This window comes from Platalea leucorodia (assembly GCF_965183815.1).
Source record: "Platalea leucorodia genome assembly, chromosome: Z".
Classification (NCBI taxonomy): domain Eukaryota; kingdom Metazoa; phylum Chordata; class Aves; order Pelecaniformes; family Threskiornithidae; genus Platalea; species Platalea leucorodia.
In genome coordinates this window covers 15,122,071-15,266,249 of record NC_138858.1, presented here as the reverse complement: position 1 = coordinate 15,266,249, position 144,179 = coordinate 15,122,071, and the positions used below count along the sequence as shown (strand labels likewise).

Here is a 144,179-nt window from a genome sequence, read left to right as displayed (position 1 = left end):
TGCAGAAGTCTGCAAATGTAAAGCTTAAAAATCACTAACTTGGAGCGGAGTATAGCTTTTAGGCAGCCACTAGATCACCAGATTTTGTTTGATTTTGCTTTCTGTATACTTAGTCTTCACATCCTTTCATCTTATCACTGTTTCACCTATTCAAACTTTTATCAGCGTTATTAAGTGATAACAGTTTCCATTGTGCACTCTCCAAACATATGACTTCAGTCACTTAGAGCAACCAGTGGCAAGCACTATCTATGAGTTAGATTGTGCAGAATCCCTTTACAGGTGTGCTGAGGAAAGGGAGAGGCTTAACCTTCAGGTGAGGGCATTCTCGCAGACTTGCCAAAGGCAAGTCCAGAATAACTGGGAACAGCCATAGGGGTGGAGATGCTCTCCAAGAGAGAGAAACTTTTTTTCACGGGTGGCAAAGCTGCTGCTGCTACTTTAGCAGGGAATTCACGGGGCTTCAATTTTAAAGTGCTTGATGAGTTATGATCTATGGCTGTAAGGTCACATGTGTTTCAACATCCTGTATCTCGGGCTTTAGTAAAGATTCAAAAAAAATCTGAATTTATTAATATGCATAGGTAATGCTAGAACAGAGTCTGTAAATCTATTAGAAACAGCTCTCTTAGAGCATGAATATTGGATTGTTTAATCCAGTGGGTGGCTGACAGCAAGTTTTGAGCCTTATGAGAAGATGTATTTAAACTCGGTTATGTTAATAGGAATTCCACCTGAAAGATGAAACAGTACCTCAGAAGAAAGTGTCTGGCAGTCTTAAACAATCTATGTGTTTATAAATACCAACTCTATCTTGCAGAGTGCAATGCATCACAAGGCTGATGCAGATGGATTATGTTTTTCTGCAAATGACCCAATAGATGATGTGACCAGGTAAATGAGGTTCTTGTCTACTTACGCCGTGTGCTGGTGCTCAGAGGAATGCAGAGGATGCTAAATTCAGCAGTTCCTGTTGTGTTGATACATTTGCTGAATGAAAGCAAAAATAATCTGATACAGTTTTAAATGATAGTTTATATTACCTTGTAATAAGCTTATTTGAGCTGTTGAAAGGCAGCTTTTGGATAATGGAAGGGAAAACAGAAAAAAGAAATCAGGAAATTTCTTGGAGTTAGTTTTCTTCCATTTTCAATAATACTTATTGATCTTAGATTCAGACTGATGTTGAAATACAGTGGTGATTTAAGTGAAAGGATGTTAATTAGCAGTAGAAGAAAAGGTCTGATAACGGAGGTTTAAAGATACAGGCATAGGTGGAAGGACCAAGAACTCAAATGAGATACTGGTGGCTCTTTGAGATGCTGTTGCATTAGACATTGATTCGCATGCAGGGAGACATGGAGAACAGGTATGAATGTCAATTCTACTCCTGTTACCATAACTAGCTAGAATTCGTTGAAATGATTCATGTTTTGGTGTGTCTTTTCCCCTGAGATTTAGTTATGACTCCTTTTTGACTGTTAGGCATCAAATTTCTGTCTAAAAATAAGAAAAATAAATTACTTCTGGATAAGGCTTGAGAGGTGATTGTGCTCTGTGCCCCAAAGCTGGTTGAAGTATTTCATTCCATAAACAGTCTAATGTAAAAGATATAAATAATCCTTGGGAGCAGGACCTGGAGCCTGTGGTCCCTCGCTTCCAGTGAGTGACCTCTCACAAGGACACAGAGTCCTGCTCCAAGTCAGTGGTTACTTAAGCCGTGGAGAGGAATGCCGTCTACAGAAAGGCTGGAGAAGTCTCCATCCTTACTCGTTACTTCGAGTAGTCCCTGGGGTGGACAGAGGTGTTCCCCATACCCCAGCGCGTGCTGCAGTGGCTGGGCTGCCTTAGGAAAGAGAGCACCACCGCTGCTTTCTTTTTCTGACTATGTCTTTAAACAAAAGCAATGGCTTCTGCTTTTTCTGGGGAACCTGATTCTGTGGTTCTGCGCACATTTTATCAGCAGACACAGGCAGGGAATAATTGCTTTTGGAACATGTTCTTTTAGTTTTAAGCATCAAAAGTTCAGTTTTTATAGGTGCTTAAATGTCTCCAGGGATCATCTTCCAGAATCTTATGGATCTCTTCCAGAGTCAATAGCACGGCAATGATGGGGGCCATAGAAATTCCTAGATGGCTAGACCTGTTTTCTTACCTGCCTTTGGGGCGTGGAAAGGCAGCTAGTATACCGATCACCAGCAAATGCAACATGTTCTTTGCCTGCCTTACTGACTTATAAACTAGCAGATGGTAATTATAATGAAGGTTCTGATGTGACACTGAGAAGAATATCCAGGGACTGTTCTACATATGCGCCATCAGTTTTTTGCTGATCATTGCTGTCCTCCCTCCCTTGGAAAATTTGCAATCCCTAAATTTCAGGTTGTGGGAGCCCTCCTGCTGTGCCTCTATAAGGTTCTTGCACTTCCTGCAACCACCAGAAACACTCAGAAGGGACTTTTGCTACTTTGCTGCTGTCTGCCTTTCCCTGCTGCCGTCTCTTGGAATCACTCCTAGTAGCAGGTTTCACTGCAAGCAAAAAGTGCTTAAACTAAAAATAACTCCTAACCCATCGGTATGAATGTTGGTCAGGGTGTAAGGTTTTGAAGGGCATATGTCTCCCCTCCTTCCCATGCACGGTCTGGAGCTGGCATTGGAGTGAGGTCAAAGACTGTTGCTACAACAGAAGCAGCTTTCCCTTATCCCACAGGCAGAGAACTGCTGAGTTGTCAGCTGTTGAGTCCAAATTATGCCTTTTACCTCAGGGAGCACAAGTTATAAAAGCACGTGTCATGGAAACAAGGACAGCACTGTAGCAATTCCCTGGTCCTTCTGCCTCGCTTCCTACCCTGCCAAAAACCGGACCCATGGCACGGCCCACAGCAGAGGATGGGTAGCCCATGTTGCCAGCTTGGTGTTAGGGGAGCACTTGGGAGCAGGATGGCTTCCCCCTCTCTCGGCCCATGTGTTGTCAGGAAGCAGAGTCTCCTTTCTCACCTGTAAACCCAACAATTTAGGAGCAGCTTCGTGCAAAACCAAAAAGCACAGCCTTTCAGCCAGCCTTGGCCTCCTGAAATTTCCTGAAGTCTTAAGTAGATAAAGTAGTGCTTTCCTTGGGTTGCTTTTCTGCTGCAGCATTTTCCTCACCAGCAAAATAGTTTCACTGATACAGTAACACTGGTTAGAGAATTACTGTGGGGTTTTGATCTTCTGCGGAGGCGTGCTTCTATATTGATGAGCAATATTATACCAGTGTTCTCTGCCAGTATAGCTTACTGCATTTTGATCATCGGTCAAAAGCACTTTCTTTTGGAATATACATATATTCCTAAAATAGAGGTATATATTTGTGCTTGCTGTGTACCTGTAGCTGCACTGATAATAGCTTTGTAATATTGAGTGAACCTTGATAGCTTCATACCAAGGTAGCCTGGTAGTTTGTAGTGCAAAATCATGAAATTTAAATAAAGCAATACATTTGTACAATTTCTTTAGGTGATAAACACTGTCTGAAAAGTATGCTAGAATGCTTCTTATGCTTGCATAATTTTGTCATTATTGCACAAGTTGCTTAAAGGTACAAGAAAAGCACAAGTAACAGGGGTGGTTGAAGGTGGTTTACACTGTCAGTCTGGCTCAGAAATGGTCCATGTTTTACTTCTGGCACTCAGCCATCCGTCTAAACTAGTTTTGCTCCCTGGATAAATCAATTACTTACCTCCAAGAGGAAATGCAGGCTCAGTTGGCTAGATAGCATGGTTAAACGTTTATTCTGGATGGTGTGGATATGGCCTATGGCAAGCTTGGCTAGCATGGTGAGCAGAACAAGCCAAGTCCACCCCAGCTGGCTTTATGCCCTCAAATGCCCCCCACGTTGTGCCCTTCAGCATGCCACACATTTCAGCCTAAAGCTTTAAAAAATACTTTCTTTTCATTTCAAGCACTTTGAATGTAGAAGCACAGAAAAAGCTGGTTTGAAGCCAGATGGTGACCTGGGCCACTTGCTGCAAAGTGGTATAGTCCAGACTTGGACATGTTGGTACCAAACAGTGCGAAGGTGAGCCCGTCTGCATTTAGGCTGGGGGTGAAGGTACCTCCACATTGCAGTCCACCAGGGTGGTTTGAGCATCTCTGATATTCATGCTTTCTGTAACTTTACAAGCTGCATTTCAAATTACTTGCATGTTTGAGAGTTGCACAGCACATCCCACATACCTTGGAGAGCCTAGAGGAGAGGGAGATTTGGACAACTGGGAGACGAGGCATGTCTCTGCTCATCATGGGGCTGGCCTGGGCAGGCAGTTGCCTTTTGGGGCTGTCTGGTGGTATCTGCCTTAGCCTGGCAGCCCTTCTCCCTTCCAAACAGGACTTAACATGGTCACCCAGAAGGTCTTGCGCCAAGACAGCAATGCTGCTCATCGTGTGATGTAACCCTGTTTGTATGGCTGACCATGGATTTGCCCTTCTTGAACTGGGTGATCTAATGGCCTCTCTTAACTATAAAATCAGTGAGGACAGAGCTCAAAAATATCTTTCTCAAATAATTGGTCTTAATATTACTGCAGGGCAAAAATGCTGCTTAAATCAAATGAACTTCAGATGAAAATTATAGTGGTCAGTATTATAGGTGGGGCTTCTGCAGACTCTGAAGCCCAGAGGTGAATGTAAGTTATAAGTATTCCAGCTACAACTAATTTTCACAATATTTCATGTTCTGGATCAAGTTCAGCACTTGCGGCAAAAGAGATGTTTGACCTCTGAGGTTTTACAGCTACTCTGGAGCTAAAACCAAGGAGATAAGCTTTTAATGTTTAATCCTAGGCAAAGAGAGAGAGGAAGGAGAGAGAGAAAAACCAAAACAAAAATGTGATTTATTTATATTGTAGAATTCAGTGCGTTGTCTTGAGTTATGTGCAACAAGCACTGAAGTACTGTGTGTGTGAGGTGGACATAAACGTCAAACTCTCTTACTTCTGCTAGGGTTTCTGCTGGTTCTGAGGATAATAATATCTGTTCCCTGGAGTCTACCTGTTCCTCTTCCTTTTCCCCTCCTTCCCTCTGCTCCATACTCTTCCAAAGGTCATGGCTATGAGAAGTCTTTAGTGTACCGGTCTCCAGGCACGTAACTCATAATTCATCTGCTAGAACAGCATTGTCACGATTCCCAATATAGAACAGCTTTCTCCTCCAGATTAAATGCAATTGGCCTGTTTCTTTTTCAAAATGCTAGGAAATTTTTGAAGGAAGATATTTTTGACCAAATGTTGCCTCATGTTTCAAATGACAGGATCACTCTGGATGTAAATCCAGCAAGCTGTCATGTGACCCCTATTTAAAACCTTACCTCTAAGTCTGTAGTTTGTCCCCTGTATATAGTCTTCCTTCACCATTAAAATGCTTATTAATGTGACAACTATGCAAAATTTATGCTAATCTAGTCTGACATTGGTGTAAAGTGAACCGAAGACTTTAGTCTGGGAAGACTTGTATTGAGCCCATATTTAGAATTTTTTTAGGAATGCTTCCAGTCTTATTTTTTATTTCAGTCAGTTCACCCCATCCTTGAAGAGCTTTGTCAATACTTAACTAGCTTTACTTTTCACAGTGTGCACTTTTCAGTGCAGGCCTACTACATGGCATTGACTCTCGTCTCTCATATATTGTGAGCTATGTTTAAATCCTTTCTCTGTGTGGGTAATTGAGAACTCTGATCAAGTAACCTCGTTGAGCTAAATAGTTGCATTGCTTTAGGCTTTGCAACAATAGACGATCTCTCAGACCCTAACTGTTCTAAGTAATCATTTGATCCTGTGTATAAATCGACGTTGTACTGGATTAAACCATTTCCACTGGTAATGAACAGGTAGTTTTTCTCGTGCACTGTTGGATCGAGTGCTTTTGTAAGGTAGCCTCATCCATACAGAATAAGTTGTAAGCACTTTTATTTTCAATGACTTTTATGTATTTATTTGCTTGAGCTGTGATAACTGGTACTTTGAAATATGAATGTTTTCCGGTTGCTTCCCCATATTTCAACTAACGAGTGGTGCAGATGGTGTTAATATGCAAAGAATGTATCCTTGAAATCATTAGATTCTTGTCTGTTATCCTTTTGCCCTGCTGTATGCATGCTTGCTAATCGGTAGGTAACTCTGGGTTGGAGTTTGGGCAGTGATTACTGCAGACAGAAATGGGAGCAAGCACTCAGCATTACAATAGCTGCCCGTAGAATTAGGTCACTAACAGGCTTTCAGCAAAATAGTATTAGTTTTCCTCGCTACACACTTAAACACAGAAGGTATATTTATAATTTCACATCTTTTCTGAGTGATCCTCTAGTGTAGCATTCTTCCAGATGGATTATATATGAATCTTTTAACTTCAGGTACCTAATGTGACGGCCCAGTTCAGCATTCAGCTCTCCCGTACTGAAGACTAAGGACCGAGCCTGTCACAGGCTCCTGCAGCTGGGCTCCTGCCAAGAGTGCGAATGTAAGTTTATGCATACTTTTATTCATAAGACAGAATTAGTCATATACTTATGTGTTTGCAAATTCAGAGGCAATACGTGTATATATGTGGTTACTGAGGCTTATTATCTTGCACAAATCAGCATAGTTAGTCACGAGCAGCACTTCACAGCTTTGAAATACCTTCTCGTCAGAGGGCACAGGTGATCTGTGATAGCATTTAGCTGCTTGTTTCATGGGACTTGGGAACTAAGATGAATAAGATGCTGCAATCTAAGCGCAGATATTTGGTGAACTGATCACTTTAATAAGAAGTTAACAAGTATTGGTAATAATTCCCTCCAGTTCATCTCTTCTTTTGAAGTAATGTGCATTAATTTTTGCTATCTTTAATGATAGTCAATTTTTTTTTTTAATTATTGTATTTGGAAAAAAATGATACTTGTCACTTGCATTCCTAATACGTATATGTACCTCTGATCTTTTTAATCTCTTCTACCATAGCTCACAAAGACTTTCTGTATGTATTATTCTAAAGTCAAATATTTATGTCCCTCAGGCATATGCATTGTCATCTAAATGTTTTGCAAATATGATCCTTGTACATATCCAGTGTATAGCTCTTTAATATGGAAAATTGCAGAAATGGGAAAAGCAGAGTACTCTCCAAAGGTGGCTGAGATGGTGTTATTTTTAAATGCTTTGTGGGTTCTAATGACTTGCTTCGCAGTGAGACTGGCACAAGCTATCGTAGAAGAGGATTTTACAAAAGTAAGAAAAAGTGAGATGTTGGTGTTTCATACCATGAAATGTACATTAGAGGTTTTGCCAGTCTCTGGATTTAGACAGGTAAGCTTATAAGAATGTGCTTGGCCTTGTGAGTCATGCACTATATATCTGGATGGACCTGATAAGATGCATAAAGAGCAGAAATTTTACTAAGGAATAAAATACTGGAATAGAAGATGAAAATAAACTGGAGCAGAACATGTCATTCATATAACTACACCAAAAGGTTAGTGGTCCAATTAACTCTCTCTTCTCTGCTGTTAGGCTTCCCCTTGCCCCTGCCTTTCCCCCCCGCGCCTGGGCACCTCACTCTGCAGCCACCAGAGAGAGGATTGAGAATTGTCGCACGTCTCTCATTCCCACAGCCGGACTTGCTCAGCACTTTGGAAACAATAGCTGCTTCACTGCTGAGTAGTGAAACAAAAAAGTTAAACATATCAGCAGCAATGCATGAAAAATGTGACGAACAGCCTTTCACTGGAAGAGATTTTTCCATGCCAGTGTGTAGGTATAAAGGATTTATTGGTGACAGAAGCTAATAAGTAAGAAATCCTTCTTCTTTTGTACATCATCTGCCAGCTCAATACTGACAGAAGTAAAGCATGAGATTTACTAATAATAGCAGGAAGGAAGAACCCTGTTAAACAGAGATAGCAAAGTTGGAATGACTTGTGTGTGTAAAATCCAAGGTTGTTTTTCCCTCTTCACAGCCCTTTATAGTCACCCTTGAGAAGAGAAAGGAAAAAAAAGGGATCTTCAGGAGAAGAATCTTGCTTTCAAGGGAGGATTGAGGGAGAAAAGGCAGATCCAAGTTAAAAGACGATGGTAGTGATGGTCATGTGAAAATGATGTGAAGATGTGAGATGAAGTGCAATTGTGGCTTTGAAAATTTCTGGTTTGTGTTCTTATTCTAAGTGTGAATCAGGTCAGGAGAGACTTGTGGAACTGACTCACTCTGTGTCCTATTGGTAGCAGTCTCAATTTTCTATGAGCTCCTTTCAGTTTTAAATGAGGTGTGGCATCATTAGCCTTACAGACACTGCTATCTCAGCACTTTGTGGTGGGTTATATACAGGGACTCAGTTCACTGCTTTTGCTAAGTTCTAAAAGGAATGACAGAAAAGCATTGCTTTATTTTACAGCAATAAAAATGATACGTATGCGTCCTAGCCATCTTGCATATTATTTTAAAATGTTCAGCTCTTCATTGCTTTGTTCCTTTTTCTGAGCATTATTTTAATGGTGCAGAGTTTGCTCAAGTGTTTTATCCCCCTGCAGAGTACTTTATAACAGTATCTTCCATTCTGAGACCCTCTGTGAAACAGCTAAAGAGCTGCTAGTTTATTTATGTCAAGCAAAATCAAGAAACTTTCTAAGATAGCTAAATCCAACCAACAGACAAGATGTTAACTTCTCATTTGGAGTATTCTGAATAAACTTAGGAATTTTTTAGCATCTTTTTCACTCCTGTGGACTGAGAGATCTCCGTCTATGTTTGAATTGGGTTTGAAGTCATTTAGCAGAAATTGGAAACAAAATTTGAACTTTTTAATGTGATTTTTTTTAAAACAATGTTGTGCCTAAGCTGAATATTCAGCCTAAATTATTTGAAATTGAAAACCTGGTGTTAATTTAATTGTAAAACAACTACAGCTTGTGCCTTTGGCATTGCAGTAAGTGATTTATTTCAGTTAGAGGAATACAGTTAAGGAAGTGCTGCATGCTTGTAGAGCTGGGGATAACAAGGAGCAGTACACTAAAACTGAGCTGAGGCTGTCTGTATTTTGGAGGTGTCAGAGTCTATTAGAGGGGTAGAAAGGGTAACATGAATGAATCAGTTTCTGTTGAGGCACTGGGTCGCTAGCTGTGCTGCTATGAGAACTGATGCGTAAGTGGACTGTAAGTCCCTTGCAGGGGCCTGGAGACGTTTGTGAGAGGAGCAAAGTGGACAAGGAGGAGTAGTATTAGCTTCAGACAGCAGGGTTAGGCGTGCCTGTATGTCTTTTATGTCCATGGCTCCCATGAAGGCTGTGAACAGCAAGAGAATGAGAGGGTACCAGTACCATGAGCAGGCATGTGTGTGGGAGACAGAGTGAGTCTTAGTTTCCATTAGCTGTGTCTGTCTGTGTACATGCATGCACCAGTGCAAGCATTAATGTTTATTCTTTATAGCCTGGCAATGGTCTGTCTTGGGTCTATGAAACCTAATTAGGAAAGAGATGAGCTCTGATGCATATCAACTCTAGAAGTCAATATTTGTATTTCTGAGTACTTAATTCCTATGCTTTGCAACCTTAAAAGGAGGATATGCATGTATATGCATAAATGAAAAGCTGGAGGGGAATAAGGTACAACTAAACCAGTATGTGAAAGAAATAAATGCCAACTGCTATGTGATTATTCATGGACAGACTTGTCCTGATAATGTCATACTATATTGTAGACCTTCCTTCTTTGGAGAGGTTGGAAGGGGAATGGCAGCACTGGAGTGCCCACTTGGGAGTGGGGCAGAGAGGAAAGCATTTGCTCACCCCAGTGGAAAGGTAGCCTACACATGATAACATGCCGCAGTATGTCTTCATGTGACACATCTGGTACTTAATAAAAGTGGAAATATAGCAGAATATGAGAGCTTTTAAAGCCTCAAGAAAGATTAATACAATGGGAATTTATCAGAAAATATAGATCTAAAGTTTCAGGAATTGCCCATTCCCTCGATTACTAAAAAAATCAAATTATTTCTCGTAAGTGACTCTCATTCCTTACATTCACTCTAAAAGGATATTGTGTAACTGTTGCTTGTTATTCTCAATATATTATTTAATGTGAAAGCTGCATTTCAGCATTTGATCTATTTATATGTTGTTTGTACACATGAAGACAGACTTTCTTTGGATTTGGTTCATTGTACCTTAAAAATAATTCCAATACCACAGGTTTCATTGTAAACAATGAAGGATTCCAACCCTCAGGTCATTGCCGGTTGTTTAAAAAACAACCACACTTGGAATTGCTTCAGTAATTATCAGTGTTCTCTTATAAAACTAAATAGGCTTTTCCTGTGATGGAAAGAAGATTAAAGGTCATATAGTTCAAAATAAGTTTTTGGACATTGCCAGATTAAGGAAAATAAACTCTTTCATTAATAAGGTTAACTTCTTTAATGTTTATTAGTTCATAAGGACGTACGAGCTGAAGAGAAGTGGCAAGGACAGAATTATGTAGATAACAAGACTCTTCTGAGGAACAATGACTTTTTTCTGCAGCCCTTTTTGTAAAGTCTGAGAGACGTGGTCTGGCCCTTAAACCTCACATTGAGTAAAGCGCAGTTGACAATGTGGGCAAATGACATTTTCCTCTGAAGATACTCTGTCTTGAGAACTACACAGAGACTAACAGTACCCCCAAACAATGAAATGTGCTTTGGAATATTTAGTTTCTGTTTTATTTCCGTTATGTATCGGTAAAATCCAGCAAGCACTGGAGAAGTGGGAAACCTCTGTGTATTTTCATCCGATTCTAGGTTTATGCACTGCAAAAAATGTGGGTACATTTGTTTCTATGCTTTGTATCTGTATTAAATATTGAAAAGCCGTAGTGGGTAGTCATAGCATTCATAAGAGGTGTTTTTTATATATGCAAAGTAATCAGACTTGTGTGCCTTTGCTCAGTGTACTTGTTCCATGCTGCGTTGTGAAGCTCAAGAATTCAAGGAAGTGTGTTGACCATGAGGTCACCAAATTCAAGCATATCAGGAAATGTGTGTAGCTGTATCAGATTTACGCAAATACATAAGTTGAATCCTTCACCTTATCGCAGTATTAATTTGCCAGTTGTAGTAAGTATAAAAAATTTTTTTGAATGGGTTAAAATGCTAGTGTGTAAATGACTCCGAGCCATTTCCTTCTCCTGCGAAGCACAATAGCCTTGAAGATCAAAATTTCTCTTTTGGCCTTAACCTTCACCCCTTTGCTTTGTTCTTTGTTCAGATGATTAGGTGTTTTCCATCTGCACCTCTATGGGAGAAGAATCTGTGCTTGTTAATTTGAGCTGACTTCCTAAGGAAGTGGGGCTTATCTGATAATGCTTTGTCTGTCCTCTTACCCCAGCAATAACCTTTGAACGTGCTGCCCAGGTTCAGTTCACTCAGAACAAGGAGGTGAAGTCTCAGCATACTGTGTCCGTACAAGCTTGATGAAACTCTGCAGCTGAATGGAGAGACCCTACTGAGGAAATTGTTGCAGAGTGAAGTCAACCTTTACTCGACTGCAATCCAGGCCTCTCTAGCTGCCTTCTCTGGTGTCTAATAAGGCTTAGAGGGTAATCTATAATAATATTTGCCTAGTATGTAACAACAATAAATTGTGAAGAGGCTTGCAGATAGCCCAAAACATATTTAGTCTATTTTTGGTAGTGTTAGAATTTACTGTGTTTCTCAGAAGAGTTTGTGTTCTGTTGTTCCCGTCTGGAGAGCAGTGCTGTGTTCCTAGTAGTGATGGATGTGCTTATATTTAACCATGTGCCTGGTGGCTAATTGAGATGGGCAAGAACTTCCAAACTCAGGTGTTAGACACCCAATTTTCTTTTGAAAGTGTCTTTGTTCTTCTGAAAATCTCATGCTAGGAACATCAAATGCAATGTCTGGCTTGGGGACCACTCTGGCATGGTGTACTCTGGGCAAAGCACGGCAAATGACTCCAGTAGGACTAACATTTTCCAAATTAGCCTACGGTTTAATTGAAAATGGGCATAATTCAGCAAAATTTATATGTAGCTTGAAAAACCAAAAAAATGTCATCTAATAAGTTCAGTTTTAATTGTGGTAAAAATAAATCATCAATTCCTACAGTGTCTCTTTGCTTTGTTCTGCCCTTTCAGTCCATTGCTCTGTCTGGCTGCCCTGCCTCTTCAGTATCTCTGCACTTCTTTTTTCTTCCCAGCCCAGCTGTCCCAGCAGGGTATTCTTCCCAGTTCTCTCTATCAGCCACCTGGCTTGTTCTTGTTCGGTGGGGTTTTTTTGGTTGGCATGAGTAACCTGAAGGAGTCTTCCACCGTGCTTTCCAAATCCTTCTCAAAATTGTATCCATTGCTATGATTAAACTATTTGACATCTGCTGCTCCTGTGTATTTTCCTTTCTTTCTAAAGGCAAGTCGTAAGGGTCTCAGTTTTTGTGTGTGTACTTCTGTGTGTTGTGCTGTCCAGTGGGTACTAAATGCTTTCATAAAAGCACCCTTGAATTGTGGTGCTCTTTCATGGATTTCTTAAGCAAATGACTTCAAACCTTTCTGATCCCCGTCCTGTATATAGTCTTCATGCATCACCTTTCCCAAGTCAGGAAATCCCTTGCAAAGAGTTTTCTCTCATCTCCTTGCCAGGTGAGGGTGCTTCTCATGCTAATTGCTACATGGAAGCATTCACCAGCTCTCCCAGTCTGCAGCTTGCTTATTTGTATTTCCATAGTGCTTAACAGTCCTGGGATAGGAAGAAATGAAGAACTGGAATTACTGGAAAGCAGGTGCAGCTGCACATTGGCCTTAGACTCTGAGCCAGGTGAAATATTTACTGCAGCTGGGGTGCACCTTTACTCTTGTTGGTAAAATTTCTTGCTGAAATGCTTGGCTTTGTAGGTGGTGCTTGTGACCAGGAGTTTTGAAAATGAATTTGTGAAAGTGTCGGTCCTTGTGTTGGCATCTCATTTCACCTTGCAGAGCAGAAGCAGCCTGGCGTGGCTGCAAGGTAACTGCGGTGGCTTCTCAGCGTCTCAGAGGCGATGCTGCTGTTTGGCAGCTAGAGGAAGCAGTGAGGAGGGAGGTTTTCTCCTAGTGCTTGACAGGAAAAAAAAAAAACAAGAAAACAATGTTTGTCTCAAAGGACTGAAAATGTGGCCTTGTGCACTCCTACACATTTACTGTATAATATCTTAACACCCTGTCTTTGTTTCCTTTTCCTCCGCTGCAGATTAGGAGAGTGCATTTGGTGCAGATAGGCAACTTGAATTATTTTATCAGCTTTCAGAAAGAGAAATAGCAGATTCTTAAACTAATTCCTCAGAACTGGGGAAAGCCAGATTCCCAAAAGGGATCCAGCCTTCATTTATAAACGCGTTTTCGTGATTCATGTCCTGCGAATCTTTTATAACATGGAATGTTGCCATATTATAAAACAGAGAGGGAAAGCCTGCATTTAGATTACTAAAGAGAGATTTTTGTCTCAACTTTGGGAACTTTTTTAAGGAGGTGGAAGAATGTACTCTATTGGAAAACAGCCAAACGCCCTCAAATAAATCTTATTAATTCTACTTCCATTTTTTTTATTACTCAGCTAGCTTTAAAGTCAAAGATTGAAGTCTGGGATCAGCAAAGCTGTTCTAAAGAAAGCCAGTTCATCTTCTGTTTCTGTGTTCATTGTCTTTACTGTCAGCTGTATTGGCAATTTGCTTGGTTTCCCAGAAATGTGTACTTCTGGCATGGTCTTTCAGATAGGGGAATTTTTTTGGAAGCTTTCTGTTGGCAATAGTAGGATGTGTAATTTGATATATACATTTTTATCTGATATAGGCATGTTTTCTTTCACATTGAAGGTTAAATTAGTATCTTTGGGCAAAGACAAGTAAAATGAGTGCTCTCCACCTGCTAAGCAGAATAATTTTTCTTCTAGCAATAAGGTTTTTATCTAGGCACATACATAGCACCTACATTTCTGCCTAGCTGTACTTGGGATGATGGCTGTTCAGTATTGCCAAAAATGCAGCCTGCCATCAATCTCTACAATTTTTTGGTGGTGTGCTATATAATCATTTTCCTTGAGAGCTTTTAATGGTCCATTTAGTGGTAAATTATTATGATGATAACTTTAACTGTGGAGAAAAAACAAATAAATTGTAACTTGAGAAAATTTATTGACAAACAGATTTCTTCTGTTATGTTTCATACATGTTTTTACTGGTTTCATGGTTTCATTTAGTGTTCTCCACTTATGGTTTCCCTAAACCTCTTGTATAAGCTCACTTTTTAACCATTTATTTTTAGGTATCTGCTTGTGGAGCACAAAAATAGTCATAAAAAGTGTGTCCGCTGATCCTCAATTCATAAGTTTTTTAAAACCAAATCTGGAGGGTTGTGACTGGCAGATCAGACTGCAGGCAGAAAGAAGGCCAGAAAGATTTTTATTTTTTTTATCTGTTTTGTTTGTTTGTTGTCAAAGCGGTTTCCAAGCACTTGACAACGAAATACATTCGGAGACCAGAAAACTCAAAAGCAGAGCAGAGCTTTGGAGAACTTCTGTGCTTAGAGAACTGAGCTGTTACAACTGACCAACAAAATAATACTCTTTTTTTACCTTTAAAGAGAATTGAGCATTTGGTCAACTATTCTTTAAAAAAAGATACACAGAACCAGTTAAGCCAAGAAATACATAATATGAAACACAGTCAGTAGGAGAGATACTGGTTATCTTCGGTTTTTCCCTTTGATAGGTTAAGTCTAAAGAGGCTGGTAATGTCTTAGCATGTCAATGTCAAACAGCTGGTGCTGCCCTCATTTTCTCAGCTTGTCACAGAATCTTTAACCTTCTGTACAGCTGAAAGGTTTTGAAGGAAAGCTGTCCACAGGTATTTTCCCGGGTGCGCATTATTGACTTGGAGTACTTTCCCTCTCTTATCTGTGTGACTACCAGTAGGAGCACTGTATGCATCAAAACATCTCTAAAAGTCATTTAAAAGTCCACAGTTGGTATTGAGCTGTTTTAAATAAGGGCCAGCATCCGTTGGCTTCAGTGATGAAGAATCTGACTCCAATTGTTCTTTTGTTAACTTATCTGCATAAAAAGCAATTTAAAAGGGCTTCTTTCTGACCACAGGCACAAGGGTAGTTCCTCTGCACAACATAAAACCCTGAGCAGGATGTCAGGACATCTCCATGTAGTGTAGCTTCCAACAGTTGTTGTGGAATCCTGCTTTTAGCAGCTGTTCTTAAATACGGGCAATTATATACTGAAGTCTGCCATGCCTTTGCTGTTGGTATGGCATGAATTTGCATGTGAATACTTTATGGATACACACACAATATTGTTCCTTAGCATAGATTTATGGGAGGCTTTTTCCTTATTTTAAAATTTCAAAAGTGAAAGATTTTTTCAGGCAAGGCCTTTGAGATGAATTTGTTGTGCAAATATACTCATGCTAAGTCAGGAGATTTGCAGTCCATTTGAGGATGAAATTGGAGTCTGAAGTACTAGATAAACAGCTATGTGGCAGCTTTATACAGTAGTATCTGGGGCTGGATCACACGCTGAAATTGAGTCAACAAAGTCTGAATGTTGGGAGAAAAGCAAATACGGCATGGGCTATGTAAACACATACTACACATAGGTTTGCCTTAGAAAAGTTCCTTCATTGTGCTTGATAATGCTCAGGCATCGGGGGGCAGAAATATTTCAAAGCTGAGGATACAGCATATTTGGTCCACAGAGAAATATTTGTTCCAGGAATGATCAGAAATCTAGAAACTGAGACTGGGAAATGGTAAAAAAAATTGGAGTTTTTAAGGGAGGAGCTAGCAGAGACCTGGCATCAGTCACCTTCTATGTAAGAGGTTGCTGCAAGGCAAAGGATAAACTGTTCTTTGTCTGCTGGAGATAGGACAAAGTAATGTGCTTAAAATGGAGCAAGAGACAGTTGTGTAGCACATTGGGAGCACTAATGGTAGTGCCAGTGAAGTGACACGAATAGATTGCCCAAGGAAATGAGATTGTTATGGGATGTGCTATTGCTGATGTTTTTTAAGATGGATGTCTGTTAAAAACTGTTTAGTTGCAGTTGCTCTTTCTGGTGGAGGGAATGGGCTGACCCCCTTCATCTCATTTTTTAAAAATAAAGATTTACAATATAAAGACATTTACACTTAGTAGCAACTGCTCCTGTTGCACTCCAGCCAGCCCTGGTCAAGGTTTTGCCTTCCTCTGACAACGTTGAGCTCTCTTGTCCTAAATAAGTATCTCTGACTGGGTAAGGAAAAAACTTCATGCCTTGTTTGAATTAGTCTTGAACTGATGGAAGGCAGCTTTCATCCAAAGAAAGTGAACTTCCTATTTTTAAATTACTTCAATTATTTTGTAACTTTATAATTAAAACAAGCCTATAAGTGGGGGTCTTTTCTCCTGACTAATGGCATTTAATTATGTGACACGAGGCTTCGAAGTGCCAACTTTTCAGCAAGCTATAAAATGTGTGTGAGAAAACAAGAACCAGGGAGGCTACGCTTCTTACGAAAGACTGTGGTTTACAAGACACTCATCATGCTCTGCATGAAAGTACATGGTGCTGGACTCTGAAACAGAAATTAAAACTGCTTGAGTTAGGAGAATTTGGTATGACTCGAATTTCTTGTAATTCACTGCTATGATGTTAGTCTTAAAAATTCTGTAGTAGGAGGACTACTCAGTAAGCTATGTATTGAAAGAGTGCAGAAAACCAGAAGATTTCATTGAACCACACATGTGTAGTTGCTGAATCTGCCTCATAAACCTGGAGTGTCCAAACAGGTTTTGCACAATCCTGTACAGATGTGTTCAGAAATTGAGAGGCTTGGGATTTAATTAATGTCACAATGCAGTTTTTGCTCCTTCAAGCAGCATCAGTGCTTTCCCTTTTTTTTATTCTTTCCTTGGCTTCTGCTAGCTGATAGGGGACTGTCAACTAATTTTGACGTAAAACTTGAAATTTTGATTTTGGGCTTTTCTGCAAACTAGAAATGGCCTTTGAAGAAGTACTCACAAACAAATAGATATAATTTACATGTATATCGTAAATAGAAATCAGTCTTTTATTCATGTAACTCCCAGGTCTGTCTGAGTGGTCTTCACGTTTTTGATGAAGTTAGAGGTTTGTGATCAAAGTTTAAACCTGGAGGCAACATCCCATGTTTTCGTTAGTAACATGGACGAATACAATATGAAGACCCTGAGAGACACCAAAATGCAGTGGGGGACTTCTGGTGCAGAGATTATTATATTTTATGTGCTGGCAGGTTCTTGATTCATCTTTACCTGAACATGGATTTGTCAGACTTCACTCCTGATTTGGCCTTTAACAAGTTACACAGCATGGATATTACAGTTTAGGAATATATAAAAAGAAGAACTGAATGTGTGTGAGGTAGTATAACTTTTAAGCTTTCAAGTATGTTTTTAGCAAGGTCTTCTGGTGCCTTGAGAACATGGTGAAAATGAAATAATTGTTAAGTTTTAAGGGTGTTTCTTCCCTCCAGATGTAACACTGACCTTTACCATAGCACCCCTCAGCTCCTATGCTGCCTGGTTATTGTAGACCAACAGAAAGAAGTGGCCCCTTGTGAAAAGCTCTGGATTATTTGACGTGGTGCTGATATGTTTCTCCTTGCACAGTGCAGATTGGTGAGGGACAGAAGAGCATTTCAGGCATTCCCAGCTGTCTCTGAGGGAGAATTCCTTTAAAAAAAAAAATAAATACACGGTTGTATTGCAGGGATGAGGGAGCTCACTCCTGGTGGCACAGAGGACTTCAGTGAAGAGAGGTTTCTTTAAAAATTACAGAGGCTTCTAGGCAAAGTCTGTCATTCTGGCAACGTACATCTAGCTTTGGAAGAGACTTCTAGGACAAGGTCAGGAGCCTTTCCACTTGAGACTTCGAAAAGAAGTAGCATGGATAAAATGTGAGTTTTACAAAACTGTTCTGTAGGAGAGGCTGGCTCAGCTATGTTCTTACATGAAAATGTCCCTTCTGCTGTTGGTCACTGAGAGAGGGCCCCTTGCTACATGGGAGTTACGGTCTCTGGGAGGGTGCTCAAGTCTTCAGAGCTTTCAGGTGGCGGGGAAACAATGCACCAGGGATTGGCTGGGCTTTAGGGTAAGCTTTCCTGCAGTTTTCTTTTTGAGAACAAAAACTGATGGTGGCCGATGTGTGGGTGGAACTGAATGTGTTCACCAGATCCTGCTGAACAGTTGAACTTCTCTTTGGAAAATATGCAACCCATTAATCTTCAAAGAACACATGAAACATAATATTCTAGGTAATTTTTACTTTAAGATCAATGTTTATAGCAACAAGTATTTTTCAATAGAGAAATGGCGCGCTTCCCCCCCCCCCCCCCCCCCCCTTCCTTTTTTCCCTCCAGAACTTACTACTTAACACTGGATTGAACCAGTGATCTTGGGTGATCAGATCTGGTTCTGCAGTGTCTCGGGCATCCCATAGCATTGAGTAGCAGCAACGTGAAAAGTGAGCAGAGGGGAGAGGAAAATAGATGGGCTGCCCTGTCCCCTTAAACCCATATCCAAAGCAGGGGACATTTCCATTCACAGTATACAGGACCCTTTGTGAATGTGACATTTGATCTAAGTTGAAGAGACCTGTTCTGGGGGATACCTGCCATGTCTATTCTGTTCTGGCCTCAGGTGGTCCTGAAGGAGGCCTGTGGACAGTTGAGTTTTACATGTCTGTGATTCTTGAGATTATCTTTGAAATGCCTCGCTGAAAACATGTTCATCAAGGAGTGGCTGGGACACTGAAAAGGTTTGCTTGCCAGACAAAGAAGGGGAAGGAGTTGCTATGCCTGGGAGCAGCACTGAAGAAGAAAAGTAGATGGAACAAGAAGTGATGTTTGTGGAGAATCAGCTCTGGAATTTTGAAAGGTTTTTTTGTTTTGTTTTTAATATTAGAACTGACCAGCTTGCTGGAAGATGACATTTATTCCTGCTTGAAGCTGCTGTTCTGAAAACAAACAGTAGAAGCATGTGGAAGAATTCAAGCCTCCGCTGCCTTTTAGCACTAGCTATTTTATGTTTAAGAAGCTTAATATATAGCCAAGAGATAGGTGAGTTAATTGCAATGTAATTCACTAATAACTTTTTCTTTGTAGCTTCTGTACTGACACATTTAATTACGTTGCTTTCCTACCATATGTATGTTCAAAAACTGTCACCTTTGCGGTCCCACACCATCCTAGGGATGGAGGTGCTACCAGGCCTGGTCTTTGCTTTCCAGCAAGCAGTGGCATCTTGTAAACCAGTGCAAAGCTGGGTGTTAAATTGTCCATAATGCAACTGTGATAGTCTGCATATGCAGTTGGTGTAAATGTCCACATTGAGACCTTCGTACAGTATATGCTGGCTGTCTGCAACAATTTCACACGTTATCATTAATTGCCCTGCTGTCATTAATTGCCCTCCATGTGGGACAACAGAGGAGAGCAAAAAACTCATTAGCATCAAAGCTTGTGGTTTTGCCATTGGCCCAAAGCCTGCTTATTAGGCTAGGCTAGGAACGGGTATTGTGGAAAGAGGCAGCTGCCTGTGTCATTGCACACAAGTATAAACCCAGATTTTAGGTACTTCTGGAAATCTGGCAGTCTGTGGCTGTCTGTAATCAGGCACACAAATCATTCAACAGTTTTAAAATACTGGCCAGACATGGATGGAATAAAAATGTAAAAAGAATGGCTATAGATGTGAGCAATAGCAGTTGATTTACAGTTGGTCATTTTTAACCTGCAGTTTGTGACTGTATTTCTTATATGATTTCAGGTTCTCTGGGGCACCCCCAGAATTTGAAATGCATAACGCACAATTTACATAAAATGATCTGTACTTGGGATGTCTCTTCTAAAGGAAGACATGGACAAACTGACTTTTGCTACACTACCAAGTAAGCCCCCTGTATACCTGGTTGAAAACTACCAAATTGTGATGAAAGTATAGTTATTCCTCAGTCACTGCCCATGGAATTTGTGATGCTGTTGTTTCCCAGCATCTCCCCATCAGTTTTCCTTGGGTGGTGCTCCCTACAGGCACCGTTAACTTAGGCAGTGGCGGGGTTTCTGGCAAAGTCTTGTTTCATGCTAACAATTCTCCTGCCAAAATCTCCTGCTTGCTCTCTTCAAAGGACTGGAAGATGCTCTCATTTACTCAGACTTCTCTGTGTATCTGCCTAGCCCTTGCTCAGAGTTTTCATGAGGTACATCTCCATACCAGGTTCAGTCCAAAAGGAAATGATAGCTGGAAGAAGTGTATCCTGATGTTATGGGCCAAAGCGGTAGAATATATGACATAAGTGTTGAGATTCACATGTGGAAAACCATGAAAAATCTCTTAGTGGCTGTCTTATAACCTTTATAAATTTTAAGCTGTCTGGAAGGCATTGTATTAGAGGAAACGTGAAAATTATTCCACAATTACAATGGCTTTTCAAAAGTGAATGCGAGTTGAAAATTTTGAGAAACTTTAAAAAAATTTAAAATCTTCAATGTGTTTTTCACTAATGAGAACTACATGTGCAATTCCCCATGCTGTGGGTCTGCCAAATGCTTATCCTGTGCTAGGGATGAGTTCAAATCCTGTTTGCATCTTGATCCTGCCTCCAATCCAGATATTTGTACTGTCTTTTTTCCTGTAAATTCTGCAGGCAGCCCAAATCTGTCCTTGGAGTCCCAGGGTTTGGCTGCACTTCTTCCACCTACATGTTTGATTTTCTGTGTCTAGTTATTCATCCTGCATTGCCTGCTATCATTTCTATACAAAAACCCCACATATATGTGATATTGCAGCCAGAGTTCAGGAGTGTAGAGTTCATGAGGTATGGCCCTCTAAACAAGAACAGTCATGTAGCTGCTGCTGTTTCTTCTTAGCAGAGCAGAACAGGCTTGGGTCCCTGAAGCAGAAAGGCTGAGGGCTGAGCTTAGTACAGACCTCCCTGAGGGAAAGAGATTTTGTTTTTCAGTTGCCCAAACATCCTCTCATAATACCTCAGTGCAGAAGAGGAATAGCCTTTCTGAGCACTCAAGTCTCAGCTGGCCTTCACTAGCCCAGAGTCTTGCGTGAATCTTAAAAGTTCAACCCAAGCTCTTGACTTCAGCCCATGGGAGCTCCAGGCTCCTGTTCCAGTTCATAAGTGAGTAACAGTCCCTCAGCAGGAAGTCTGGCATTGTTCTCTTTGCTTTCCTTCCTCCCATCACTGCCCCAAGAGGAAGGTCTGGATTTTTCCAAACTTTTTGCCTTTCTAGTTGCGTATCAGTGATAATGAGCAAGGGGACTTGACCCATCCATTATTGTTTCCTGTACGTGTCTACGACCTCCAGACGAAGGCCAGATCACATTGTGCTGAGCACTGCATAAACATTATGCACAGACTGTATTTCCATCTTCACAGTTTCTCCCCCTGCCCTCTGCTCTTTCCCTATGGGCTGAACAGCAGAAGGGAGCTAAAAGATTTGTTCTGAGATGGGGACACAGATGAGTGAACCTGCTCTTTGCACCCATATGCCATCACTTTGAGAAGAAATGGAGGGAGACAGTCAGGAAACATAAAGGGAGAGGGAGGTACTGTTGGGTTTGGGGGGATTCTATTTTGCTTATTTTGAAATATTGACTCATGGTGACTGTAGGTTTCAGAAATGTGGCTTTTTCTTAAAAAGTCACTTTTTCACTTTGAGGTGAAAAACGACCAGGTAGCTGCATTATACAACTAGTGCACAGGGTATGCCTGTTAATCTGATACTAACCAAAAGCCATGCAAGTCTTACTCCTTCACAGACTTGATATGGAGTTCTCTGTTATATTACAGAGAATTTGAGTTTTATTAGTGTCCTAGGAATAGGACTTAACTTGCCTTAGCTTCCTATCAGCTGAAATACCTGCTTAATCCTCTCTGTCTTTTCAGTGACCTCCCCCCTCCAGTGTGTTTTAAAACTAAGGAGAAAAGGGTTGAGATTCCAGTCCCACAGAGCTCCACCACGGTGACAATAACCACAAACAACATTTCTGGAACTGCTTTTGCTACCAAACAATTTGAAATTCACAAGAAAGACATCTGTAAGTATCAGGTTTTATGTGTGTACATACTATGATTAACAATGCTCCAGAAATGTGTATACTTGCAGTTTTCTTTGGCAGTGTTGCTGTATGTAAAACGTTGATGTGCTGAGACCATATGAATCTACCATACATAATAGGTTGTTTTCTCTCTCCCTTCAAGGGAAAGAAAACCCCTCTTACCCGTAGATCATAGCAGAGGCATCAAGGGCAGACTGTGAGGAGGAAAACGAAGTACAATACTGTTGCTTCCCCCTAATCACGCTTTGCCTTTTTTTTTTTTCCTAACTGCAAATTAGGAAGGATTTGTAAACAAGTTCCTAATCTACATACTGAAGTACCTGCATGGGGCATAAAGTGCATTTGCTCAGACTTGATTTTGGAAAGGGAGAATAAACTTCCTAGTGCTTCTTAGTGTTCTTCCATTTTAAATGCTGAACCCCTACAGAATTAAGTAGTTTATTCCTGCAATTTCACAACATTTTAAGGGCATTTATATTATATATCACTCCTGACAGGATCATATTTTCTCAATATATGCCCAACTTACCCATTCTGTTCAAATGTATATGAAACCGAACAAATACATTTATGCTTGGGAGGTAGGCTGCATCATATTGCAGTCATAGATAAATCAGACTTTCTCCCACTTCCTTCTTTCCAAAAGAGGAAGTGGTAAGCTGAAGATGGCATTGACATCATCTGCCACACTTGCTCATAATTTCATCTTTGGTTTTGGTTTGCCTGCTTATTCCTTTAGTACAGTCAAAGTCTAAAGTCAGTAGCACTTCTTATCCATGGCTCAGCTTTCTCTTCAGTTGAGAGCTGCTCAAGAACTTTAATGAAACACAACTCAAGACTATGTGGGCAACACACTGGATTCTCCAGCATCTTGCTGGCTCCAGGCAGGTTGGGTCTCTCAGGTTCGTCACAGGTCATCCTGGGTAGCATGTGGACTGTACTGAACACTTTGCAGGCCCTCAGAGCCTTGGCCAGGACCGAAGTTGGATAAATTACACATTTTAAAAACAGGATTTATTCTGTACCAGCCCCAATGAACTGCCATAATGCTTGAACTGCCATAACCCTTGCCTGTTTCTCAGCCTCTTGCTTCACCACCACCCATTCATAGAAGAGCTGCTTCTGTTTAATCTCCCTGTCCTGTCCCTGTCACCATGTCATGCCTTTATTTCTTGTAGCTTAAAATCACATTCCCCATGAGCCTCTTCAGATCCTCATGTGAGCTTCTTCCACCCTGTGCTTCTGCTCTCCTTCCTCCCTACTCTAGCTTTTGTTGCAAATCCCCTCTTCCCTGCTGGTCTCCAAAACCCACTTCTTCATTTGGGGAATTTTCCATCATCCACCCTAGATGTGTTGTCATGTACACTTCAAAGACTGTCGCCATGTTTCCTTTATCTCTGTGGCATTGAATGAAAGTTGGGAAAGATATGATGTTTTCCTTACTATGCATTATGAAGAGTCGTATGCATGATCAGTTACTCACACATCTGCATGTTGAGATGTTAGAAGAAAATGCTACCTGGTGACTCATCAACACCTGTGCTTTCCTGGGAACTTTCATGGTCAAGTAATGACAGAGCCCATCCTGTTCTAATTACAGAGGTTGAGTTACATGTTTGTATGGCTACTAGCCAGTTGAGAGCAGAGAGATGTGGCTGTTAAACACTTGTAGGGCTGGTGTTGCTGACTAATGACTTGAATATGTTTTTTCCCCCCTCTGTCTTTTTCAAGCATTTGTTCCTCTCACTCCACACATTCTTAGTTTAACACCTGACTTTTCGACTTCCACATTAAATCTGAAGTGGAGTGATAATGGATCAGTTTTCCCATATGGACTGGATGCCTTTTGGCAGATTCAGATACTCCGTAAAGAAGCAATGGAAGAAGTCACACAAGTAAGTTCTTTACTTCTTTATGAAAAATATATATACAGTTTTTGCCATCGGTAATATTCTGCGAGTTCATTTGAAGAAAGTTGAGAATAATGAAGTTTGTAGAGCTTTGCAGAACCTGAGTGTAGTCATGCTTCTGGTAGGTAACTTCTTGTTAATTTTCAAAGTTATGAGGACACTGGCTATTATACTGCTAGTACTTAGTCACAGTCACAGCTTTTTTTTTTTTTTTTTTAAATCTAGTACTTTTTTTTTTTATTAAAACTTGCTTATGAATTTGACAGATATTTTACACCATTATCTCTGCTTTGCTTCTCCAACAGTGTCTCAAGTCTTGGTGGTCTTTCAATATTCAGTTTGGGTTTTTTTTTTTTGCCACCGCAGATATTCCAGGCCGATTTATAGCTCTGTTCTATAGTTTTGAGGAATGGAGAAAAGATAAAATGTGCAGCCTGGGCCTAATATTAGAGGGGTTTCATTTTGGAAAAGTTGGAACATTTCCCTGCCTGGGAGAGGCCCAGGATACTGGGATTCAATATATACCTTTTGAAATGCTTGGCAAGCTTCCTGCTCTCCCTCAAATGCCTGCCCTCTGGTATTTCTGGCTGGCAGTCTACCTGGCTGTTGGGCTGTTTAGCATCTTAGGCTTTTGTCCAAGTAAATTCACGACACAACTGAAAGTTAGGTGGGACACTCCAACCATCTATCAGGATTTTACGATTTACTTCACTTAATTTGGCATTCTGTTGACACCTGGGAGATTATTCCCCTGTATTCAGCACTGGTGAGGCTGCACCTCGAATGCTGTGTTCAGCTTTGGGCCCCTCACTTCAAGAAGGACATCGAGGTGCTGGAGCGTGTCCAGAGAAGGGCAACAAAACTGGTGAAGGGTCTGGAGCACAAGTCTTATGAGGAGCGGCTGAGGGAACTGGGATTGTTTAGTTTGGAGAAGAGGAGGCTGAGGGGAGTCCTTATCACTCTCTACAACCACCTGACAGGAGGCTGTGGTGAGGTGGGGGTCGGTCTCTTCTCCCAAGTGACAAATGATAGGACGAGAGGAAATGGTGTCAAGTTGTGCCAGGGGAAATTTAGGTTGGATATTAGGAAAAATTTCTTCACCAAAACTGTTGTCAAGTATTGGACCAGGCTGCCCAGGGCAGTGGTTGAGTCTCCATCCCTAGAGGTATTTAAAAGAGGTGTAGATGTGGTGCTTAGGGACATGGTTTAGTGGTGGACTTGGCAGCACTACGTTAACGGTTTGACTTGATGATCTTAAAGGCCTTTTCCAACCTAAATTATTCTATGATTCTGTGATTCTATATGTCATTGCTAACAGGTGTTCATAAACTCTCCCTTGGTTGTTTTTTTGGGGGAAAACTTTGTAGGTAACTTACTATTCAAAACTGACTCATGAAGACATCATTCTTTCTTGGAACTGGACATCGGATATGCCTTTGGAGTGTACATCGCATTATGTGAAGATTCGCTGTTACGTTAATGTAACACAGTTTGTTGGCCCCAAGGATTGGAGTGACTGGAGCCCAGTAGAAGAGGTCCCTGGTATGTTTGTTCTCCTGCTACCACATGGACTTTGATTACTTTATGCAAAGCAAGCCAAAATCAGAGGAAAAGTGTTAGGCCGTGATGGGCTACTGCTTTCGGGGATGTTTTGATGAGAGAAATAATGCAATCATTAGTTAATGAAACCTAGTGAACATTGATTTGTATGCATTGGAGTGCTCCTAAGTAACATTTTAGCTGATCAGCACCATGTTTATAGGAAATGGTTCATGTGAGGTTTTTTTTCTGTTTTTGTTTTCTGTTCTTCCTTCTCTGCTAGGAAAAGATACCGAGCCCAATGGGAGTGGGGTGTTTCCTCAGGACACCGTGGTGGCAGTAGGTTCAGATGTGACAATTTGTTGTGTCCATGAAGAAGGACAGCAGATACAACGGATAACTTACGGACCAGAAATATACCCAATGATACCTCTGAGTAGGCGGAGCAGTGCAATCAGAGTGCTAAATGCCAGTGCTTCAGATACCAGTGGGACAAATGTAGTGTGCATACTGTCCGAAGATGAGATGGATGGAACTGTCTTGTTTGTAGGATGTATGTATCATTATGATTACTAACCTTAGGAAAATAAAAATCATTCTGAGCTCTTAGGGTTCTCCTAGGAAACAAATACTATTGTGGCTTTTTTCCCCCGGCCTTTGGTTTCTGAGGATGAACTGGGATTGTACTTGTCTGATTTCACTATGGAAACTCCAGCCTCTGGAGAAGACACCAAGGCTGGGAGGATGAGGAAGTACACATGTAAGCCCTCTTCTCTTAGAACCCGGCCCAGTGCTTCTCTCCTTGATCTCTTTTTCTAAGGCGCTTCTTCATGATCTGGAATACTTAGTAGTTTATTGCCATATGAAGATTCATCCTCAGTCTCTATCACTTTAGGTTTACATTTGTTCTAGTTTGGTCCATGACAAGGCGAGAGTAAGAGCAAGAAGTGTAAGTGAAAACATTCATTTACCAGCCAGTCAAATGAAGACAATAAAAGAGTTAGACTTGCAACAACAACAGATGCTTATCCAGGGCAGTAGCTCCCTGGGAGCTAATTACAGCAAAGGAACCCAGCTGACAGTTCCTGTTTCCTGGAAAATCTTCTAAACATTCTTTTAGTATTTTCTTTAAAGATACTGAATGACTGTGTATCTTCTCTGTGTGATCATGCCAGCCTCAGAAATCTCTTCCAGATACAGATACTTCTTAAAACAAACTGCTGAAAGTACCTGGTTCTTCTTTCCCATAATTGGTCACTTCAGAGCTTTGTGTGTTTTCCCCACAGGGGTTTTGAGAGTTATCATCTTCCAATAGCTACCCATTAGAATCCTGTTCCCTGTTACAAATGCCTGCCTTTGAACTTAGGGTCCTTGGGGTTCAGGGAAAGGAGAGGAGAGACTGGACTCATTTTGAAAGTGTGTTCCTAACTCCAGCCTGTGCCTCCTGTTCATGACTTTGTGTATTAAGTGTGTGACAGCAAATGCAAAACAGAATCCAGCCTTTATGACTTCTCAGTGAGATGCCATTTTTACATTATTTGTGCAGTATTTGCTTTTGTGGGAGGATCATCCAAGTAAATATGTCAGTGGTTCATGAACAAAGGCTGGGATAATCCCATAGGTTTTTCCCATACAGTGGTTTTTGAAGAGCTGGGATGTGGTGAAGTGTGTTTCCAGACAATGTTTCTTCTTGTGGTACCTACTTAGTGGGAGGTGAGAGGACTTACCGTGATGCTCTTGCTGACCAGACACATTTGGGGAAGAAAAGATAGAGGAAGTAAATGTGTGTGCACACCACCTTGGTTAAGCCTAGGTCTGCCAAAATAAGTGTTCTTTTTGGCCCGCTGTTCATAATCTGAACTAAGCCTGCCACTGTTGCCTCTTGTGTTAGTGTCCCTTCTCTAGGGCAGCTACATGAATATTATTGTGCTACCTTTTGGAGAAAAGTGAATGAGACTTGAAATAGGGCACTCAACACTGCTCTCGTATGGAAGCAAAGAACAAGCTTTAAAAGAAAAAGATTGCAGAGCAACGGTGAAGAGGACAAGCCATTCGGGGCTTGCTTTAACTTTCAAATTCAGTGTAGAATTCATGCTAAAGAGGACATCTCCTTGACTTGACTTGCTTGGAGAATTCAAAGCAGTGGTGGGGGCGGCATGTAAGAAAATGTGACGCAGAGCCGACAGCATTCCTGCATTGCTCAGTGGCTGAACTGATGCTCAGGGTTTTGGAAAAGTCTTGGCAGAGTTTCAGTGAAACACTTCCAGGTCAGAGCCTGGAGCTTGTGAACATATTTGCATGTGATTTACCAGATTACCCACCCACTTAGAAGCCTAGAGTCAAGTGTTAGTCAGATGGGGCTGATAATAATTATCCATCTGTTTTATTGGATTTTTTTTAAGCATATTATTTATATGGTTGGAGCATAACTATTACCGTGTATTTGTAAGGCACGCAATCTAGACCCAGCAAAAATGAATGGTGAAGGTTTCAGGAAGCGTCCCAACTGTCACACTAGGATGGCAAAGCATCAGCTAACTGTTTTGGTTTCCTTTCATGCTACAGATGCCCCTGATATTCCCCAAGACCTCAGCTGTGAAACATCCAACTTCCTGATAATAAAATGCACTTGGAGACCAGGCAGACCCAGTGGACTATATGGGAAACGAAGAACAAAGTACAGTTTATTTGAAAGGTAAAACAGTTCAGCACTAAAAGGAGTAAAAGGGTAGAACTGGAATATATGCATTGCTGCCTGTGACTTACTGCACCATGCCTATTTAAATGAGGCAGTCTCCATTGTTTAGAGCCTAAAATACTTTTCAAGAGTTTGTGGAAGTTGAAACTAAACTAAACTTGGAGAACTCTTGTCTAGCTCTGCAAAATTCCAACGGGAATTAAGGATGGCTTTTCCCAAAGACTTGTGCCATTATGAACTCATGAGAAAATAAAGGGCTTAGTGTGTCAGGCTGCTACCAAGATGTAGATAAGACCAATATGAAAATACAGGGAGATATTAGGAGTCATTCACTAATTTTAAAATTTTTTTATTTGCAACCTGTGTCAGATCATCTGTCAGACATGTACTGAGTTCCTGTTGTGCAGGATGACAGAAACTCACTGAGACACAATTGTAAGACAGGCCATGGGGCATTTCCGAAATACTACTAGGGAAAATAGCAGTAAGTCTATACCTGTTCTCCTCCTAGCATTAAGAACTAGATAGTGTAGAGTGGGCAAAGAGCATGTTACCTGGAAAACATTGAAAGGGACAAATAACAATGGCATCATCCACAGAAAGAAGTGAAGACTGGTGTCCCACTATTTTGTCTTAAATCGTAGGCCATGCAAAGCCTTAAAAGTGAAAAATTGTTGCTTTGGAATAGCACTTGCAAATGGGATTCTTTGGTGGTTGTGATTAGAAGTTAGTGAGGAGTTAACAAAATTCCTGCGGCGAGGAGGCTCCCCCATAATGCCAAAGGAGCAGTTAGTGAAAGGAGCCAGAAGAGGCCTGAGTCACACAAACAGATGGGAAATGGAGTCTCATGGTGGCTTTGAAGCAAGTCAGAGGCAATGAGGATTGAGTTATGGTCACAGATGTTGTCCAGGATGCTAGTGCTAAAAAGTCATTGGGTAGGGTGCAAAGAGGTGGATAAAACAGAGCAGGTATTCAAAGGAAAGCAGCTCCAGTCACCAGCTGCCCATATTCAGCTCATAAACAAGGATGTAGTTCAGACTTGTTTTGCTCAGCCCAAAGCTCTGAGGAGATAGATGTGATGCGTTTCAGGGTAAATATTCTCATCCTTGTTCCCAGCCCACACTGAGCTATTGAAATAGAGAGCATGGTGTGGAGAGAGCTCAGAGCTCAGCTAGAACACAATAAAAATGCCTGAAGGAAGGAATTAAACTTGTGCTACTGAATGAGGGGTTTACAGAGATTGTAATTAAAGCAACTTCTATATATGTATATACATACAGATACACACTTTAGATTTTACCCCTAAAGATGTAACTCTGGTCTTGGCTGTTACGAGACTGCCTCTCCTGCTTTTGATTTAAAAATGGCTGGGTCTAGTGGATGTATCCCAGGTAACAAACCTTAGTTTAGATTTGGCAGGGCTGATAGAAAGACGTAATGTGCTTTGCATCTCCCTAGTTCAGAAAGCAATTAAGAACATTCTTTAAATGCAAATGTATGCTGATCTGAACAAAGATACTTTAAATCAGAATCTTAGTTGTGACTTGTGAGGTGGTTTTACAGGACCTACCTGTTTTCCAGGCTTTTGAGAAGTGAGAGGATGGAAATGTTATGCTAGTGGAAGAGGAGAGTTTCACGTGAGAACAGGGCAAGTCATGACTGATGCCACTTTAACCTGCGTTGTGGTGTTAGATATGCCTCTGCAATCAAATCATTCTGTAAGCCATGTGTCAGTGAACCCATCGTTCTTTGCTGTGTTTTCAGTCTAGACTTCTGACTGTTGCTAGAAATGATCTTACTCAAAAATTAAGTTGTTCCCCCCTGCTTTTTTACTTTGTAGAACTTCTGGTAAAAATGTTTCATGCGAAGTCAATGAAATGAACAGAGAGCGTATCTGTGGCTTTCCAGTACTGGCTGATCAAAAAACCTACGATTTCGTATTAGGCGTCTCCAATCCTATTGGGCAAACAGAGTCATCGCTTTTGGTTGATTTAACTCAAAGAGGTAAGACTTAAGAATTACAAAGGCAAAAAGATATGTTTACTGCATGCTAACCATTTGTTTGTTTTGGGTTTGAAGAACTCTGACATGGTGTACTTGTCGTTATTTTGCTTTATTGTCACCAGTGTTTTGCCATGTTCAATAATTTGAACTTGAAAAGAAAATAGCTTAGGACATCTCCTGAAGCAACGATTAGGTGTACAGGGAGATGCCAGTTCTCCACAGCAATGCTGCCAGATTGGATACACTGCTGTGTGGATAAATGCTACTTGTGATCTAATAATTAGCCAGCTGCTGTTTATGTATTACTTCATATTCTCTTACACATCGATAATTAAAATTTAGATGTAACTTTATGAACTGTGAGTGACCCTGTATTTCAGTGCCTGCTTATAGGGCAAAATATTATGCAGGTTTACAACGGCAGGATTTGGAGCATAAAAAAAGTAGCACTAAAAGGTAAAAGGTAACAGCAGGAGTATTACCTGTTATTGGTAATAACCATGATCATCTGCTGTCATGATTTATAGAAAGAAATTACTTCTTTCAGTAGACCGTTAGTTTAAGCAAGGAAAGGGAGATGACCACTTTTCTAGTGCTGTCTACCCTGTCCTTTTCCATCTGTCTCCCCAGCCACAGCTGAGGGTTCAGGGGTTCCTAATGGTTACAGAATTCTGCTGTTCTCTCTGAAAACCTGCACTTGACATTGAAGGTGGTGCATTTTCTTTGTCCATGTTTCAGTTCAACTAGCCCGAGATTAGAATTGGCAGAGTAAATTGGCAGGTCCTAAAAAACCATAATTTTCTGTTAATTATTATCTGGGCTGTTTTGCACCCAGTTGATACAACTCCTATTTCCTATTTGTTTCCTTTCCTTTCTTTCCCTCACTGTCCACTTAATTCCCAACATAGAGTACATATTTCCTTAATGGTAACGGGACCAATTCCAACAGTAGCGGGTTTTTTCTCTGATAGCTATGAACAGTAGTACTGAATATTATTGAAAAATTCTGTGAACGGAGTTTTCAGGAGGGAGAGGTCATTCAGGAGTCCTACCCTGTCCTAGTCTGCAGATTTTAAGTTCTAACTTATAAAGTTCCCAGAAGGTGAACACAGTTGAGTTAATTTCATCCGTCACTGTGGTCCTCTGAAATAGGTCATGTTTTGCTTTTTTGATAAAGTCAGTAGGAGGGGAAATGTTTTTCTGTGTCTCCAGCTCCTTATCACACATGCTAGTATGCTCGGCCTTAAGTAAATCTGTTCCGATGTTTCATAGCTGAGAGGAGCCTCAGGAATGAGACTGCTTGCTTCCCAGCACCAGCTGTCCTAGTTGCCGATCGGAGCACTTATTTATCCTTCTGATTCTCTTTGATCTTTTAAAATCAGATTTTTCTGAACTAAAGTGAATGATTTTTTCTTAGAACTGAGGGTTTTTTCTTTATTTTTTAAGTTCATCCAAAAATTCCAGAAAAGTTAACTGCTTCTGGGAACAGCTCTACAAATGTCGGTCTACGTTGGTTTATAAATGGCAGCTTTGCTGAGATCAGGCTTCTGTGTCAAATTGAAATTAGCAGTGGTCACTCTGAGCGAAAACTGGTAAGTGTTGCTTTTAATGGATTTTTTTTTTTTTCCCTCAGATATTGATCTTTTTCACTGAACTAATTACGTTTCAAATTCTTTTCTCTCTAAGAGCTTCATTCTGATCATCTTATTAAGTGATTAATGTGGTAATGACTAGAAGTTCATCTACTAAAATCAGAAAAAGTTCTGCTCATCTCCATTGTTGCCTGCTTTCTTTTTTTTTTTTTGGTTGGTTTTAAAGAATTTAGAGGAAAGTCAAATTACCCACCATGTTATTTGGTACTTGGAGAAGGTGCATAGTGCTTTATGCTGACCCTTTAGGTAACAGTCCTTGCGCTTTGCCCTTCCTCGTGCAAACTGTATTAACACACGCTTGTTCCAGGATGTGCTGCTGCCCTGCAGACTTCCACAGTGGTTGTTTCAGATTGCCTCTTGCAGTCTGGAACTGAATTCCTTCTTTTTTTTTTTTTTTATTTTCCCTCAGAGAACAGTTCATTTGCTTTCTGTCAGCAATTGACATGCATGTGGCTGTAGTAAGGAGCTTCTAAACCTGCTCATATGTCAGTGGTATAAAGACAGGATAGGGAAGGATTCTCCCACTGGGCGTATCAGTAGGTAATCCCCAGTGAAGACCTCTGCAGCTGGAGAGAAGGTGGTATTTCTGGGTGGGGTTCACATTTTCCAGCATTCAGGCTTCCAGCTGCTGCCTGGCTTTGGTGCTCTGCATCACCGACTGAAGCCACATATTTACTCTGCTGACTGTCAGAGGAGCTTAGGATACCAATTTAGACACCAGTATCAGATACTGAGTGTAGGTGGTGGGAATACATCCTCTTCTTCCGTATTGCCTAACTTAGCGTGGGGTGATCTGCATCAGTGGGGGAGCCTAATGGCAGAACGGCATGTTCAGTTGCCCTGAGGTTTACCCCCAGCTTCTGTGTTTGTGTGTTCAGATGGAGTATCTCTGACCAGCTTGGGTAGGCACATGCTGAATTACCAGGTCTTGGTGCACAGAGCCTGAATTTGTCATTTGAGCACATTAACTTCAGAGGCTGCCCTTTACAATGCTTGTTTGATTTTTAGCAGGAGTATTCTATTACCCACTGCATTAAGTTGCCTTTTGAGCACAGCTGTTGGGCACAGCCTTGAATAAAGTCGCTCAAGCCACATAAGTGGTGCAGCTAAGACTGAAGATAATCATTATATACGTTGCTTCTAAAATAATACGGTAGTAGTTAATGCGTGTTCTATAAGAGTATTTTTTTAATACTTTCAAAGCACTTAATGAATATGGAAGCCTTAAGCTTTTATATTTTCTCTGTAATGACATATGTTAAGTAGTATCTAGAGATTAGGTACTGCAAAGAAAATCATAGATATCTTTGGAATTAACAGCAGAAGGAACTGGCTTCTAGACGTACATAACAGCTCACAGTTGTCTGCATTTCTCTGCTCAGTTACTGCTTCTGGAGCAGTCAGCAGGGGAAACAAACACCCAAGTGTCACCCACCCCCAGCTCAGTTAGCTTAAACTGCTAAAAAAGTAGGTTTGCACAGTTCTGCCTACCCACAGTTACTCTGATCAAAGCCTGGAGCACACACTTGCTTGTGAACTCTGCTGTCAGGTCAGTAATCTGGGGCAGTGGGAGATGGTAAGGTCTTACGCTCCTGCAGCTGTTTGATTCGCTGTACCTGTATCGGAGCCCGCAGCTACAGGCATTTTGAAACACAGCAAACAGCTTGGTAGAAGCTTTTACAGCCTTGTTATGTCATCTCTGGTTGCTTAATAAAAAACCTCCAAGAGTTCCCTGTAATAAACAAAAGTAGCTGTGAAATTGTTATGGGGTTTTACATGGCGTTTTGAGGATGTTTTCAGAAGCTTTTCTATCCGTATGAGAGATTGTTGCTTTTTTTGTATTTTTCAAGTTGTCATTTAGCTTTAGAAACGCACAATTAGTTGCAGCTTAAAAGTCACTTGGAGTCCATTTTTTGGCAGCTGTGATGCACACGTGTTATAATTAGATTCAGTAAAAAATATTCCCAGGCTTAGGGTTTCTTTAAGTACTCATGAAACTGAAATATTCCCTAGACTCGCACCGTTTTAAGAATTAACAGGAGAGACTAGTCCTGTTATAAGAGCTGTGAACAGAGGTCACCTGGGTAAGACTTGGATACTATCAGTCGAAGGAAAAAGGACTGCCTAGGAAGAAGGCTGCATGATAAGCATCTTGCTCAGACAGACTGTCTTTAGCATGCTTCTGTGCCTGTGTCTTAGGAAAAAGGCCTTTGTCCACCCAGTTTGATGTGCATATGCACAGTAGAAGTGCAAGTACTGAATACCAGAGGTGAAATCCTGGCCTGCCTTGTGTGAGCAGAAGTTTTGCTGTGTATAGGAGCGGGGACCGGACGGGGTAGATGGGAAGCAGGAGCCTGCTACTGTGTGCAGAGCTCATCCCATTGAAGGCTCATCAGTGTTCTCTCTCCTTTTCATGCTTTACATCTCTAAGGTCCTACCTACTGTCACATTTCAACTTCTGTGCTATATGTGACTTTATTTTGGCAGATCTCTGAAAAAATTTCCTTTGTTTAGGGTGACTGCATAGGAAGTTCTTTTCTTTTTCATTAATTTCTTTGTAGGGCTTGACTGCAGCTTTTTTCCCACACTGTTGGTATTCTTGGGGAAAACTATCATTTAGATGTTAAATTCCAGCATAATCTAGGAGCAAAAAACATATATGTAACATGTCAATTTCTGTAAATTTTTAACAGCACAATGTCTCCATGCCTGGTGGAAAATTCTCAACTTACACAGCTCAGCTGAACGCATTGCACCCATATACCAGATACCAGTTTAGGGTGCGCTGTTCGGCTGCTGACCATTTCTGGAGATGGAGTGGCTGGAGCAGGATAGAGGAGCACACAACATTGGAAGCCCGTAAGTTTATTTAATTCTTTGATGATAAAATGTTGAACTTGCGAAGCCATATATTTTAAAATTAGCCATCTGAAAAGCTAGCTTTTTGATAGATGGTAAATTGCCTACTGTGCAACTTGGGAAAAAAAAACAACTCTTTTTTTTTTTTTTTCTTAGCTCCTGCAAGAGGACCAGATATCTGGAGAGAGAGGAGTCCTTCTGGAAAAAGTCTAAAAATCTTCTGGAAGGTAGATAGGACATGTAAAGTTTTAAAATATTATGTAATGTAACTCTATGAAAAACTATTTCCTTACACATTTATAAATGAGTGAAGTTTATAGTCAATAAATTGGACTGCTTTTCTTAACTTTCTATAGAACCATCCATTGAGACAAATATTTTTCTCCAAATGAGAATATTATTAAAGTTTTATAATTTAAATATTGCATTGAGAAGCATTTCACATGAAGAATTACATTTTTAATACATCCCAGCTGAAACTTGTGTTAATTCTCAAAGTCACACTTGAGTACCTTTCTGCCCCGTAGTCCTATACAGTCATCAGACTAGATCAGGACATTAAACTCATATTATCCTATGTCTTCTTTTGTTTATTCTATTTTGGTTTTAATATGCTCTTTGTTCATTCATAGCCTTTATCCCTTTCTGAAGCCAATGGAAAAATAGTGTCTCATGAAGTGTCCTGCTACCTGCTAGAGACACCACTGGAGTATAAAGAAGTCACCGAGCCCTCAAACAGTACTGAGATAAAACTTGGAAAAAAGGACTGTGTAATTAGCGTTGTAGCCAAAAACCATGCAGGCTCGTCTCCTCCTTCGAGGATAACGAGCGTGGAACTTCCAAGTGGTGAGTGCTCCCAGCAGAGAGCTAAACACCTTCAAAGCTTGGGGAATACCTGGGCAAGTTTGTTTATTGAAAAATAAGATGATATATGCTTTGTTTGTTTGTGTTTGGTTTCTGGTTTATTTCCCCACCCAAATCTACTGGGTGGGGAAAGAAAAAAATTGCTGCTTTGCTTTTAGGGTAGCATCTTGCCAATTAATTGTACTCTCTGCGGAAAAGGAGGGTGATAGTGTGCAGTCTCTGCGGCTACTTGCACTTCTCTGGAGACCTCCCAGGAATAACAAGGATGAGGCTTCAAAGCATTAGTGTTGATCTTTGATGTTTAGGGAGCTCAGTTTATTTCTGTGTATTCTTGTTGAGATGCTGAAAAGTGTTACATGCTAAAGAGAATCAGAATAAAGTTTTGGGGGTGTTATGTGGCTTTTTAAGGGAAGAATTGTCTGTTCAATGCCTGTGAGCTCTGCAGGAGAATATTAATTGGGCTGGTTGGTAAAGTCTTGGCACCCTTGTGCTAGGAGCTGGGGTTTGAAAAGGAGATAGGACTTTAGCTTCCCTATTAAAACACTGCCACTCTTGCTGTGGGCTTTTGTAAAGGGAAGCAGCTGAACCAGATAATGATTCTCTGCTCCTAACACTGAGCTTGGGGAGAAGATAATATTGCATGTGGCTATTGAGAGTCTATGCTTCCCTGCACACCAGGAAGAGTGTATCTCCCAAAGCCCAAACCTTTAGCTCCAGATCTGCCTGATGCTCTGCGGAGAGGACAGATTTACACAGCGTGGCCCCTCTCTGCTTCTTTGCTAGGAGAATGTATGGTGCTGCTTCTTCTTCCCCACCCAGAGAACAGGTATCACCGTTGCCCATCTTGCAACTGGGGTTCTGATAAGACAGTGCCATCTCTCACAGAAAGAAACGTGCTTTGACTGAGATTCACAGTGACAGAAATATGAATTTGTTTCTACGTGAAGGAAAACCATTGTTCTTAATGTTTCTTGTGCTTCTCCAAAACACCAATACCTAAAAGTATATTCTTAGTCTGCTCTTTGAAGGGAAAAGTAATTCTATGGGACAGCTGAATGAATGAAAATGCTTTTATAGCTCTCCTTCAGCAATGAAAGATGGAGACTCTGGGAGTCGGGGAGGTCTCTGTAATAGGTTTGTGGTGTGGGACAGCTGATGGCAGCTGGAGCTTTGCATTCATTTATAGCTTTCTCTAGGATGTCTGAGGTTCCCTTTGGTGTTACCCAACTTGTAGTCGTTGAAGATTTGCTCCCAAGTTGGTATAGGGATTATCTGAGTCACTGACGGGAGTCATGAAAGATGACTCATTTGCTGAACTGGATGACATTTCTGCCCAAACATCTTTTCTGGCTGCTTCCTGTGTACAGTCTGTAAGTGCTTTTAATGTCCATAAGAGAGCAGTGGCTCTGAAGCTTGAGATCTGCTGAGGTTTTGTGAAAACTGAAAACACAAACAAAGGGTACTCTGCCGTAATTAATTTGTCACTGTCTCTGAAAAGTGCTCTGTAGGGAGTCCAGGCACGTAATCTGGCTGTTACAGTCTCCCCTACCACAGTAGTGCTGTAGTGCTAGTAGTTATTTCTACTACTCTAGGTTGTAGCTATAAATACACCAAAATGAGCAGCCCTGGGTGAATTTCTAGTCATCTGGCTCAGGAAATAAAATTGTGTGTGGTGTATTTAAGCATTTTTTTAGAGAGTATGTGCTCACTGTCAGTAAAAAGTCTTTCCTGTAAATAGGAAAATTAAAGCAGTCTAATTAGAAATATTCTCTCTTCCAGCATCATAGAAGTGTGGTTTCACCAGATGCATAGTAGTTTTTTAGGGAAAAGTATTGAAAGACTTCTGGAGTTGACCTGTCTTTTTTTTAATCATGTGTGTCTTTCTTGCGATGAGCAAGCTAGAAAAGGATTGTACACTTAGCTGTATGTTAAGATTATTTAGAAATAGACAGTCCTTTGGCATTCACAGCATGTCTGTGAGAGTAAAGTTTTTACAGCACTGCTTCTTAAAAACTGCCCTTGCCCTACAGCCTTCCATAGTTTATGGCTCGAATAACATGAAATAATAGACTCAATAGGGAGCATAAATGAGAACACTGAAAAAGGAAAACTGAAACCCTGAGATTGTTTTTACAGATCTGTTGTGGGGCCACAGCTGTTCTGGTGGCCTTTGGAAAACATCCCTTAGCTCAGTGGGGTCCCATCTGATGGACAGCCGTGGAGGGAAGCTGCAGGAATCTGAAGTCGTGCCCAGATCTGATCACTTCAAGGGCAGCTAAACCTTTCATAATCAGAAACAAGAAAAATAGACTAAAGGCAAACCTTTTTTTATTTTTTTTAATTTACCTTTGGTAGACTGGAGCCTCCATAAAGTTCACCAGGGACTTGACTTTTGCTGTTGATTCTGTCGTCGGGCGAGTGACAGCAAGACACTTTGAAAGAAACACAAAGCAAACTGATGAAATGACAGGAGGAATTTATAGCTGGAGGCTCCCGCCAAATTGGTGTCAAGTCAGATTTGAACCTGACATCTGCTGTAAATCCTTACCTTAAAAAAAAGTGCTTTCTAAGCCAGTCTGGAGCTGCAGCACTTCTCGTCATCAAACTTACGGCTGGCTGAGGGATTTGCTGCAGGCTACGTCTGATTTCCAGCACTTCAGAAAGCATAGCTGAGTGCACCGCTTCGAATTTCACAGTACCAGGAGCACTCCTCTCGTTCTTAGAAATGACTGCAGTTTATAAAACCTTTGTGCTGTGGCTGGAAGGCTTTCTTCCAGCTTGGACTACAGATAAGTGTCTGCTCTCTGATGGATTTTTGTGTCGTCTTTGTTGCAGACAATGTCAAAACAGATCGAGCTGTGGCAATGGGGAATGGAATTTATATTTCTTGGAATTCTTACCCCAACATGACCTGTGGCTACATACTAAAATGGTGTCATTCATCTGGGTCTGAACCCTGTAGTGTGGACTGGCAGAAATTTCCTTCAAATACAACAGATGCAGTGATAAAGTCTGGTAAGTCAGAAATCGGGTTTTTGTGAGTCTTTCTGGTTGAAAGCCTGAGCACCAAGTGGAATGAGAGTAGCACCATTGCTATAGGTTGAAGATTTTTGCATTGCTTTGTGCTTGTGTATATAAATGAACCCCTTCTTGGTACTGTGTTTATTTTAATTTCTTACACAGCCTTGCCAAATCCAAATATCAGTCTTGACTTAACTGTTATCATCCTATGTTTGTTAACTGTTTTGAAATTACCTCTTCTAGCTACACTCAACAACTTCCTAACTCAGCCTAATGCATAATGGTTAATCTAGGGTTTGGGGTTTTATTTGGATTCTAAACATAAACAGCACTGCTCAGGATGGGGGAAGACTAATCCGTTGTTTTTACATGAGGCAGATTTTTTTAAGTGTGACCTCCATGTGTTGGCTTGGTGTCAGCAACTGAAATTTCCTGGAACAGGGCACATTCCAGGTCTCTAGATACTGGTGGGCAGATCAGGGAAATGAAACTCAGCTGTGGTGGGACTAGTAGAAGCAGAAGAGGAAAGAGAGGACCCAAGAAAGATACAGGATTTTTCTCTGCTGTCTAAAAGGCTGTATAGAAGAGTTTAGTATATAAAGTCTCCATCAGGGAAAAGAACTTGGAGCTGTGTACACAGGAAAGTTGGGGGAGTGGGACCTGGGGGGGGAGGGGGTGCAATATGTTTTCCTGCCTGTAATTACAACGCTGTGTCCAAGTTGTTTTTGTTTGTGCTGGCTAGAGCTTGCTTTTTCTAAGCGGACAATACTATGTCTGTCCAATGATGCCCTGCTCCACTCCTGAGCTCTTTCCTGGCATGCTTCTTGCAGCATGTTGTGGGAGTTACCAGGCTGCTAGGGCGGGGCTCAGGCTGGCAAACTCACCTCTGCGCTTAGTCCTACCAGGAGAATCTCTCAGGCTGGACCTGAACTCTTGCAAAACCCACTTGACTTCTGTAGAGGTTCACAGTGACATCTTGTTTAGAAAAAATCTTGAAAGTAGTGTACAACCCTGACTTGAGAAAATCCCAGGAGGCAGTATATTATTTACACATTGTAGTATCAAACACCTATGCCTCCATCAAAGACATATGAAATGGAAATTTGATGACTATTTGTGTTTTGTAGAGTCAGTTCAGGCTTGGAGTTCATTGCTAAAGTGCTTCACTATCACTTTTGAGAGTTCTCTGGATTTCTTTTGTACTGTTGCTGTAATAAGCCTGGGTATTTCAAATGCATTTGTATTTCTGAGGAGGAGGCAGGATCTGCATGGCTGCTGTGGAAGGAAAGGAAGGGGATTGTTTCTGGTAACTTCAGTTTGTGTTTCCCCATGGAAAGAACAATTTATGCAATTTGAGTAGCTTGGTTTGAATCCTATTTGTTTAGAACCAAAATTTCTCCAGGAGCTAGATTTGCTTACTGCTTCTAAACCGCATCTGATGGCATGGCTTTTGTAGGAATTACAAGGAAGGATAGTATTTATACCTAACACTGTGGTCTAAGACTTTGTAATTTTTTAATATGCATTTATATAAGTCTGCATCATGTGAAAGCTAAAAGCATCACTCTTTACAAGTGAAATATTCTTACAGAAATTTTCTCTTGCAGCTCTGTTTAGACCTGGTGTGAGATACAACTTTTCACTATATGGCTGCAAATCCAGTGGATATCAGCTATTGAAAAACATAACTGGTTATATGAAAGAGCTGCGTAAGTACACTTTATCATTCAGGATCTTTACAAAGTGAATTTAAACTGTGTCTATTTTTAGTTCAGTGAGACCAGAATCCCCACACAGTACTACTGACTTCTGATCATTCTCTGCATATAATGGTAATTAATACATTTCTCTAGCTACTTCCAGTTCCCAGCGTGCAATAACCCTGTGTTCTCCAGCTTGTGTGGTGGCACAAGGTTTCATAAAAGTTTACTTTGAAGACAGTGGTCTTCAGAGTTCAAGGCACAGGCATAATTTGAACCACAGGAATGGAGTCACTTCTGCAGGAAAGGAGACAACTTTTTTTTGATTTGTCAAGTGAAAGTAAAGTTCTGAGCACATTTGGTACAGCTCAGCAAATACAAAAAGTGTCCACAACATTTCTGTTTAAAAGCACTTCTTAGACCAGAACTAGATCCTAGCGTAGAAGCCACTTTAGAACGGCACTTTTATTCCCTCCCATACCAAGCCCATGTGGGTAACTGTGGTTTGATCCAGGGCTGAGCTTTGCTTGCCTGGAGATGGATTAGTGTCTGAATGCTTTCTGTTCCCAGGAATCTGAACATAGCTTTACCCTTTTACATCACAACTGTATTGTATTGTAAGTACAGCACCCATTTCACTTTGAAGTTTAATGTGTTTCCTGCTAAAATAGTTTGCTTGGAAAACTGAGCTGCTGACATAATCTGAGCCCTTGGAAATGCTGGTGCTTATTTCATTGCTAAGGTTGAAGGTGAGGTTAAGGCAATTTTACCAGAAACTCAACTTTCAGTCATTTGTATTTCTGCAAGAATCCTGAACAGTTTCCCAGAAGGTTTTTTCCATATGTGTTCTCAACAGATTGGAAGCTTTCAAGGTAAAAGGTTAAAGACTTTGGGGGGCTAAAAATGCATCGAACATGCAGAAGAAACTTCTTAGGAACTGAGAAATGTATTCACTTTGCACAAGAGCATAGATTAATTCCAAAACTTCAACTTTGCCTTTGGACAGATAACCATCAAGACAAAAATAGATGCATTCTTAAACATGAGTTCAGCACTGATAGATCAATGCCAAATGTTAGACTAAGTCCTGATGCGCATGACTTTATACAATCTCTGATGTAACACTTTAGTGTGGTACAGGTATTGGAATAAGGACTTGCGATGCCTGCTAAGAGTAGTTATTTTAAGCTGAGATAGGTTTCCATGGTAGGAATGTGGAGTTTGTTTAATTTGAAGACAAGTTATGAAGTCACAGAGTTAAAGCCTTTAAAAGCTAAGTAATTTGTATGCACTGAATGTTTATGCAGTCTTCTGGGATTTGTTGCAGGAAGAAGGGTATTTACATGTATGGGTCTGTAAGAAGGCTGCCCAAGGAGAGGTTTTTCTTTCAGCTTCTGTTAGTAGATAATACTGCAGTAATTAATAATAACGAGACCGACATACTTGTATTTTTGTAGTATCACCTGCTAAGTCTTTTCACATGTTCTTGAGAATGAGGCAAAAGTATTCAGGAAAAAGTTGAAAATGCTAGCCCTGAAATAAAATTGATGAAACACTTACATGGATTCAGCATTTAATGATAAGGTGGTTTCTTACTAGCTTTTTCCTTCGTAATTCTCCCTACAGCTCCAAAACGTGCACCAAATTTTACTGTAGAAGAAACTTCTTCAGATTCTATATTGGTAAAATGGGAAGACATTCCTATTGAAGATTGTCAGGGGTTTTTAGAGGGATATCGGCTTTCCTTTGCAAAAGGCGAAAAAGATGCTTTAAAGCCTAGGCTTTCAGAATCAGGTAAATGAAATCTATAGATTGCAATTTCCTCGCTCAAGCTTTTTTTCTCTCCCCTTTTTTTTTTTTTTTAATAATTTACTTTTGCTTTAAAAAAAGATGCTTTAATCATAATTCACTTGCATTACTCACTGGCATAATTGGCCCCTGATCTGTGACAAAAGCATTTGAAATAATCAGCTACTTGTGTGGTTAGCACAGTTGTTTTTTAATATAAGTCAAAAGTCGGAGAAAACCCTGGCTCACTGAGGCCATAAAGCTATGCAGTGACTAAGTGGCAATGTGACACACTGCCCTGTGTACAGATACCTCGGGTAGATGAGACACGGTGGAGGTTATGTGGCTCTATTTAATTGGGTATATTCTTCTAGTACCCATCTTGTAAGGACATCTCTGTACAGAAGTGAAGCCTGACTCACATTAATGTAAGAAGACAAGCAGGAGTGTAAGAAACTGAAGTCAATCTGCAGCAAGAAAATTTTCACTCCTGTGCTGTTTGGTGCTGTGTAAGCAGGCAGCATTACTAGGATTCTTTATTTCAGTTTTCCTTTATGCAGACTGTTCTTCAGGTTTCATATGCTGACTTCAAGAAAGTCTTGGTAAAGCTGAGGATGTCTTTGGGAATGCTTTCTTAGAAGGTTATGCTTTTCTTACCGCTTCCAACAGGGAATCCAGAACTTAAAGTTAAGAATATCACTGACTTAACAAAGAAGTCTTTGAAAATACTTGATCTTCAAGGCAAAACAAGTTACCAGCTGGACCTACAAGCCTACACTGCTGGTGGGTTGAGCCCTCCAAACAGCCTCTATGTGGTGACAAAGGAGGACTGTAAGTTGAATATCCCTGTTCATTCATAGTCTTCAGCATAGGGGCTGTACAATGTGTATAAAGCTGAGCTTATTTTGTTTTTTTTCTGGTCCCCTTAGGTAGTTTGGGCCTACAGTCTAATTTTTAATTTATTTATTTAGTTATTTTTAAATACAGAAATTGGTACAGTTCAGGGTGAGGAAAAGTTCCTTTCCTATTACAGCTACCTTGTAGTTCACGGTAACGTATGCAAGAAAAATAACTTCTAAACTACTACTAAATGTGGTGGGGTCTGAACTTAAGTCTTCTCAAGCAGCTAGTTGTTTTTGTCAAGTTTCCCATGATGAATATCTGCTAATGCATGGAAGAAGAAAGACATTGTGGAAATATTTACTAGTTTCAGAATTACAAACAGATGCCTCTCTGCTTTGAATTCAGTTTTATCGATCCCCTGACAGAAACAAACCCAGAAAGACAGTTAGAAAAAAAGAGATTGACTTTGGGGAATGAGGGGAAAAAAAGAAAAGAAAGTATTTCATATGAAAGACTAAACACTAGGGTGGAACTAAAATAGATGAAAAATCAAACTCGAGGCACTTAACATCAATGGAGGAAGGGCAGCGAGAATGTATCAGAGCTAAATGCTGGGGATTAGAAGCATCGTGAACCATATAAAAGGTAGTGCAGTTTGTGCAATGAGTTGTTGGCCTGTAAGAGCCATTACCAGAGATTTGGCCAGTTCGAGTAACCTGAAAGTGCAATTCCAGTGCTTAGTGAGAACAGAAATTACAGTGGCAATCAGTCTTGCGTTGCACGTGAAGCCTTTTGCAATTAAGCAGAGAGAAGTATCTGCTGATTCCTGTAGTTATCACTGAATCGGCTTTGTTTATGGATGGACTTTTGCCCTTCCAGCAAAGGGTAAGTGTGTGGTATACATACACTTCAGTGTCCCTGTTTGCAGACCACTGTGAGATGAGTTTGATGAAACGGTCTCTAATCCGCGGGGACGTTAGAAAAGGCATAAAACTTGCTGGTAACTGTGGATATTTATTTACTGTCTTTTCTTTTTTCGTCCCTCAGCTGTAGGATTAATCATTGCAATTCTCATTCCTGTGGCAGTGGTTTTGCTGCTTGGAGTGGTGGCGAGCATCTTCTGCTACCGAAAGAGGGAATGGTAAATGCATTCAGTTCTGATCTTTTCCTGGATGTGTGCTTCAGTGCTAGAGTTTTCCATGATTTTAGTTACTCTTTGTTTTCTCCAAGTACCCAAAGATGTCAGTGGGCTTTGTTTAAAGGTGGGTGGCAAAAACATATTGTAGAAGGTGAGGGAGAAATTGAGTTGGAGAGAGGTCAGAGTGAGGAATGCAAAAAGGTTTTTCAGGAGCCTGTCTCCCAGTGAGTATCGCTTATAAATAGTTCCCAAGTGGAAATAAGTTAGCGACATACTATAATTTGTTAGCCATCCACAAACACTCAGGTAGACATACTGTCTTCAGCTTTTTGTAAACATGGCATATCAAGTTCCCCAGTTTAAAAATTAAAAAAAAAAAAAAAGGTTTGCTGTTTTTTCCATTAAATACTCAGTGAAAGTGTAACGTACTAAATCTTTGTGCCAGATGTCTTCAGTATTCTGAATTAAATAGAAATGTCCTGACTCCTTTTGTGTGTTTGCAATCTGTTTCAGGGCTTGGTAACTTTTAAAATTTGTTCTTTCCTCTTTAAAGGATTAAAGAAACATTTTATCCAGAGATCCCGAATCCTGAGAACAGTAAGGCGCTGCAGTTTCAGAAGAACATCTGTGAGGTAACCTTCATTTTAAATCTAGTATTTTAAACTTTTAAAAGGCATTGCAAGTAAAGAATTCCTTCACAAACTGAGTCTTCTGCTCTAGTTGTAGAAAAAACTCTGTGGCATGGGGGAACAGGATGAGTTACTGAGTAGCTTTTGTCATGTGCTGTCTATAGCTTTCTTGTTGTTAATGTAGTTACTTGCAAAATTTGAACTAGGAAAGGACTGCTGCATTTCTCTCCTCCTGCACTAATGGGAAGTGTCAGTAAATGATAACAATGTGGGAGTAATGGACCCATCTTTGTCGTAGTGTTAGGAGAAGCAGAAAGCATGGAGAAGTGTACAGTGCCATATCCTCAACCTCCTGGTAGACATAGTAGCTGGAACTGGGTGTAACATTTAAATAACCTTCTGGAATGGGTTGTACAAAGCCGAGATTTGGGGAGAGTTCTAAAACATGTACTGCAAGATCTGGAGTCTCTTTAAGTTGGCTAAATACTTTTAACATTAACAGGAATATATGATGAACCCAAAAATGAGAAATAAACCACTTTTTTTTTTATATTGTACTAATGGCAGTGGGATGAGTGCAAACCACAAGCCAACATACTGGTTTAATTTGGGCAAGTAGTTGCTTTCAGGATTTCCGCGTCTTTGGCTTAGTGTCTCCCCTTTCTCCTTTTTCTCACTTCAGGGGAATAAGACACTTAAAACACTGGAAATGAACCCCTGCACCCCCAATAGTGTTGAAGTGGTGGAAACACGATCTGCAGCTCCCAAGATTGAAGACACAGAGATGATGTCCCCAGCAGCAGACACCACTGTGCCTGAAGATGGCTCTGACTCAGAAACAGAGAATCATGTGGTTGTGTCCTACTGCCCCCCTATCATTGAAGAGGAGATATCAAATCCCCCTATGGATGAACCTGTGGGGTCATCTCAGGTGGTTTACATTGACATCCAGTCAATGTATCAGCCTCAAATTAAACCAGAGGAGGAGCCAGAAATAGACTTAGTGACTACAGCAGGCTATAAGCCACAAATGCAGCTGCCTATCAGTGCTCTGAAAATAGAGAGTCGCTCACCTGCAGAGGAAGAATTGGATAAAACTGCAGGTTACAGACCTCAAGCAAACACAAATGCCTGGAACATGGACACTCCAGACTCTCCTGGATCAGTTGAAAGCAACAATGAAAATGCATCTTTTGGGAGCCCATGCTCCATTAATTCCCGACAGTTTCTGCTTCCCCCAAAAGATGATGAAGACTCTCCCAAACCCAGTAACATAGGGTGGTCCTTCACACACTTTTTTCAGAACAAACCAAATGATTAACAGTGAGTCCTCATTGCACCTGGACCTGCCTTCTAAATAAGCTCTTATTCCTCATGTTGTTGAGACAGGAGGAAGAAAAGTGCAAAAGGCATGAATTATTCTTGGAGACAGTCAGCAGAGGTTCTAGTGAGCTGAATGTTATGTTTAAGTTAGTGAAAGTGTTAATGTTCCATTTTAATAGAGGCCGAGAGGCCAAAGTTATAGTAATTTAGTTATTACTCTAGTAAAATATATTGGATATAAGGGGATTGAGTTTAGAGCTCCTGATAATCATAGTCAAAGAACTCTGCCTACCTTCACATAGTGCTCCAAGATTAATATGGTCTCCTGCAACTTCTAACTTGGAAAGAATGCTTTGCTTTGTTGTAGTTGTTCTCAACCATCCATACTCAAATGATGCAGCCCCAACAGTTTTCCTTACTGAAGGTTTCATTTATCACAAACCTTAGCCTAACACATGGAAACGATGTGGTTGGAAACTGTTGAGATCTTTTACCTAGTTATAAACTAAGAACAAATGAGAGTGCTATTTTTTTTCTTCTCCCATACAGAAGGGTATTGTCACTGTTTAACACTTCTGAAGCAATGGCCATTCAAATCTGTTGCTTTTTAACTAGACACTAGTTTCTGTACCTACTGTACAATGTTTATTCAATGTTTGACTCAGGGGTACAAACTTGGGGAAAAAAGTGTAACACTGATTTAAACCTCAACAAGAACTTCATAAAGTTTAAAACTTTTTTTTTTTTATAAAACTTAGAATGCTCTATATTTTTTCTATCCTTTGGTTAAGGAGTTAGTCTTTCCTAATGTATTGCACTAACGCATTTTGTATTTCATAGCTTCAGCTCCAGATCTCCTGCTTCAAAGTGGTACAGTACTCCATTCACCCTCACTGTTCAGCAGTCTTTGCACTATACAGTAATCTAAGCCATGGGGAAATCTTTGTCTGCTAACGTTAGCTGTCTAAGCAGTTTGGCACGTGAAATTAGAGATAGTAGTACTAGCTCCTTGAGAACAAATTGCTCTTTGGATGGTCTTTATTGTATTAGCTCTGCCACCTGCTGCCTGGCTGTTCTCCAGTGTCTCCAGGCCCAACAGGACCTTCTCTACAAATCCTACCTGGGAGGACAAGGTGGGATTTCTCTAGTGGCAGGGAGAAGCCCAAGGAGGTTTTAGTGCCGCTAATTCTACCTCTCCTTTACCAGACATGTGATGCAAAGAAAGCTTAAATGATGTACATTTCTGTGCTTAAAGGAGTGTTCAGAACAATCATCTTTGAAAATGCTTGTTTTCACATATGCATCTCTAGGCAGCTGTAATTGCAACATTTCACTGTGTAAACTTCAGACTGTGGCACCCATGAATTTCATTAGCTTACAGGGAAAAGTGCTTTCTAACTTACCTGTTCGTTGCTGTAAAACACAGTGATGAGAAGTCAAACGTTAAAGAGCTTGATCAAAATGGGTCTCCATCAAGTCCTAACCGAATCTTTTTTTTTTAGATTTCAATTTCACTAGCTACTTGGTGGTTTTTTGAATAAATAAGATGGGGGAGTGGTTTTCTAAACAAGATGCCAAAACAGATAAGGAGGCTGAATTGGCTAAGCTGCTAGTTGTAAAGGTGTGAGAGCAGACCAGGAGGATGGCTAGCTTGGCAGACATTTGGTCTTCAAACCACATGATCTGGCCATCAAAATAAAACCGAGTATTAGGTTCAACCTAATCGCAGCAACAGATGGTGCAGTTTCAGATACTGGTATGTTTCTGCCATCACCTTAGGATGAAAATACAGAGGGATTTCAAAACTGACAAAAAGGAAAAACACTAAATAGCATCCAAATCATTATCAGTAACAACTGCCTGTGTGTGCCTCCTGGAAGAGTGAAATGTGAAGATGCTAAAAATAGATCTGTCTGCAGAACCAACAGAGTGCAAGGTCTGCCTGAAAGAAGAGAAAGTGCAGATAGGATTCGGCTTTTGAGGTTCAGTCTTGGAATTAGCAGAGCTGGAAGTGAAAGGACAGACAGGCAGTGCAAAGAGCTGGTGTCCATCTGTCACCAGACATCACCACAAGAGAAAGTTTCATGCCTAATCTGTTACTGCCTATTATTCAGAACACTAAACTAATACATAAAAAGAAGCAGTTCTGCCCTTTGTGCTTGATAGCTGGGAGGTGGCTAAATCTTAATAGTAACAACCCTTTCTCACAGTATCTCTTTTAGAGCAGATTTCTTTTCACTAGTGCAGATTGGGCTTAATGTATTTATCTCCTAAGATGAATTTTAGATTGCGCTGCCATATACTTTTAATTGGAAGCAGAAGACATCAAGGACAGAGTGTATGGGTAGTGGTTTCAGTTTTTTATGGAGCAGTTTCTCAATGCAGAGGAGCAGTCAGTATTGTATGGTGATCCAAACAAAAAAGCCCTCTCTGTAGCAGAACAGCTGATCATGAAGAATAGCTGTGCTTTAATATGGCTGTGTATTGCAAGAAACAAAACCAAACTGAAGTTTGAGAGTACTAGCAATTTTTAATTTGGCAGACTGAAAGCTAGGGCAGCTGCAGAGAACACACAGAGCTCACAGGGAACAGCCTAACACCTTTCGCAGTGCTCCCACAGTGAATCACTTGAACACAACCATCACATACTCAGGTTTTCCTTTGTGCTGCTCTTCTTATTCAGTAAAGGCAACAGCATTTTAAATTGCTTCATTTCTTAGTGATTAGGTAGGGGAAAGGTCCACAAATACAGGGTCTGCCTTGATATTGTCAAAGCACTCTCATCTAATTATCCATCACTTTTTTTTTTTAAAAAACTTTAACTATATATTTTATTCGACCAGTGTTCTGACTTCCAGCGTGTAGGGCGGAAGAGTCCTGTTAATAGCAGTGGCTTACCATATGCATCATCTTGTGTCAGTAGCAGAAGAGTGGGGCGAATGGGGGAGAGACACAGGCTTGTGCAGCATATGTAGCATCATTTACTGTTGCTTAATGGTTATGAACCAGTAAGCAGTTTTCATTCCAGCACTTGAAAGCTCCGCTGCTTCACCTCTGTGGTTTCCTTTGAGCCTATTCAGTGCTGCCAGTGAGGACTCCTTTCAAATGCCTGTCTTAAATCTTCAGCAGTGAATCCAAATACCAGATGGGTAGTGAGAGGGTGTGTGCTAATTTAGTGGTCATGTGAAGACACATCTAGGTACCTGGAGCAGTAAGAATGAGTGACAAGGACTGTCAGGGAACAGACTTGCTTTTTGAGCCCAAGTGCCATGTTAAACCAGTGAAGAGTCTTTAGGAGTATCTTACCAAATTCACTTTCAAAGCATGGTGCTGTTTAGCCTCTAAATGCATTGGTAACAATTCTAAGACTAAAACTTTGGGCTTCAGAGGGGATCAGACTCTTTGTACTAGTGCCTTCGGGCTTCCTGGTGAGCCTCTTCAGTCAAATTGTTTCCGAAAAATGTCTTAGGAAATTTAAAGCACTGCATTTCCTCACCATCATTTTCTGAAAGATCTTATTCCTTTATTGGGCATCTATTTTGTTTTAGTTCTTTTGGCTTTTTGCTTTTTTTCCTAGAAGAATAGAAAGTTCAGCTTTTTTTAAAAAACAAAACAAAACAAAAAAACAACTTCTAGAAGGGATATGACCAGAAGAGATTGTGTCCAAAACACTGTTATTCTTAACTCAGTGCTTCAATCCTCCAGTTGCATCCATGTTCAGAGATGTAGGGTGTTACTGCCAAGCAATTTCTTTCTGAAGCAAATCATCGGTGCTGCTGCTTTTTATTTTTGAGCCATGCCTGTCATATGTGACAATTTGGGGTTTGTAATGGGTTTTTATACTGTTCACTGTATGTGTGGAACATCAGTCACGTTTGATGTAACATCGTGCACCCTCCCATTTGATGCATTCATTATTTTTTGTTGTTCTGACATGTGGGGGGATCTGGAATCTTGGGTTTGTGTGTTAAATTTTGGAATGGTAGATCTGCATGTGATATACCTCACAGAACTACTAGTTAATATATCAACAAAATAGTAAGCTAATATTACAGGCAGGCTAGTGAATTACCTCCCCTGCTATGCAGTGGCTGCATGGGCAGACTTAGGACCCAATGACTGGCATTTGCTGTGGTAGCTGTCTTTATTATCGTAGTCACTGCTTTCACGGGTAAACCATTTCCAAAGGGAACCAGTAGCTGTGTTGTCCGTCATGGCACAATTGGCAAATGCAACATGTTTCTTCATCTTTGGTTTATGTGGGGGACCAGAGCTTTCCTCTGCTGGCAATATGGCAGCAGCAAGCTCCTGCTGACCTCGAGTTTAGGGCTGCTCTGAAGAGGCACATTCAAGCTGCCTTTTTTTGTTTGTTTTTTTTTTGTTGTTGGGTTTTTTTGGGGGTTTTTTTGATACATTCAGCTGGGTAAAGCTTAGGGCTGCAGTGTTTCTTGTGATGCTGTCCTCCAGGACACTCAGTTGAACACGATTAGTAGCAAAAATGAAGGCAATTGGATGCATTGGAGGTAGAAGGTGTTTAGACACCACTCTGAATAGGCAATGAGAAATCGTGTGCTCTATTTTTAGACAAATATTGCTTTGTAAATAGAATATTTGTATACTTACAAGTAGATAGAAATATAGTAAAAGAATTTGAAATACATAGGAAAAATGTAACATTTAAAGAATGAGATTGCTAACAAGGCTCTGTGTACCATAAATCTATCAAGAGCTTCCCATGTAAATAGCATCTTCTGTTCCGCCACAGACTTTGATGAAGACTTCAGTGCAAATGGCATTAATATCTTTAAGAAAAGTCCTAACCCTTTATGCACATATGTGCCGATATCATTATGTACCTATGTGCATATTACAGAGGCAGTTGACTTGCAATTCCCAAAGCGATTTTTTCCAAGCCCTGTACTTGAATATATGCCTTCTGAGACAGTTTCGTCTAGAGGAAACAGCTGCTGTCTGTGCTCCTCCCCACACACTACACAGAGTTTGTGCTGCTATGCCTTAAGTGGTGCCCTGTGTGGCTGATGCTCAGAGATGCTGTCGGCAGTTCACGAGATTTTTGTTGGCTTTTTCTTTGCCTTTTCCTTAGCAAGCCTGGAAACAGTCCCAGACCCCAAATGCCAGATTCAGAAATGTTTGAGTGTTTAAAAACTAATTTCCTCATGCTTAGGCCTGTCTTAAATTTTTAAATATCTCTTCAGAAGCTGGAAAACAGTTTCTTCCGTAACAATTCTCTTTCCTGTCCTCCCCCATTTATATAACTCTGGATTTTCCCCAGTGTTTCTAAGATAGCCAATGTTTGTTTCCTTTTTGCATGTTATGCAAACAAACCTCAGATGATATTGGCAGGGGTTTCTGTAACTTTACAAGTTGTCCCAGGGTGCATGACAATACTTTTTCCCCACAAAAATGTCTATTAATTCCTTCTGCTTTTACAACAAAAAGTCTCCAGAGAAGTTCTGTATTTCAGAAGGCAGGGGCTCAGCATCCCAGTGCAGGTGAGCTGGTCTAATGGCAGTGTGCTGCATGAGAGGATGGGGTTAATCCCTCTCCAGTCTCATCCTCTCCTTGTGCCAGTGCTGCCCAGGTGACTTTGTGGTGCAACAGAGCAGATAGCATCCTTATTTTTTAATGTTATACCCAACAGAATTTCTAGGTAGGTTTTTGGACGGTTATTACATGAAAGCAAGCTCCAGTGGAAGTGTACGCACCGCACAACTTCCACGACAAGGTTCAGTACCTTTGCAACTCATTTGCTCTCATGTTGTGCAAAATCTAGTAAGTAAAACTTACCAAGGGACAAAGGAAAAAATACAATGTTCTCATTTTCATTATTTGGGCTGAGAAAAATTCAAAAAAGAAATAGCTCAAGCAGGGCAAAGTAAAATAGAAACTGGTAAGGTCTCACACTTTTTAGTAGCGCTACAATAAAGAAAGAATTCTTGAACATCACTTTGTCAATGTTTCCTTAATGTGATTCAAGAGTGGCTTAGGATTTTATGCTTCATAGCATGTCTGAAAAATTTGTAAATCAGGGGATAGTAAAAAAGAAGATCACTGAATAGACTCATGTCTGAAATCCTACCCGAAGGTAACAGCAATTTGAACTTTGAGCCTGCTGTGGCACACTAAACAGCAGTGCTGGTGGAGTCATACAAGTCACCTGAAAAAAAAAAAAAGTTGTACTATAATGCTGTAACTTCTAAAATATATACTGTGAACAGGTTCAATGTTTTTTTAGCTCTTTTTATACAATATTTTTTACAGCGTAAATAATTTGTTTAGAGATGTTTTTATGTTCTGTTTTTACAAATGTTTTAATGGACTTTTGTTTAATAGTAGTGAAAATATTGTTTGCCAATTTGAAATAATCATCTATAGAAATTAATTCTGAGAATAAATCAATAAATGAAGCTGACAAAATAGTCTTCCTAACACACTAAATCTAATCAGTCATTTAACATATTTTGGTTGCTGAATGATACTGAAGTTTTCCAGCTTCCAAATCTGCTATTGAAAAAATATTTCTTTCATAATTTGAGCAAAGTCATCACAAGGCACTTTAATGAAGTTGTGGCATACCAAGTAAAATACTAATTCAACAAAAAGTGTATCATCAACATGAAAATTTATTAGCTAAGCAGTTAAACAAATGCATGCTTGAAAAAGGAAGCATAGTATCATGTTGGGGAAATAATATTCCAGTGTGGCAGATGACATTTAAGACTAACCTAAGATACCAACTTTGCATACGTTTTAAACCTAGTTTGCTTGGCTGTTGTAACTCCTGTTGTATTGCTTGGGTGTCTAAAAATACGCATGTATTTAACAATTTTACCATAGTATTGCCATGGAATTTAATAAATATATTTTCTTACACTCTTACATGTTTTTATATTCCTTGCTTGCATGTTTATTTTTAAGTAAGAGTTAAATTCTGCTCATGCTCGAGTACAAACAGAGTTATTTTAATTTTATGCCAGAGTAAATAACCACAGGATCTGGCAAGCACAGCCTTGGCTTCTTGATCAGCAGAATGGGCAGTAACACAGGTATTATCTGAGCAGCTTCTCCCAAGCACAGCATGTTGTAGTGCGTACATACGTGGTTCACTGAAGGCCTCCTGATCCTGCCATGCAATGTGGTGGTGGGAAGGCGGCCAGCTGACTTACCTGTGTCCTTGGCTTATGGATCTAACACAGCTGGGGTTTTGAGATGCAATTTCCCTGCAGGCTTTGGCTGAGGGCTTGCAGAGATGAGCAGCCAGAGGGTCTCCATGGTGGACAGGTCTTTGTCGTTGACAGCCCTATTCCAGGATGAAGGATGTAGTGGCAGGAAGAAGGGGCCCAGACTACACACCGTGGGGTTGGTTTGGGTGACGCAGGACACTTTCTCAGTGTGTTTTAGTGGAATGGAGGTGATCAGTTTGTATGGTGGCTGTAACATAGGCCTTATGTTTGAGGCTATTTATGTCACAGCATGCACTTGTCCTAGGAACAGCCAAGCAATTTTGTGGCTTATCTAACCATGGTGTCTGAACCAGGGAGTAACACATGGGATTAGCAATGTGTGGGCGGACAGGTGCCACATCACCGCACGTCACGTGAAGCCATCATTGCATGGTGGCACTGTGCTCTCTCCATCTCTTTGGAGGCAGTCCTGAAAGTCACAGAGTCAATTCCTTGTCTTGCAATAGCAGATTGGTGCAGCTTATTGGTATGACAGCATCTAGGCATGATGTGTGAGCTCCACTGAGCACTGGGGAGGAGCGGGATCAAGGGTACTAAGTCCATCCTTTAAGTAGGACTGAAGAGTATTGCTCTGAAAAGACTGAAACGTGTAGAGCTGTGGAAATGAGGAAAGGCTTCAATTGTTCCAAAGGTGAAATCCCACAGCTGTGCTCTCAAGCCCTGCAACTGCTTTGGCCAGTGCAGGAACACCAGGGATGTGTTCAAGACAGGTCTCACTCCATCATCTGGGCCTCAGGTCTAGAAGAAGTAAAAGGATGATGGGTTTGCAGTATCTTCTGAAGATATTGCAAGTTGTTGTTCAGACATGGCTCATTCACACTTTGGCAAAAACAGACTAATCCTGTTGGGTTTGATATTTAACACAGCTGAGGGACAGCTGGGGCTCCCTGTCCATTGGCACAGAGGTACTCATGCAACGGCAGCACCAGAGGAACATGGAAGTAGCAGGTTTCTTTGCAGGGATGGAGCTGTATCACGTCCACAGTGGGTGCAGAACAGTTAGCCCAGGCTGTGCTCTGCCATTGCAGAGCGAATGTGCAAGAGCAGCTGTCCCTGGGAGAGGCGAGGTGGGTCTGACCCCTCCATGGACACCACCATCCCTGCCTTGGCGCAGGACACTCAGCTGTGGCAAACAGTCCCAAACAGGCAAAAAAGTTCCTGCAGGGTGTGCAGGTCTGCCCGGGGTAAACCAGGGCAGGGGAGGCGGTTCTAGTCACTAAGCCAGTGCAGAAATCCGTTACTGACGGTATCCTGCCGTGTTGCATTTACAAAGCACAGCCGCTGTAGGTGAAATACCCCAAGACAGTTGTGAGGTGGAGCTTTTAATTTTGGGTACATTTATGAGGCACCTGGGAACTACAAATACAGACACTTCTACAAAGTAATTAAAATCACAGGGTCTGAGTTTCATATAGCATCACAGCCATTCAAAGAAAATACATAAAAAATCACAGCAACTGAGTTCAAAGGCTGGGTAATGAGGGAGCACGTGGACTGCTCCATTTTTCACCATCACGACAAGTGTGGGGAGAGGGAATTGAACAGTCTGTGTTTCCTGGCCCTGTTCCAGCACGCATCCTTATCTTCTGCTTGACTCCTTGTGCTGTCAACGCTGGCTGCTCCTAACACGGCACTGGCTGTAGCATTAGCATCCAGCATTTCTCTGCATTTGCAACCACAAAAAGTTATTCTCAACACATAAATAAAGGTTACAGACTCCCTGTGTTTGAGGGATTTGTTAGTGCTTAAAAAAACCCTGGGTTTCAGTAAGAGCAATCAGAAGTTCAAATGAAAACTGCCTAAAATTGGCAATTTCATTTTTGAATTCTGCTTTGCTGACACCAACATTAAAAGCTGTAGCAAGGAAAAAAAAAATGGAAGCAAGAGAAATTGTAAAGAAAATATTAAATATTGCCTCTTTAGTGTCATCAAAAAACAGGAAAATTGAGGAAAATTCGACCGTGTCCACAAAAAGTGATGACGTACACTGCTGCTATTGCCACTAGAAACTATTTAAGCATCTGCAAAACAAACAAAAAAAGGTTGGAAAGCAGCTGGTTTGTGAGCCTGAATGTGGGGTGTCTGTGCTCAGCAGCCTCATTTCTTCCACACTGTCCCCATGCATCACGGTAACGTACGGTGCTGGAAAACACAACCTGTGGGGACAGGGTTGAAAGAACCAGCACCGTTGTTTTCCTAGAAAGGAGGACTGAGGGAAGCTTATAAAAGAAATGGGGGGAGAGGAACAACGTTGTCTTTGTCCTATGCACAATAAACAAAGAAAAAAGCTCTGACAGTGAACGGATATTCGAGAGAAATAAGGGCAGTCAGTCGCAGCGCTGCCAGGCAGTCTCTGTCACAGGGGTTTGGGAAGAGGGCACTCACAGATGGGTCGGGTTGTATCCCTGGGGGTGGAAAGCCAGGCCCTCAAAGAGCTGTGGCAACCGCAGGTGCTGGCGCCAGGCTGTTACTCATGTGTGAGAGGCCCAAGCACAGGGGCAGGGACACATCCCCACCCAACGTGGGGACTGGGGGTGCCCGCAGTGACTCAAACCCGTGGAAAAACAGAGTGGGAGGGAGGGGTGTGCTTGCCAGAGCAGGCGATGCCCTGGCTCGGACATCAGAGCAAGGTGTTGCTGCGCAGAAGGGAAAACCCAACTGTGTGCATACACAACCCCCCCAAGAAATACAATGCTGATAAAAAGACACATCTGGCTGATAGGATGTGGCCGCTGCTTTCCATGAGTAAATGACGGCTGCATTTTATCTAATCCTTTAAAATGAAGAGGTTTGCCCTTTAAGGGGTGGTGCTGCCACAGAGGGAGCTGCACATGCAGAGCTGGGTCAATGCATTTCCCACCCAGCTTATTTTGCTTTATCAACAGAATGAAAATGTTTCCTCAAAAGCAAAGCCTCGTTGATGAAATAATAACTTTAACGGGCACCTGTGGCAGGCTAATGTGCCAGGTGCAATGGGCAGCTCCCCATCCCCAGCAGCCCCCTCCTCTTTGCCTCTTTTCTCCCTGGGGCCAGGCTGGGACAACTGGGACAGAAAAGAGCCAGCCCCTCACCTTTGACCACCCAGGGCACACCAGTGCAGCAAGAATTTGCCTATCATAGGACCATTGATAAGTCTTGTCTGGCTTTAGTTCCCCTTGATGTATCTTTTTTTGCTTGCTTTTTTCTTTTTTTTTCTTTTCTTTTTTCTTCTTTTTCTTCCCCCCCCCCATTTTGCTTTAGGATGACCTGAGTAAATCCAACTGCTGATTCCCAAGCAGCTGGTCCCCAGGGAGGTGGAGGAGTGGTGGAGAGCAGCAAGACAGGCTATGCCCTGGGGAGGGTGCGGGGCAGGCAGGGAGCAGCTCTGCCTGACTGCCATCGCCCAGCACAAAGACTGACTTGGCCCATCCAAGGCTTGCACCAAGGGGGCTGTTCAGCCTACTAAGTGGAGGGGGATGTCTTTTGGGATAAATGTGGAAAATCTGGAAGAAAGGTAAGGACTGCAATTTTAGGAAGGGGATTAAATTGCAGAGAGGCACAAGCACCTGGGCTGCATTGCTGGTTTGCACAGATACCTGTGGCAAAAGGACACAGCTCTGTCAATGGGTGTGAGTTCATCCCGCAGCACGGGGGTCATGCCAAGCATATGATATGGCCTGAGTAATACGGCCAGAGTAATATGGCCCAAGTAGATGTTGTCTACCTGCACTTCTCCAAGGCTTTCGATATGGTTCCCCATGGCCTCCTGGAGAAACTGATGCGTTATGGTCTGGACAAGTGGTCTGTGCAGTGGGTGAGGAATTGGCTGGTGGGCTGCACCCAAAGGGTGGTGGTAAATAGCTCTTTTTCAAACTGGCAACCTGTCACAAGTGGGGTCCCCCAGGGATCGATATTGGGCCCAACACTATTCAGTATCTTCATAAATGATCTGGATAACAGGATCAAGTGTAGCCCGATGAAGTTTGCAGATGACACCAAACTGAGTGGGGAAGTAGTCACTCTGGAAGGGAGAGCCACCCTGCAGGAAAATCTGGATAGGCTGGAAGGGTGGGCTAACAAGAACCTCATGAAGTTTAACAAAGACAGACAAGTGTAAGGTCTTGCACCTGGGAAAACACCAGGGAGGTGCTAGTGCCCCTGTATTTGGCACTGGTGAGGCCGCACCTCAAGTACTGTGTTCAGTTTTGTCCTTCCTACAAGAAGGACATCGAGGTGCTGGAGCATGTCCAGAGAAGGGCAACAAAGCTGGTGAAGGGTCTGGAGCACATGTCTTGCGAGGAGCGGCTGAGGGAGCTGGGGTTGTTTAGTCTAGAGAAGAGGAGGCTGAAGGGAGACCTTATTGCTCTCTACAGCTACCTGAAAGGAGGTTGTAGCGAGGTGGGGAGTCGGTCTCTTCTGCCTAGTAAAAAGTGATAGGACGAGAGTAAACAGCCTAAAGCTGCGCCAGGGGAAGTTTAGGTTAGATATTAGGAAAAACTTCGTCACCAAAAAGGGCAGTCAGTCATTGGACCAGGCTGCCCAGGGCAGTGGTTGAGTCTCCATCCTTGGAGGTATTTAAAAGAGGTGTAGATATGGTGCTCGAGGACATGGTTTAGTGGTGGACTTGGCAGTGCTGGGTTAATGGTTGGACTCGATGATCTTAAGGGTCTTTTCCAACCTTAACGATTCTATGATTCTATAGCCCAGGAGTGCAGCTCAGACTGGGATCCACCTGGCTGGAGAGCAGCTCTGTGGAAAGGGACCTGGGGGTCCTGGTGGGCAGGAAGCTCAACATGAGTGAACAGTGTGCTGCTGCGGCCAAGGAGGCCAATAGGATGCTGGGTTGCATCAACAAGGGCATCACCAGCAGAGACAAAGAAGTCATTATCCCACTCTACTCGGCGCTTGTCAGGCCACACCTGGAATGCTGTGTACAGTTCTGGTCCCCGCTACACAAAAAAGATGTGGACAGGCTGGAGGGGGTCCAGAGAAGGGCCACCAAGATGATCAAGGGTCTGGGAAGCCTGCTGCATGAGGATAGGCTGAGAGAGCTGGGGTTGTTCAGCCTTGAGAAAAGGAGGCTTAGGGGTGATCTCATCACCATGTACCAGTACTTAAAGGGGAGCTACAAAGAAGATGGAGACTCCCTTTTTACAAGGAGTCACAGGGTGAGGACAAGGGGTAAGGGGTACAAGTCACTCCCAGGGAGATTCCGATTGGACACGAGAGGGAAATTGTTCACAATGAGCCCAGTCAATCATTGGAATAATCTCCCCAGCGAAGTGGTTGACTCTGCTACGCTGAACATGTTTAAGACTCAGCTGGACAGGGTGCTGGGCCATCTCGTCTGGATGGTGCTAGAAAGGTTGGACCAGATGATCCCTGAGGTCCCTTCCAACCTGGTATTCTATGATTCTATGATTCTATGATAATAAATACCATGATTAATAAACAGCCTCAGAGACAGTGAGCACATCCAGGCCGGTTCCTGGGAAAATGACTAAGCACTCCACCATGCACCATCCGTCTTTCCCCTCTCCTTCCCTCGGCCAGCATTGGGGGGTGGCCAAGCCCCACGTCTGGTCAGATGTTCCTGTGTTTCTGGCACCTGTTTCCTGCTCAGCCCCTGGAGTGGAAACCCCTGCCTCTAACCCAGCCCTGAGCTTCACCAGGGAGACTGGAGATGTAGATGCAGGATGCTTCCCTTTTCGGAAGTTTCTCAGACTATCTTTAAAAGAATGCAGAAAGGACTTTTTTTTTTTTCTTCAAAAGACTCAAACCCCAGAGCACCTTTGCTGTTCCCCCCAGCTGGCACCACGCAGCTGGGCCACCCGTGCTCAGTCTGCGCCGCAGCAGGGTGGTGCTGCCAGGTCTGAATTCCCGCGCGGTGATATGCACAGTTGGAAACACACATTTGGGGAGCTGCCTTTTGCAGCTCTTCCTTTTCCACAACAATGGAGGTATTTCCTACCTGCTCCCCCCCTACCCTGGATTTCAAAGAGCAGCTTTTGTTCTGGAGAAGTATAGCCTTGTACCAAAATGCCTGTTATTCTGCAGCAAATTATCTTAAAATAGAGACCTCTCCCGCCAGATGTTTTTCTTGGAAACACTCTCCAAACCCTGCGACAGAAAGGAAAGGATGGGAAAAGTGAGGCACATGTGACAGAGCAGAGGCTAATGCCGTTTCTGGACCAGCATTGTCCCCCATCGCCGGCGGCACGGCAAGTCCCCAGGACTCAGGGTACAGCCAGCCGGACCTCACAACCCTGCACCAGGTCAGGACAGGTCACTAACATTTGGGAACCCCCTCCAAGCACATAAAACGCGACTCTTTCCTCTCCAGCAGCTGGTGGCTGAGACGCAACCCGAGTGCCGGCTGTGTCTGGCCATCACCACAAGGCTGCTGCAGTGAGCAGCTAGCAAGACCTTCAGCCTCCAGAGGTTTTAGTTTTTACCCTTTTTCAAACTGCACATTTCCCCTTTACACTCCATGGCATCAAATTCCATTTACTTTCATTTCAAAGCTACATCTTGATCATATACTTTATCCTGCTTTTTCCCAACCATGCACAGGTTTCTCCCTCCTCACGGGGCTCCCCAAGAGAACCAAAACTGTGCCTCTCCTGGAATGAGAGCCATGTGTATATCCAGCTACTCTGCAAGCTGCCCATGTCTTCTACAGTTAGTTTTTCTGAAGTGCGATTTGTACAGGGGACAGAGCACAGGTGCACATGTTACATGCTGGCACCACCATGTATTTCTCTGTTCCTTTCCGTTTCTAACAAGTCTCAATATTTGTTTTTGACCACCGCCATGTCTACAAGGAGCACAGGATCTTTCACGTAAGTGATTAAGGTATCCCTTTCAACATACAGAAGAAGGGCTGGGGTCTCCTTGACAGTTATTTTGCATGTCCCATTATCTAGTACCAGATATTATTTTTTCCTCTCGAGCCTGCAGCTGCTCGCGGTCAGCTGTAGGTGGAATGAGCCTTGGGAACATGCTTTAGCTCCCACGGACCTGGAAGCACCCTGGGCACAGTAAAAATGCAGCAGAAACCTCCTGATCTCCATTGCTTTTGCCACATAAGCTCCTTTTAACTCATAAGCATTCAGAGTAGCCTGTACCGCTGAGGAGGTTTGTGCTTCTCCTGCTGCTGCCATGTGGCGAGCCACGGGGCGCCCCGCTGCACGGTGGGTCTCCCTGCTCCCCCCGATGGCTCACTAATCCGCCTCAAACAAAGAGTTAAGGAAGAAAAATCTCCAAACTATGAAATTCTGGACCATTTCCTTAGTGTCTCAACAGCACTCTGGTTGCCTGCTTAAATTACAGTTTGGCAATCAAGGTTGCATAAGTGTTGGTCCAGTGCCTAGAAAACATTTTATTTTAAGTGGACTGTGACCCACCAAGGTCTCTTGCACATCCCTTTTCTCATTTTTCAGGGAAAAAAAAAAAAGTGATTTATAATACCACAGTAGCAAGCATTTGCTCTTTTTTTTTCCTAATCTTTTAATCTGTTTAAGCCAGGAAAGCTTCATAATGTACAATTTTAAACTGTCAAAATTTACAAAACAAAAAGAGTCAGATTTAAAGCTGGTCATAACTCACAAATATCCCCATCAAAACTGTATAATACAGACATTAAGCTCCCTGTATAACAAATTTAAACCACAGGTCACTTTGCTATTTTTAGGAAAGTGTGCAAAGAGCTAATTGTATAGTACACCTAAATGTTAAAAGTTATACATGTAAGCAAGTCTGCTGCTGCTATAAAAAATATACAAGTATAAAATTACTTCTACAAAATTGGTTCATTGATTTTGTGGCTTGTAATAAAAAAAGTAGACTTTAAGAACTTTCCTCCTCAACAAACAACAACATTTTGAAACCAGTCACTGGAGCTGTTATTTACACAGGATGCAACATAACTTAGCTAAATCAGAATGTGGTAAGGAGAACTGCTTGTTCCAGGACATGCATTTGAATGCATAGATGCACTGCCTGATGGGTGTATTTTGTTGAACAGCACAGTCATTGTACAACTGCAGGGTGAGATGAATGCAGGTGTTTCAAGACTGCTTTCTCTGGTATTACAAAAGGTAACCTAAGGACCACAACACAGTCATTGAGCTACTCAATAACACCACACATTTCTTTGCCGTTTGCACTGATGCACAACCTTTAGCATTCACTAAACACTTAATGGGTAAAGGGGACGGTTCCTACATAAAATACTCAGTTTGGTTTGGTCAGCAGAGGAAAGGAGAGGGAAAAATGTTTTGGTTTTTTTTTTCGGGTTTCCCTTTGGCTCTGTCACCTTCCCAGATGGCGAACGTGGGCCAGCCATAGAGGGCTGTGGCAGCCAGCTCACGCTCAGCCACACACACAAGCACACGATGAGTCCTCATCACCGGGATTCCTCTCTTGTCACTTGGTCCCACACGTGTTAATGTTCTTCCCATCGGCGGCATCCTCCACCAGTGAGATGTGGTAATCGGTTGAAAGCGTGAGGTGCGAGATGCAGCCCACCAGGCCCCGCATGTACTGCCTGTTCGTGTGCAGGGCTATTTCCTTCATGCCACCTGGGGGAAAGGCAGCCATGAGAAATTCTTCACCGACATGGGCGTCTGCTCCTGCCTGGCAGACTGCTTGCCCAGCAATACCATTAGCCTTCCTAGCGCACCTCAGAGGTGAATTTTAATTTACAGGTTGCTCTGTGGTTTTTTAAATACAGCTTTTAAGCACTTGAAAGTACAGAGGGGATAAGCAGGAGATAATAAACTAGGATGCTAATTATTTATTGCAGAAATTGTAGCACCAATAAGAGCTGAATAAGGTTGTGCCCAGATTCTCACAAAGGTGCAGGGTTTGCAGCTGGCGCTTGCTGTTTCTCTATGCACCTGCTGGGGGTACCACAGTGCACACCACGGTGCTGGTCCCTTCTCATACCAGTCCCCCCATCCCACCCAGAGAGGCCTCCCCACAAAAACCAGGCTGTGGAGGACCACAGGCTGCCGTGTGAAGCCTTCACCTTGAGATGGACGGAGCTGGAATGCCCTGCCTTGCAGCTGACCCCGCAAATACAATAATGCATCTGGGTCCTGAATGTGAACAGTGAGCACTCACCTACATAGAGATCTCCATTGATGTTTAACTGCCTCATCTTCCCAGGGGATTTACCAGTCCTGGCACCGTAATCGTCCACGGTTACTTTGCCAGACTGTCCATCCCTGAAACGAAAAACAAACTGTTCTCATGCATCCAGCCTCCAACCAGGTGGGAGGAAGAGCAGCAGCATCTCGCCCTCGCCAGGAGACCGGGGTGACTCAGTGCTTGGCAGGGTTCACGGTGAAGGCTTGGGACTGATGTTGGGGAGCCCCCCAGGCTGCGGTGTGCTACGGCAACCCAGACCCTCCAGGGTGTTTTTTTTTCCAGGGACTAAGAATGTCAGAGACCTGCAAAGGGTGTGGGACACTTTTGCAGAGCAGAAAAAAGTGGGAAAGAAGTACATTGCACAGCTGGGGGAGAGGGGAGGAAGGACAGGTTCTGACGTGTTGTTAAAAATCAGATGTAATATAAAAAGTAAACAGCAGAAGCTTCAACAGAAGGGAAGAAATAGGCAAGCTAAGGTAAAACATAATTATAAGCAGTTGTGTTTCTTACTAGAGCCTTTAGGCCACTTCCGTTTTATATATAGTCAATAACTGCATTGGCAGAAAAGCCACTTGGTGGGCTCCTATTCTCACTGAATTTGGTAACAAGTTGTGCTAATGTCAGCCTGCAATTTCCAGGGAACCAACATCTCATGAAGAGAGGGATGTGTGCTTTCCCTGCTGGGCACACTTGCCTCCCATGAGGTAATGAGTTATAAATATGAGTTATATATACACTGCAAGATGTCTGCACCTCCTCCAAATAGAAAAAGTAGGCACACACTGTCCGTGCTCCAGTGCTTGTGCCAGCCCGCAAAATGCTCACTAGGGAATTTCAAAATGCAGACGTTAAAGAAAAATACTCTTAACCCAAATGGTATGGGTTTAACAGAATGACTGTCACAGCCCCAGAATAGCCTGCGTGACTTTGGCAGCCTGCCTTGAGCTGCGCTGAGTTGGCACTGTCACCTCTAATACAATAATCTTCGTGTACATCGTCCTGAAACAGCTAAGTTGCTAACAGTTCAACTCCTAAGCGATGTGAGAGCATGGAGCCACAGTGATTCACACCCGACCAGCATCCAGACACGCCAGCCAGCACCTTTAATGGCAGGGTGGCTCCAAAATGCCTCCCAGATGAAGCGTGGCCACTTACCGAACAGCCTTGACTCTGTGCCACCGGCCATCGCTGAAAGAGCCATTCACCATGATGGAAGCAATGCCACTGCCCAAATTGTAGCTACAATTAAAAAAAAAAAAAAAAAATGTTACTGCCTCCCTTGCAAAGACCAGCTGCTGGCCAAATTGCTCAGACGTCCTTACTCTGTGCCCCACCTGCTTAACCCCCAGAGCTCCCCTTATGGCTCAGATTCTGGGGGGACTGGTGGAGTCCTTTGGAAGCCCAGCAGCAATGCACTTATTTAGCAAAGTCAGGCTCATGGAGCAACAGGCAAAACTCCCTCCTGCCCAGGTCAGAGTGGGTACCATCAGCACCATCACATGGGAGCAAGCAAGGGGCCTCTGCATGGCAGCTCCTGCCCGAAACAGGAGGTTATGAAAGTCAGTGACCTTTGGCCTAATGAGGGAGAGCAGTGGGAGGTTGCAAACATGGTTAATAAATAAATTATGAGAAGTGCAAATAAGCACGTGACGTGTAGCAGATCTACAAATCATCTGAATTATAGGGAAGGTTGAGACCTGTTATGTTAGAAAGGATGAAGCCTAATAATAAACACAGAGATAATCATGAAGTTCCTAGACTGGTATCTGCATCCTGGATAAAAGGAGATGTTTGTTTGAGTCACTTAAACCTCTGGGGAGGAGTCAAATTTATGACAACCATTTTGCTCTGGGCAGCTCAAGACTTAACATGCTGTTCTCAAGTACCTACCCCTGGTCATGAGCTTAATTCCAGGTTCAGCCTTTTTTGAAGAAGTGATGATGTTGTCTTTAATCTCTCTAGCTTGGTACAGGCTGAAGGCCTTGTTTATGAGAGTTTTAATTTGGGATCTTAATTTTTCACCCTCCTAAATGCACGTGGAAGGTATTTCAATAAAATTGAAGCTGTTCTGGTCTAAAACCTTTGTGTATCTCCATGTCTGGGGGATAGCAACAACCCTAATAAAAATGCACTGTGCCTAGAAAACAGACAGAATAGACTGGCCACTTACTACCACACATCTTGGAAAGACAGGCTCTCCCAAAGATATTTTAAAAATGCACCATTTCTACAGAGTCAGTTCCTTGTTTATAAAACAATGAGCAAACTAAGAGTTTTTGCAAAGTTAACCACAAAATAATCACACGAAAAAAAGCTTAAAAGAAAATAATTTAAATAGAAATATGCAATTTGTCTATGCATCCATGGTAGCAAACAACAACCACGTAAGTCAAGTAAAAGATAGCTTCAAATTAGCTTAAATGATTAACAAAATCTTTGTCATTTAATCAACAGTGTCTCACAACAATCCATAATAATGATGGCATTTGTCGTTTGCTGTTTCAATATTTGTCTTACACAACTGAAAAGGGGATCATGAGGATAGACAGGGCTTTCAAAAGGCAGGACTCCTAAAAAAGCACCATGCAAAAAGTTGCACGGAGTCTGCCTAACTGTTTGCAAGGCAGAAAGCGAATCTGGAGAGAGCACATGAGTTCAGCCCAACATTTCCCAACACTCCCCAATTTCAGCTTTTTGACAGTAATATTATTTGTTTCTTAAATAAGTGGTTCTGTGGATGGGGGCAGTAACAAAGCCTGGTGACAGCTGGGTTTGCATTCAAGAAGGTGGGAGCCCTGCTCCCATGTGCAGTCTCCGGTGAAGAATGAAGCCTGCAGTGAGCACGGGCATCAGCAGGGTTTTTCCTTGACCGCTGTGCTCTCTGCAAACCCTACACCTGCTCTGCTTAACTGAGATGGCAAGTGCTTCAAGAGGCATAGGGGGAGTTACTGACAGTACTCATACCCTCGTAAGGTGACTTTTAGAAAGTCACATTAAAAAAATGGACATTTTAAAAATTGTAAGGGAGGGAGGGGGAATGATGCAAAGCTTGCAGCACATTACCTCTTCAACTCACATCTTTTCCCCAACAACAACAGGACCCATGACAGAACATAACCTTGAGGATGTAATTGTCTCACACTATACCAAAGGACAAGTGCACTGGATATGTTGTGGCAATTCCTTCAAGCCCTGAGTGTACTGTGTGCAACACAAATAAGGGAGAGAAAGTTTACCTGAATATTAATGCTCCTTCTTGAAGGCCTAGAGAAATGAAATCGCTGTTAGGTCGCATGGGACTGTCTCCCCTCCACATCAAAAGACCTTCCTTCATTGTGGTTTTAAACCTCATGAACACATTCGTTCTTGATCCTGATACCCTGTTTAATGTAGAAGAAGGAAATAATAGTAAAAAATTGAACTGGGACAGTCTTCTTTCAAAAAAACCATAAAAGATGATGCAGTATTTCTTCTCTGCTGGTCTTGTGGGTTACTGTCTTGCAACTCACCTACATGCTGATGTGTGAGGGACTCTGGTTCACATCCCCATTTCCAGCATTTTGGAGTGGGGGAATTGAACTTGTCCCTCCAGAATCCCAAACTCAATAGCTACAGGGTTACTCCACACAAATTAGTGAAAATCCTTTTTCTCCCCAAGCCTAGTGTGAAATCCAGTCCAACAAGCAGATTTTGAGAACGTCCAGTAGATTTGGCGCCCTCAGAAGCCAGGAAGAAGCATAAAAGGCACAAATCAGGAAGTCCTGGTAGGTACCGAGCTGCAGGTGAGAACATTTGTGAAGCCTCCTCTAGCCAGTGGCTGAAATACAGGCAGATGGAGGAATTTGTTGAAACAACCCACAATTTGGTGGAATTCGGGCATCTTCTAGGGTACAGAGCAGCCAAAAAAAGTTTGAGGACCTAAATTTTAGGCTAAAGCAGGAGTTAAAATCCTTAGTCTCTTTACAGATACAGGCTCTGTATGTCTGTTCTTTGTTCTCAGAAAGCGCATACCAGTCCTTCTCCGTGCCAGACATACGCTGTGCATGCCACTTCTCTACAGGTTGCAAGATGCTCAAATATTATAACAAACTGAGCCATAACCATATGCATAGAAAATGTATTTTCTTCCTGAAATTTAGAAATGTGGCAAATACAGATTGAAAGAATTAAATATACAACATCCTCCCACATGAGGCTCCTATCCTAGTTAATGGTTAACAAACAGAATATTTATGTTCACAGGAGACACATTACCTTTTCAGGATATCTGGATTATCATATATGAGGTAACTGCGACCAATAAATTGTGGAATTTCAATTGCTTCTGTAATGGCTGAAAAATAAATTAAAAAAAGAAGATGACTGTCAGTTAACTGACATGGAAATAGAAGGAAAAAGAAAGAGACAAGACTGTTTTATTGATTCACTCCGGCATTGGCAGGTACCTGCCTGTGGCACAGAACTGAGCTCAACTCACAACTGGTTTGCAGAAAGGCACTGCCAGTTCGTACCTAAATGTAGGGGCAGTAGTTGAGGTAGTTTAAACTGCTGACAGTCCCTCTACTTACACCCTTCCTGTCATGGGCCTAGTGTATTACTCCACCATAAACCTTGCTGCAGGAAAACATGAAGTATCGGGAAAACATTGCAAATTTTATTTTTATCCCTGTTTTATTCCCTGATTCTCCGTTTGGTTCAAGCCACCCTGCTGCCAAAGCTTATGCATTAACTACCCTTTGTTCTTAGTCTCAGAAACTCCTCCCCAGCTCTTAATGGAGCACCATATGCAGACCACGCACTGGGACGTCTCACCCCTGCAAAGCGAGGCTGGGAGGCAGCACAGGCAACCTGCAAGCTCCCCATTTTCTCTTTTTGTGTATGTGACTTTGCACAGAGCAGCTGCTGCCCACTCAGGGCTCGCCTCTGGGGTGCAGTGTCAGGGGAGGCTCTCTCTGGGGAGGACATACAGGGTGCGCGCAATCACTTTAGGTCTATTGAAAGCAACTGAGACTACACTAAAGGCTGTATGACTGAGGCTGCAAAGCCTCTTGGCATGTGCATTCAACATGCTGCAGTGCTGCCTTGGAGGGTGTTTTGCTCAGAGCTCATGGGTGTCCCACACACAGCATCTCCCATTTCTCTAGGGACAGCCCCTGGTACAGCTGTGGTGTACAGCTGCGGGGACGGCAGCATGCATTGCAACCAGACCTGCAGCTGGTGTACTGCTGCCCATGGAGAAGGCCTTGGCAAAATAACTCAGGTATGTGGTATAAATCACTGAACATCCTTGATACACAGCCTTCAGTAGGCTATGACCACTGGCCTGAACAGATTTTGACTGAACATCTTACACATTGCTGCTGATCTGTCATAACTGACTGCTGCATTAATATAAGCCAGTTTTATAAATTCCTCAAGATAGCTGCCTTCATCCTATTTTTTTCCTGAGAACTAATCCCTTCAACCCACAGCTAATCCCATCTATATAAATGTCAACCTTTTCAGGGCATGGATGCTTGCGTTCTTTACGCAATGCAGAGGCTGGCTGGGCTTTAAGAGCTCACTGTAACACAGATATGCAACAATTGTGTAGTCTGGCAGCCAGCAACAGCAAAATGAAATTTAGCTCTAAGTGCCAAGACTGAAAACTTTATATAGTGACAAACGCCTGTGTTCATCCATAGTGAAATCAGGAAAGCTGCCTAATGTGTCTAAAGAAACCACCACAGGCGGTCCACAGCCTGCAGCCTGCCAGTGTCATTGGAAGATTGCAAAAGATGTGTTACGCTCGGCCAGACATTCCTCGCTTTCTGCACTGGACAGTCCCTGACCATGGCGGATGGCAGCAGAGCGTGAAAGGAGCCCTTCTTCCCCCATCACGTCCCACACCAGCACTAGAACCCCGCTGCTCTTGCCTTCAGCAGGGGAGGGTGCCCATGCCATGCAGCAGCCCTTGCCCTTGCTCTAGCACTCTGATTCGCTCTATGGAGCTTGATGGGCATTTATCTCTGCTTGCTCTTCCGTATGCTCTTCACTTGCTGCACTGAATTTGACCCTAGGAAACCAAGTAAATTTTAGCAGTACCCTTGATGCATGCAGGATCTTTGCAACTGGAAGGGAATAGGGCCAGTAAGGAGATCTAGGACTAAACACCTTCACTCTCTGCTCATCACGATTTGGCAGAGAGGCACCAAAGCTCTCATGACAAGTGGGAGTGAACTCTGAACTGCAGGGCAGCCTGAAGCAGCACCTACCCCTACAAAGCACTCAGCTGGCTGCCTGGCCCTGCTGCTTTGCGAATACAGGGGCCAGCTCTACAGCCACCGCTCCGCACTTGGCAGGTGCTCTGGATGCAGTTTAAAATATCTACAGGATGAGGTTTAAGGAAGTACTATATAACCCCAGAAAATATTTTGGCTTATTGACAGAAGCTTGCCAGGCTTAATGGAAATCCAGCATCCAGCTTGCTAGAGCAGACACAGACGCACAATGACAGAGCAGCTTTCACATCATTTGCAATACTTACTGTTTAGGCAGTAACTTCCACACTCTGCAGTGAGTCAGCACAAAACAAAACAAGAACATTCACATTTTACTTTTCTATAGCATAAAAATCTCCCTTCATCCAGTTTCATGCCCATCTTTCTGCAAATGTGTGATCCTCGCTTCCCATTTGCATAAACAAATATAATTACCTAAGAAGGTAGCACTCTTTTATTATTGTTTTGCCCCAAGTATTTATATTTGCCTGCTCAAAACACACAAAGGTGCAGACAGGTAGGACCAGCACGAAACACCTCTGCTAGTCCCAGTTTTCAAATTCCAGTGACTCACCATGGTTTACCCAGGGATCAGCTCTAACCATGGGAAAGCAACAGTTAGCTGTTCCACTCCATCTTACAATTAAGCATAAAAATACCTTTAACACTTCCCACAGCTTGGACAGAAAATATAAACCCCAGCAATGCCAGCAGAAACTCTATTGAATCCTCAGCCAATGATCCATTGCAATATGAATCAATATCCTATATAACTCATACCAGCATTATTTAAGTTGAATTTTGTAAGTGTAATGTATAACTTCAGAGAATGAGGTGTAGCCCCTCACAAGCACTTTGCTTTTTCAGGGCGTGGGGTTACAGCAGCCCACCAGCAAGCAGGATGGAGACTGAACCTTCAGCCTCTCACACACCAGCTGAGTGCACTAAGCAAAACCCCGTTCTGAAATAGAACCGGAAACACACATGCATCCTGCCTTAGGCCATGTCTACACTCTACTGAAGAGACACAGGTAGGATTATTTTGAGAAATCTGCTCCAGGTTCATCTAGGCTGTCATGGACTGAGGTTCAGGAGGGACCTCCATGCTCTCTGCACATCCATCAGCAAAAACTTGGATTATCAGTGGCAGCTGAGGCTGCACAAGTGCAGGAGGGTTGAGAGGCACCTGAACTGCAGCTGCAGGCAGCAGGAAGAGAAGACAGGTGACTCATGCTTTTGGACACTCTTAAATTAAGGTTGGATTCACATAGGCAGCAACACCCAGGATCCAGCCTAAGCCAAAGGCACAAGGCACTTCAGACTGTCTCTGGAAGCCTGGGCACCCGTTCAGGTTACGACAGGGAGGAGAGCGGTGGCATGCCAGCTGAGCAGCGGCACTGCCGGTGCCACGAGGCAGGTGCAGCGGCGGGCAGCTCGGCGCACTGCTCTCGGGGCTTAGCACAGGTCAGCGGCAGAGGAGCGGTGAGCAGCTGTGGCCGGAGCAATGCACAGGAGCTCGCTGAACGGGCAGGCAAGCTGCAATGCATTCACTTGCCTTGACTCCCCCTGGAGACCTCAGTACTGCTGCAGATACCATCTTGAAGTCAGGAGTTTACACCCTGCACATAACTAGAAAGCCAAAATCGCAATTCTCCCTCCTCCCCACAGAGAAGCTGGGCTAAATGACGTTGCTCCAGCTATTAGTTAGACCACAATAACGTAAGCAAAGGGGTTTCTTGCATTGTATTTTAATAAAATGTTTTTGTTCTAAGATACCGTCTTGTTTGGAAGAAAAGGCCAATCTATTCATCACAATTTAACCAAAACCACTACTTTTAACTTTGAAGATTGTGCCTGTGAGAAATTAAGGAATGGGTGACGACAATAATGTCATTCAGCAATTCTGAACCTAGTTTGCTGTTACATTACAAAACCGCCCCTTAGGAATTTTTCAAGATCAAGCCTGACAGAAAGGAAACATCTCCATCTAGTGGAATAACGCAAAGCACATTTTTTTAACACTTTCCATGCACTCTGAACACTTTCCGCCATCTAAGGTTTGAACTATTACAGTGGCTCTGAGGAAAGAAGAGTAACGTTCATCTGGGCAGGTTCTTCTCCTTGGTGATCTCCATTGCCGTACCAAGGTGGGGTTTGTGCAGATGGTGAAATTACCATCAGAGTAGTCAGTGTCTAAAAAAGGACTGGACCTTTCTGTATATGAGAACAGTTTTTGTTGTGAGCCCTAAGGAGGATAAAATTACAACGGTTATTAATGCTCATGCTTCAGGATATAACACAATCACTGGCTGGAGGATGTCAGCAGGAATTCCCCCTTTGTATAGCACTGCATAATTAGGGAGGTGTATGAAGTGTTCAGTGTTGGCCACCACAAGCAAACAGATACCAGGCTGCTATCTATGGATCATAGCTTTGTACTGGGGTAACGGTTACCATGTTCCAAATAACAAAACAAATTCTTCCCTGGGTACATGGAATGTGCATGGATGCAAAGGGAGCTCTGGCCTCCAAGGTTTCTATTTCAAGCGACGTGTACAAAGGCAGTTGTAGTGCTAAATCTCTCTTATTTTTGTGACCAATTCTGGATCGCTGGATTGAAATGCAGCCATCGTTACCTTTTTGGCAATGTTGCCCATCGAAGCCCAGGGGACAGTCACATTCATAGCTGTCCTTCCTGGGAATGCAGGTGCCTCCATTTGCACATGGTGAGCTCACGCAGGGGTGGGCAGCATTCACTAGGTTGATTCCAAAAGTGAAATCCTGTTTCACGTCGATTGTCCGGTCATTCAAGATAATCTATGTGGTTAAAAAAAAAAACAAAACAAAAAAAGAAAAGAAAGAGAGGAAAACACATGCTAAAAACTTCCAAATTCCCAGTATTGTACTGCTAGTCAGAACACTTCTCTAGAAGACTGCGGAGAAATGTAACCCTCAAAACTTGGCCAAAAACCTATTTCTTGTAACGTGTGTTTTCCAGTTGCACAGGTCCAACTCATTTTGTTGCTCACCCTGACCCACGGGAGATTAATTTCTTTTGTCTTTTGTGACACAGCCTTAGGCAAGCCCCATATGGGGTAAAGCTGTGTGGGATATACCAGTCTTGTGTCTGAACACTGGTGCAATGCTTTGTAGCTGAGCCGTGAGCTAGGACGGTAAAATGAGATGAGCACTGCTGAGGAAAAGCGTTTCTGAGATCAGGAACCCCCCCAGGAGATGAGTGTTGACAACAGAAATACTAAGCAGAACAGCTTGCTTTTCACATTTTCTATTGCCTTCTAGTACCTCATCTTGCCTGAAAGAACCTAGAGATAAGATGGATGAAAAACATAATTAATGACTTCACAAAACTGTATATAAACTGAAGAGAATTGTTAAATGTTGGGATTTTTTCCAATATGCCAGCAACATATGTTTTCCAACATAAACCGACATTTGTATAATCTCAGCTGATATCTTGGCAGAGAGATTACATATGGGTACAGCTTCTGATCTCAGCTACATCAAAATAAGAAGCTCATTTTCACAAATAGACTCTAAGGCCAGAAGTGAGAATGGTAATAGTTACTCTGGCTCCTGCATAACTCACCTTAGCGGGGTCGTACTGGGAGAACAGGTTGCATCAAGCATATATACTCTGTTTGAAACAGCACTAAACTTCAACAGCAGAAAAACATCCAGTCCTGTCGTAAAGATGCACCGGTGAAGACTCCACTACCTTTTCAGCTTCTTTCTAACTTCTGACTACATTTTTCCACAGGTTAGCAAGCCCCCACTCTTAAAAATGTGTCTCCTGTTTCTGGGCTTAAGCTTATCTTCAGCTTCCAGCCATTGTTCCTCATTGTGCCTCTTTCTGCATCATTTCAGAGCCAGGTACTCAAAGAAATCTCACATCACGTAGGAACTAGCAGACCACAATAAAGTGACTTCTTAACCTTGTCTGAGTAAACTAAATAGATTGAGATCTTAGGTCTTGTACACACAGCATGTTTTCCAGTACTTGGTGACGTTTGTAGCTTTATTTCTATACAATTCTCCAAAATCCTACTACGTGTAAGCACAGCAGTCAACTAATAGTCTCGCACTGCTCAAAAGGGAGGTAACACTCTTCTTTGACATCCCATTCAGGCCTCTGAGAAGGCAAACCTACCTTCCTAACTACAACACAGAAGTAAGGGCTCAAACTCAGCATTTCCCAATCCTTATCAGTGTCTCTGTACTCTAGGGTACAAACCCTCATCTTGTACGTGTGACCTATGTTAATTGCTCCTAGGCTCCCTATCTTGCACTCCACAATGCACTGTATTTAGTCAAGCCCACCTTTCCAATAATGTTCGCGTGACTGACCTGTTCCCATCACTATTACACACTCCTCCATTTTTCTTGAACTTCACATTTTCTGCTAGACAGCTGACAAAGATAGTGAAAAATGCTGGACCAAGTGATGAAACCATTTACACTGAACTGCAATTATCTTTCTGCCCTTGATCAATTGTTATGAGATGCACTATTAGAGTTTTTTATTTGTTAAGTAAATCTAATGCAACAATTCACTCATTTAGAACTCTGAGGATTCAGGCCCAAACTTTCAGCTCTACCCAAATTATTTTAAGCATGCCTAGGGAGTGCAAATGTTAGTTCAGTTTGAACTCTCTTTTGATTACTTATTAGGACTTATTATGAATTTACAGATTTATTCTCCAGAAGAGAACTGCACCCACGCACAGCTGACCCCACTGGAATATCATCCCTAATGACTGCCAATAATGAAAAAGATCTCCTCCATTCATGTGCCCCATATAAAATCATAAGAGGGGAAGGCAGCGAGGCATGCAAATGCTGTGTGGTATAAGAATATGATAGCTGGACTGGGATCCACTTTAATTTGCACCTCCTTTTTCACTCATTACTTTGTTAATTACATCAGACATTTAGCTGGTTCAGTGTGCATACATTGAAGAATTTGAAGATTTTTTCCATTAATTTATTCATATATGATGCTACAGGTCATTCTAAGGACTCTTGGCATAGCTTTGTGCATCATTCTGAACTCAATCCCATATGGCTTCTGCTCACTTATTAGTACAGTATGGAAATTAATAAGGAGACGGGCACTGGTAATACTTACTGGCTATTAAGGTCAGAATGACTTTTCACTGTGAAATATGTGTTTAAGAAGCACTTTGTGATGGGCTCCTGAGGTGAAATCTTGGATTATTTTCAATATTGCCAGTGGTATAAGGGCAGGTTTCCACCTAAAGCGTGCACTGGATGACATGGAAATAAATGCCTCCAGTGTGTTTCTCTGGGCACATACCTTCTGGATGCTCCCACTGAAGGGTCTGAGGATCCCAGAATTCTTCTTCACAGCATCATAACTAGGGACTCCACCAATAAATATTTCAGAGCTGCACTTAATCTGTGTGAAAGCCCCCTGCAAGAAACATAAGAATAACATTTTATTAGAGTAGCTGGAACCATGCTTGTATCTTCAGATTAGCCTACATTATATGCTATAGCTTACTTTAATGCCTCTTCTGTTAATTGCATTTCATTGTACAATTCTCTCAAGGAAGCCACTGTAGGACACTCTCTACTGACTGTGCTTCATCCTAATGAAAACCAGCTGAAAAATCTCAAGCATTTCAAAATGGAAGGGAGGAAGGAATACTTAAGGAAGAAAGAAAAGAGACTGACTCATTGTGATTTTTGACTGCACATCTAGCTCTATTTGCAATGACTTGAGGTACATTGATGTAAATCTAGAACCCAAATGAGGTTCATAAAGTTAAAATCAGAGCAAAGTCCATGCAACAGAGACTCAGTTAACGTTTCAAACATCTAAAAAGATAATCCATAGCAAGTTACAGGGCTAAATGAAAGAAACATTGAGTTCACATTAGTTACCAGAAGCAGTTGCTCAGGATACCTGATGGGACTAGTCAGGGTCCTGGAGTGAACTGAAAGCTGTTTAACAGCTAAGGACAGGATAACTGTGTAATTCCAGTCCTGAAGAAGCTCCTGTGATTTCTTTGTTGGCAGCGCCCAGCCAACCTCCTTCTGCAGCTGCACTGCAGCACTTAGAGAAAAAAAAAATGGGAGTCTTCATCTTGACCCATCTCTCTAAAGAAGTCTCAACTGCTCCATTTGAATGTTTCCCACTCAATCTGTTTCTTGACAGACAACTGGAATTTCAATTTATTTACATTTTTCAAGAAATGTCTAAGCATTAAATAGTTTTCCAGTTTGCAGAAAAACCTGTAGATTCTTCTGCTAACAGGATCTGGAGTCTGGTTTTCTGGCCACACTTTCCAGTAGCAAAGAATAAAAGACATTTTCTAAGCAGTTCTAGCCTCAGGTTCTTGTGATAAAAAAGTATCTCTGTGTATGCATTTGAGTGCTTAGAGTGAATACTCTGCTCAGTACAGGCAAAATTTCACCTTATTACAAACTTGACTCACTATGCCCTCTTGGTGAGGGAAGAATAAAATGCAAGTCACCAACTGTCTGAGTATTCCAGCCTTTACTCTGTCCTGAAAATTACTTTTGCAAGGAGAAGACAAAGAAACAATTCTCTTTTGGCCTACCTTTCCAGCACAATATTCAGAGAGAGGTAAACAGGACTTTGTGCACATAGTTTTCAATATCATCCTCCAGATGACACATTTCATAGTGCACACGTTGTTCAACAGACTTAGCCACAACCAGTAAGTACCAAGAAAAGAACACCAAGAACATGTATGAACCAAACACAAAAATGTGAGTCCAGTTAGATGGCAAGACGAGGTAAGGTTGTGATTTCAGCTGCCTTTACAAAGATCCCTCTCCTCAGAGGGAAGACTTCACATGCAAATTTCTGATTTTGGGCTCAAGAAAGTGTTGGTCTAACGTGTATACTTTTTTGAGCTTACAAGAGCTCTGAGAGCAGCCTTTGTAGTTTACCATGCAATCATTTTATAGTCTAACGGCTGTATTCATGACAAGCCATGCCGTATGCTCACCTCTGCCATGCCTTCCACTGGCTTTTGGTTGTCCACTTGTAGGATACCATTCTTCGCTGTGCGAGACACTCGCAACTCATGCCATTGACCCAGACTGACAGGTTCTTCACTCCTGTTTTAAAGGGGAAGAAAACTTTCAAGTATTTTATGCTTTTGCCTTTCTGATATTTTCAAATATTGTTGTGGTTTTAAAAAAGTCACATCCTCTGGGATGATTTTCTAAATAAAAAATAAAAATAAATCACTGTGTTTCTTTCCTTATAAGGAAGTAACATAATTTCTGAGCCCCATCAGCAAAGGAAATTAGGACCATGTTCCTACAGCAAATAACAAGTACTCTACTTTTATTTATAAACAAAACATTTCTATAATCAGCATGCATTTCATCTACCTCTGAGTTAATTTTTCTGCTCAGTCATTTATAATGCATAAAGACAAAATTTTTTCTCAGCGTACATCCTCATTTCACAATGACATAAGCCTGGAGATAAAACCTCCCACTTAATGGTCAGTCTAGTCCCACATTCTTTGGGCCTCGTTTAAAACAGAACTACTTTGTGTTGGCTTATCAGCTCTATTTATGCAGCCTTTTACAGTGACATCTACACACACACACACGCACACACACACGCAGCCCAGCTGCTGTACATTAAGGGGAAGTAACTAAAATATGATCCTAAAGATGTGATGAGATCCTGGCTAGGAACAATAATTCCCAGTTGCGCAAAGTATTCACCAGTCTCAAAGGAAGCATTTTAAAACTGTTCTTACAATCTTTGTTACTTCAGCACTAATATGAATAGCAGCCTGTATAAGGGGGCAAAACCACATTCCCCTTTACAAGTTCTACAGAACTTTGTATCTTGTTTTCAAATGTCATTTTGCTACACTGGTTAAAGCATTTTATGTCTAAATGTTATCTTACAGCCTCTCCTCCACAAGCAATGAAAACTTGTGTTTGATTCACTGGTCAAGCTGGAAAAATCAGAAACCATGTTATCTAGGACACCTGAAGACCTTCTAGCTTTCAATGAAAAAATACAAAATTGGTTTGGGTGAAATAATGTTTTGTATTTTCAGGCTACTTACATTTAAAAATGAAAAAAAGATACATTTAAAAATGAAAGAACTGAAAAAATTGATATTTGAAATAGTGAGTGAATAGTGATTCAAATGCTGATTAAAAAAAGGTATATAATTTTGATAATGTGAAAATAACAATTTCATTTTCTTCTTTTTTTTTTCTGAACAATCTACATGAGCTCTGAGCTCTTTTTGTTGTATCTGTTTTGCTCCTCCATATTTTCTCAAAGCCCATTTTCATCTGTTTTGACTATGCTGGCAATATTACTTTGACACTTGGTTCAAAAAACAGCCATAAAAAGTATCATCAAGCAATGCCATTCACTTATCCTTTTTCTTATGTAGTAGCATTTAGGGTTTAACTACCTTGGGTAAATCAATAGGTAACAGAATTTAATCACCTTGAAGAAGTCAATATATACATATAAAGGAACCAGATTAGTTTGGCTACCTAGCAAGTAGCAATACATACATTTTATTTCCTCTGCTGATTACGTCATCATCATGCTAACGCTCCTGCTCTGCTAGATTTAATTACAATTAGGGATGATTAAGCCTTGCAGAGTCATCACTTCTGAGTTGCAAGCTATTTCTTGGATTCACAGGCTTTTTGAAGCCAGTATGAGTTTGGTAACGCTTTCTGCAGACATTAGAACAACTCTGGCTCTTCTGGCTGCGGGGTTAAGGATTACTTTTCCTTGTGTAAACCAAACCTTAAAAAAATACACCAAATGATTAAGATGTTGACCCTGAAAATGCCTGGCCAATCCCAGGGGACAACAAATTCTCCTTTGAGACATCTGGTAAACAGCTCAGCTTCTGCATCCATCCGCCTGCTCAGCATCCCTGCTCCCTCCCGAGCCCCCTGCGCACACCGTGCTGCTTCCATCCCAGGACATTTCAGGCAAAACCCAAGCTTCACCACCAGCTTTCCTACTGCTGCTGCTAACATACCTAAATGAGCTTGCGTCATCCTTAATTATAAAAACATTATAATTGTGTTCTGATTATATTATAATATTTAACAGCCTGATCCTATGGAAGAGATAGTCAGAATGACCAGAGTTATTCCCCTGTTTAAGAAAAAGGGTAGGCATGAAGTGGTATGATGAAGATCAAGGCAGACTTTTAGGTGGATATTGGCTAAGCAGGCGCAAAAAACAGGGAATCTATTTATCTTATTTAATCACTGACAGAGCTGATGACAGGGTGTGAGTTGCACACGTTATCTAGAAAAAGGAGCTGAACAGGAGATCCTGACAATTTTCAACAGAGCCTGCCGGTCTCGTGAGTCTCCCCCACTACCCAGCTATCTCACCACACTCTTTCTCCCCAATGCTCATGAGCCAGGTGCTAGCTGGTGTCCTGCTCACTCTTCTGCTTTCCAATAAAAAGGGGCAGTTTCCACTCCCAAACATGTGCTTGTGGCTTTGGCCACATTTTACAAGCCTACATCTTGGTTAAACTTTAGTCCAAGATGTTTTGAAGCACTACAATATTCTTGGGGGGGGAAAAAATGATGTCTACTTTAATGTCTTATGGTTGCCAGTAATAGGAATTAGATAGCTGTAATCAGAGAAAGATTGAAGGCTGTTGTAAGAAAGGCCATTTTGGGTTGGAGCAAAGGTCTCCGACATTAGCTATTTCTGCCGCGTTTCAGCAAGAGAAAAGAACAGGGCAAGTATCAAGTGATTCTTCTCTTGATATATCCTCCCAGCTTCTGGCAACTTGTCATTTAGCAATTTCCTGAGTCCGAGGCTGCATCCGTACCATTGCGTTTGATCTCCCTCAATGGAGCTTTCTCTCAATTTGTCTGATTTTTTTTTTTAACCTATTCATAGTTCTGGCATCTGTGACATTCTGTGACAATTAGTTTCCATAACTTATTTATGTGCTGTCTGGAAAAAAAAAGTCTTATTTTCTTTGTTTTCTATTTTTTGGTTTGCAGTTTCACTGGGCTCCTTCTAATTCTTCCATATTGAAAAAATACAGAATAATCATTCCTTACTTATCTCCATTTCATTCACAATTTAAAAACCTTTATCATACTTCCACCAAACTCTTTCTTTTCCAGGTTGAAGAGTCCTGCTATATTTGTGGAAGCTGTTTCTTTCCTTCCCCTGGATATCAACACTACTCTTCTTTTTTAATTTTGCTAATTACTTAGTGACCAGAATGGCAGCAAGTTTTCAAGACAGGGTGCATTGTGGATTTTTGCAGGGGCATTGTTCCTTATTCCATTCCTAATAATTCTCTGCATTGTACTTACATTTCTGTATTCCTCTCTAAGCAGTTAGCTGTTGCTTTCATTTTCACAGAACTAACCATGTTGTCTCCAGGATCTTTCTGTCTGACAACACTAACTGTATTGCCACAGCTGTGCATTGTTAGGGTTGTGCATTATTTTGCATTTGCTCCCTTGAAATTTCATCTCTCACTTTGTCATCTGAATGGGTTGGTTTGCTTGAGTCCTCACTCAGTGGAAAATCAGTACATTTCTCCTAATCACAGTATAGCCAAAATTCCTGTTGTCCATCCACAGGAAACATATGGTATGCAAGACCTGCAGGCAGTGTATGTGTTTTGCATAAGCTTTATATAGATTATTTCTAAATATTAGGTTAGCCTGGTCAAACTGGCAGCCTCTTGGACCACGTCCAAGGTACTGAGTGCCTCTGTTCGGCCCATTGCCTTTTCATAAGGACCCAGGGAACAGCTGCCCAGAGACGGGGCACTCAGTTATAGAGAGAGAGAGAGCGTGCGGCCCTTTTTGAGGCATTTTATTGCTCCTATCCTAAACATTAATTTTAGGATGCGATGAATCAATCTCAGAAGGTCTGTCTTTGTCTGGGAGCCTGGGTGACTCGTCTAAACCATATATTTATCTTTTAGTCTGCTTAAGTTATGTAAATTGGATATTAGCCTTAGATCCCCCAAAAACCAGCACTACAAGGAAAAAGGGGACCAGGAGGTGTATCTTCTTGTGACACCTGCAGCCCGGTACTTACTGCCTGGAACTGGAGACCGGGGAGGAGGATGCTCACAGAAGTGCCAATATTGTGCAATCCTGTGGCTAGAAAGTATATGCATAAAACATTTATAGATCCCCTAATTAGCTATAGTATAATGTCATGGAGGCAAGAATTTCTGCAATACCATACAAAAAAAAAAAAGTAACATCTGCAGTAAGATGGTGGCATGACATGGTAACATTGATAATAAAGCTTATGTAGGAAGAAAATCCTGTCCCCTTGAATACAGTTCTAGTGTTTCTGTGTTTCCTTAGAAGAAGTAGGCACTCAAGACTGACAGGCTCCCATACCTCATTGTAAGCTATTACTCTTTCCAGCCCACTCCTCTCCTTGATCAGCACCATGGCACTGTTGGAAAGGAAACACAAGCAATGCTGTTTACCTGATAACAGCCGTTCCTGAGCCACAGTCGAACCTGAACTCCACGTAACCAGCCACCATGTTAATGGAGAGGAAGTCCTTGCTGTCTGTGTCATAGCTGTACAAAAGGACACCAGTCTCTAAATCTGGACGAAATGTCATCTCGAACTCCATGAACGAAAGATAATTCTGTGGTTCCAAGGGCCAAGGTGTGCTAGCAAATGACCTTAAGGACTCGTTGAACTGAGGTATAGCCAAGGTGAGTGCTGGAAATCCAGAATACACAAGCAGGTCACTTGAGGCTCAAAGGTAAGGGAGTGATTTCTACCAACCACTGTCAGTTCCCTTTGTTAGGTACTTAAAGCTAATGTTAAGAAAAACAATCTAAAAATTTTGTCTTCCAAATTAAAAATATTTTTTTATCCTAGCCAACACTACTTCCCTCCTTAATTCCTTCCTTTTCCAGGGATGTATTTGTATTCTAAAGCTTTGTGCTCCTTTTCTTTAGTGATGCACCACAGTGTTTTTCAAAGTAGCAAGCGTGCACACAATGAGTAGTGGCATTAAAAGTTCTGCAGCACAGAAAATAATGCTGTATGTATCTGATTATTTGTTTGTATCTCTGTGATTTCAGCAGGAAATTGATACTGGGTCCTTTACATTTCAGAACATACAACTGACGCTGGTTTTAGGAGAAAAATGGGGATTATTTTAGAGTTAATGTGCAGCTGTGGAGTAGTACATTATTTTAACTTCTGAAAAGTAAGTTTGAGATCCTTAAGATCCTTAAGATCCTTTGAGACACTTAATTGTAGTTAGTTTTAATAAGCAAAGAGGTTTGGGAATCACTGATTATGTAGGAGCTGGATGTAGCCCCAAAGTGCATAGTGAGGGGGGGTTCACTATGTGATTTTAGAAAGATGAAGTAAGAAGTACTCTCTTCTGTCAGTGTAATAGCATAAGACCTCCTTGGAAGTCACCATGTGGAAAACACATTGAACACTAAATAACACATACAAAGAAATATAAGCAGCCCAGCATACTCTCACCTTCTTCGCAGTGATGACCTTTAAATCCAAGAGGGCAAAGGCAAATGTATGAATCTGCTTTGTTCGCAGCACAGGTACCACTGTTGATGCAGGACGCCTCATCACAGATGCCACTGCTACACTCACCTAAACACAGAGCCAGAACATTAATTTATCAGAGAAGTTTGTCAGAGAAGATTTATTTGGCTGTTGATCATTGCTACTAACCAATACAATTTGCTCTCCTGCTTAGATTCTTTCCCAGTTTGTCAAATGGTGTGCCATTTAGACAAGGTAACTTGATTTTTAGCATGTTTTTTAGTGCCAGACCAGCAAGAGACCTTAAAAAGAGCAAAAATTAGCCCTTACTAACAAACCAGGACAGTTGTAGCTTTCCATCATTCCCTGGATTACTCTTCCTCTGCTCTTGTTCGTATCTTTGTTTTCTCATAAAATAGAAATCTCTCTAGATTGTTTACAAGCACTGTGACTTGTTTAATTTCAATCACCTTAAGTGCTCCTTTGTTCGCTGTAAATTCATGCCACAGTAAGCACAGGAGGTGTTAATCACCATCAACTAATCTTATTAACTAAAATGAGGTTGTCAGCCCTCTTGTCTGTACTAAAAGGGATCTATATCATCAGCATATGGGCTTTTTAAGAAGCGTTTCTACTATGCTGGCACATCAACTAAAATAATAAGGAGATAATTTCTTCTTGCTGGAATTAAGCTGAAATTGTTGTAGAACAAATAATTTACTCATTTACTTCTCAAAACTGCTATCTATAAAGTTAGATTATGCAATGGTTAAATGTACATCTGATGAAGTTTTTGTTGATTTTGTTTACTTTCTCCTTTATTTTAGTTTCTGATAAATAATTCTCCCCTTCTTGATAGTAACAGACTGATTTTATACATTAAGAAAGCCCAAATAAGACATTTGTGGTGTACAAGTGTAGGCATGTCATTTGGAGGGGCAAATTGTTTATGACAAAGAACTGCACATTTATTTTGAGGCACATTGAAATATCACCTCTGATATGACGCAAGTGTGGTGAGGCAGCTCTGACAATAAACACTGGAGAACAGTTTTATTATCTGAAATGACCGAGAGAAGTCTTGAAAAACTATTTCAAGAAGGGGATATGCCCTTTTTGTTTTGTTTAAATACAGCATTCTGATTGTAAAGACAGTTTCCAGACCAGGACTCTACAGATCTTCAATAAGGTACTGCTGTTAGTACGGCACCAGCTTTACAGCTTGACTTCCCATCCCATAGCCAGAAAGAACAGCACAGAGAAGTATGCAGATGTAAATGGCTAGCGTGCTGGTTCATCCCGATCACTCTGCTGTCCACAGTGGAAAATAACCTTCTCTCACCAACTCAGGACAGAGGCAGTAATAACTCTTGGGTCATTTGGTACAACTCCCTGCCAGGCCAGACCTGTCTCTTATTGCACGTCTACAAATCTCCTGCCAGGCCCATTTTTCATTGTAGAGAGGGAAGGTCTGAGTACAGCAGTCATAATGCAGGGCTCCAGGGCTAACCCAAGGAGCATGAGCAAAATATACAAGTCCCCCAGAAGGGAACAAATTCTCCTTCTGTGTGGAAGGGGACAATTACCCCTTCAAAAGGCTGCCCCACACCCAGCTGTGGGAGCAGGGGTGCTCACAGTGCTCTTTCAACCCTCTTTTCCCCTTCTGGACCGCATTCTAATGGCCACAGTGAACCACAATAGGACAGGTATCTGATCTCTGAGATCCCTCACATACTCATCAATTATTGCGACAGTGACAGGAATGAGTAGACTAGCTCTGTTTTATAGATGAGGAAACAGGCAAGACGTGGGTAAACAAGGATCTAGATGTAGCAAGTCTGAGACACAAACGGAAAACTAAGACAACACTCATCTTTACTGCATCTGCTGCACTGTTAGTCAATGCTGGCAGTATGTTCAAACAGATCAAAATTAAACAAAGTCTTTGAGAAACAGAAAAGGACAAGTTTGATAACAATAATGAGACAAGTTTCAAGCTCACTGGTTTGAGGGACAGCTTGAACTGGAGCAGTCTTGGTATTTAAGGACAGGCTGCTCTCACAATACCTCAGTGAGTTATCACAGCCTTCAAGCCAGCACAGGTGACTATACTGAAAAGGCAAACCACAGTTCTGATGGTTGCGTCTGCTTGGGTGCAGTGGCAGATGAGGAAGGAGGGAAGCTGCAGCAGGAGGACAAGGTCCTGCCGCGCCTTCTCCGAACCATAAGTGCTGCCACCTCCATCAGCCCCTTATCTCACGGTCCAGCGGGACTTCTACTGCAGCTGGCAGAGATGGAGCAGGGGCAGGACGGACCCCTCTCCTCCCCACCCTCAATTCTGCGGTCCATGTACCACAGCACCCCTGATGTATACACTCTGCCAATCGGAAACAAACAAAAGACTGGCTAGCAAAGACCATCCCTAAACCCTAGTAGAGTTCACTTGCAATTTATTTATTTTAAGCTAAACTTATATGGGATATTGTTTGCAAGTCTCTGCTGGTACAGTTTCACATAAGCGTGTGCAGCCACATAAGGACAGTAAGTCTCTGTCACTGTTTCGAGTCACATACGGCAGAACCCAGCATTTATTTTCATTGATGTTGATTGTTAATGCAGTAGTTTGTGGAGCATTCATGGATGGGAATGAAGCTAGATGCAACCCAAAAGACAACAGAGATTAGGGATCAGAGAACTTCAGCAGGGCTTTCATCTATCTATCTAAATTCCACAGATTCTCATGTTGTCGTGAAATTACTCTCTGCTTCCAAAGTCTTATTCTTTTCAGCATCTGTTTCTTGGGCTACTCTGTTCCCCCTTGTATTGCACAGAAGTTTGGTCATGTTATCTAGAGAATACAGAGTGATTGTTAGGAAGTTTCTCATTAATCACTTCCTTCTTGGGATGTCAAATGCACAGCTATAGGAGAGAAGAAAGATGACTTTGTGGCTGAAGCATGGCACGGAGAGTTCAGTGATATGGGATCTATTTCCTGCCTTTACCACTTGCTTTCTGACTTGGGTTTACGCTTACTCTTAAACTGTTTAGACTGGGAGATAATTAAAGCAAGGATTTGGTTGCTCCTATCTTTTTTCCAAGTGCGCATTACATGGATGAAATAGAGATTAATAAATAAGACAGGACTAGTTAATTAACTTCCCTACTTCTCGATCTTTTAACCTGTGAAGAGGAGATAATGTTATAATGCCACTTCATAAAGCTGTTGAAAGAATTTACTCCATGGTATTTTTAAAACATACTGGAAATGAAAACAATGGCTGGTCAACAGGAAAGCCTGTTTGCCTCAGCAGTAATGGGGTTTCATGGGGAAAAGCCCTTTGTAATGGCCACTTTGCACTGCACTGCTGTGGGTCTGAAAGATCCCTGCATTGCTTTGGACAAGTGCAATGATGCCTTTAGGCAAAACCCGTATTTTTTTGTGTCCATAGTGTTTTAAATACAAACACAGCGTGCATACTATTGATTTCTGATGATATGACTGTCAGTCAGGAGCACAAAGAGGCATCCTGAAAGATGTTGGCAGAAATACTGGTGCAGACGTACTTACATCGGCAACACTGAGTTTCCTGTTTGCTTCTGAGAACTGCTTTTATTATTGTGCCGCACAACTGCTTCCACAAGGGGTTTTGGTATACTACACTGATGTTTACTTGTACAATGTGATAAAAGTCTCCTACTACAGACACAGCAAAAGCAATGTACAAAGGCACAGAGAAATATCATGCCAAAAATAGACACCACACCTTCCATCTCTCAAACCTGGACCATTGCTCAATTTTTTTCAACAGGCAAAAAAAGTAACCTGTGGTTTATCACTGATTAAGGACCCCATACCATTACACTTACCGACATCAGCACCACTGAGAGCTTTTCCTAATGGCCAGGGTCTCATATCAATTATCTTTCCATTGATGCTGAGCGACTGAACGCAGCCCTGAAACCCACGGTTGGTGCCTGCGGCTCTGATCAGCCAGTACATGCTGGGGGCACCGCCAACGTAGAAGGGAGTCCGGAACGTAATTTTACTGTATTGGCCCTGAAGGAAAAACAGAGGATGACGTGATGTAGAACAGATATAACACAGGATAACTAATTAAGCCACACTGTGTATAATCAATTTTTTTTCTCCACAAAGAATTATGTCAGGGGATATGCAGGTTGCTCACTCATAATTCCTTTCCATTAGTCATTCCTCTGCTCAGTCTATCACTTTAAATGTTAGTTTTGCACCCACATCCATCATGATAACGTGGACTTTAATGCAAAATAAAAAGCTTACAAGTCACTATGTTCGGAGGACGGATTGTGATCTGTCTTTTGCTGCAATTTCTTCCTTTACTTTTGACAAAATTGTTTGTCTGCTAAATTCTAAGCCCTGTGGGACACGGACCAATGGGATATTGCCTTTTGGACAGAACCCAGCAAGTGCTTAGTGTTGAATAATAACAAAATGACAAAAAACAACAGTAAAAACCAAGACAAGGCATAAACTGACACAACTACGACTTCAGTGGGGTTCTACTCACTTTGACAGCACTAAATTTACTCCCCATCTTTTTTTTGATGTTAACCTGCCTATAGAAACATACACATAGAAGTTTACTAACACTGCTATAGTGCACAGGAAGGAACAAAAAAAAAAAACTAAACAGAACTTTTTGGACCATTGAATCAAACTCCATGCTATTGTGGGCAATGGAGTCATAATTCCTTCCATAAATTGATCAAAATATATGCCTTTCACCTCCTACTCAAAGGCTGTTTCAAAACCTCACTGCCCTTTAGAAGAAAACATTCAAAATTTCCACATTTATTCACGGCCAGTTTTTACCAATGTGTCCTTCTGCGAGCAATGACCTTTAGCCTGAAAGCTCTCTGGGTTTTTCACCCCTGCCCTGCCTCCCTGGAATTTCTAACAATAAATTATATCCCCATAGCCTATATTTTGCCAGGCTAAATAAGCCAAGGTTATTGAGTCTATGGGTGTTCGCTGCACAGTGCACTGCAGAAATGCATCAAATGGATCTCAGGTTCAGCAGGAAAATAATAATTCAGGTGGAGCCTGTGGCTAAAGAGAGTTCAGATGTCCACAGGGTTTCATGGTGGGCATACCGCAGGGATGTGGGCATACAGCTCTCCAGCCTGTCTTCAACCACTTGCCATCTTTCATCGCCTTTGATGCTCCTGCCCTCCTTGGTCTGTCAAGCTCCACTTCTCTTGTGGGCACCCTGTAAGACTGCTCAAGTCAAAATTAACCAGGTCAGAAAAGACTACCACTCTGCTGACACTAATCCAGGTCATTCTAACTAGGAAAGGCTGAGGAAGATTCACTGGAGCAACAATACTACAGGAGCAAGAAGTTCTGGTGGAGAACAGCACCTGGAGCAATTAACCTTTTTTTCTGATACAGCTGCAGCTAGAAAAATGTGTGTCCACTGTCAAACTCTTCTTGTAATAGACTCTGTGGACCATAACCCTCCTACTAGCCCTTTCTTGTTCCTTCTTCAACTTCATCTTTCGTGGCTATGGGTGATCATAGCCATGTGTAGCCAGATGCAGTCTTACCAAAGTGCTGCACAATGGCATTAGTCTTTACTGGACATATCTCTCCTGATTCACATTTGCCCTTTGCATGGCTTCACAGCATTGGTAACACATAGCAACATGTGACAGACACTGAAATCCTTTCCTCTGTCATTTCCAGCTGATGAAAATGTGCAGCATTTTTTTCGCTTCAGTGCCTGCACATAAGAGTGTAAAGTAATCATAGAACCATATAATCATAGAAAGGTTTGGGTTGGAAGGGACCTTAAAGATCATCTAGTTCCAACCCCCCTGCCATGAACAGAGACACCTTCCACTAGACCAGGTTGCTCAAAGTACCATCCAGCCTGGCCCTGAACACTTCCAGGGATGGGGCATCTGCAGTTTCTCTGGGCAACCTGTTCCAGTGCCTCACCACCCTCATAGGGAATAATTTCTTCCTTATATCTGACCTAAATCTATCCTCTTTCAATTTAAAGCCATTACCCCTTGTCCTATCACTGTGTGCCCTTTAAAAAGTTCCTCTCCAGCTTTCTTGTAGGCCCCCTTCAGGTACTGGAAGGCTGCTATAAGGTCTCCCCAGAGTCTTCTCTTCTCCAGGCTGAGCAACCCCAACTCTCTTAGCTTGTCCTCATAGGAGAGGTGTATCATCCCTCTGATCATTTTTGTGGCCTCCTCTGGCCCCAGTCCAACAGGTCCATGTACTTCCTGTGCTGAGGACTCCAGAGCTGGATGCAGTACTCCAGGTGGGGTCTCACCAGAGCAGAGCAGAGGGGCAGAATCACCTCTCTCAACCTGCTGGCCATGCTTCTTTTGATGCAGCCCAGGATACAGTTGGCTTTCTGGGCTGTGAGCGCACATTGCTGGGTCATGTTGAGCTTCTCATCAATCAGCCAAGTCCTTCCCCTCAGGGTGGCTCTCAATCCACTCTCCGCCCAGCCTGTATTTGTGTTTGGGATTGCCCTGACCCATGTGCAGTACCTTGCACTTGGCCTTGTTGAACTTCACGAGGTTTGCACAGGCCCACCTCTCAAGCCTGTCAAGGTCCCTCTGGATGGCATCCCTCCCCTCCAGCATGTCAACTGCACCACACAGCTTGGTGTTATCTGCAAACTTGCTGAGGGTGCACTGAATCCTGCTGTCCATGTCACCGACAAAAATGTTAAACAGCACCAGTCCCTATACCGACCCCTGAGGAGTGCCACTCACCACTGGTCTCCACTTGGACACCAAGCTGTTGACTGCAACTCTTTGAGTGCAACCATCCTGCCAATTCCTTATCCACCAAGTAGTCCATCTATCGAATCCATGTCTCTCCAATTTAGAGACAAGAATGTCGTGCGGGACAGCACCAAATGCTTTGCACAAATCCAGGTAGATGATGTCAGTTGCTCTTCGCTTATCCACCAACATTGTAACCCCATCATAGAAGGCCACCAAATTTGTCAGGCATGAATTGCCCTTAGTGAAGCCATGTTGGCTGTCACCAATCACCTCCTTATTTTGTTCTGTAGTTCCCTGGGTCTTCCTTTTTACCCTTTTTAAAAATGGGGGTTATATTTCCCCTTTTCCAGTCAGTGGGAACTTCACCAGACTGCCACAACTTCTCAAATATGATGGATAGTGGCTTAGCAACTTCATCCACCAGTTCCCTCAGGACCAATGGATGCATCTCATCAGGTCCCATGGCCTTGTGCACCTTCAGGTTCCTTAGATGGTCGTGAACCTGATCTTCAACCCTACAATGGGCAGTTCTTCATTCTCCCAGTCCCTGCTTTTGCCTTCTGCGACTTGGGCAGTGTGGCTTGAGCACTTGCTGGTGAAGACTGAGGCAAAAAAGTCATTGAGTACCTCAGCCTTCTCCATATCCCAGGTCTCCTGTTTCCTTCTGGAGCGGGCCCACACTTTCCCTAGTCTTCCTTTTATCACCAGTGTACCTATAGGAGCTTTTCTTGTTTCTTTTTCAGATGTCTGAAGCCACTTTTTTCAGGGCTAGGGATGGCATGTTAATAGTGGCTATCAAAGGGAAAAGGAAAGACATCTGAAACAATTTGCAACTGTCTTTTTTTTTTTCAGTGCCTTAATTTCACTTCTGTTTTCTGGCCTGGCAACAGATGAGCAAGTCAAGACATCTTCCTCTATTATATTCTATCCTGGCGGCCTCATGAAATTGTTGGTGTTAATGTAAGCCAGGGCAGAATGTCTATCTCCATTACTGTACTTAAATCTATGTCCATGTTCTGGAAACACCTTGTTTCTGTATACAAACTTCTTGTATACAGAAGTTTGTATACTTCTGTATACAAACCTTGTGTGGCTATATGCATATTATACATAAATATATACACATATGCATGTAATTTTTCTGGCTCAGGAAGCAGAGCAGCTCTCTGAGGCTTGATAAAGAAAGCAATCAGGGACAGCAGCTGTAAAACCTGGCAAACTTTTAACAGCAGCCTGTATCTGAGATTAGCGAAGTGTAGCAGAAGGGCAGCAGAGCAAGCATGGAGGACAACAGGGAAACTGTGATGGGATTCAGCACTGGGATATTTATCCATGTGATTTCTAGACTACGTATGTGGAAGAGTAATCTGTACACTGCTCCTGGTTCACTAAATGCCCCAACACTGATAAATAAAAATGTACCTTTTAAATCTGCTCAGAAGTCTGCTGGCAAGAAAAATGTCATCAAAATCTTGAGAGAGCCCAAGGTCAAGCTGCAGGTGTGGGACTACCTACCTGAGATTTTCCTGTCATTGGAGCATCATTGTCCATCCTGAGCCAGCCATTCATCCCATCTCTGAACAACGTGATGCTGTGCCAGTTCCCCAGCTTGATTTTGTTTTCACTTGTTATGACTGCAACCCCAGTGCCACAGTTGAACCTGGGAGCATGAGACAGAGAGGGCAAGGTGACAATCTTACATTAACCAAATAACTGAAGGTCATTTTTAGACTCCAAATATTCCCTCTGCTCCTGGGAACCTCTGTGTTTCACATTGCATATTAGCAGACCACAGGAAAATTAGACAGCAGGTCTACATATGATCTGTTCCAAGTTTCAAACTTCATTATCTGTCCTTCTCCCATGGAGAAGATTTTGCATCCTCTGGCTGCACCAAGTGCATTGCAAAGCTTGTCAACAGCTGAAACTGTTTCAAGATGGAGGGTATTACCATCTGAGTTCCTACTATCACAGTAATTTCTTTGGGGAGTTTTTCTAGCTCCCTGGTGAAAGGCATTAATAACTCTGCAATTCTGTATGAAACTCAGTACTGATTGACAAGGAGACCTCCAGGAGAGTCTGTGGAGCTGAACGTGCACAAAATGTGCCATTTTCTCTGACTGCTGTTCAGTGCAGGTGAACAGAAACACAACTAAGGCACATCACCCGCTTTGTTATTCCCCACTTTCAAAGGCGTCACCCTCTCAAGTATGGAGATCCTTGAGATACTCTTTCACACACTTCATATCTATGGGACTGCAAGAAACCCTCTCCATCTTCATTTAAAAAACCTGCAAATCCCATCTAAATAAGGGATATAAGATGAAGTTCCAGGCCCCTTGATAGCATTAAATCCTTTATTTTGGTACATTATCTGCAGGTCCTTTTGCTGTGAAGCACAAACATTGACTATGCATAGCTCGATATAGCATAAGCTTAGCAAATGCAGTGGCTCACTAGCATTTCTAGTAACATAGCAATGAGCCCTGGACTAGTGCCTTGAAGAAAACTGATTATTTTGCCTTTACACCAAGGTCTGAGTAAAAAGAGTTCAACAGGGCACATGTTCACGCACTAAAGAAGGATGAGAGAAAAAAATATTGAAGAACTGTTAAATGAAGTAATACTGTCCATTTTGTGCACTGCATGGGGCAAAAGTCAAAGACAGGACAGATATTCATCATGTATAGCGAGTCCCAGGAGGCAGCAATGGCCCCTTCTCTTTACATCAGATTTAGGGTGGAGGCTTTACCTGAACTGGATGCTACGCCGGATGATTGCTAGTGACATAAAATCACCACGACCGTGTTCATTTTCTCCACAGTATAGCAGCAAACCATCTTCTGATTCAGCCTGCAATCAGAGCGTCAACATGAAAAATCAAAGTCTAAGCCTCACAGTGACAGATAAATGTAAGCAGCACTGGGGACTTTTCTCCAGAAAAGGGACAGCATTTTTCAGATGAAGCGTTTAATTTGCAGAATCGGAAATTGGTTGATCAATTTTGAATCCTGCATTTGAAGAACCTAGAAAAACACTGCCTTAATGCTTAAATGGTCTCAGAACATCTCTTCTACTTACAGTATGATGCTATCAGACCTAAAAACAAGCCTGAAAGCATTAGAGACTGTCAGACATGTCCCATATGAGACCTCTGAGCACAAAGTCTAGCAAGGATGTCCTAGCAAGCCTGTTAAGTGTAGACACATCAGACTTACTGCACATGAATACACACACCCTGCTTCACATGTTCAGTGAGCCTGACACTTTTCAAGCCGAACAACCTGTGCAGGCAGGATTTCTCCATATGTGCATAGCAGCTGACACAGTTCACAGCCATCCTGCATTTTAAGCTGGCAAATTGCCAGAGGAGTGTCAGATCACCAAGTGAGGCAACAGACTGCTGCTGCTCTAGTGACAGTCTCGTACCCAGGCTGTGAAGCTGGCAAGTCTGCCTTACATGGGAGCAGGGGTGCTTCCAAGAGCTCAGCCACCCTCCCTACAGGCAGCCCTACCAGCCCTGTCCGTAACACACAGACAGCATTAACACAAGTCACTGCGGGATGTACACTTCAGAACTGTAGTTTAAGTAGCCCAGTATCTTGCACGTATTAGTAGCAGGCGTCCCAAACTTCAGACGTGGAAAATAATGCCTACTTAAATCCTGCAGGATAGGAAAGGAGCTCTGGATATGGGGCAGTATTTTGCTCAGTACAACAAGATCACAGCTTCTTATATGCAAAGATACCGTGTGCACTTCCAAACTGTAGTTCACAAAAATTCCAGGTGTACTTCAGTCTGTAGCCCATTCACATGGCTATAACTTTGCCAATGTACATTGTCGCCAGTCTGCAATGCCAGTATTACTAGCCCCAGGGATTCTCTCATGCACTGCCTACCAATAACGGATGCAAACATTTTAGCTCAGTTTACCAACTTCATTTGCATTCATTGAAGGTGAAGCCAGACCTTTAGAGATGAAGATTATGTATAGGTTCACCACAATTACATTATAAGCTATACTGAAGCTAAGTTATTGTTCCATTGTCCGCATCATCAGAATAAGCAAATAAAATTTAAAGCTCCTACATGAGCTTGGAATTGCTTAAACTTACCCTGAATTCAAGGGTAATTTGAAATGTCTGATAGGAGTTTTTCAGTGGTTCAAAGGTGATGTATGAGTAGCCAGAGAACTGAGGATACTGGATAATAATATCTGAAAAGCAAAGACAGAAGCATGTTACTTAGCAGTTTTCTCCCATATAAAAATCGATATACACATTTAGCACTAGATAACATCACGTGAAAATGCAAGGCAGAGTTCCTCCAGAGACAACCATTAGTCAGCAGCAGTCAACAGTTAACCTATTGCCTTGTCCTCCCACCACCTTTCACAACTAATTCTTTTATTCCCAAGGACCTGGTGAACTTGGAAAGAAACAGGATACTGAGGGCCAAATACTCCTCAACAGTTTAATTGCTGGCTTCAGTGGAACTTTTTCCAGATTTTCATCCTTGTTACAGAAGACAGAACCCATTTACTTTATATTTATCTCCTTTTAAGAATTCATTTAACACAGAGACAACAAAGTAATTTTCTGGTTTGCAGGATTATAAAAACATGCGGGAAATGTGGCCAGACTCCACACTGCATTAGTCACTGCTGCTCCATAGCTGCTGCGTCCAGCATCCGCAGAATCCTTGGCTGGCTCTTAAGAGCCCATCAGCTCCCAGCGCTTCCCTCAAGACAGCTCAGGGCAGAAGGTAAAGGGAGTGATGGGGAGAAGTGAGTCCCTGTATGCATCTCTCCATCCCTGGCTGCAATAGTGGCCCTTCATATTGCTCTTGTCAGCTAGTGTTATCAGTCCTCACCCTTTGCTGTCTCACGTTAAGAGGACCATCCTGGCTTCAGCACAGAAAAAGAAAATCAGAGAGATGTCTTATGGCTACCTTTGCAGCTCATTTTCCTAAGAAGCACTGAGGACAGACACAGTTTCAGGCTTGAATTCTTATTTTTGCAGTGGATCTAAGTCTAATGAAGAAGGAAGGGTAAGGATTCCTATTCCTCTTTGCTATTTGAATAGTGAATGGGTTTTTCTTGCATATTTGGATCTGGATACAGCTCTCTCAACTTTTTTCTTTTCAAGGCATACATTTTAGGCTGAGGTGAAGAGAACCAGTGCTATAAACCTGAATGCTACCACAGCAGACAGCAATTAACTCATGCCCTGATCACAAGCAGAACTGACTGGACCACAGCGCCATGCAGCTGTTGATTGCAAAGAAAAAAAAAATCTGTTTTCATTCGGATTAATATACTATTTAACAATATTGGCTGTTGTGGAGAAATTCAGTCCAAGAAAATATTGGTACATGATGCTACTGCTTACCAAGGAATAACACACTCCCTTGTGAAAGATGTTGGTTTTGGACTGACGTTAACAAACCCACTCTACAAGTTGTATACAGTTATGTCAGTTCAAATAAATCCTTGACTCTTCATACTTGGTCAAGGCCAAAAATCACATCTGCAGCTGTTCCATGTGGCTGAGTCATAAAAGATTGTTTTCAGAATGAGCTCTCTTTACTCTAGCACCAGGAGAAGATCAAACACCCTCAGTGTCTGTATCCCTGATGCACAACACTGTGCATCATAAATGTCTAATGCGAGCCTGCAGAAGAGATGTGTGTCCCTGATGCACTGCTGCGTGGCAGGGCCTTGGCAGATCAGATCAGCATGCAGACAGACAGATCAGCTCTTTCTTAGCTCGCAGGACAGCACCACTACAAGAAATGAGACACTTGCTTTGCACAAGCTCTGGCATTCATCTGACCCCTTGGTCACCAAACCAGAAGAAAAGTAACTCCAGGGGGGGAAAAAAAGTGATCTGCTTATGGCCTGGTAAGCAAGCTGGACTGGCTCACCAGGTGATCAGCTCAATGTCAGACCCAGCAAAGGGCAAGGTTAGGTCAGCAGAGGGAGAAGACAGGGAGGTGGCAAGAGAAGGAGAAGCAGGATGGCCTCCTTCAGCTCAGCAAGCTCTTGCCCTGGCTCAGGTGCCCTGCAGAGAGGCAAGAGGACATGTGGCAAGTCCTGACTGGGACAGCCACACTTCCTCACGCTGACCTGGGCTTCAGGTCATGCTTTCTGAACCAGGGAGGGGCTTTTGTTCCACCCTTGCCCCAGCCTGCCTGACATGAGTGCTGGGGCTACCACTCCAGCACTTCTGCCCTGCAGACCATGGAGAAAGTCTCCTCTGGAGATGGTTTACAATGGGGGCTCTGTCTCACATCCCTGCTGCAGCATCAGCAACATCTGATGGACCATGCTGGAAACACGGGTGGTTCAGGGCTTCAGCTACAGGCAAAAGGCAAGGGTCAAAGAGGGGGCTGAATGTCCCTGCTGGAAGCTGTGGATGCCATGGCTGCACCATGTCAGGCCTGTGTGCCTACCAACATACCTGGCTCCATCACTCTTCTACTCCTAGGTGGGGAAGGAGGATTAACCTCCCCTGTACACCTCCACAGGGGGTCTGCATTCACCTTTATTAAAGAATAACTTCTTCACACTTAGCTGAGGAAAGAGAAGCAAAGGGGCCGATGTCTGAACTGGGACATGGAAGCTGCTGCTGTCCTTAGGGATCCATTAAGCCCAGCCAGCTATTCCCAAAGCGCACTTTGGTTGGTTCATCATGAAGCTGCTGCTTCCACCAGAAAACAAGAAGCCAGCAGCAGCGGGCAGGCAGAAACCTACCTTCCGCACACGTCTCTCCTCCTTTTCCTAAGTTGCAGTGGCAGCGCGAGCCGCCCCGGTCGTAGTCGTTGACACAAAAGCTGTCTGCAGAACAGATGGCCTCATCACAGGAGAGATCAAAGAGGCGCACTGCAGAAGACATGCCGCCTCTCCTTGCTGCCCGAGCCGTAGTCGCCCTCGCTGTGGTTGAAGGCCGTGTGGTGGTGGGAGTGGAAGTAGTGGGTTCAGAAGTGGTTGTAAGGACCCGTGACAGGAGCCTGGAACTAGACCCTGGTGCGACCTTAGTTTCGACCAGAAATTTTCTGTTGCCTCCTTTGATAGCAGGAAGCGGTCTGAGCTGAAAAGAAATAAACAAACACAAATTCGGTAAAACCTAAAATGCTACAACGAAATGAAATTAATACCTTCCAAGACACAGATCTGAGGTAAAAAATTCATCCTCACTGAAGAAAAAGAAACAACCACATTACTATATCTGAGCATATAATATGAGATATTAAACTTCCTGACAAGATCAGACACTTGAAAGTATTGAGACTATAAAGAAAACAGAAATGCCAGAGCGGAATCTTGAAATTTACCTCTTCTATGTAAATGTCGTAGTCTGAGTCATCAATATCAAATCCATCATCATCACCAGTCACTGTCTCTGTGATATAACGATGCCCATAGCTTCCACTTCCTAACTCCTCAGAGCCTAAAAAGACACAACTGGCATATTCAGTTCATATATTTTTTTTCTCTTTACACAGAGCAACTCAGATCTTACCACCCCCTGATTCACCACACTGAAATCCGAAGTGGCGTTAATGTTCATGCTGTACAGACAACGCAAGTGTCAGCCTGAAGATGGGAGACACTGTCCAAGTGATAAACATGCAACTTAAAACAAAGTGAAGACCTTCATTTAGTCACTTACTGTGATTCCCAAACAAAGCAGGCAAAGCTCAGTTCTTCCACTGCAAACAGACTTTTATCCGTCATTCTTCCAGGAGAAAGGCTCTGAACTTTTTTGGCGTGGACAACATTTTAATAACTGTATTGTTTTTAGATCAAACTTTTCCTTTTATAAATACACAGTCCTGTATCTGCCCTACTGGCAACCAAATAACTGGAACAGCAAAAGAGATGCATCTAGGTAGGGCTTTTCTGACACACTCTGCTTCGGACTTTATCTGCATCCACTGGCTCCAATGCTCCTGAAATTAGCATCCTAAGTGTATTAGGCTATTTTTTAAAACATAATTTAGTACCTTGAAAAAAGAAACGTGCACAAACATCATATGTTTTTCATGTACTTAATCTGTTTCTGCCTCTCCCTGGAGCGCTGAACAGCACTGTGAAGGACTCCAGGCTGGGAATGGACAGTTTAAACAATAAGAGGATCCTCATAAAAAGTTTCTGTGCTTTTCTGCACTTTACATAACAAATTCTGCTTAAACAATGGTTTATGCTTTTTAGCTATTAAAATTTACAGGAAGCCATGATAATACAGGTAACTGTATCACTATCATTACTTGTCATTTCAGCAAGGTTAAGAATAGGCAAACATTTGATAACCATTAAAACAACAGACTTCGTACATTTGCCTTTTCCATAAAATATTTTGCGGTCACTTAAAAACAGCATCGGTAGTCCTTGCTTTACAAAGCCTCTGTACAGGCTGACCATGTGTGCTTGTTTATTTTAGCAGCCACAAGCTGCCCATATTTTCCCATAAGTTAGCAGGTCCTTTACATTGCAACATGCAGAGACGCAAAGTCTGTCTGGGCAGTGGCTGTCTGTGGAAAGGAGACCTGACAAGCCAGAAAATGCTACTTGATGGTAGTGAGAGCTTCACTACCACCACTCAACAACCCGATGGAGCCAGCGAAAGCTAATGAGGCTTAGCAGACTTTCAGAGGGAGCAGTGTAGGCACAGTGCTATCGGGCCATTTGAGCCAGTCTAACTGGGGTCAGTCATCTCCCCCCTTGGTGGAGAATAAAGGAAAAATATCTCACTGACCCGATTCAGGCAGGAGAGCACTTGTCTAAATCTTACTGTATTCTCTCTTCCCTTGCCATGACTGCAACCCAGAAATCCTGGCAGACAGTTATGAAATCAAGCATATGTGCACCAGATACGAATGTGTGCCCTGGCTGGCTAACTGGCCGCCCACCATACACTCTGTCGGAGTTACTTATCAATGAGCTCTCTATGTTACATCAGCATACAGAAAAATCAGAGGAAAATCAGTAGAGGTAATGAGGCATACACATTTGCAACCAAAACAACATACCAGGCCGCGAGAGAATGTATGTAAATCTTTCCACTCTAACATGTATACCTAATCATCTGTAAATAATACAATTTAACTGTATATTAAACATTATTCAGCACAGAGTTCTACCAACTGAACTAGGCAGAGAACTCATAGCTTTATGACTAGTAAGGAGATGAGGCCAACTGGACGAACTACATTCAGATTATTTCTGCTGGTGACTGAATGCATAGGCAAAGGATTACTACTGGAGAAACAGACTGCATGTTTATCAACTGGTCCCAATTCTGCATTCATTATGGCAAACAATAGGTATTATCAAAATGTGGGCAAAACCTCTTACTCCCAGTATTCATTTGTATAGTCACTCAGGTTATTCACTTTGGCAACAGTGATTTTGAGAGACATGCATTTCTACAAAAAAATTTCAGTGTGCAAAACCTCAAACATAAACATCATAAATGTGACTTGCAGTTTAACAGAAATTATATGAATGAAGCAGAGCCCAGCACTAACTCAGCTCCCAGCAGATGCAGCAATTTTCAGCTCATGGGAATACATTTGCTTTTAAGTCAGGTCTGTAATATTACTTATTGCCTTTATACCGTGTGTCTGAAACTATTTCAGAACAAATTCAGTTCTTCTAATGGATGCAACTGCAATTTACCTAAGAGTAACAGAAGCAATAAAGCTAAGTTGGGAAAAAGAAAGGAAAAAAATCACACATTACTGATCAATCATATGTCAGGGAAAACAAGCTAATCTGTATTCAAACAAGCTGTGATACACAAGCTCAATTTTCTTATTTAGAGGTCACAAGCTACAAAATAAAAATCTGTTATAGTTCAAATTCTGCCACATTTTTTCTCTTCTCAAGCAAACTTTCTAGTGGCTTAATGGGATTTAGGTTCAGTAAGAATGGCACGAATGAAGCAATACACAATGCAATGAAGACATGGAGATGTACTCTCTTCTAACTATGCCTGACTTTATACAGGTGAGTACACACACAAACGATGAGACCATCTAACAGCCCACTGGCTTCTCAGTTGCCTTGCTCTGCCTTACATTTGGTGTTTGCTTACTGGATGTGACACAATACCCACATGTGACGTGATGCAACAAAACTGCAAAATAACAGAAAGCAGAGAAGCTAACACGACTTTCCGTAGAGAAACCCCCACGTGAACCCATCTCTTAAAAGCACCATGTAGCTTTGGTGGAGAGCTCATCTCATAATGGATGGCAAATCAGGGACAATTAAGCAAAGTGGTACTCTGCAAATACCAAAACAATGACCACAGAGATTATAAGCATGCTATATTTCATTAAATCAGTGTTTCAGTGTACAAGGAGATGAAGCCTGTTTAAGACCCTTTACCAGGTCCTATAATCCTGTTTTATAATTAATTGGAAAACCTTTGGGGGGGTCATGAACTTTAGACAGCTTCTTTCTAACTAATCAGGGATTAAGTTATACCAAAGAAATCTTTCTCAAAACAAACAGAAAGCCACACAAACTTTTGCTTTGCTGATTAGGTGGCCACCAGCATACTGATCAGGAGACGCAGGAGAGCATAGGAGAGCGTAGGAGGTAGACCATCAGGCACTGCAATGCAGGCAGATTGAATGGAAGTGTTCACCCACTGATCACCTTCATGCAGATCTAAATCCAAGATACATCAGGGGCATTTTAACCTGAGTTTTATTCTTGACAGTGACTCACAGCGAGGCACTGCTTATCTCTTGGCCTGTCTCTTGCTTTTTGTCCCTGTCTGTATAAATATGAACACTGCCCTTGTAAAGCCTTTGGAGATCTGTGGGAAACAGTTCTGTGGAAAACAGTTCTGTGGAAAACCTCCATTTGCTATCTCCAAGACACATCAACATATTTACATCAAGGTTTGGGCCCAAAGGACTGCCCTTTTCCCTGCCTGAGCCTCAGCAGACACATTCAAGCACCGTGCAGAATATTTAAGCACCTGTGCCAATGCCTTGCTCAGTATGAGCTTGGTGGTGATGGCCAGGACCAGAGGAAGGGATGTACCCAGATTAAGCAGCCACTTCTGTCACATTTGCTGTGGAGACGAGCAGGAGGGTATTTTTAACAGAAGACGCTTCCTCTGTTGGTCTGGCAAAGCCCAAGGCTGGTGACCTTCCAGGCACAGTGCAAACCCCATCTGTTTCCCCAGGAGATGAAGGGTATTTAAGCGATGCAGGTGATGACACTTTGTTTGTTTGATTCTTTAGGACAGTTTATTTTGTTGTTACTAAACTTGGTATGTGAAATCTTTTTTTCAACTAAATTGTCCATGACCCATTGAAAGATTTGATATAGCAAGAAGACAACCATATAAATGAAATACCTGTAACCTGCATCTATAATTAAGAAAGGCAACAAAAATTGATTTATTACATAATTTCCCTCTAGAAAAAAAAATTAAACTAAATCACAAATAAATGAGAACCCTTGGGGAAACTTGCCCTCTCTTTCCTCCCTGAAAATGGAGCAATGTAACATAAACCAAGCATGCATTTTTTACTAGGTAAGGGGCTAAGTGCTTATAATCAAGGCCACATGTTCTACCTGCACAGACCTTGGGAGGTCTGTCGCATTAGGTGACACCGTCAGCAACCCTTCAGAGGAATATTTTAGCAAAGCCAATGGTTTCCTATGCTGACTTGAAACAATGCAATCAAGAGTACTGCAAAGCCAGTCACCTTTTAAAAACAAAATGAGTGAATTACATGCGAGAATGAGATAAACCCCAGCAGAAAACATCCCCAAGTAGTACGGACTCAGTGTCCACAGGACTCATCTCTGTCTCAGCCTGGCTAGAAGAGCTGCAATAGGCTCTACGCAATGCAACATGAACCCTGAAGGTCCACTGCATTTGAGATAATGTTGGCAATTTCTTCTTCAGTTAAAATAAGCATCAGAAAAGCACTAATTATTTCAAAACAAGCATAAAAATACAGGATATACAAGCATAAAGCTACAAATTTTTAAAATCCAAACACACTAAGGACCTTAGTGCCAGCACTATGTGGACTAAGTGTAATACAAAGAAGCCAGACGCTATATGGACTTCTGCCAGCTTCCTAAGATATTTCAGGTATTTCTGAGGAATATACAGGCACTCAGAAAATAGCATCAAATATTTGTGCCATGTTTCACTGTTTACATGGAGGAGGTACCATTTCAGTAATGAAGGTAATAACTCCTACGATGCGCACACTGAAGAGCAAAGGTGCATTATTTTCAGACATGCCAACTGTCTGACACCCTTCCAGCAACCATAGGTTACTAAGAGGTATCTGCTGGCACTTTGAGAGATTCAGGCATCTGGTGCCATCTGAGATGCATTACAGTACCTGACACATCCCCAGAGGACTGTCAGGTGTCTGGGAGACACATGGGAGGCACGTGTCCTCCTGCAGGGACAGCTGAAAGCCATAGGACCTAGGGGACCTCAAATCCACCAAATGTCTATACCTGAGCAACTGAAGTGAATGAGTAACTGGGCCAAAGAAGGCAACCATTGGTTTTCTGGCTACTAGAAGGGGGAAGGTACCTGCAGGTACGTAATGTGAACCAGGAGTAAGTTTTACTTGTTTGCCCTTAAGCTTAGCATGCTTTTTGTTGTTACATTAAACTTGTCAATGGTTTAAATCACTCTTCAGGTTTTTTTAGGGTTTGGGGAAAAAATAAATGTTCAGGTTATGCATGGCTTTAATCAAGAAATTTTTTCATAACAGAAGTTTAGCTTTTCTACTAATGCACAATGTACTTGTGTATCTGGTTAACATCAAACTACTTTCTTACACAGACATCACCACTAAAGCCAAGTGAGAGCTGCTATACTCAGTAATACGCCTGCTTCCAGAAAGCCACAGAATTTACTTCTAAAGGCAGGCATCCTTTGCTGCCTTTAAACACCACTTCTTGCTCTGCAAAAAGCTGGTTGTTATGAAGACACGTATCCACAAGATAACACAAGCTTTCATGGATAGTGGCTATATGCAGTTTTTAAGCCTATTTGCAAAATCCACCCCAGAAACTAAAAGCAGACTGGAAAAGGAAACACATTTGCATTTGCCAAAGGGCCCAGAGTTTGCTAAAGTAGCCCTAAGTAGAAGTGACCTGGTGCGGGGCTGGAGCACATCACAGACATGACATGGCCCCATGCTGCGGGAGTTCTGCCTGCTCATGAGGGTCTCCCCCAATCACTGCCAGCCCCTTGCTGCAGGGAGACCAGCCTCTCAGCCACAGCAGCACCCACATGCCTACTATGGACCTGCACAGAGTTTTTGAGTCTATTCAGAGAGCAGTGCAACGTGCATAATACATTCACTTTTCAGATCTGATCCAGGCACAGAGTCAAGCTCATGGCCCTAGGAACCTCTCCAGAGATCAGTGTTTATATACTCTGGGTGTGAATTTGATTCCAAGCTCTACTAACAAAAATCCATGTTTTAGAGCCATCTTGACAGGTGTCTGCAGGACAAGCAGTTTCCAAAGGCAAAGTGCCTTTCCTAGAGTACCACAGTAATAAGCGCAACATGAAGACTACTCCACCCTTATTAGCAGAACTAAATACTTCATCTTTTCTGACCAAAGAATGCAGCCACTCACATCCAAAGATAAACAGGATACCAAGGAGCACACAAGCATGCCTGAGGCAGGGGGGGCTGATCCTTGGGGATCCAGGGGCCAAGGTACTCCAGAGCAAGCTGCACCTTCCTGGTTTTCACAAACATTTGCTTCAGAAGTTAAACTTACGAGTTCAGCAGCCATAACAAACTTCAGACAAACTAGTCGATTGAATTTGTCACAGAGGGGAAAAAAGAATGGAAACTGCCATATAAGAATCAATGAAAACAAGGGATTCCAAGATAGGGAGGCTATTTAAAAATAAATCCTTAGCGGATTAAACTGGTGGATCACTAAGGATGTGGTCCACATTTCTGCAGCATGCAAATTTTTCTTGCAGAGCTCACAGTCCTACCTGAATATCAGCTGCTCATTTTCTAGCTCCGTTAGTCCCCATACCCCGCCAGCCTTGGCTCTGCTTCCTGAATCGACTCTTTTTGTGACATTGGGTTTTTCGCTGTGCAAGAGACATGATTTGTATGATTCCCAGCGTGCTCTGTATCAGCTCGATTGGGATTCTCACATACCACGATGACTTTGGGGGTGATGAGGAGCAACAGCACCTCAAAGTTAGCCTACAGAGACACTAGCACTGACAGAGAATTACATTCCAAGGAAGGCCATCAGGAGATGTGTGCAGGACCTACCCATTACAGCTATGTGCATGGCCTACATTGCTACACAAATGTGAATGTAATTGTTAACAAGTTGTGATTATTCAAGTGTGTTTGAATGCTTTTTTACCTAATATTTTTTGCTATGCAGCTTCTGATCAAAAAGGGATGCTTACTTCTTTATATCATTATTTTTGTCATTGTGCTTAATAGTTTAAGAGCCTTACTCCTCAGAAAACAGTATAGATTTGCTTTGGTCTTTTCCAGTTGTTTAAATTATAAGTGTAATATATACAGTTCAGTTTCAAAGAACAGAAAAAAAAAAATATGAACAATAGACTTGTCTCTTTCATTTCTCCCCATGATATTCACTTATCAGTTCTGCATGAAGCCAGCACAAAAGTCAGTAAGTAGGAATCCAAAAATATCTGGCAATGACCTCCAGAGCAGAGAAACAGCATGAGAGCACTTCTGCCTGGAGCTTTTCAAATCTTTGCTTGTGGCTTGACTTTCACAGGATGCCACAAGCTTCACAGACAGGACTGAGAGGTGTCAGACTGGGGGTGCCTGTGCTTGGAGAGCGATTCTTTCCACCAGCAGCCCTCCACAGGCTACACCAGATACACTTTATTTACAGATAAACTTTATTTTTATATAGCTTTAATTACAAAAAGGTGGTTCCACTCACTGAATGTTCGGATGATGTCGCTCGGTGCACTGGCGGGGCTGGATCCATAGACGTTTGCTGCTCGGACGGCAAACTGATACTTGGTATTTGGGAGAAGTCCCTTGAGAACCATGGATTCCATCTGGATCTGCTCTCTTATTACCGTCCAATTGCTGTCAAGGTCTGGCCTTCAGGATCAAAAAAAGCCAAGATCATAAATAATTAAAGCTGGCTGTATAAATTAATTGCTTTTAAACTTTCCTGGGAAATACACAAAATAAATGAGATGCTAAATCATCACTGAAATCCTTCACTCTTAAGGGGCCAGACTGTGGAACCATTACTAAGCTGTGAAGCCTGTGATATCAAAACTATACTGTGATAAAAAAACAATATTCAGATTTTGTTTATAAAGCCAAGGAGGCTGCTTAGAGAACAGTTTGACAAATCAAGTTCTCTTTATCTGTTTTCATGGATTTGGGGTTCACAGTTTTCAAGTGGACATATATTATTAGCAGTTCCCAGTCTCCTATTTGGCTGTATAAAGCAATACTTTGCAGTAGAGGTAAAGATCCTGATTTATTTCTAAGAGCTTGTGCTCTAATGCCACTAGGTCCCTTCAAACATATACAAGCATTAGGAGGATGAGAACCTAACATTTGATCTCCCAGGCAATCAGGTTAATCCACCCACACTGGAAACTCTGGATCCAAAGTCTTCAGGGAAAAAACAAACAAACAAACAAAAAAACCCAAAAACCAAAACAAAACAAAAAAACCCACAGAACAATAATGCAGAGAACCTGGCCTATGTATGTGGATTTTGCAATAAAATTCCCATGTCTGCCTTTGGAAAATGCCTGGTTAACTCCTGAATAAAACTGGAAGCCAATTGCCAATAAATGCTTGCGCTAAGTGCTGTTATAATCCATCTGCAATCAGTACAACCATTCACATGGCAGTTTGGTCTCAAATGTTAAAGCTCATATGCAGAGCGACATCAGAAAGGGAGGGCTACTTCAAATACTTTGAGAGAGTATTCTGATGCTTTCACACGATTTCTGCTCTCTCTAAAAGTGGTCTCTTCTTATCAAAGAGAGAACGGAATGAGAAGGTAAACAAATACAAACAAAATAAAAATGTAAATGTTAAGTCTAGGTCACCCAAAATATTCAAAGTGAAGCCTATGAAACTAAAATAGGGACAGAAATGACTTTCAGAGAAAATTATTCCAGTGTCCTTTTCTAAGATATCTTGGTGATATTTATTACAGGAAATAACCTCCAAGTGCTCCCTGAATCTACCAATGTTTACACAGGACTACTTGCAAATGTCTCCAACAGTCTTCCAATGAAAATTACAGCACAAGGCAGGCATTTTGTATTTGTTTATTTGCAGCTGGAGGGAAATGCCAAAGTTAATGTATGTTTTCTTTTACCAATCAATACAAGATTTATCGATCACCGAGGTTTCACTGCTTTGTGCCAACAGGGCGAATGCAGTGACAAAGCAGCAGCTGCCTGGCTCCTGTGCACAATGGCACATAGGGTGCGAATATTTCATCGTCTTACTAAAAATATAAAATCAGACAAATGCACAAGATGCAATGACAGACCAGACCATCTTAAGTCACCCTCCACCACCACTTCCTGGTAGACAGGAGCGCATTTATTTCAGCTACTCTTTCATTTTTTCCCTTCTCTGAGCTTGGGCCAAAATGAAAATGCATAGTGTTTTCCAAATGAAAGCTGTTAACATCACTTCCTTCCACATGATTGCTTAGTAGTGTTTTCAATTTTCCTGTACACATCTTTTTTTGGCTCTAATTCCAGTCCAAGGAATTCCTGCTAGCTCAAGAGCTGCCTCACAGTCTCTTTGCAACAGACCTTGCCGATGCCTGTGCCCGAATGGGAACACAGGCCTCTGAGGAAGAGACCCAAAGGAGGTATTGCACCCTACAAAGATTTGGGAGATAACACAAACCGTAGGCCAGCCTTCAACTTCACTGACTGTCCCTTGCAAGACTTCCTTCTGCAGAAATGAATAATTAAGGAAATGCCTGCAAACGTGTAAGCATCTGCAGCTGAAGGAGAGGGAGATTAATCACTCGACCTTTGCTATTTCTCCAGAACATTCCCTGTGTGAACAAATCGGTACAAGATGAAAAAATGGCAAACAGATGGGGAGAGGAAGACAATAAACTCAGCTGGTGATGGCGTCCAGGGCCAGCCAGCTCCCATGTTTTCTAAGCTGGGAACATTTTGTTGAAAACTGTCTCCATGGTCCTTTTTGCATCAAAATTCAGCTTGTGTCAACTTTTACACTGGAAGGGCTCATTTTGATGCCATTTTTCCTGTCTTTGTGCAGAGCTACATTCCCTGGACCAGCACAGATCTCTCCGTCTCCAGCTGGGACCTTGCAGGGCTGCTCCAGACAACATATCTGTGCATGGAGAAATCAGACAACTTCCACAGGCATTTTCTGCTCTTGAAGTTACAGCTGTGCATCTCCAACGCAGAAAGGCCATGCAGTAAAAATCTGGCCACTGGTGTCAGAGTGTTTTTAAGATAATGAACATATGGGTAAAGTCAATAGGGCTGGACAGATATAAACCAAGGGCAGAATTCTGCCCCAAATGTACCCAAAACTTTTGGATCATTGCTTTACGTTGTAATCTGGGGACTGACTCAATTTAAGAAAGGAAATCTTTCTGATGCAGAGAACAGCAATTTTATACTCACTTGAACTTCCTCTTAAAATCACCTGGAAATGATTTAACAGAGTGAAGCACCTGCTAGCAATCCAATTTTTATACAGTTTTTGATTGTTCTTTTGTGCTGTGTTTGTACTCAAGTGGCAAATTCAGCTATACCAATTTTTTTTTAAATATTCCTACAAATAATAAATATGGTGACAAGTACAATACAATTCACTATGGAAAATACTCAATGCAGAAAATAATGTACTGTAGGGTATTATTTTTAGTAATCATTATTATTTAGCTTTATTGGGACACTTTCTAGAAAATATATCAACCAATATGCCTCAGTTCAAGTCTGAGGAAAGGAAAAGTAGACAATTTTCTAACCTCATTCTTTTGTTAAATATTACTCTGATGCTTTCTAACATTGTGAAGAATTTCCTCCCTAATTTCTACATCTTCCACTTATCTTTCTTCATTAGTTACCTTTTCAAGTATTTAACCCTCACAAATAGTGAGGTAAATGTTGAAGGAGATATATCTGTTTCACGCATTAATCAGGAAAGCAGTATTAAAGGTATTTAATGGGCATTAGGAGGCATCTCCCTGGTCAGATCTGTTGTTTCGGGTTCTTTGCAAAGCAAAGCAAATATGACTGCCCAGTTTAGTGCAGCACCAGAGACAGCTTGTTCAACATGGAATGGATTCAGGGATGCATCTTTTTTTTAAGGGGAAGGCTTCAAACTAATCAAGAAACGCACCCACAACATTATGCTGAATGTGCTCCATCCTAACATCTGTATACTGATAAATCTCCTGAGTTTTATTGGCAGAATCCATCTAGTTCATTGCAGCAGAAGTTTCATGTCACTACCAAGATACTGAAAAATTTCCCCCGTATGTCAAGATTAATATTGAAAGCTACTGAGTCCATCTACATACCAAGGAGATGAAAAGAAAATGACCTACTCCTTTCAAGGGATACACTGCTGAAACACATGTGGTTCTGTAGAAGCTAGCTGACTATAAAAATTTGGGTAAGTTAGTCTCCAGGTTTAGAAGATTGGGTAGGCATTCGACAGATTAAAATCTTGAGTATTTGGAGTATTAGAGTGAAAATATACAAGACATTTTTGAGAATTAATTTTTTATAGTACCTTTAGGAAAAACACCCAAACTAGTACGTTTAAGTCCAGGGTCTCACTTCAGGGGCTTTCATAAGAATGCCATTTGTTATAAAATATTTCTCAGCATAAAGCAACAGACTATTAACACTGAGCCTGAAACCTTCCACAGATTCCATTAGCTATTTTAGGTTTAACACATTCTTTTACACATTCCCTATGAACTGTGCAGTGAGCAATAACACCTACATTCACCCTCCTGATTTTCAGCATTTAGCCAAGTTGGGATTGTGGTCTCTTTAGCATCCTCTTATAGTCTACAGCAGAGCAGAGCCTGAGTTAGCCCAGCCCGTCCTACATCTGAAACCGCCTGCAGCACTCCACCGCCTGCAGCAAACCAAAAGGTCTCACGGCAAACCCATGCAAGTGCCTAAATAAAGGCCCAAATTCAGACCCCGAGCAGAAACAGACTGCAGGTTAGCTCTGGTTCTGATTAGATTCTGGTATGTGCAAGCAATTAATGTATTGAATTTTCATAAGGTTTTAATCCCCAGTATCACAGTGGAGCAAATGAAAAGAGTGATTTTCCCTCATCTCAGTCTCCCAGCATGGTTTTTCTAGGGTTAAAGTCATAAAGTTAGTTCTAAGGGGACTGAAATGATTTAAATAATGTCATAGTTTTTAGAGATTTGTGCTGCACTCAAGAGAAATTACAGATTTGCATAAGAAAGTCATTAATTTTGCAAAAGAACAGGATAATATTGTATTTCTTTGACATAAGAGGACTTAATTCTAAATTTACTTGCACTGTTTGGTTTTTTTGTTTGTTTGTTTTACATTGGTTTAATTTAACAGCTTTAACTGATGTTAATACATTTTATAGTAATTAAAACTATATGCAGCAAAAGACAATGAAGCTTAAAGGTAAATCTTTACCTCTAACTACCATTAGGGCTTATGGCTCATTGAACATTCTCCAAATATATAATCAAGCTTCCAAGTCTAAGAGAACATAATCCCAAAATTAACAAATACACTTCAAGCTTAGCTTTAAACCTCAAACTAAACAGTGTAGTCAAAACATTGTGCTGTTAGCAAATTCTTTCCCAAAGTCTAAAAACAACGAAACACTGAAATTTCAATTACTCGCATCTTTCGACTTAAACAGTGAAGGCAGCTTTCCACTCTCCGGCTGAACAGAAACATTCAAGAGTGCTCTTTCAATGTGTCAGATGGAGATGATGGTGCCTACTTCTGCTTCCATTAGCAGGCCCCTAGTGCTATGAAGAGGTGTACATAAACCTGCAGGGTCCACTTTCCAGCAAAAGCACGGAAGCAACAGAAGTGCAGTCAATCAGAACCCAACAAAATCCTTTCCCCATCCGCCAAGCAAATGAGAGAGAAGAGATGGGGAGAAGAAAGAAGGGGTCAGATAATGACTGTGTTCGAAAAACAGGTACTGGAGAAATTTAATGGTAATGCTACAGCAGAGTTCACCTGATGGCCGTAGTGTATCTTCAGCCCTTTTGTCCTGCCTCCCAGTGCAATGAACACTGGATGGCGTCCCACTAAATATGGGGCATTCTGATTGAAACAAAAAGTGCAACGTAAGTTCACAAGCAGGCTTTCAGCCTGGTAATTCTTTTCATTATATCAATATCTTCTAGAGTGTAACCATACTTTGAGCACTGAAAACCAATAGTTCTTTCTGTCTGTTTTAACAACAACTTTTTTTACAAAAATGAATATGTTTTTCTGCAGAACAATTTTTTGACCTTTACAGCTCAGAGTAATTAAAGAAGCAATTCTCTATTCTTATCCAGGAACCTCAACTAAAACCTGTCATGAAGTGTTCACCCAAAGGATTAAACTTCCAAAGACTGAAGTTTGCATTCACTGTAAGGATAAACGTAGGGGCAAGCACATGAAAATAAACAGTTTTGTATGCAGATATTAGCTTACACAACCATATGAACAGTGAGGTATGAATACTTGTTTGTGCTTGCAGATACAGCCACCTGACCCTTCACATGTGTCTTACAAAACCAACTTGATCAGCAGCTTTTCACAGTTCAGTTCTATTAGTGCAAATTCTAGAGAGTTCGACATAAAAGAAGAAAAAAACCACCACCAACACCCTACCTCCCCCCAAAAAATCTAAACAGAAAGGCCAACATTTCTTGTAAACTTGATTAGCATTAGGATGGCAAAGCAAGTCTGAGTCCTGCAAGCTCAAGACCCAAAAGACTTTTGTCACGTAAAACTGCCCAACATACTGAGTTTGCAATCCCTGGATTATTTCCTATAGCAGCCCAGGGTACTCCTGCTCAGGGGAACTGCTCTGCCACACACTCTTTTCTCAGCATAGTTTGACAGTGTTTGATGACAGGAGAAACTTAAAACTTCATCCAGGTCTTTATTAGAGGGAACAGATCAAATGAGACCATATTTTCTTCAATCAGAAGGTACAACTTATTGTACTTTATAACAAATTAGATTATTTCTGGTTTTGTCTTTAAATTTTCATGGTAATTCAACACACATTGAGAAGAAAACATATTGTACTATATGCAGTAAGTAAATAAATCATGAGAAGAATCTATATGCAGTTTAATAGTGCAGTTTAGGTAAAAAAAACCTGCAGTGCACAAACACTGAAATTCAGACTCCACTGGCAAACTTGCCTGATAAACTCCACCGTGTAGTACTGGATGGGAGAACTTCCTTCGCTCACTCCGGGCTTCCAGGATAACGCAACTTCTGAATCAGAGACTACTACAATCTGGGGCTGATAAGGCGGCACAGGGGGCATGCACTTATCTAAGCCAGAAGAAATGCAAAGGAACAGCATCAGAGAAGCGGACAGGATAACACGCACTTAAACCCAACACCCACAGACTTGGAAATCAAATTTAGAAGCTTCTCCCTTTACCTGTTGCTCCTCTTAAAACCGGATACTTGTGGAAAAGTAATAGTAAAATATTACGATACTGCATATGACAGAGATTTAGGTGTCAGTGACTGGCCATGTTACAGACGTGTGCCCTGCCAGTTTTGCAACAGAAAGCGATGTACGCAGCGTTACCTTGGGATAAGGTTGTCACATCTCTGGGCATGCTGGGTCGTCCTTTCCCTGCCCAGCCATATGCTCCAACGCTAACACGGTGTGGAGTGCCTGGCTTTAGATCACCGATAACAACCTCCTACCAGAGTCAAGAGAAGACAAGAACATTGTGAAAGCTCTTCCATGTAACTGAGAACGGCACTGTGAGCTGGGAATTGGGGATCTTAGACCGCATTTTCCATGTAACCTCCTAGGATGATTGTCCCCAAATCAGCTCAGAAGCAACAAACATAAACAGCACCATGTGTTTCCCCTCAAGCTGCAGCTTTGCCCTGGGGGAATCCACAGGGATGACCTGGACCCATTTCTCAGCATAACTCACAAGGCTGCAGATCGGTTGCATTCACTGTCCAGCTTTTTTGCCAGTGAAGTCAAAGTCACGTACTATTCCCTCCCTTGAGCCAGTTCCTGGCATTCGGTATCAGTCTGGTGCATTTTCTTTTTTTTTGTTTGTTTTTGGTTTTCTTTTAAATCCAGAGACCATAGAAGCTCCTGAGAATGAAGCAAGTTGGCCGCAGTGTGAACTGATGAACTATAATTTCTCACAGAGCAGAGTCCCATTGCCTCTCACAATTTTCCCAGCCTAGCTATCAGCCTTGACCTGAAGTGAGCATTTCTCTTATTTGTCTTTCTGCCATAAACACGGAAAGACTAACCCACAGACAACTACTGTAAGGGAGGCAATGCTAACCTCCACGTGAAGAGCTTGTGCTGCTGAATACTGTTCAGAGGAGCCTGCTCAAATCTCCCAGAAACTAGCAAGTCACCAAAAAATTACATTTTATCACTGGCTGGTGCACATAGCATGGATCAGCTTCAGACATTTAGATCTGGTCTTTAATGAAGCATGTGTACATGTGTATAGAAATTCAGTATTCTTTACCTGCAGCCTATCTATAGAGAGATGTACATGCCAGACTTACAAATTTTGACAGCATGTACAAGTAAACAGAAGTACCAGGTTCTACACCACACGCTGTTTTGTTGTGAAAAAAAGCACTTATAGAAAACTCTTTTACAGAGATATTTTCTTTTTCTCATTCTCTGATATTAAAAGCATTATTCACAGTGCATATGAAAATGCAGAGATCTCCCTTCTCTTCACACTGAAACAGACTTTAAACCTGCACTTCCAGTTGCAGTAAAATAGTAAACAATCCCAAAATTTTATAAACTGTTAAATTTCCTTATGACAGTCTTTTGGACAAACTCTCCCTCTCTATTCTTTGGGGAACTTATGTTATTACTACAACATTGTTCGGCAACACCCTGCCATCTGTCATTTCTCTAGCCGCAGTTTTGGAGCTCCATCACTGATTTCCTATTAACATGGACCACCTGACCATTATCCTGTTTTTCCATCATTCACCCCTGATCTGCTTGAATGATTTGGATTCATCTGAGAGAGATCATAACGATGCTGGAAAAGTAACTGCTCAGAAAGAGGCAGCAAGAACACTTCACACCGAAAGATTTATCTGGGTCTTTCAGTCTCGTAGCTGAAGTGACTGAGATCTTTCAAAACATGATCTGAAAAGCCAGTTGCTGAAAATCCAGCACCTCCTCCTGATGACCATACTGATGATCTTGCTCCTGTCATTCCATCCTCCATGCCATACATACTGCCTGTCTGTATGTAAACTGTGTCCATTTGTTCCTGCCGGCATCCCTCTTTATTACATTCATTCTTATGAGAAAAAATCCTTCATTATGTGTCTTATTGCTTTCACACTATTCAGGAATTTGGTCTCTGCAGAGAGTGGGATATCGATGTACTTGCCTCATATTATTACCTCCAGACTGAAGTCTACAATAAACCAAACAGAATGAATCTCATTGACTGCAAAGCCAATCAAGATAAATACCTAAGGAGATATTAGGATGTTGAAGTTCAACATGTATACCCTCAAAATCTCAGCAAGGTGCTCTCTTGCCTTACACACATGGCTATCTGCCTCTTTCTTCTGGCAATGTCCTCTCCATGAACACAGCTGTTGGACATACAGTAGGTATCTTTGAGATCAAGTATCTTCTAATCTTCTAGGATCAAGACATTAGTGAATAGGTAAAGATTCAGGACATCATCAAGCTACCCTGACCTATGGCAATCTCAGGGAATACCCAACTCACATGAGAACATTTTCAAATGGGATTCTGGAGAAGAAACACATTTCCTTGTACCCCACTGTCCAGGAGCCTGGGAGTACATATTTCATCTCTTTTTTTGCTTGCATTTAGGAGAAGGATCTTAAACCCAAGGTTTTTCCATCCCAGAAGAGACACAGTGGCCTCGCAGATAAGGATTTTAAGTGGTATGTGGAAGAGTTATCTCCCCATCAGTTTTGTAGTCTTTCTCTCCACTCAGATTGCCTCTATATTTTGAAGCATGATACCCCAAACTGGATGATTGGGGTCATTGCCAATGAGGCTTAACTAGGCACCAACTGCACTTTCTTGTCTTACACAACACTCTTACTAAAACTGTGCAAAATTACATTTGGTATTTTCATTACAATCTCACATTCTTGAATGTGGTGAAGCAACACAATGCCTTTTATGTAGTAGAGGAGTCAGGTGTACGTGGAAATCGTATATCCCTCCCTGCCTTGCCACACAGCTTTCTCTCCCTCCAGGTGTGTTGAAACTGTTTGTGAGGCCATGCAGTAAGCTGCCTCACAGAAACCTGGATTACAAATTATTCTCCAAAGAAAACTTGGTTTCTGTTTTGTTTCATTTTAATCCAAAAAAACATCAAACCCTGGATTACAGCACAGCTGCAGAAACTGAGCTGGGTTTAATGACGCTTGACCCCCTAGAACTTCTTTCCTGCACTACTGGTCTCAGCTGGTCACTCCCCATTTTGGGCGGGTGTGTTTCATGAGTTGATAAGGAGCACTATTGCTCTCCAGGGCTCTGTGCCTGACCTAAAACCTCCCACCTTTAAAGCCTGCTAATTTTTCTTGCTTTTTTCTTTTTTTTTAAAATATTTGTGCTTAACTTCATTAATATTATGCCCAGTAGAACAACTCCCTTATTAAATTGTACTACATCTGCACTTCTCCTGGCTGCTCTCACTTACGTGTTCTCTATTACAAGATGACATAATACAGCTATAATACATTATCCACTTTGCTAATGCACAGGCACATGCACACACACACACACACACAGAAACAGGCGATCCAGTTCAGCTCTTGCTGTGACAGTTTCACATGGTCCAGAGAAGCCTCTGAGAAAGAGTGGGGTCATACCCAGCACCAGGGGAGGAGGCTTAGTGACAGAAACACAAACTATGCAGACTTAACCACAAAACTGTTGCAGATTTCTGTTGAGTTTGGTATGAATATAACAGAAAGCACTTCAACGAGAACACCACTTCCTGAGGATTAATGACAGCTGGGAGCTGATTAATCCCAGTCAGTCATACTTCTCCACAAGTACCCCTCAGAAGTGTTATTTTTATCAAGCAGAAACAAGGGCCCAGCGTGGAACCTCAACTCTGAAATGCCATAATCCAGACTCAGTTCAACTGAGATTGAACCAGATAGTCCTGGTTCAAGTGCATCCGGAGGTCTCATCCAGACATCAGCTTCCTACAGCCCAACAAAACTTCCCTTAATTCAGATCATGAAAGCTGCATGAGATCCATCAACTTTGTGGGATTTCTCCATTCCTAGAACACATCTCAGAGGAAAAAAAGTTGCAAGAGGTTGTTGATGTTAGGGATTTCAGTTAAACACCGAAATTGCTGCCCTCACCCTACCCAAACCTAAGCACCTCCTGCTTGATTCCCGCCTTACAATAAGCCCAATCTGTTTACTGCTCATATGAAGCAGACTGGACCAAGTGCACGACTGGAAATAATTAATCTGAATAATTCACCAGCTGCAAAGCCATTGAGAGGGCTGGTATTGCTTTCAAACCTGTTTTATACTAGTTGTTAGTCTCCCACTCCTTCCTCCTGGGCGTTCCATGGCTGGCCTCTTCCCACGCTCCTCTTCCTCGGCTCTCACTGGACTGGCTCTGTTTTTTTCCTCTCCGTCTCCTCTCCCACTGCTGGACTGCTGTGTTCTTCCTCATCACTCCGTGTCTGGCTCCCCAGCTGTCCCTGCCCCCTCTAAGTCCTCACTGCCTGGATATAGCTCACTTTTTACACAAATTTCCTCCAGCAAAACAAGACATCAATAAATACTTTTGATGACCTACAGGAAAGTTTATCCATTGCTAAAAAGGGAGCCGCTATACCTACATGTCCATCTTCTTCACCTCTGGATTTTGAGCTTTAGCTACTATTTGCCACATTTTAACTACAAAAGACCCTGTATAAGTGCTAAGTAGAATCAACATTTGAGGTCAACTTTTGTGTGTGAACCTGTGGAAAGACCAGGTCAGGAACGTTCAATTTCATTTTAAATCAGAGCTGCAACCAGGTTTCACGTGAAGCAATACTTACAAAAATTGCTTGTCCTTCAGGTTGACCCTGGGAAAAAGCGAAATAGGACTTGTTAATGAAGTAACATACTAAAAAGTGATGGCAAAACCACATAAATAACGGGTCAGGGAATTAAAACAAGGCCAATGCTGCAGCATATAGTAGTCTACGTGGCTGTTATTCATCTGCGTGAGTACTGGGATACAGACTGTTCTCCCAGTGAGTAAGAATTACTGCTGTCAGGATTAAGACAAAAAAAACAACGTGCTGTTTGATCTTTGTTGGCACTACTAGGAAGAACGTTTTTTTGGGACAAAAAGCAAGTGAGGAATACAGAGATAAAGATCAGAAGGGAGAAAATAATGGATAAGTAAAGAAATAATATATCACAGCAACGGGATTCTTTCATTTGCTGTGATCCCAGAAACCTGCAGGAGTCAGAACAGACAACCAGACTGATGGAAAACTGCAGGAAATCTGAGCATCCCTCTCACTCACGCTTCTCATGGGGAAGGTTTCTCAGCACTGCCCAGCAGGGATCAGGAAATATCAGTGAATGCATACGATTGAACATCAGGTGGGGAGGCTGAAGGAAGACGGGTGAGGAAATAAAGGAGAATAAAGACGAGTAGAAGAAAAAGGAGGAAAAAATTGAATTGTGAAGAAGGATCACCAAATAAAGATTGGAAAGCCTGCAATGCTCCTCTGTGTGCAAACGTAAGCCTTTCATTCCCATGCTGGTAACGCTGCTGCTTGTGGACAGACTGCCCTTTGCAGAGCGTGGTATGAAAGTGCTCCCCTCACAGCACCCAACCTGCAACACTCTCACTCTCTGCCCAAGCAGAGGCTGGAAATTCTCTGTTCCTGCCTTGCTGAATTCAAAAAGCAGCTTCTCTGCAGTGAGGAAGCACCAACATGTTTTGAGAATATCCTTTAAAAACAGACAGTATTAAAACTATCCAGAAGTACGGAGGACTTGCTCATCACTAATTGCTCAGCCGTGCAGCAGAAAAGGATGGGCGGTGTTCATTTGCAAATGGAAAAGGAAGGGGAAATTGGACAGAAGAAGGGAAGGAGGAAACAGAAGGGCAGAGTGAAATAAAGCAAAGTAAGAAAGCAAAGGAGAGATAAAAGGAAAAACAGAACAAAAGGAAAAACAGAACTAAAGGAAAAACAGAACTAAAGGAAAGGGGGAAAATGGCAAGCAAGGAGGAAAAGCAGTGCTTTCAAGAACAAAAAAAAACAGAAGTTGGGGGAATATTCTAGGAGATGGACTTGCACAACTGCAACTAAAGCAGCACTATTAAACTTTAAACTCCACATTTCAGGAGGCCACAGTCTCACACAGAGACTAAAATACACTGAAAACTGCATCTCCTTTAGTTCACACACTTACCTGTGTCAGACACATACACTGATATTGCAATTCTGACTGTGCACAGAGTCATGCAATTCCCTTTCCATGTGTGGAAGTGCACAGAAAATGCATATTAAAAATTAAAAGTTCTATTTTAGTAGATGCCAAAGGTCAATACTAGGAAGACGCAAGCAAGTCCCAATAGTTTTACGTGATATAAACTATTCAGATAACAAGGAGCAAAAGTGCATCACACTGACTGGATTACAGAAAAACATTGTGATTTCCTTTTGCTCAATACCCAGAGCAGATCTGGGGCTTGGATCCTCAGCATAATTCACAAACCAGCAGCAAGCAGACATTTGCAAGTCTCCACTTGCAAGTTCCGCTCCAGTGCTCTGACTGTTGATGAAAAGAAATACTCACCATGCTAAGCATATCCAAACTCAGGGGAACATCGTGTGAGAGCTGTTTCACTGCTTTGTCATCTTCAACCTCTGAGTAAAAGACCTTGGGAAGAAAATACAGTTAAGCCAGTTAAAGCAATAACGCAATGCTTCAGAATGACTTAAAAACAAATGCATTGTTATTACACTGTGGACAGCATTTGAGCCTATGATCCCCTACCTTTTCAAAAGCATGAAAAGCTAACACCATTTAACGTTCCCGTCATATTTGCTAGAAGTTGTCAGTATGACCAAAGGACACCATCTTACAGTATACACACTGAACTGAGGTGAAACACAGCCTAGCTTTCAGGGCAGACCTGAACTGACAATTTTAATTGTGCATCATTTGGCCATGGTCAGCTTGGACAGCTGAAATTTGTGGGACTAGTCTGCACAAGTTAGGCATTTTACTTCATATAAGGAAGATACTGACATTACGTGATTATGTCATTATAAAAATTGCTGTATCGTAAATGTCTCTCCATGCCTGTTGCTGTGTACTGGAGATCAATGAGCCAGAGAGTGTGTGATTTCCTGTGCACAGAGACCCTGAGATGCCAGAGGGTCAAAACCTAACATGAAGTGAAGATAATTTGGGTACAGCACTATCAATGCTGTTTGTCATTGGTTCTACCATCATGCCACACATGAGCTCAACGCTTAAAAACAAACTGGGGCTTGGATGCTTGATGTACTGCATGAACAGTGAGAACTATTTATGATTTATGACTATAAAGTATTGCAACTGTTCAAAAAATATCATGACCTATAGAAAAGCCACTTACTCACTACACCTCTGTTTTCACACAGAAGAATGGACCCAACTACACACAGAGCCTGGCTCAGGCGGGTTCTGGCCACAGCAAGTGCTTCTTGGTGTCTTAGATGACAAGCACTTTCATAACAATAAAAACAGCCCTCCAGCTGGGCTGCATTAGCGTCATTTACAAGACCATGGGATCAAGGGGCACACGTACTGGAAATACCTGCTTCAGGGAATTTTCTCACTCTTTTAGCATACATTAATAATAAAGGTAGTCAGAAGTTTTCTGCTTCCCACCTTTTTACATAAAAATGAATTTTGGATTATTTTTTTCCTGAAATTTCAAATCTTTCCACAGAAAATTCTAACAAAAACAACTGCTATCTGTTTTTTGTTAAAGGGGAAACCAACGAATTCTAGTTGATATCCAACATCTTTGGTGCTAATTCCCCACTAACTTCCATTTTGAGTCTGAGTTTCATTGCCATGGAATACCTGTTAAAGTGATACCTAACAAATATGAATAAATGGCAGATTAGTGCTCACTGTTTTTCTGCTTGCACACTGAAACCCAGTTTAGGCTAGCCACTCTGCTTTGCCCAACAGGCAGAAAGTAACGTGGCAGAGGCTTGGAGGGGGTCAGAGCCTCCCCTACAAAACTGGTAGGTAAAACAAAATCACCCAACTTCTTTAAGGAAAATTCACCATGGAGGTAGGAGGGAATAAAAAAAAAAGGCTCTTTTGATATTCAAGGCTGTGGCTGGGCTCCCACGGATGCTATGCAGTACAGTATCTATTAGGGGAAGAGACACCATGAAACTCTCCTTTCCCTGCACCTGCTGCCACTCTGGGAAGGTTTAGGGGTGTAGTTTGGAAAAGCTATTCCTGCTAAATCAATCATCAGGCTGGAAGTATGAGTCAAAGGATCTGAACAGCCCTGAAATCACCTGATCTCCCTTTACTTGCACAGTATAATATAGACCTGCTCTGCTCTACTTTACTGTTTTATCAGCTGCAGAGAGCGCTGAGATCCTTGCATGAAAACCACAACAGAAATGTAATATATATCTTCTACAAGCCCTTGGCATCCAACACAAATTCCCATCATAGCCTGCTTCTGAAACACGATCCACGTGTTTCTTAAAAGTTACAGCTCAATCCATTGAAGCCCACTGTCTCCTGACCATGTTTTGGGCAATGGCACGATTTGGTACGAAAGTAGGCTCGCCTGCTTGGTTCGCCATGTCGCATGCGTAGTCTGAGGCCATGTAGGGTATTGCAATCCTGTACCAGCAGCATAGACGATCACTTACTGTATATCCTGTGATGGTGCTCGCATGCTGCTTTGGCATCCTCCATTGCACGCTGAATGCTGTGCAGTTCAGTGAATCCAGCAGTATATCCAGAGGAGGCCCCAGCCTATCTGCTCAAAGCAAAGTGACACTGTGTAAGAAGCCATAGGACATAAAATCTCTCCTTTAGCCACCTGGCAGGTATGGCTTTGAAGAAGAAGTGTGCTGCCCTCATTCCAAACTGTCAAACATAGCCCACTACTCAGATTTGACTTGGGTGCACCTTTTCCCTCTCCACCTCTGCCCCCGAGGCAGTGGTGGGATACCAGGAGAGAGTGGGTGAGGGGGGACATCCCCTCTCTCAGCGGCAAGGAGCTGTTGATCAGTTCAGGACACCTCATGGACACCTTCAGCCTCCCCCTCTACCACTCGCCCAAGGCTTCACGTCCAATAGCAACACCCTGGTGTGAGGAAAACGAAACCAAACCCAAAACATGCCTCCTCTTCAGCCCTTTGCTGCTTTGGGACAGGCCAAGAGAACCCCTTCATGGGCCACCGAGAGGTCTCGCGATCACCACCAGCCTCTGCCACCTCAGTTCCTTCACGACAGCTATGGATGGGAAGGGCAATGATTTAAGTAAGAAGCAAGTTTAGCCTGATGAGAAGGCACAAAGGACCCCCTCAGTTCCCACCTGTCCCTCTTCAGATGCAGGTTACAGTGATGGGACCTCTTGCCATCATGCTTTCAGTGCTGCCATGATCAACCCCATCTCTCATCAGCTGCAGTGGGAGGGCATTTTTATATGGCTATACTGGTCTCACAGCACCTGTCCGTCTCCTTCTCTTCCCATGGTACAGGCTGGCGTTTCAATGCAATGGCTAATTCAACTACTGCAAATAAAGTCTGGAGAAGAAGGAAACCCTGAGACCCACGTCTCTGGTAACTCATTAGCAACTGCATTTACTGTCTGAGAAAGGGGCGGGTGCAGGAGCATGTCCACTCTGCACACGAGCAAGATATTTAACACAACTTCTCCAAATCACCATCAACTGTGCTTCTGAATCCAAACCCCCCTAACAAACAGTAACAGAGAAATTACTCAGACACTTTAACAACAATTTCATTGTTTCCAAGGCAACACTTTTACTAGACTTAGTTTTTTGCATGCCCTTACCTATGAAAATTTTAAGTAAAGGCTAAAGAAACCCTTTTTCCCCCCCCCTTTTTTTCCACTAGCTCTGACAAAATATCAAGCAAAAATAAGCTACCCTAAAGGTCATTTTTAGATCTGAAGCAAGCCTACATTAGATCTACACTTCTCACTTCCACCAACATATTTGTTTTGAAGCTAAGTACAAAACTTAACAGCTTACAAACTCTGCACAGTATCGATCAGCATCAACACTCAAGTAGTTAAAACAAGAGCAGAACTGATATTCTGGTCCTTTTCAAACTGACCCTGCATTTTCCCACTGCTAGGAAACTTTTTGGTTTATGTTTCTTAATTTGACTGAGCAAGTGTGGCCAGTTGGTGTCTACACCTCTTGGTTAACACCAATGACTCTTGGTTTTCTTGTCCCTTTTATCTATTTATTTCTCTTCAATGCTAAAAGAAATCCTGGACAGTGCTAGGTGAAGTCATGAAAGGATAAATATATAAATGAGGTTTAAGAGACCCTAACTTCTCTCACCATTCGGTCCCTATGCCTGAAGCTTCGGCCATTCTCACCTAAAAGAATTCGCAGCAGACCATCTCCTGGGCAAGGCTGCACAAGGACTGCGTACGATGGGCTCCTCACCAAGAACTTCTTTTTTTCCTTTTATTGTTGAAACAACACAGCACGGGATAAAGAAAAAAAAATACACCTTCAGGAAAAGGGACTACCCGTTGTATGCTCGAGGTTTGTATTTTCTACACACCCCAAGGGTCTTGCTTATCACTTCAACTTGAAAGAAATTCTAAAGACCATGCAGTATTATAACATCCCCAAGAAGTTTATGTAGCTGTAACAGGACAGGGATGCACTTACATGTTAAGGAGGGAAAACATACATAGGGCTCTACCTGCATGAATTGTCCTCATTACCTGCAATGATCTAACTTGAGTTAATGGGAGCAGGCACAAGAATTACAGTCTGCCCTAACAGGCTCCTACTCCATAAAGACAAGACACCAGTCAGATTCCCAGTTTCCCTCCCAGCTTGTCACATTTCCCAGATGGTAAAACAAAGAGCTGCAATCCCCTCCCAGCCCCTTTCCAGGGACACCACCAGCACCTCCTTTGCCCTAGCTCCCAGGGAAGAGGCACGGAGGACCTGAGCACATCCTAAATGCATCTTCAAGTAAACAAACAACCACCTTGAGCAATGCTGTCGAGCAACCCGTAGGCTTTTAAACGTGTTCTTGAGATGCTGGAAACTACCCAGAACCCAAAGACAGGGACATCCACACATCCATACTGCCTGTACAGTCTGTGGCACAGGTTCAGCCTCCAAGGAAAGCCTCCCAGGAATGGTTTGGAGAATAGCACAGCTCACAAATGATGTCCATAAGTCAGTGCGGACATCTTCTGTGAAGGAGAGGAGTTCAGCCATATGGATGAGAGCTAAACCATGCCATGCTACTTGCTCTCTGGGCGCTCACCCATTCTCTTTATTAGCACAGGCTTAGTCTCATGGATCCCTGCCATCCTTGTATTACCTTCTGGGGAGGCTCTATGAGACAAGTTTGCTGGGAGGCATAGTTGCTGAAATAACAAATTTTAACCAGCGATGACAAATACTCATATAAGGCAGTCTTCAAATTCATATTCTGAATGCACTATAGGCCAATAAAATTATTTACAGAAGGTATTTGGTGAATAATTTGCAACAACAAATAAATTTGAAAAAAATGCAATCCATTTGCAGACTATGTGCAAACAGAGAGGCAATATCTGTTTAATAAGGAGCCATGCCATGAATTATTCACCCAGCCCTACTAAACACTGCTATCTCCAGTTTGCAGTTGATGAAAGAGACATAGAGAGCCAAATACTGACCTCAGTTACACTGGCCTGTAAATTGTTGCTGGAGGAGTAAATACAAACTTAAGCCAGGGAAAATGAGAGCAAGGAGCCGAGAAGTCTATATTTCCATCCTCCATGTTTAATTCTCCCTAGAAGTCAGGGAATTCCCCTAACACAACAAAGACGGCTGCAGGAGGTATGCTTGGGAACCAGGTGTAAGCACCGTCAGCCCCTAGCGCTGTCTTTGTGAGCAGCCTCAGGTGATGCTCAGCAGTCAAACGATGGTTTGGGGAGTGTGCAGGACCCGCTCATCGCACCACTGCATCCTGCCCTCCCCGTGACAAAACCGTGCGACAAGCAGGCACACAGTGCTCACCCTGCCGGGGACCACGCTGCCTCCTGGTTAAACTGCAGCCAAAAGGAAAAGGAAAACCTGGGCCAGCCCTGTCCCATGCACAGGGTTATTTTTTGGGAAGCACAGAGGGCCAGGCAGAGATGAGCATTTCATGCAGTGTGGCGGTCCCCACAGTCCTCCGCTGTCACTGCTCCTGACCTTGCAGCTTATTGATGTGCATCTGGGGATTCAGAGTCACTTCTGGCTGCCAGAGTTCGAATTTCACACAACCCAGCAGAAAGTAAAAAATGTCCATTTTTGGACTGAACTTTCCCTTTGCAACCATGACAAAGTGACTGTCCAATCTGACACAAGCAATGTTTATGTCACTGAGATGCAGGAGATCTCATGGCTTTGAAACAGTCATGCTGCAACACTATATCAAAGTGGTTTGTCAGCTGAGCACAACTGTTGCAATACATACCACTGTTTTACTAACAAATTATTTTGAGATAAATGTGCACTTGAGGTATTTTGCAAGATTTTACAGAACATCATGTATTAGGCACACTAAAAATGGATATTAAAACGGATCTAAACATTTATGTCTTTACGTTAAAGGTCATGTTTAGACTATAAAAAATAAAAATAGTATTCAAGGGTATTCTCTTTGGGTATTTGTAGTTCCTCCTATAACTCAGGTCAGAAATATCTCTCTTCTCAAAATTCAGCATGAAATCTCTGTTAATCTGGTATCACCATGCATAGCGCAAAACCACAATGGAGCCTGCTCCCCTCTGCAGCCTGCTGGACGGGAACCTGCAGACAAGAGAGCTGCAATACATATACTACTTGTACATGCTCTGAAGATCTGCCTCAGTGATGATCCCACCCGCAAATGTCCTCTGCAGTTGGATCTGGTGATACCTAAAAGGCACGGAGGTTAGCTCTGATCATAAAGAACAAGGAACCAATTTATATAAAAATAAAATTCAACACATTTTGTACAAACATGGTCATTCTCCTTTCTGGCCTGTCAGGCACAGAAAGTTCGATACTGTCCAAAATGCTTTGATGAAACTCGTAATGGAAGCAATGACTTTGGTCAAATGCAAAGAAGCCATTAATCAAGACGGAGCACTCTTACACATATTATGAGTATACATTGTAAAAGTATATCAAATACAAGAAGTCAATGAGGATTCAGCTGTAGATAAACAATATTGAGCCGACAACGTTGTATTTACTTTTCTGCTTACAGCTATTTTGGTTCATGAAGTGACCCCCTCCAGTCATGAAGTGACTCCAAAATCTTACTACAGTGATGACTAGTTATGAGAAAAAAGCCAACTTCAAAACAAATACATTTCTTATATTCACAAGCTTCACATCTGAAGTGCTTTGGATCAGTTGCATAAAGCTCGTCACAGTTGGTACTACTTTTTTAGAGGAAATTTCAAAATTGAGTTCAATTTTAAATTAGATTAAAATAATACTGACTGAAAACAGTATTTTTTAAAATACTCATGAATGGAATATCTAAAAGGATTGGGGTTTGAAAATTTTCTCTTAAAAATTTTAATTATATTTTGCATTTCATCTTCTCTTTCCTTTTTAGATGTTTATGCAGTTTCAAGGCATGCAGGTAGTCACAGGTACTTACAGGTCCTGAAATAACATATAAATAATTCACTAATACAATCCACATGCAATAGTATGCTAATTCATTTAAGGGAAAACAGATGGTTCATTTCATCTTTACTAGTTTGTGGTTTGGAAAATTAAAATCTTTAAATTAAAATTCTGTACTACTATTAATGACAGGGCACAGGCCAATGAAATAAGATAATCATTTCATTATTTTGCTTTTAAATCTCTGTGGGTAACAGCTAAGAGGTACTGACTGAAGCACTCCTTATTTTCCAGGTTGATGCGTCTCCTATTTGTCTCCCACGAAACAAGAGAAATTTGTTGATGTCGGCTGTCACTAATAGCATGTCACAATATAAGGAAATAGGAATAAAAAAACCTCATGAAAGACAATTCAAATGAATTCTAAATTGAAGTTTTCAGAACAAAACATTTTCCAGAAAGAGAAATTCCTTTGGATTTCGTTTCAAACATCATTATTTAATTCATTTCGCTAATTCATCAAAAACCCTGAACTTTATTGAAATAGCATTTTATCATTGAAAAAGCTGTTTTCAAGAAAAAAGTCTGTCCACTCCTAGAGGTTAAACAAAGTGTATTACAGCCCATTCACTCTCTCACTGAAATATTGGTGAAATTCTCATTTGTAAAACAATAAACAGTGACAAGGTCTTTTCTTGTTTCCCTTCTTTTTCCAGACTGAATGAGGTTATACAAACACCACGGTGGAATGAAGACAGCATGACAAACTGGAAAAGGTCAGGAAATTCTAAATGAAAAAAATGTGCCATCTTTTAATCTCTTTGAAGAATTTTCCAGCTCCCACTGCCCAGCAGTGGTACGTAAGAAAGCAAGAATCTCCCAGCTGCAACAACTACAAAGGACGATGACTTGAAACTGGAAAATCTCAGCTGGTCTCTCCTGGTCCTGCACCCCGAGTAGCAACATCAACACGGAAAACATCAAAATATGGAGAATCTTGATAGTCGTTGCTCTAAACACATCACCTACCACTGCTAGTGCACTAGATCCCAAAAAGAGGAAATCCACTGGATCTCCTCCATGCTGCCACAGTGAGCACCGGTGCAGAGACTGCAGGTAGTATGGCCCTATAGAGGCATCACAGTTTTTGACCCAGACCACAGTGCACAAACCTTTGGAGAGACTAACTCAATCTCGGTCAGTCCTTTAAAATGACTGTAATAAACACAATGAAAAAAATCGCTCAACATTATTATAATAGCAGGCTTGGACCCACGTGATGTTTTTCTGATGCAGTATATAGCATCTGTTATCTGCCCCAGGTACATCTGAGGTGACGGTCATTGGGGTATTTATAGCCCAAGGAAGAGGAATGAAGGAGGCAAAGCTCAGAACTTAAGCTACAGTGCAACACAGCGAATCCCATTAAAAACGAACAGGCACAATGTCAGTGGCGACTTTGTCATGGCTCTTCCTGCTTTGCCTTGGCCCTGCAGATCACAGAAGAGAAGGGCAGAGGTGGGAAGCCCCATTCCCTCCAGGTGTGAGAAGGAAAAACAGAAACTGATTTTTTAAAATAATTTTTTTAAGAGCTAGATATAGAAAAAAACTTTTGGCTGTGGATGGTTATGCACTAGAACCGCTTTTGGGGAATTCCTGGTGCTGAAGGTTATTAAAAGCAGGGGACACCATTATCTCTGAGCAAAGGTCTAGTTTATACCTGTCCTGCCTTTGTCAAGAGGAACAGACAGGGCAATCTATGGATAACTCTTACAGGCTTGTGTTTTTAATAATTACAGATCAGAGGCCAGTTTGACTAACGCAAGCGCATACACTGTACCTGCATCTGAGATAACTTGGTGAAGTATTTCTCCTAATGGAAGCGCTTTCCACTTCCAGTATAAATGTAGTATAGATGCCTGTAAAAAGCCCCACCAAGACACTCTACCTGCATAACCTCAGGTGCATTCCTGGAAGCCTGAGTCAAATCTAGTGCTTGCACCCCTAAAACCAGGCTTGCACTTCAGCTGTCAAAGCCCCAGTGCCGGGGCATGGCTGCCCTAATTCCTGATGTCTCTGTAGCACCTTGGCCTGGCAGAGGAAAATGGTAGCCAGGTCCCTATTCCTGGAGAAGGGGAAGCACTGAGGCTCACCTCTCCCTGCTCCAGCCTACAGGCTGCTTGAATGCAAAGCTCAACATTTTTCCTGGCTTGGGATTTCCTGGCTGGGCTCAGACCTGCCTTGTCCCTGCAGATGTGTCCAGCGGCCGGCGAGCTGCGGCTCGCCCTGCCTGCTGCCACAGCCCTGCCTGCCCTGGTACTGCCCACCTTCGCCTTGGCTACTTCACCAGTTTTCAAATAATTTAAAAAAAAAAGTCTCTGGGAGGTTTAACATAAGTATTAGAAAGTAGCTGAAAACAAACAGCAGCATGTTAGCATGTCTGTGCAATAGATTTTCATAATCCATAGGATGGGCTGGATGAGAACCAGCATGCCAAGCGCACCCCCTGGCATACTCTCTGCCCCCATCTCCCTCCATGGTTTTCTAAACTGGGACTACACTGGGAACAGCAATCAATTAAAAAACCACTCAGCAGACAGGCAGCAGCAGCTTTCCAGCCAGGCACCCCAGCAGGTTTGCACATGCTGCCCAGGTGAGACAGACCCAGTGAGCCACGGAGGAAACTGCACCCAAGGAAAACTGTGTCACCCAGAGGGGCAGTTTCATCCTACCACTGAGCAAAAGCAGCAGCTCACAGCCAACAGCAAGGACAACATCTCACGCCTTCTCCTGCCCTGCCACCTCCCCACTCCTCCATCCCTCTCCCTCCAGGCATTTGCCTCCACCTCCCTACCCCAGGGCTTCTCCCTCCCCTTTTGCACCAATTCAGGTGTCATGTCAGAGAATTCAACCCACTTCCACCAGAAGAAAAAAGGCTGTTCTCCTTCCTCTCCTGGGTTACACATCTGAGGTGTTAGGAAGCACAAACATCAGAGGAGCTCCAGAAAACATGGCATTCCAAACACTACTGGAAGCAGAAACAGGAAAACATTAACGAAGCTGATCACACAGTGCTTAAAGTTCCTAACTGAGTCTTAGGCATTGTTGGTGAGAAGAAACTCTACTAAGCAGGCTATTACTGTTCTGAAATGAAATTATAAAAATAAGGGTAAAAGTCAGCCTGCTATGTTTTCTGAGCATTTATAACATGGGTAAAATACATAAGAGAACCACATATCAAAGACTTTGTATTTATTATCAAAAAATACAGATTCATTATATATACAAAAATACATATAAAGAAAAAGGGCAGTTAAGCTATAAAAACACCAAATAAATAACTTGAAAATTTCTTTTCCCATCAATCAATATCACTCAAGGGTGTATTTTCCAGGTGTTCGCTACCCGAAGCTTATTATCTTCAATGGGAACCATGGCAAAATTGTTCATGCTACTTGAAAAATGTTCTCCTTGGTGTCTCTTAATCTCTTTGCTTTACCTACTATAAATTTCTCTCTCACTGATACACAATACAAAACTGAGCTCTTGAAGAGACAGCTTACTTGGTATAAGAAACAAAATTCAAGGGGAGCTTCTGGAAAAGTGATCATACAGAAAAACCTGACAACCATACATGTATTATGGACAGACACACACAAAAAGATTGAAGTATAAAGAGGACAAAGTTGACCATATGACAAGCAACAAATGTTCAGGGTGAGGACAGGACATAGCAACTCAGGTTCCCACAATCCCTACAAGCCCTGAGTAATTGTTTTGAAGCTCATTATTGGTGGATACAAACAATCTGGTCAAGTCCCAGAAAGTACCACACAAATAAACATGCTGGTTGGTTATCCCCAAGGTTTCAGCACAGGCCTCATATGGCTACACCACCTCAAATGGTAGTGACCTCCCACCAAACATCTTTGTATTGATCACAACTAAAGCAAACGCCCACTTTCTCTGTAGAAAGCAGAGCACTTGGTCCAGTTGGTGTTTTCAGGCTATGACAGGATGGAGGACAGCTCAAAGGAAGTTAGATGCGAGAGCAGAAATACAGAGTTTCAAAAGATACTTGTGACACTTTGCAAAATCACAGAGAGGATGAGGTTGGAAGGCACCTCTGGAGACCACCTAGTCCAAACCCCTGCTCAGAGCAGGCTCAACTACAGCAGGTTGCTCAAGACTTTGATCAGCTGGGTTTTGAATGTCTCTAAGGATGGAGACTCCACAACCTCTCTGGGCAAGTGCTCAGTCACCGTCACTGTAAAAAAGTTTCTTCTTATGCTTAAATGGAATTTCCTGTGTTTCAGTTTGTGCCCATTGCCTGCAGTCCTGTCACAGGGCAGCACTGAGAAAAGCCTGGCTCCATCTTCATTGCTCCCCCCATCAGATATTTATATATCCTCCAGATGTGTCTCACCAGTGCTCAGTAGAGAGGAAGGATCACCTCCCTTGGCCTGCTGGCAACACTCCTCCTAATGCAGCCCAGGATGCTGCTGGCCTTTTTGCTACAAGGGCACATCCACCAGGTCCGCCACTGCACAGTGATCCTAACCTGACTGGAGAAACCAGCTCAACTGCAACTGTGATTTTATTAAAGGCTGCTGAAGGCCAGGTCAGGGAGGAAATCTGGCACCTTCTCAAGGAGCAGGAAATTCTTCTCCAACTCAGTTCCTCCATAAAAAATGGGATAATTTCACTACCTTCTGCAGTCAGCACGTCTCTCCATTCACCAGCAGTATCAGTAAATACCATAGAGGAAATTCTTTGTCTCTATTAAGTGACAGAAATAGATATGTTTTTTAAACCTGAATCCTCACACTAATGTAGTATGGGACACGGCTGTGTATCCAAAGAGCCAGTAACAAGCAGTGGGATGTGAAAGCTGGGAGAATGATTGGGAGGGGTGAAACCTTTGCTGCAAGAGACAATGGGACATGGAAATATATCTCAGCATAAATAAAGACCAAATATGTAAGGGAACAAATAGCAAATGATGCAGGCACAGTTACAATGTCCACAAAGCTAGCATCTAATACTCCCGAATCCTCTCAAAGCATTCCCTGCTCCACTGCAGCTTGCAGAGTCCAACCCTTTGGCCCAAACCCTTACCAGGGCCGCCTCACCCTGCAAGCCATGCCCTTCTCTTGGCATCAGCTAGTTAAACAGCTCTTTCTTTTCCCCTTTCTGCCCATTTTAGATGATGTCTAGTCCTTCGTCCAGCAGTGACTTTCTTCCCCTTATATTCTGCAGGTTTCTTCTTCCATCCTCCCCATGATCAGTACATCTTACGACTCCACAGAGCTAAATGGCTCAAACGCTCTCATCTCAGCCTACTAAGTCCATTAGCATATATATGGAGAGAGCTGCAGTTCTTCACTGTATAGCTCACCATACCATAGCACTGCCATTACGATGGTTCAATTAAGATGAAAACAGTAGCAACCCATATGCAATGGGTCCATGCGGGAACGGGAACGTCATGAAACGGGAATTAAAAATGCCAGCAGGACATTGGTCTCTGTGTTTGTCTCTGGAGTACCAGCTGCAATGCCACTACCTCTGTAAATAATAATCTTCATAAAAAGCCTGCTTATTTTTAGAAACATGTTGTCTTCTCCTGTGATTATCTAGAAAGCAAAATATGAAACAGAGTTGAAACATTTCTGTTCCAAGTAACAAATTCTGGCTCTGCTATCTCTAATTAAACCACAAAAGTTCTAGTCCTAGACACTTACTTTCCATTATTTACAGTTTGACAGGTTTTGTTCATGTTTTTTTCCTAAAATTATCTTCTAGTTGAAATTTCTCATGCATGAAAGAATTTAACTTAAGTGAAATTCTCTATAATCTTTGTGTTTAGGATTTTTTCCAGAAGATTTTTGAGCTCAGCAGCACAAAGCCAGTCTTGGTTTAAAACTTTATATGTGCAATAATGCCTCTGACACATCAGAAGAATTGGAATGATTTCTATATTTGCAAGCAGCATTCTTAACATTTACAAGATGCTCATTTCCCCTCATTTCAGAAAGGCGATTCAAATTGCAAGTTCCAAATGTACACAGGTGTTGATACTTGACTGTACCATCATTTTCACAGGTGCCAGCAATTTTACATTACTTTAAAAATCGAGAGAGGTGTGAAGAATAATTTGGCTTGGGATCCTTCCAACCTCAGAGACCTTTCTGCGTGAGTTACACCAGTCTGACTGTCCTCTGAGGACACGGGGAAGCTCAGAACTGCTTGGTGTCCCCTCCTCAGAACAACTACGCTTAACATGACTGCCATCTGCACTGTTATTTAAAGTGTTTATTAACTATAAGGTTAATTCATATATAAATGGAAAGACACCCCATCACCACTTGGTGATACACCGAGAAAGCCAGGTGCGGAATATGTTAGCACCTGCCTAAGGTTTATCTCTTCTAGGTCTAAAAATTATCCAGGATAACTTTTGGCAATGCTTGAACGAAAAATCTTTTTAAGAAAACAAAGCTGTTGTATTTTGACCATCCAATTACATGACGAGCAAGCCACTAACAGAAGAAAGGGTTTCTCCCACAGCCCCATAGCTGTCCTCTTCCTTTTGAATAAAAGGCTCCCTGGGTCAATATTGTGTGGATTTCTCTTTCATTGGAGGCCAATATCCTGAGGAGCTTTCCTCATGAGTAGTCCTTACTCCTGGGTGTAGTTACACTGCGCTCAGTAGAAGAACTGGTGTGAACTGAGTATATTTCACACTATAGACCTCTCACCTGGGAAGTTTTATGGATCATCACACAGTGTATCATTACCTAGGTTTGAGTTAGTTACCTGGTTGTGATGGAGCTTTCCCTCTAAGCCTCCAATTTTCAGTGGCTTATGCCCTGCTGAACCAGTTACTTTCAAAGATGAATTCAGCTGTGCTTGTTCTCAGCTCAGTGACTCTGAAAAGTCTGAAAAAATAATGTTCATCTTTTGTTGTGGTTTGGATGTTCATCATGTTATATGAAATACTAATTTGGTTTTCATGTGTAAGCATCTTCACTAAAAATAAAAAATAAAAGGAAATAAAATCTTGCCTATTCTTACCGAAAAGTATTTCCTTTCAGTTGGAATTAATTATGAAGAACAGGTTTTGGCGTTTTGTTTGATTTGTCGGGGTTTTTTTACATAGATCATTTGTTTGCACAGAAAAACGTTAAGAAATTTTATTCAAGATCACATAGCTAACATAGTCTCCTGTGTGCCTGTGGTTTAGAAAGTCTTTTGATGATCACAGACCACTGTTGCACATTCACTGGTAAATATGGCACCAAATCGTACATGCTTTAATATATGAAATAATAAAGTCTGCAAAGACCTCTTCATGATAATTTACTCAGATTACAGGCATCTTTGGTATATTTTAATAACTTTTTAATATGAGAAAAAATTCTATAACCATTTATTTTAGTGTTTCACTTCATTGGGGCAGAAAAGCTGTGAAAAGGTCGTATCAGTCCTGTTTTGAGTCTCCATCATGAAGCAACAATGTTAGTCACCTATTTTCTTTATTAATTTTTATTCTCAGTAAGATGACATTAAAGGGATATAAGCAGAATCAGGCATAAGGTTGAGTCCCAATATAAGCATGATGTGAGGAATGGGAAATTCCCAAGTATACTCTCAGCTAATCGATGAGTTTGTGGGTTACTGAAGAGAACTCATTCACTGAAATTTTCCATTTTAAGAGAACAGGGTACTCTCCTGCTCCTCGGGGTGTCTTTTGGGCGACTGACACTCAGAATCCCTGCCATTAAGTTTAAGAAGGTGAATCTGATAGTCGGATGTGCTCACTCCTAACGAACTGTACACAGTACGCAGTGCTGTGCCCTGTCTAGTCCAGTGTCACTGTGTATCTGCCAGAGAAAAAGAGGGTGTTTTTTTCTGCAAGGGACGCTGGAAGATACAGAGGCATTCACCTACATATTATTGGTAGGGTAATGCCTAGGAGCCTTGACTAAAGTTGGGATATAGCCGTGCTGAGTACCCTGCATAAGTCCTATCGCTGTCTAATGTGGCATGGTTGGAAAAGGACAAAAGCACAAAACCACTCTAACCCAATTTTGAAAACCAAAAATCTGGCCTGGGAAGGACTGGCAAACCCTCAAAGCAAGTCTCTGACAGCCTCAGGACAGAAAGATTTCCCAAGGCTCACTCTAGTGCCTTAGCTCCGAAACAACCCCTGTTCTCCAAAGCATCACTGGGAACCCCAATATCTGGTACAGGTATAATTCCACCAATTTTAAAAAATTTCTTGGCTAATTTTACCTTTCTGAACACTGGTGTAAGTCTGTGTAGTAATTTCTGAGGGGGCACTGGCAAAACGGTGCCCAGGAAAAACATTTACTGAAAGTTTCCTTTTATGGAGGAAGATAGTGATTTCAGGATGGAAAGGACAGAACATGTGTTGCTGTGGATAAGACTAACTAAAACAAGAAAACATACTTCAAAATGAGTGATTAGCAGTGACATAACAAGTAACATGTTCAAGTGAAATAATTTAGTGCATTCCCATTGCTGCCCTGGAAGGTATCAGAGGAATGCTCATATCTGCGCAAGGTGGTGATGGGATTGATCAGCACTAGCAGGATTTACCAGGAGATGGGCACTAAAAGTCAAAATGAAAATGTCACACAACATTGTGACACAGCTTACACCCAAATGCGATAAACAACATATATATACATAATTAATGCTTGGTTGATTTTATTGGTGTTGAAGTCATCGAATGGTGCAGTCTGATAGCCTGTGTTTTGGCCTATGTCTGAAACAATAAAAGAATTATATATATCTTCACCGGAATAAATTATTCACATCTTCATTATTAGTTTTAGCTCACAGATACGCACTGTCTCTGCCAGCTCTGCAGCCCTTGTGTTAGGAATCATTCAGCTTCAAATTCATTCCTTTCCTCAGACAGTTCACATTCAGCAGCAGATCAACCTCACCCTTGCATGCTTTATGTGCAGAATTTATTATAGCAGTGAATTACAACTTATTCTATTGTTGTTCCAAAAAAATTGTAATATTTAAAAAACTCAAATAAGCACCTTCCTTCCCAAAGACTGCTACATTTCCTCTATCTGTAGACCTGATTTTCAGGGTAATTTGACCTATTTTGATACCTAAATGGGGCTAGACTTTGAAGTGTTCCATATTCAGCAGCTCTTATTATAGCCAGATTTTCTAAAGAATTCAAGTATCGTAGTGCCAAGTTCTTTGGAAAACAAGTCATTTACTGTAGTGCTGACCAGGGAGCTGGGCTTTTTCGAAAATCTGGCCTTGATATTGAGTGCTACACTCTTGTAAAGTCTTCAGACTTTAACCGGTCTGATTCCTCCAGCATTTACACGCAAAGCCAGTGATGTCTACTGCTATGGACATCTGGGAAATAGATACAATACAAGTCCAATTCTTTCTTTATATTAGTTGGCAAGCATTATATATATATCTGAAAAAAAAAAAAAAAAAAAAGGATTCCTAAGCATTAGATATGAATATTTTATTTTCTCCGTGCAGACCAACTCAGCAGTTTTAATATTTTACACGGCATTTGAACTTTACACTCTGATACTAAAAAAGTAACAATGCAATATATTGCAACAAGTTCATGCCATGATCGTACATGGGAAATCAGCTAAGTGGTCGGCTCTTTCCCCTATAATCCTCTAAGATCATAGAACCATTAAAATTCATTATTATTGTGTTTACTTTAGTAGTAGTGTTAGACATTGAGGGCTAGGTTTAGGCTTTCCAGCCTTCAACCAGTTGACTGAAACTTGAAACAGAAGCTGCAAAAATCTGTGTCTTTGCAGAAGGCAAAAGCAAGAAAACAATGTGAAAGCAGCAGCACGAGTGCCAGCTTCTGGGAGTACAAGATTTAGAGAATCCCAGCCTAATCTGTTCCCAACTACGCTGTTCACCACACGGTGTCTAAGGATTTGCTTTAAGCCCTTCCCAAAGTGTCTGTCATCCCATTTCCTTGTCTCCAGCAAATGTATCATGTAACTGTAAATAAACGTTCAAATGAGTTTAGCAGTCAGCAGGATGTTTCGAATTTGAGCGTGACAGGTTTTTTTCCCTTAAGTTTAATTTAAGAAGTTGCATTTGCGACCATTTCACTATATACTTTATTTTTAACTTCACAGACAGATTTCTCACTCTGCTGCTTTCTTGGGATTACAAAATTGATCCTTGTAAGGTGAGCCCTGAACGAAAAACTTGGAAAAATGGAGATGCATTTGACTATCTTTTTTTCTTTTGACCCACAGGACCTCCCAGTTAGCTCCTGTTATTGAAGATGAACTGGTTTTATCACTTCTCTCTCAATACAACCTTTTGCTTTTACCTCAGTTACAATTCCTGTACAAGTCTCACTTGTAGAGCTATTAAAAGGGCACAGTGAAAGGGAAAAAAAAATCTTAAAGAACTTTTTACTATCTTATCTCTTCTTCACCCACTACTTTTGGATGTGCGAGTAAATGACAGTTCCCTTTCACTCTTAACCACCCAGCGTGTGATATGTTGCAGAACAAGGCAGAGATGTGAGCTAGCTGGAACTATACCTGTTCTCAGTGTTTTGACAGCAACATTTCACAGTAAGGACCAAGCCACGGGATTCTTGGAAGCCCGCAATTCCAGTAGCCCTTGGCAGAATGCAAATGAGATTTAAATCATATACTGCTGCACACAAACTGTCTGGGGGATTTCCCTCTTCAAATCTTGCTACAAGTGAATTTTCAAATGTTTGCACAGATTTTGAAAAAATTGTTCCTATATAAGACTGGCTACTTCTTATAGAGCAAAAAAAGTAGAAAAGGAATGACTGAATCAGTCAGTGAACCTGAAATAACATAAAGCTAACATAAAATGTGTAGCTAACAAAACTAATGTACACGCTATGTTATCAAACTAATTCATCTCCTCCACAGTACTACAATTAATTTGTTGCAAAGTTTTAAACTGTTTTAATTCAAGGCATAGGAATACATTTCCACTAGGTCTGTCATTCTGCCGCGATTAGGGGAAATAAGTATGCCAGTATGGTAGAGGAATCTTTAAAAATATTTACACAGTTCCATCCCCAACTTCACATATCTAGTATTTTAACGCAGGCTACTAATCATCTCATTCACAACTACTGTCTATCTAATTTCCTCAAGTACTTAATGGTAGCTATTATGATAACCAAGCATCATGGGACTAGATCCCTAAGAGACAAGGTCAGACCAGTAAAATTAGCCATCTGTCCAGTAAGAGCTTTAAGCTCAGGCTGTATTTAAGTATTAAGTTTCCAACTGTACAGACATTCTTTTTTTCCTCACAAGAGCAAGAAAATGCACAATACTGATTCTAAAAAACAGCAATACAAATCTTTTAACACTGTGGAATATATACAAAAAGGGTCTGATCCTGCAAACGCTTTGTGAGCTGAGGCAGAATTTACTAAACTTGTTGTATTTTTCATTGACCTGACACCAGTGAAGTTAGTGACAAAAATCTGTATTGGCCTCAAAGACTCCAGGATAGTCTCACGTGTTTGAAATGGTCCTGGGTGACAGTATCTTCTCTAAGCACCACAATTTTTTAAGTATGCAGAACGTCAGACTTCACCAGGCACTCTGTCCCATCTCACTGTTTACATTTTACCTTTCTGTTTCATATGCTGCAGACTGCAGGGGCTGTAAAAGCTGCTCAGAGTCCAGGTTTTTAACTTTCAACCGCTAAGGACCACGCAGCACCACCTTGATCAACGTGCAAAACCCTCCCACAGCCATGGGAACTCTGCCGCAGGTCCCTCGTAACGCTCAGCCAGAAGCAGGACCGTGAAGCACCCCACACCAGGCTTGGTACAGACTGACTACATTTTCTGATGAAATTATTGCTTCCCTAGTCTTTTTTCTTTCACATTTACTACTCCATGTCTTACGTTATTCGCTACCACACACTTAAATGTCAGAGCCAGAGCACAGCCTTGCCGACAGAAAACCCCTGCCTGGCACGGAGGTTGACCTGGCTGCTAACCCCGCTCACGCAGCGCCACAGGCTGCGGGCTCCGGGGAAAAACGGATAAAATTTTTGCCAATTCCTTCCGCAGCAGCAGCAGCAGCCGGGTCCCGGTCTGTAACTCGAGCGAACGCGCCGGCACGGGGTGTAAAACGCCAGAGACAACGGATCGTACACCCATTCCGCAACTTCACCGCTTCCAGCGGCGCGCTCCCGGCCATCGCCTCGGCACCCTCGCCCACCCGCGGGCGGGAGGACAAAGCTGGCGGGGACGGGCGGGGAGCGGCGCCCGGAGCTCCGGGACGAGCTCATTGCCCGGGGCAGCGCCGCGGCCCGAGCCCCAGCGCCGGCAGCCGCCCGCGGAGCGGCGGGCACTGCCCCGGCCCCGCCGCCCGGCCCCGCCGCCGTCCCCCCGCCACCGGCCCGCGGCCAGGCCAGTTTCAAAGGCAGGGGAAACTTTGCCGGGTGCAAGCGCGGCGCCGAAAGGGCACCTCCCCGCCCGGCACCTACCTTGCCGGCGGGGGATGCTCCTCCGCGGCGCCGCCGCGCAGCCGATGCACGAAGCCAGGAGCAGCAGCGAGGCGAGGCAGCGGCGGCGGCAGCGGCGGTGGCAGCGGCCCGGCACCTCCATGTGCGCCGCCTTCCCCCGCCGCCGCCCGAGCGTCCCCTCTGGGCGGCAGCCGGGCGGGGAGCGGGGCTGGGGCCGGCGCGGAGCGGAGCGGCGGGGCTTGCACCCGCGCCGGGCAGGGACGGGGAGGGACGGGAGGGGGGAGGAGGCGGGGTCCGGCCCTTTGATGGGATTACCGCCGCCCGTGGGGCGGCCGCGGCGGCGCTGGGCACGGCTCGGCACCTCCCCCGCGGGGCGCCGCCGCCCCCGGCCCCGACGGAGGGGTCGGGGCGTCCCCCGCCGGGTGACCCCCGTGCCGGCGGAGCCCCTCGGCAGGCCCCCCGGGCACCCTGGGGCGGTGTGTCACCCCTTCCTCGGCGGGCCCCCCTGCGCATCCCTGCCCTCCCCCTGCCCCAGGGAATGGCCTCGGCCCCCTCCGTCCTGCGGGACCCCAGCTCGGCTGCTCCTCGCCCCAGGGGGCATCGGCACGGACACTCGGGTTCATGGTTTCTTCCTTTTTCCCCTGGCCTCCCTGGGAGGGACCGGGCTGAAGTGGTAGCCAAGTGCTGAGGCCAAGGCGAAGCTAGGGAGAGGATTCGGTGAGGAAGTTGTTGCTGAGTTAAGAGGATAAATTAAGTTTAATCCCCCCAGATGGAGGGTGAGACCTATCCAGCCACTCAGACTAATATAGAAACTCCTAGGGAGATTAGAGGGGATGGGGGAGGAAGGCAAGGGGAAGCTGCAGAGTTTGAGGATCCCACAAAAAACCAGGAAGGGACGAGCAAGAAGGAGCCCAAAGCATCCCTTCAGAGCAATATGGCATTGCTGGGGCAAAAGACCAAATCTCTTTGGTCCAGTATTCCATCTTTGAAATTTAACAGACAGAGGAAGGTGCAAGAAACGTCATATTAGGCAGATGTGGGATTATCTGCCCTCTGCTTTAGGTCTCATCCTAATCTCAGTTAGTTAGAGATCAGTTTTAAACCCTGAAACATCAGAGTTGTTATGTCTTGAGGGTTTGTGTGGGCTTCGTTTTGGAAATGATCTTCATTTGTTTGTTTTGCTGTTCACTTTGATAACTTTGAGTGGGTTTGATGTCCCTATAAATTACGTATGTTTATACAGTCCTTTTTTGAATTTTATTAAATTCGTAACACTGATACTCTGTTCAATGAGTTCCAGGCTGTAATTTTATGACATGTGGGGAAAAAAACAGGAGGAGATGGGAAGAAAAGCTGTCTCTCTGCCAGAACAATGCTGAGACAGCAAAATAAGTAAAGCTGTACCCTTTCGGGGTACAAAGAGGAGACAAGGAAATGGTGATGAAGTCCTTTTGGACAGAAGATCAGAGGAAGGGCGTTGGAGCCTATATCCTGTAAAAGCACTGCAAGTACCTCAGAAGAAGTTGGAGGGGGAAATCAAAGTCCTCAGGAGCCAGTGGAGAGGACAGCCCTTGTGTCTCTCAGGGACAAGGCAAGGACACAGAAACCTGGTCCCCATAGAAAGGGCAGCATGTGAGTTTTGGGTGATCCACGCCAGGAGAGCATGTTCAAGGCTGCAGGAGTTAGAGATGAGGAGTAGTTCTGTTACCGTATTTGAGATGCCAGTGGTGTCTCTCTCACACCCTTATCAGCCTGCCTTTGCAGAGCCGGAGGAATTGCAGTACGTGTAGGAGAAGTGCGGGGCCCATGGCAGGAATTCCCGGCGGGATCAGGGACTGTAGTGCATTGTGAAACTGCAGTTCAGAAGGCAGAGAATGAACTCTGGACTCCACATTTGCCCACAAGTCACATGAGACTGCTCACTCATCGGTAAGAGATGACAGAGAAATCACAGCCAGGGGTGGAGAAAAGCTAAGTCTGTCCTTTCCTTGATCTCCTTCCTTCCTTCTTTCACTCCTCTACCTCTGTGTCTTCTTTCCTCTGACTTTCTTTTCTGGCAGCACTCATATTGTCCACTGTAGCTTGTCTTCTCTCTCACATACACCTATCTACCAAAAGTAACCTGTGATTAAGTAGTAGTTGGACATACTGCGGCCAAATTGATTGGATCACAAAAGTTCATACTTCTGAGTTTCAGACAGTTGTAAGATTCAGACAGATTTTGTAATTTTAATTACAGTTTTGGAAGATTATCTCTGCAGCCATGCGAGCTGGAAACCTGCCTTCTGCTAGGTTGGAGTGGGATATTCATTTCTGGGTGTATGGACAGGTGCTCTTCTTGAAAATCCTACTAACAAAGGTAATCCACCACAAGCCCATTGAATTCCCTCTAAATAATGGAACGAATCCCAGGAGCTTTCTTCCTGGTAAGGTTTTTACACTCTTCTCATTGGCATGGTCCCTAGTTGTCTTCCAGTAGCACACTGATTAACATGAATAACACTTGGCACACATTTGTTATTGCAACATCTCTCCAGAGGGAAAACCATTTTAGTGGAGTATCTAGAATTAAAACTTAGAATTAGGGTTAAAAGATAAATGTATGCCTTGCTGTTCATTGACCTGAGAGAAGGCAAGATGAGTGAAGTGTACCACATACTTCTGATAGTGCTGAGTTCTGGGAGGGATTTGTTTGCCAGTCTCAGACCAGTTTCTGAGACAAAACATCCTCTTACAGATGAAAAAATTACCTTTATCCTAGAGGACTCTGCTGTGCCAGAGGAGCACAGTTGATACTAATGACACCCCATGGCTGCATATTCATCCACTTGCTTCTCCTTGTCCTCACCTGAAACTTGTTTTGTCTGGATTCAGCTTTAATCAGTGGTTTGTGATTGGATCCAGTCTCAGAGCCATCTCTATGCCAGTGACCATAAGCCCAGGACTCTAGTGGTGGTGGAGGCAGTTTTCCATCATTATCTGCTGAACGTACTCCACTGGGGAAGATGCTAACTAAGCCAGCACATGAATTTGGATGTACTAGACCTGTGTTCAGATCCCATATTCCATCCTTTCTCCCATGCTGTAGCTATGGTAGGGAATCGGGCTCCAGTCCACATAGCTTCTTACTCTGGGAAGCAAAGGGATACAACACAGACCACAGAGTTTTCCCCTTATATCTGTTCTTTAAGAGGCAACACATGGCCCCTCTCTGTGCATAGAGGAACAAGAATGCAAGGAATGATGTCCTGGGCAGGCAGGAGAAACACTCTCATACTTCTCTGTACCCAGACCCCTCTAAAAGCTCTTCATCCAGAAGGGCTGACTCGATTCATCTTGCAACTGCATTACACTGGTATGTCACACGTGATTTGCAAGGGCTGAAATCAAGAGCCACCCCTTTTCTTTGAAAAGATAAAAACAGATATGAACGTAAAGCACAAAATGTTCAAACATGGCCAAAACCTCCCTTTCAACTTTTGGATGTCCAGTGTAACATGACTTCATTTTTTTGGGTAAATTTCATATTTGGCACATCACGTCTCATGATGAAGCAAAGTGTCTTTAGCAGATATCTAGACTGTTACTCAGTCATAGTAAAAAATAGAACCCTACAATTATTTTCAACACCTGATTTTACAATAAATCACCGAGGAAGCAGTTTGCTGTGGAAGGAGCTAAAACAGTATGCTTACCCCAAAATTATTTGGTAGAAGTGAGGAAGCCTTTCTCTGTGGGCAGTTAAGTGAGCAGATGGAGGGACTAGAGAGTGTAGGAGTCTGGCCAGTGGGGTTAGCAGGCTTTTCCACTGTGATTCATGGCAGGGGGCAGGGGAGAGAAAGCCACGTCTTTGCCTTGGGGCTTGTCTTCATTTGAAAGATATTTGGGATAAAAGGAGCGTGTAAATTTATAGCATTTTCCAGAGTGGCTCCATATGTGGACACATTTAGTCCAGAATAAGATTAAAAGAAAACCAGTGAAGAAGTCTTTTGAGGTAGAAGTATAAAAATGGAGGCATCTATGATGAAATATAGCTGTGCGAGGGGAAGTTTAGGTTGGATATTAGGAAAAACTTCTTCACCGAAAGGGTGGTCAAGCATTGGACCAGGCTGCCCAGGGAAGCGGTTGAGTCTCCATCCCTGGAGGTATTTAAAGAACGAATAGACGTGGTGCTCGAGGACATGGTTTAGTGATGGACTTGGCAGTGATAGGTTAACAGTTGGACTCGATGATCTTAAGGGTCTTTTCCAACCTTAACGATTCTATGATTCTATGATTCTATGAAATGGGATATTTTACACCTTTATAGTTCTTTTTATGATAACAGTGTAGGGCTCAGTTTAGGAAATTAGGAATCCGTACATTTTCATAATTATGAAGAATGGATTTTTCTCTAACTAAAGCCTCACAAATTTTGTTGTTCTCCCTCTTTTTTTCCTTAATAATCTGCAACTTTTAAAAAGACTAATTCTAAATATGTGGCATTGAGACAATTCATCCATAATCCACTGTAGATTTTTGTCAGGAATTTTTCATAGGTTCCTCTTGAAAGAAGTGCGTGAACTCTTGACCTTTGAAGGTTCTCTTAGTATGCCAAGGTCATTTTACCTATTTTACCATGCTGATATTAATTCCAACATGCGATACTGACTATGAGTTATACCAATCTATATATGTGATATATAGATTTATACAGAAGTGAGGATCTTTTTATTGACTTTAGTAACTTTGTAAATTTATGGAAAATAGAAGGACCATTACTCACTGGGTTTCAAATACAAACCTCATAAATGTAAATGTTGTTTAAAACCAGCTCCTGATGGAGCTTAGGTGCGGCTAGGTCCAATCTTAGTCTCAGACTTGGACAACGGTTTATGTCTAAGGGACTGTACATGCAAAATTTATATAATGTTTCATTAGCATCAATTCAGCATGCAATCAAAGTTACCAAGACAAAATCAAAGTTACCATACTACAAGGTTATGCACGATATTGACTGCTTACCAAAGATCTGTTGTTGGTAAAAGATCTCTCTGCCTCAAGCAGCAACCTTGAGAGGTGTCCCAGCTCAAGGGGAGATCACCACCGTGCAGCCACACTGCCTAGCAGGGAGAGCTCAAAGAAGGCTCACTTAGGCTGTCATATTTATAGGATAAAGTGGTTGGCTTGTAGTCAAATCACGTGCCATAGAAAAGGTATGCAGAAGACTCCTTTTACCCACAACTTTCTTTGTTCCTTGACAAATGAGTCTTGGAAAGGCCACCTGGTATTCATCTGTCAATCGCATGGGCGGTGTTCCAAGCTCATATGCATCAATGCTGACCGTGTCACTCTGCTCCTTTGTGGGTTTCCAGAGAACAGTTGAAACTAGAGGAGTTCATGGTCCAGCTACAGCTCAGGCCTTTACCTCTTCCAGAGCCTGCACCAAACCACCACCAGTCTGGTCAAGGGGTTGAGCACATCCATCACAGCAGCAAACTTTATTTTAGCAGGTCACTTTTGGTTTTAAAGCAATAACAAACAAATCACACTAATTTGTATCTTATTATAATTTAATTAGAAAACAGTAATGTTCCATGAATGTAGATATTTGTTGCTTCTACTAATCATTGCAATAAATAATTGTCTAACTGGTAGAAAACCAAGTAATTAATTATCTTGCATTATAATGGCTGTTTACATTTATTATTTCATTTATCACTTACAAAATGTCATAGATGTGCATGGAGTGCATGTTACAATATACCATCTAAAGGCACAACTCTTCTGTATATGCTGTCTCCACCTGGCTTAACTAGGTAGAGTGTCTTGGATAGACCTGTTTCTGATTGCACACAGGATGGTAACTGAGAGTATTTAAGAGCATTTTAGCGCCTAGGGCACCAGAGAAGGCTATAACACATACTTAGAGCAGCTTTATCTACATGAAAAAGTGGCCCTACAGCCAGCGTGCATCTGAACAGGTCAGGAAGGAAGTTCAGGCTGCCCAACAAACTCGAGAAGGAAGGGTCATAGAAACTCTAGTTTCCCTGCAGAGTTGGTAGGGTTTCTTCCTTAGGATATTATTAGGAAATACATAAAGGTTAACGTAAATTTAAACTACCTTGAAATGGTGAAGGGATCAGTTTATCCTACTAGGTTCTTAACTTCTGACACCATCTACTTATTGTAGATCTGGGCCTAAACTGAGCCTTCAAGGCTCTTGTTCTCTCCCTGTTTTCCATCAGACAGTCTATGGAGGCTAGATTTAATTCCTTTGGGGCAAAAACAAACTGCCTGTCATTTACTCATGTTTTAATATAGAAACAACTATACATCAGAGACATACTACACATTTATGCGTATTAAATGCTGAAAATACAAACCCAAACAAGGCAGCATCAGTCTTATGTCTTGTCACATCAATAAATATGCCATACCATTCACCAAACTGACAGTTTAAGCCCATTATACTTTCCAAGGACTCAGAGTCTTTCTCTCCTTCATTGTCTCTTATATGGATTGGCTGTGGCATAGCCAGAAAGTCAATACACATGAGCAACCCTTACATGTGCAAGCGATAACTGTGCTACAGAGAAGGGCCTCTACTGACCACATCTACATGAGATGAGAGTCTTTACAGTTTTCTTTCTTTATGCTGTCAGTTCTGTCCCCCAATCTCTCTGCTTCCTACTGTATTCCAGGGTATTTCTCTGTCCCCCAATATCTCCCTGCTTCCTACTGTATTTCAGGCTGGTTTTATTAATTACATTTCACAGGTTGCTTGTAATGTATCAGGACTTACAAACCCCAGTCAAGACTAGTAGTTCTACACACAGAGACAAATAGATAACACAGAAATCCTTGTTGTGCCCAAAAGTTTCAAGCATGCAACACGTAAATGCTGAGAACAAAAGGGAGGAATGGGAGGATGATGAGCAACCTGATAAATAATAGCCAGAGCCCTGCAGTCACCTCGTCAGTATAAACCATTACGTTCCTTGTTGTTGTCTCATTTTCACTTTTTTATGCCAGATTAGTATTTATCATGTTATAAAGTGCTCTTTCCTAACACGCTATACATTTTTATTAGTCACAGGATGACACTTTGCCAAGCACGAGCAGTATTTTTAAAATTAAGAATTAGGATGCATTACACTGTTAAAACAATAGAATTATACTGGATAAACATTTAATGTTCCTTTCTTCCACTTGCGGGCCAACTTTATTGTTTTGTTTAAAATTTAAAGTAAATGTGATTAGCAGTGAGCACAATCATTCATCAACTCCAAAATGGATGTTGTAGTCTATGTGTTCAAATCCTAAAGTTTTATCCTGCAAGCTTCTTTTTGTAAATAGTACCGTTTCTTACTTGTATAGCAAATAATTTTATAGCACTTTGGTCATGGATTAGGATGCCAGTATGATACAAATGCCCAGGGTAAGCTCCAAAGATCACTCAATCTGAGTAAATTTAACCTCAAGATGGGCAGATTCATAAGCACAAGGAGCCCCTTGGAAATAGGGTTAGCAACATGAGTGGTAGCTTGTAAAAGCCAAAGCTTATACTCGTGGTTATGAGAAAGTTGTTGAGTTATTCTTTCTATCAATCAGAGTTGTTTGTGGATTTATAGGTTCCAGTTTTAATAACTTTGTTTTCCTTCTTCTTTTATCTCCTTTGGCTAGGTTTTGGTAAGGTGGAGAAAGCATTGGTTTGAGCTCAGAAAGTTCTTTACATTGTCCCTTATTCAGCTCACAAAGAAACAATAGCACAAAGACCCAAATTCCAAGAAATTCTTGCCTAACAATCTAAGTATATTGCTATGCATCTCTCTCACCTCTCACCATCTCATCTCAGATAGGTCAATATTTGCCCATTTTTATTCCTAGTGATTTAATGGAGCATGTTCTTCACTTCTGGTTAACAAGTCAGTTCTTACCAGACTTTGGACCTATGGTAAATGTGATGAAAAGCAGCAGAAGGAAGAAATGACCTCTTTTATAAACCTAAGTGTTGCTTTAGACACTCATAAAACTTGCTTGCACCCAATATTACATATTCAGTATTTGCAAGTGTGGGAGGTGTTGGGGAAATGATGTATTGCCCAATACAGGTTCTTTTATTGTTTCTTTTCAGTTTATGATAATGATATAAAGAAAAATAAATGATCCACAGTGCTTTGAGGAGTTCAGGGCACCATCTTCATATTTGTGTTCCCATTACAGTCTTTCTGCTGCTCTCACAAAAATATGACTTAAAAGATTGACTTTCATTGTTTTCTATTTAATATAATACATATGCTCTTCCCATCCTCTCATCTGTTAACCTCACAGACTGGTACGTAGCTCCTGTTGATGATATTATCTCCTGGGATATTTCCTCCACTTTTCTGATCAGGATTTCAGAATGAGA

General features: G+C 42.2%; 2 protein-coding genes across 3 annotated transcripts in view; one reads left to right on the top strand and one right to left on the bottom strand.

The window, feature by feature from the left end:
• LOC309602655 (leukemia inhibitory factor receptor-like) overlaps positions 1–52,987 on the top strand; it is a 54,978-nt gene extending 1,991 nt beyond the window's left edge. For both annotated transcript variants that reach the window (XM_082336415.1, XM_082336416.1), the window contains exons 2-21: positions 6,386–6,492; positions 18,955–19,109; positions 19,819–19,939; positions 21,950–22,101; positions 23,854–24,017; positions 25,400–25,574; positions 25,855–26,124; positions 28,137–28,266; positions 30,110–30,273; positions 31,720–31,865; positions 34,619–34,784; positions 34,941–35,011; positions 35,417–35,630; positions 38,484–38,663; positions 40,277–40,378; positions 41,996–42,163; positions 42,827–42,988; positions 44,048–44,141; positions 44,692–44,770; positions 45,450–52,987. In XM_082336415.1, the coding sequence (XP_082192541.1) occupies positions 19,028–19,109; positions 19,819–19,939; positions 21,950–22,101; positions 23,854–24,017; positions 25,400–25,574; positions 25,855–26,124; positions 28,137–28,266; positions 30,110–30,273; positions 31,720–31,865; positions 34,619–34,784; positions 34,941–35,011; positions 35,417–35,630; positions 38,484–38,663; positions 40,277–40,378; positions 41,996–42,163; positions 42,827–42,988; positions 44,048–44,141; positions 44,692–44,770; positions 45,450–46,088 (3,279 nt within the window). In that variant the 5' untranslated portion in view covers positions 6,386–6,492; positions 18,955–19,027 and the 3' untranslated portion in view covers positions 46,089–52,987. The remainder of the gene's footprint in view (positions 1–6,385; positions 6,493–18,954; positions 19,110–19,818; positions 19,940–21,949; positions 22,102–23,853; positions 24,018–25,399; positions 25,575–25,854; positions 26,125–28,136; positions 28,267–30,109; positions 30,274–31,719; positions 31,866–34,618; positions 34,785–34,940; positions 35,012–35,416; positions 35,631–38,483; positions 38,664–40,276; positions 40,379–41,995; positions 42,164–42,826; positions 42,989–44,047; positions 44,142–44,691; positions 44,771–45,449) is intronic.
• A 7,933-nt stretch (positions 52,988–60,920) lies between these two features.
• Positions 60,921–135,929, bottom strand: EGFLAM (EGF like, fibronectin type III and laminin G domains; the record flags this gene model as incomplete). The annotated part of the gene is made up of 23 exons (XM_082335627.1): positions 60,921–61,916; positions 62,461–62,564; positions 63,643–63,726; positions 65,724–65,867; positions 66,742–66,820; positions 71,384–71,564; positions 74,083–74,199; positions 75,767–75,878; positions 80,264–80,507; positions 81,291–81,416; positions 85,176–85,365; positions 89,613–89,757; positions 90,850–90,950; positions 92,213–92,313; positions 94,852–95,188; positions 95,433–95,548; positions 103,069–103,235; positions 109,544–109,691; positions 109,957–110,074; positions 114,449–114,475; positions 116,211–116,294; positions 118,310–118,419; positions 135,809–135,929. The coding sequence occupies 23 exons, from the start codon at positions 135,927–135,929 to the stop codon at positions 61,762–61,764; spliced, it is 3,111 nt and encodes a 1,036-aa protein (XP_082191753.1). The 3' UTR covers positions 60,921–61,761.
• Positions 135,930–144,179: the final 8,250 nt, after the last annotated feature.